The following is a 144,179-nucleotide window of genomic DNA, read 5'->3' on the forward strand; positions in this document are numbered from 1 at the left end:
GTGCCACTTGTTTTAGATGTCTGTGTGACATCATTTCATTTTCATTATTGATTTCTCTATTAATTACCTATTTCCGAGTAACAAACCACCCAAAAGTTAGTGGCTAGAAACAATAATAATTTATTCTCACAGTTTTGTGGATTGATTGGGATATTTATCTTCTGGTTTCATGTAAACTCTTTCATATAATTTTATTCATTTGGTGGATTTGATTGAGGCTGAGCTCAGCAGGGACAGCTAGAACTCCTGGGTCCTTTCACATGGAATTTCATCGCAGAGTTTTTCACAGCATGGTGATCTCTGGGGAGCAAACGAAGAGTTCAAAGGCAGAAACTACTCGACTCACTAAAGCCTAAACTCTGGAACTCATACAATGTGAATTCTGCCCCATTCTGTTCATCAAAGCAAGTTAAAAAGCTAAACTAGATTCAAAAGAGTCAAGAAATATATTCCATATCTGGGTGGGAGGAGTAAAAATGTAATATTGCAGGGAGGCATGGATACTGAATGGGAAGAATCTGTGGTCAATTAAACAATATATAACAATATACACACAATATATAATGACCAGATAAGAGAGGTTCTTATGTTCATAAAACTAAAACAGGATACTATGGAAAAAACACAATCACATAATGTGAAAGAACTCTTGGACTTTGAAAAATGTAGAACAAAGGTACGATAAAATGGAAATTAAGAGAGAGAAGAAAATTAGATAGCAAATGTACATGATCCAACGTCCTACTAAAAGGTGTCCCAGAAAGAGAGAACAGAGAAGATGGGAAGGATACTATTAAAGAAATAGTATAGACAAATTTTCCCACAACTAAGGGCAAACTATCATTTAGGTATGAGGTTGGAATAACATAATTTGCAGACATTTCTACATTTAATAAATTTGCCTCCCATTCACTCTTTCATAGGAAATTATTAGGGGGTTACTCTTCATCAAAACGAGGGAAAAACAAAAAAAGGGCATAGGAGCCAGGAAACAGAGGTTCCAACACAAGAAAATGTCAGTGGAAAAGTGTAGTACAATGGTTGTGCATCCAGCTAACCAGGCCAGGTTGAAACAGCAGAAGAGAAGGATGTGGGAAAGTGATGACTCAAATCATTTGGTGTGTTTGAGAATTTAGAAATGGAAAAAGAAAACTCCTCTGAATATACCCCTACTTCCATCTTGATCTGTCAAAATGTTACTCTTCAAGGCTCTACTAAAATATCTGTTCTCCCAAGAAGTCACTTTGATCTCAATAGAGTGGCCCTTTCCTTTTGCTGAGTAACCATAATAATATGTAACTATCTTAAAATACATCTTATATCTGGAGTCATTGCAGCTGATTCCTTAACAACTTCACCACAGAAAATCAAACCAATTATTGTAATTCCATTATCCTTGCCACTGATTGATTTGTAAATATTGGGTTGCCCAAAAAGTCTGTTTAGGTTTTTTTTTTCTGTAAAATAAAAGACACATTTTTAAATTTTCACCAATAATTTGGATATTTTGGGTAGGTCGACTATCTCCTGCTATTGGCTTCCAGTGGGTAGAGGCCAGGGGTGCTGCTAAACATCTTCCAGTGCATAAGACAGCCCCACGGCAAAGAATTATTTGGCTAGAATGTCAATAGAACCATGAAACTTCACAAACCACTTTTGACGTGTTCAATCAGTCACAGCACCTTCTCCATACACTACACAAATGTTTTTTTGAGTTTCAATTACATTTTTATGTTTCTTGAAGTAGTAAAACATAATACACTGAATATGTTGCTTATTTTCTTCCATCTTCAATACTAAAATGGCTACACAAAAATTCTCCAATGTTAAGTTTTTTTTTAAAAAAACTTCATGCTGATATGACAGCTGTCACAATACAGTCTAACAAAATTGTTTTGAATGAAGTTGAAGACAACTAAGCACTGGTAGAGCCATTGTATGGAAAAGCTTAAATGAACTTTTTGGCCAGCCCAACAGGTGAGCAACTCAATCCTAACCAAGGAGATCTGAAGGGAAGTGTATTCTGATGGGAGGCTCCTGAGAAAACTTTCCTTGCTTCTAAGAAAGCGTCGCAGGAGGAAATGAGCCCTTGCTTGTGCTGTATATTGTTTGGTCTAGTGTTAATACCTGCAGTTGCTGACGCCATCTTGACCACAAGGGGAGTCAGCTTGAGGGCAGTGAGAATGGCAGAGTATAGTGATGAAGGGAGAACCTTTGTCACCCCCCGCCCCAATCAATAAATGTCTTTTATTGCATCTTTAAAATATTACAAGTAAGTCTGAGAAATCATCCAGTATCTTGCTGTTTTTGTAGCTGGACAATGTGAAGCTTTTTCATCAGCCTACTGAACTGTTCCTATTTCAGAAACATGGATGCCATCCCAAAATTTTCTGATATCCCTCTTTTTAACTGTTGAGGCTTGCTGAATCAAAGCAGCTGAATTTGATACCAGTTCAGTGCTGCTCTCTTCAGGAATCAACTCGTCTTTTTGGGCGTGAGATACTGAACAAGCAACACCTGACCTCACCTAAACCATGCAGATGTATTTTTCACTTAAGAAGTTTCTGATTTCAATAAGAGAACGATTCTCCTAAATAACAATCTTGATGGGGAAGTGAGCATACACAGACCTCATCTTGTAATGGAAGCCCAGTGTAACACTTTAAAAAAAAAAAAGATTTTATTTATTTATTTTTAGAGAGGGAAGAAAGGGAAAGAGGGAAACATCAATGTGTAGTTGCATCTTGCACACCCCCTGCTGGGGACCTGGCCTGCAGCCCAGGCATGTGCCCTGCACTGGGAATCAAAATGGCGACCCTTTGGTTCACAGGCCATTGTTCAATCCACTGAGCCAAACCAGCCAGGGCCCAGTGTAACATTTTTGATCATGGTCAGTACATGACTGCAAATAGTGCTAATGGTAGCCAGGGCCTTTCTATTTCCCCACCATTGATCAACCTTGAGCCTCTTCTTTTTCTGTCCAAGGAGACAGAGTTCTACATTGGTGAAAGTTGAAAAGGAAAGTCTTTGCCACCTAACTCATGCACTTTCTGAGTTGAAAAAAGTTAAGTGTCTTGGTTTTTAATAAAAAGCAGTTACCCCAGTCCTTTTCTTCCAACTTTGTTGGGTTTAAAGATTGCATTGTTATTAATTAATATCCACACCATCCTTACAAAATGCTTTATATCAAGGCAAAGTTTAGGAAGCGGAGTGTTTCTCTCAGCCTTGTCATAAAGCAATTAGTGAAGAGCTAAGTCTTGTCTGCAGCGTTAGGCACCCAGCCTGTAGGAGACAGGTGTTAGGGGCAGAAAATTTAGCACTTGAGGGTACCAGGGTAACAGACAAAGCCTCAGCCACAGAGAAATGAAGTTCAGTCATTTTTTCCTAAGTGCTTTGTGTTGCAAGATCAGAATAGGAGTAATTAGAAAACTTACTCATTGTTAAACCTGGAGGATTATTGGATACAGGTTGTTACATTATTACGGTAACTGTACTTTTACTTGAAAAACCTAGATAAATTTTTTTTTTAAAAGTCAAACCTTTTTGCATTACAGGAAATAAATGTTAATATGGACAATGATTTTAAGACCGACTCATCATTATCTAGCTTTGCTCTTCAAAGTTCTTCAGAGACATTGTTTTCTATTCAGCTATTAGATTTCAAAACGAGTTTACTGGAAGCATTAGAAGAGTTACGTATGAGAAGGGTAAGTATCTTTTTAAAATGATCTTTTAATCAGAGAACTTGGTTTGTCCAGTTTTTTTGTTTAATGAAAAAAAAAAGACCTAGCAAAATAACCTCTTGTTTAGAAAGAAGAAATACAGTTCAAATAAGGAATCAAAAGAGAAAGCGTAGATATAGTTGACATCAAGGAATGGGGAAGGAGAATTTATAAACTAAACCAAAAAAAACAAAACCCACCAGATATCCAGATTGTTAAATACTTGATAAATCAGCTAATATTTATTGAGTTCCTTGGAATGCATAAATTGCACTACAGTTAGACACTGTGGCTAATTAAAAAACTTTTTGAGTAGAATACATTTTTGTTAAGGTTATGAGTTGGGTATGCCTATGAAATGATTAAATAGTGAAATCAGACAATACATGATTAAATGACAAAATAAGTGTATGTAGTAACTATTCAGAGTTCAAAGAATAAAATATTCTTAGTTTTAAAGTGATACCCCTGAGATTTTTAGAAAGGAGAAATTTAATACAAAATTGTAAAAGATGTTTCAACAGAAGCTCTATATTATTTAAAACTCCTCAAAAGCATTTCATTTCTGAGACTCTCTGGATATAAACTTAAAGAGTATATTGTCAACCCTCTAAGACAGTTTGGAGTTTGTAAATTTTAAAGAGAAGAAAATAAACTCAAACTATTGTAATGATCTAGGGATGAGGTCACTAGGACTTCTGTATGAAGATACAGCAGTAGAGACACAAAGAAGAATCAGTAGAATTTGGTGACTTCCTGAAGATGAGCTATAAGTGAGGGAAAAAAAGATTTGAAACACTTTCATTATGCGACCCTTGTTCTAGGGTTTAAAAATATTGAAATTTGTTATTGTAATAAGAAAACTTAATTAACTGCAATGTTGATCCTGTCTAAAGCTACTTATTAGCAAAATGACAAAAGTCTTTAACAAGAAGTGGTGCTGCTAAAAAAGCGCATGTCTGGATAAGCATGAAAAAAAATCAATTTTTGTAAAATTAGTTTAAAATGGTATATCTTTTTGAAGTAAAGCAAGTTTGGGTAACTTTAAAACTTTATATTCTGTTTTATTATGTTGCAAACATTATATTTTGGATGTTTATATTCCAACTTGAAAAATAAGCTTCCTTTAAAAATCCTTTGAAAAATTTCAGGGTAGCAACAGGAACAGTATTTTAAATAATCAAATACAGGTGCATACACTACTTTTAATAACATCCATCATTTAAAGGAGAACTTTATTCTTAAAAAGGGGATAAATTTTCTCTTTTAATGGAAAAAGATAGTCATTGATTTTCACATTTACCACAATGAAAACACTTTATCCATATTGTTGGATTTTAATTTTTTCCTCCATATTTTATTAGGAAAATTCTAAAAATACATAATAGTTAAAAGAATTTCACAGGTAACACCCATATACCCACTATGGTAAGCAGAATAATGGCACCTCAGTTATGCCTGCATCTTAATCCTCAGAACTCTGAATATATTACCTTACACAACAAAAGGGACTTTGCAAATATGATAAAGTTATGAATTTTGATATGGATTATGCTGAATTATTCAGGTGCACCCAGTGCGTTCACAGGGTTCTTATAAGAGGAAGGAAGGATTATCAGAATCAGAGAAAAAGATGTGATAATAGAAGTAGGAACATGGTCACAGAGAAAGTTGAAGATGTTATGCTGATGGCTTTGAAGATGGAGAATGGAACCATGAGTAAAAGAATGCAGGTGGAAGCTTGAATAGGTGAGGAATTCTCCCTTAGAGACTTCAGAAAGTACCTGACCCAGACAACACATTGACTTTAGCTCAGTAAGAACATTTACCCCTGGCCAGTGTGGCTCAGTTCGTTGGAGCGTTGTCCTGTACACTGAAAGGCTGTGAGTTTGATTTCCAGTCTGGTCACATACCTAGGTTGCAGGTTTGATCCCCAGTCAGGGTGCATATGGGAGATAACTGATTGATATTTCTCTCTTTCTCAAAGCAATTAAAAAATATCCTTGGGTGAAGATTAAAAAAAAAATTTTAGACTTTTGACTTCAGAATTGTAACACTTAACTTTGAGTTGCTTTAAGACAATAAATTTTTTGTAATTTGTTACAGCAGCAATTGGGAATCTAATACACCCACTACCTAGAGTTTATGCTTGATCTTGTATATATCCTTCTATATTTGGTCTTATTTTTTTTTATTCAGTTCAATTTAAGTTTAAAATTAGTGTGCTTCAGTGTGCATATCATTGACTAGAATTCAATATTTCTTTATGTATTTTTCTTTTAATATAAAATGCAATGAAACATATAGTTCTTAAGTGTACCATTTCATGAGTTTTAATAAATGCACACAGCTGCGTAGCCCCAACCCTTGTCAAGGTACAGAATGTTACTTTTACCTGCAGAAAGTTTCTTCATGTCTCTACTTACTTATTCCTCAGCTTTATCCATTCAGAGGTAACCATTGTTCCTAGTTTTCCATGGATTAGTTTACCTCTGTTGTAGAAATGCATATAAATGGAATCATGTAATATTTTTTTGTGTATAAGTTTTCTTTTATTCAGCATATTTTTGAGATTCATTCATGTTGATCGGTAGTTTGTCCTTTTTTTATCGTTGAATAATATTCCATTGTATAAATCTAACAGTTTGTTCTTTTCATTAACCTATTGATGGACTTCTATGTGACTTCCAGTTGTTGATTATTATATATAAAGCTACTATGAATATTTTTGTACAAAATGCTATGCAGGCATGGACGACACAGCCAAGTAAGAACACATCTTATTTGGAACTGTTTATGAGATATTCATTACTTTGCATGCCCGCTCTGATCTCCCAAATGTTCAGTGAAAATTTTTAATATTTCCCCTTAGTAGTTTTGAAAAGATATTTTTATTTAGCATTTAAAAAGAAAAGCAAAAAATTTTAAGATCTAATCAACCTAATAATAATTATATTTAATTTGTTAAGCTAAAAAAGCTAGAAACTAAAATATTGAAACAGTTATTAATGAGCTTAGATAGGCTTGATTCTTAGGTCCTTGCTTTGTTTAGGAGGTAAAGATACTGATCAACTAAAGACTTTGTTTACTTATATATGTATATTAAATTTCCAGGATAATCAGTAAATAAATAATATTAGGGTTATAGTCCTCCCAAATAATAGAGAGAAAATACATAATTGTTTAAATTATTTTGTGTTTGATGGTTCAAATAGCCTTAAAAAAGAGTAATCTTAGGTCTTAGCTGTTGTCTGAGCTTTATTTATCTTGGTAAAAAATGTTGAAGCCATTTTCTGTATGTTCCAGAAACTGGCCTGGATAGTCTATATTTTCCTAGTGAGTTTTAATACTGAAAGATCTGTTAAAAGTAAACTCAGGGCTTTTGTTCTTACTTTCTTTCTTTTTTTTTTTTTTTGCCAGAAACTGTCCTTATTTTTCTATGGAATTGTATATTGACATTTATGTTCTGTCAGTACTTTGAAGCTATGGAATTTTTTGTTGCTATTGAAAAGTTTGGTGTTAATATACTCTTTTTGCACATAATTCATTATTTCTATTTGTTACTAAGATCTTCTTTTTATCTTTAATGATCTCCAGTTTTAATGAGTCTAGGTGTGAATATGTTATGTTTCTTGGTATTCATTCTGGTTCCTGAATCTTAGGAAAATTTTTAGCTGTGATCTTTTTGAGCATTGCCTCTCACTTATTTTCTCTGTTACCTTGTTCTGGAACTCCCATTAGATAGCATATTGGATCATATCATTCTATCTTTTATGACTGTTAACTCTTTTATATTTTTTATATTTTTCATTTGCCTCTTTATTGCATGTGTAATTCATTTTGTCGTTTCCTAATTGTCTTTTCAGATGATTTTACTTGCTGTCTAATCTTGCTGAGAGTTTTTAACGTCAATGATTACATTTTCATTTCTAGTGGTTTCTTGAAAGGATCTGCTATGGTCTGAATATTTGTGTTTCCCCAAAATACATATATTGAAACCTAATGTCCAATGTGATAGAATTAGTAGGTGAGGTCTTTGGGAGGTGGTTAGGTCATGAGGCCCAGTAGAGCTCTAGCCCTCTTTGCTGTGTGAGGTTATGAACTGAGAGGCTGCTCTCAGTGGACACAGAACCTGACCATATGGGCACCCTGATCTCAGACCTGCAGTCTTTAGAACCACGAGAGATAAGTTTCTGTTGTTTATATGCAACCTATTCTATGGCATTTTGTTTTAGCAGCCTGAACAGACTAATTAAGACAAGATCCAAAAATTTAGCTCTGTGCCAATAAAAATCCAGAGAGATGTTTTTTAGAATTTGGCAAGATGATTCTAAAGTTATATGTGTATAAGAAAAATATCTGAATATACACATATTAAATTGTGTTGTATACCTTAAACTAATACAGTGTTGTATATAAATTATAGCTCAATAAGACTTGAAAAAAATGTATGAATATAGACAAGAAAATTTCAAAAGAATGAGTTACAACTTGCTCTATCAGATATTAAAAGATGCTCCAATGCTATAATAATAAAAAATGTGATATTGTTGTAGGTCTAAATAGATCAGTGAAAGAAATTAATCCAGTCGGGGAAAGGAAGGAAGTCAGTAGGTGACACTTAGACAATTTATATATACTTCATACACAAAAATGAAATTCTGGAAAAAAATGCAAAGAAAAAGATACAAATACTAGACACTATAAGAAATAATTTTATAGTTTTTGGAACAGAGAGTACCTTTCCTTAAGGAAAAGATGGCTAGACATGATGATACACAAATTATTATTTTCTATGGGATTAAAGCTATCATAAACAAAGTTAAGCAAATGTGAGAATATATTTGCAACATGCAAAATGGAAAATTAGGACCAATGTCTTACTTACAAATCATTTCTACAAATCAAGACAAACCAACAGAAAAGTGGAAAGAATACAGCAATCATAAAATATATAAAAATATGCTTAACTCTGCTACTGACAAATGCAAATTATTGGAAAAATATTCAAAAGATGAATAATTCCTAATTTTGGCAATATATTTCAGGAATGAGTACTGTTTTATCCTTTCCTTATTGATGTAAATTAGTACAGATGATAAATTGAAATTGAGTTTTATCTGTCTAAATTAAAAATGTAGAATTTCCTGTCATTAACAGATAATATTTTTATCTAGAATAATTTTTGTGTGGGCTTAATTGGGCAAAGATTTTTCTACAATATATGCTACATTGTTTTAATAGAAAAATTATAACAATCTTAGTGTCTATTAAAAAGCATTAGTAAGCTCTGACTGGTGTGGCTCAGTTGACTGGGTGTTATCTTGCAAAGCAAAAGGTTGCCAGTTCGATTTCTGGTCAGGGGACATGCCTGGGTTTCAGGTTCAGTTCCTGGTCAGGGTACATAGGATATTTCTCTCACTGATGTTTCTCTCCCTCCCTTTTTCCCCTCCTTTCCCCTCTCTTTAAAAATAAATAAATAAATAAAAATCTTTTCAAAAGGCATTAAATAAATAAGTGATACTATTACATTAGTTGCTACCACTAAACCATACTTCTCAGTATTCAATCCATTGAGTAGATTACTTTCACATTAATTTAGCCCTAGTCATGTGACATACTTTGATAAACAGAACATTTCACAAGCCTGATAGAAGCAGATGCTTGGTAAGTACTTGCACATTAGGGCTTATTCTCTTGGAACATATCCTCTTAGAAGCCATCTTCCATGCCATGCACTCAGAGTAGATTATGCAATAACGAAAGACTCCCTGGAGAATGAGAGAATATAATGGTCATTACAGCCCCAGCCGAACTATCAAATGAATGCATCTGCATGAGTAACCTAATGTGTAGCATGTGGAGCAGAACTGCCCAGCTGAGCTCAGTCAATGTACAGAATCGTGAGACCTAATAAATTATTTTAAATGAGTAAGTTTTGGAGTGGTCTGATATGCATAATTAGGTGACTGAATCAGATATGCGGAATATTATGCAGCTCTTAAAAGGATAAGGTAGGCACATATGTACTAATGTATGTGTATAGTATATGGTAGTATGGGATCATAAAAATGACCCTAGAAGTTGAAAACATGCAAAACAATCTTTTTTTTTTTTTTTTGTTTTTGTTTTTGTTTTTGTTTTTTAAATTTTGTATTGTGTTACAATATACACAACATAAAATGCAATCATTTTAGGGAGCACAACTCAGTGGCATTAACCATCACCATTTCCAGAATTATCTCATCATCCCAAACAGAATCTTTATACCTGCCAAACCATAACTCCTAATCCCTCCTCCCTGACCCTTCCCAGGCCCTCCCCAGCCCCTGATAACCTCTATTCTATATTTGTCTCTATGAATTTGTCTGTTGTAGCTACTGAAAAGCAGTTTTGAAGTCTTAGTTTCCAAAAGTGGATAATAATTGGTTCAAAACCTCAATGCACTTGCATTAGATTGCTGAATGACTTGTCCTTAAACAATCCAGGAAACAACCATTGTTCACCTGAATTACTCATACTGTGATGCCTAGCAAACAATTACACTTTTCTTCATATTATGCTCTTCAAAAGCCTTATTTTCTCCCTTCCCTTCATTTATGTTATTTTTCTTTTCTTTTTTTTTTTTAATTTTTTTAATTTTTTTTTTTATTAATTTATTTACTTTTTAAATACATTTGTCTCTGCCTTCCCCCCCCCCTTTCCCTTGCCCCCTCCCACCTTCCCTCCCTCAGCTCTTCCCCTTTGGTTTTGTCCATGAGTCCTTGCTATATGTTCCTTGACTTTCCCCTTCCCTTCCCTTTCCCTGCCCCCCCCTTCCCTCTTGTCTCTGTTGATTTCTTTTCCTTTCAGTGTTGCTGGCCATATTTGCCTTGCTTCTTTGCATTGTTGGTTAGGTTCCGCTTATAGGTGAGATCATATGGTATTTGTCTTTCGCCCCCTGGCTTATTTCGCTTAGCATGATGCTCTCCAGTTCCATCCATGCTGTTGCGAAGTTTAGTACTTCTTTTTTTCTTTCTGCTACGTAGTATTCCATTGTGTATATGTACCATAATTTTTTGATCCAATCATCTACTGATGGGCATTTAGGTTGCTTCCAACACTTGGCTATTGTAAATTGTGCTGCTATGAACATTGGGGTGCATAGGTTCTTTTGTATTGGCGTTTTGGTGTTCTCAGGGTATAGTCCCAGCAGGGGAATCGCTGGATCAAAAGGCAGTTCCATTTTCAGCTTTCTGAGGAAATTCCACACTGCTTTCCATAGTGGCTGCACCAGTCTGCATTCCCACCAACAGTGGACTAGGGTTCCCTTTTCTCCACAGCCTCGCCAGCACCTGTTGGCAAAACAATCTTAATAATAATAAAACTTACGATTTTTCTGTGACTTAAAAAAGTTGTGAAAACATTACATACTCCTAAATGGGAAGGAAAATGAAAAATAATTATTTAGTACACTGTAATTTAAAACAGACATATTGAGAATTAGTGTTTTATTTCTTTGAAAAAAAATGTATCAAGATAGTTTGAACAGTGCTGGCTTTATTGCGTAACTTGCAATACAGACTGAGCATCACTCTTGTTCAAGTTTGGATCGCCTTCCCACATTTTATCCTTTGCATTTTCAGTTTTATCAGATATCTTTGAGAGCTCCTTTAATTTCACTTCCAATTTTATTCTCTCCTTCCTTTTTTTTCTTTTTCTGCATTTTCATCTTTGTTGGCCAATTCCCTTTTTTATTATCTGTTTTTGTAAAATGTTATGTGGATTTATCACTGTGAGACAAGAAAGGAACAGACCTTTACATGCTTATTGTCTTTATATAGACTGAATAACAGATACATAGTGGCCAGTCATTGATAGACTGTCAAAGAAGTGATGTGATTGATTACTGATCATGAAGCACATACATTATTTATGTAGTGGTTTGTGGTTTGAAGAGTTAGCAGTGGAATTTGTGCAGTTACTCTCAATAATGCACTGTGGTGGTTGAAATTTGAACAATGTTTGGGGGAACTAGTGGTGTTTAAGTAAACCAGAATAATTGAAATTAGTGTGATTTGGAACTGTGTGACATGAGGACCACCTAGATATTGTTAAATGAAAAATGGAAGTTGTTAAAAAAATCAAAATAAAAAATATTTAGCCACATAAAATAGTTCTGGAGGGAAATATATCAAATCATTATTGATGGTTACTACAGAGGCATTTCTTTGTTGTGTTCTTATAACATTTCTATATATTCGAGGTAGTTTTATAATAAAAATGAAAAGTAACAAAGTATTAGGCATGCCAGGAAATACTGGTATGGCTCAGTGGGTTGGGTGTCATCCCACAAAGTGAAAGTTCACTGGTTTGATTCCTGATCAGGGCGCATGGCTGGGTAGCAGACCAGCTCCGTGGTTGGCGGGGTGTGGGAGGCAACTGATTACTGTTTCTCTCTCACATTGATGTTTCTCCCCATCTCTTTCTCCCTCCCTCTCTCTCTCTTTAAAAATAAGTAAAATCTTTTTTAAAAAAGGACAATAAAAATAAAACTATATGATTTAGAATAATTCATGCAGAGATGTTATGAGTGAGTAGGAATTTGGGGTCATAAGGGTTTAACAACTGTGTTAGTATTGTCAAGAAATTAAATTTTGGCTTTTCTGATTCTGTTATGTATTTATTTTATTTTTTTCTTTTATCCGTATTATTTCCTCATTTTACTTATTTTTTTTTAACTTTTGGAGATGGATATTTAGTTAATTAATTTTAATTTTTTTCTTCTCCAATATAAAGCATTTAAGGTGATAAACCTCTCAGCATGGCTATAACTGGATCCCACTAATTTTTATATGTTTTATCTTCATTATCATTTATTTCAAATTATTTTCTAATTTTCATTGTAATTTCTTTTTTGACCCAAAAGTTATTTAGAAGTGTACTACTACTTTTAAAAATATTTTGGAATTTTATTTTTTGTTAACTTGTAAAAAATGATTTCTAGCATAATTCTACTACATCAGATAATATGCTGTATATAATTTCAGTCACTTAGTATTTGTGGAGCTTTGCTTTCTAGCCAAGCATATAACCAATTTTAGTAAATATTCCAACATAGATGAACTTGAAAATAATGTGTGTTCTGTATTTCTTAGACGTAGAATTCTGGGACTGTGAGTTTGGTTAACTTTGTCAGTCTTGTTTAAATCTCCTATATCATACTGATTTTCTGTCTGCACTTTCCTTTTCATGTTTTAGTTTGGTTATTTTCTTCTGTACTTTTTAGTTCACTAATACTCTCTTTGGTTTATCTAGTCTGCTGATAAAGTCAATCTATTGAGTTCTTAATTTTATTTCTTTTATTTTTTGTTTCTAAAATTTCTATTTGGTTCTTTTATAATTTTCAATTCTTCGCTGAAATTCATTTTGTTATGTATTTTTTGAGCATATTAGTTTCATATTAGTGTCTTAAAGTCTATATAAACTCTAATATCTGGACTTATAAATCCACTTCTAGTGTCTGTTTTTTTCCTCTTGGATTTTTATCCTTATTTCACCATATCTTTTGGGGTGTAGGGAGAATTTTGATTGAATGACTGACTTTGTGCATGAAAAAGTGCAAAGAGAATTTGAGGCTTTGCTTGCCATCTTCCTTTAGAGAGATTTACTTTTGCTCCTGAAAGTTAGGATAGGCAGATCATCTTACCTATCAGAGTTTGAAGTAACCGGAGGCTCAGTTTCCATCTTTGTGAGGGCTAGTTTATTTCTACCCTCTACTCCGAGTATAGGTGTTTGGGCTTCCAACTAAAATCCTGGGATATTTTCTAAAATCCGTCCTCTTTGGTGGGTCCTAAACACTAAGTCAATCCTCACAAGACTGCTTCACTTTCTTAGCACCTAATGAATTGACAAATGGGGATTGTTAGGATCAGCTTTCTTTGCTTTCCTTTTCTATATGATCTTAGAGATGTATTCTACACGATCAATCTTTTTGTAGGATCGTGAAATTGTAGAATTTTAGAGGTGCAGGTATGACTTGAGATAACTTCAGTCCAATCTAAAACCCAGAGATTTTAAGAGATTAGTATTCTGATCTTTCTATTCCTTGTCTAGTGCCCTTCTAGTAATATATTTAATAAATAACTGGAATGAATAATAATACAGTAAACATAAAATTGGGCCATACCGAAATGGTTAGATAGTGAAGTTTCTTTAAAGAAGCAAACACAATAGGTGATAAAATTAAATCAAAGAAAGAGACTTTATTACCTAACTAAGCTATATTTCACTACTTGGCTATGCTGGAATTAACAAAATAGAGAGGAAAGTCCTCATTTTTTTTCCCTTGTGGACCTAAATTGGTAATTATAATATTTGAAAAAAATAGAATCTTTTAAATTAGTGATCTACAGATAATTGGAATCAACAAAGAAGTTTATATTGAATTCATAATATGTTCTTTTTAGAAGTTAGACACCATTTCTGGTAAATTCCCCTATTAGGCAGATATACAGAATAACCTGGTGTTAGGGATGAGTAACAGAAGGGTCACAAATTTATCTTCCTTGTGATGTGAATAAGGTAGGAATTGTGTTTAGCTGGAGAGTGTCTTCAGTTCAACCTATCTCTTTCATTCAGCTTCAGAAAATTGTTGCCATATAAAAAAATGGAACTTGTACTATCAGCTCTTCCAATTATTGAAGAGAAACTAGACATTAAGACTTTAATGTAAAATCTATTTGATTCTATATATTGGGACTGGGTTGAAAGTTTTTAAATGAAATGTATTTCTAAGTCAGATCATTTATACAGCGGGAATGAAAGTCTTCTACCACAGAACTTTCAAACTTTAAAATATGTGTTTATTTGATAACCTTTGAAAAACTACTCAGCCTTGCCCTAAGAGAGTTTAAATTTTAATAGTCACAGCATACCATACAAATTAATTTCTGTACTCTCAAATAATATATATTGTGGGTCATAATAGAATTATGAATAAAGTATTATGGGAGTTCAGAGAAAGGACACTTTAAATTTATTAAATATCTAAACAGAAGTAAATCTTGGGTTTTTAATTAGCAATAAATAAAAGCCAATGGAAATTTGGGTATTCTACAATACCAATGATTTGCTAAGGAAATTATGAAAGAAAACTGGATAACTAATGGTATAATATGTGGTGAAGCAGCATTTCAGTGCCCCATAAAATTAATTATGCTATGAGTGGAATCATACTTTTGTAATTACAATGATTTGTAGAATGTATGTATTTATACTACATGGAAGGCTGATAAAATGGGTGTTATCCACATTGCTGAAAGGTAACGTAATATACTTTCTACTGTATTAGGATTTTAATTTAACTTCATGCTTTCTATTAAAAATTATTTACTTCTTGAGGGAACTTTTTCATTTTAATCTTCCATGCATTCTTCAAGCACCTTTCAAAAGTTATTAATAAATATTCTTATTAAATTGCCAATGTTAAAAATATATTAAATTTGATAAGAAAATCTGAATTGTGACTTCAATAAAGTATCCAAGAATATCGAACCTTAGAAGTGTTTATTTTTTATTAGCTGCCTTAGGACTACAAGGATGTAAGTGTTTTCCAAAGACAATAAAAGAGGAGTAATTTGATGGTTTATTTACTCTTTATAACCTTTAGAAAGTGTCATGCTTTTTTTAAAGTGCTTGCTTCAGGCTGTAGTTTTTACAAGATGGGCTTTGTATTGGTCAGGCCTCTTCAATTCTTGACCCTGAATAGATTTAGGGACACAGTTTGTACAGCAGGCACATGTCCAAGCAGCCAAAAGTGTAACTGGGTACTTTATTTTCTTTCAAACTCATAATGTACCTACTATGAAATTGCCCAATTCAGTTTCTCATGTTGTATAACGAAGTACTAATCACTATTTCAGATAGCCTTTTGGTTTGTTTAGCTACAAAGTATTCTAGATAAATATTTCAAATATGCATGGGATAGCCTAAAAGTTCATAGTTTAGAACATCTCTTCTAATTAGTATTTAAACTACTGTTTTCATATTAGTCAACTTAATCTATTACAATGATTTCTGAAATATAAAAATACTAATATTAGTTCATAGCAATTCTTAAAATTCTACCTTCCCATGCAAAAAATATTTCTATATTTTTTGAAATGTCCTATCAAATAATCAGAATATACTTGTATGTTTAAAATAGGTAATATGATTTTGGGTGGCTTTCTAACTTTGGTGGGAGAGGAAGATTAAATTCTGAAGTTTTGAAGTTAAGGAGTATATATCATAATACATATAGTCCTACAGAACCCATAATCTTTTTTATTAAATCCTCACCCAAGGATACTTTCACTGATTTGAGAGAGAGAGAGGAAGACAGAAAGGGAGGGAGAAGAGGGAAGAGAGAAGGGGGAAAAAGAGAGAACTGACAGAGAGAGAGAAGCATTGATGTGAAAGAGAAGCATGGACTGGTTGCCTCCCATATGTAGCCCAACTGGGGATCGAACCTGCAACCTAGATTTGTGCCCTGATGGTGGGGATTGAACATGCAACTCTTTGGTGTATAGAGATAATGCTCCAGCCAACTGAGCAACCCAGCTAGGGTGAACTCACAATCTTTTAAAGGTAATATATACTGTGTGTAAAAGAGACAGATCATCTAGGTTCAAATACTGGCTCTGCTTTTTACCTAGTATATGACTTTAGGTAAGTTACTTATCCTCTTGCCAACCCAGTTTCTTCACCTACAAAATGGTGATGGTAAAGAGTACTGACCTCATAAAATTACACCTAAGATTAAGTTAATCAATGCATAAAAGTGATTAGAACAATATTTAAATCATAGTAAGATTGCAGAACCCATCCTAGCCATTAAAAGAGAAGTGTATAACCAGGTCCACATGAAGAAGCAGTATCTTGCACATTTTCAATTCTACTCCTTTGGGAAGACATACATGTTGTACACGGTGGGGCAAAAGTAGGTTTACAGTTGCAAGTATGCAAAGCACAAAGTTTATTCTTGTAGTATTTATTAGTTTTGTATTTTCCATATGAACAACTGTAAACCTACCTTTGCCATACCCTGTAGGTACCTCCCCTCAAATGTGTATACACTTATTTCCATTTTCAATATCTTTTGACTATAGATATTTATTACTGTTGGTATACATTCCTTTCCTTATTCCATACTGGAAGAATCCTGATTGTATCTTAGGACCTGCCTCTCACCAGTGTGTCAGGTAAATCCTGACAGGAGTTAACCACTCATAAAGGTCTAGTCACTTGCCCTGCCAGTGCCTGGTTTAGGAGTTGGCATGTTATGGCTAATGAGAAAAGGTCCTTCCTGTCCTTAATGTTTGCAATTAAAGTAGCCGAGAGGGAGAAAAACCTAAGGAAAATCACTCAGATAGTGGCAAAATGTAAAGATGGGCAGAATCATAGTCCTTGATGATATTGTTGAGTCACTGAAAATTAATCCTTGAAGCACTCTGCCTTTAGACCAGTCATGTGAGGTAAGTTCCATTAGCCATTGTGAGTTGGGTTTTGTTCTTGTTGCTACTTGCTGCTGAAAGCATTTTAAATGAAATAACTTTCTTGAGGGTTTATCTTTGAATAGCTTAGCATAAATTTGTATGTGTGTATATAATCAAGTAAGGAACATGTAAGAGAGTCATAAGAAAAAGATTTCGTAACAAAAAACATTTTTATCTGCTAGTGTTCACTTTGATGTCTCCCAGACATTTTGTTATGAAACTTGTCAAACATGAAACAGAACTGGAAGAATTTTACAGTGAACACTCATTCACCATTAACATTTTATTATATTTGCTTTATCACATAGCTTTTTGTTTATTTATTGCTCCTTTCCCTTCATTTTTGATGATTTCAGAGTAAAATGCAGGCATCGGTGCATTTCCTCCTAAATACTTCAGCATGCGTGTCATTAAGCCAGTTTCAGTACTTGTTTACAGCTTTTTTCCCACAGTAAAATTAGCATACAGTAAAAGGCATAAATCTTAACTGTACATTAAATGAGTTTTGATATGTATACACTCGTATAATACAAGCCATTGTCAAGATATAAAATGTTTCCATCAACCCAGAAAGTTCCCTAATGCCCTTTTGAGGCAACCTCTCTTTTGACTTTTTTCTATACTGAATTAGTTTTGTTTTTTCTAACATTTCATATAAATGGAATCATACAGTATGTACTCTTTCAGGTAAGGCTTCTTTCCCTCAGCATAATGTTTTTAATTCATCCATGTTTTGTGTATCAGCATACAGAGCTGTACGTATGTTTAAGTGTATATACCTATTTTATTTTCTCTGGAGTGATTATGTTTTTGTGTTGTACTTTTAATTTCAATTACTGCATTTTATTGTTAGTATTTAAAAATGTGATTGATTTTTTGGGGAGGTGTTCATCTTGTCCCATGACCTTTTTGGGCTCTTTTATTAGTTATGGGAGATTAAAAAAAAAAAGAGATTCCTGGAGATCTCCTATATATACAACTATGTCATCTACCAGTAGAGACAATTTACTTCTTAGGTTAGATCTTTTCTTTCTCTTTTCTCTCTTTCCCTTTCCGTCTCCACCGACCCCGTTGCTCTCCCAGTTACTGTCTGTCTATTCAAATATCTATCCATGCCTTATTGCAGTAGCAAGGAGTCCAGTAGTATGTTGAATAAGGACAGTGAGAGTAAATATCCCAGTCTTGTTCTTGGTCTTAGAGAAAAGCATTTAGTCTTTGATCATTAAATGTATTAAATGTAGTGTTTTTATAAATATTTTTTATTAGATTGAGGTAATTCCTTCTATTCCTACTCAGCTGAGAGTTTTAATCATGAATGACTCTTGGGTTTTTGTTAAATGTATTTGCTGTGTCAGTTAATATCATATGATTATTATTCTTTAGCATTGTTATGGTGAATTTGATCAACTGTTGATCCAGTCTTGCATACCTAGAATAAATTCTACTTGGTCATGGTGTATAATTTTTTATACATTGTTGGATTCAATTTTCTAATATGGTATTGAGAATTTTTTGGTCAAAAGTTATCAGAAATATTGGTTCTCTTTTTCTGTACTGTCTTTGTCTGGTTTTGGTGTCACAGTAAACAGGCCTCAAAAAGAAGTTGCAGTGTGTTCCTTTCTCTTGTATTTTTCTGGAAGAGGCTGTGTCAAAGTAGTGTTGATTGAAATGTTTGGTAGAATTGTTCAGTGAAACCATCTGGCCTGGAAATTTATTTTTTAGGAGCTTTTAAGTTAATGACTATAGGTCTGTATCATCTTGGTTGAGGTTTGGTAGTTTATGGTTTTTGAAGAATTGATCTATTTCTGTAAGTTGTCAAATTTGTGGGCATAAAATTGTTAGTAGTATTCCTTAAGAACTTTTTAATGGCTGCAGTATATTTGTATGTAGCTTCTTTTAGCTCTTTGAGCATATTTAAAGTTGTTGTTTTAAAGTCGATGCCTAACAAGTCCATAGTCTGCACTTGCTCAGGGACAGTTCCTGTTCATTGTTTTCCCTGTGTATGGACCACATTTTCCTGTTTCTTTGCATGCTTTGCAATGTTTTGTTTAAAACTAGACATGACCATTTTGAATATGTGGCAACTCTGGAAATGGGATTCCTCCTCCTCATCAAGGTTGCTGCTTATTGTCATTGTTTTTTGATTTTTCTGAAATAATTTTGTAAAGTCTGCAGTTTTTGTCATATGTGGCCACTGGAGTTATTATGCTCTTAGCTTCATTATCAGCTAGTACTTTGTTTGAAAGAGATTCCCTTACATACATGGAACCAAAAGAAAAAAAAAACTCCCTGTCTTTGCAGAAGGGCACTCTGCATATTTGTTGGGGCACACCTTCAACCCTCAACTAGGCAGTTTGCAAGTCTGACTGTTGAAGTTTTCAACAGAAGCTTTAGATTTCACTAGCGATACCTTATATTTATGGAATGGGCTAATTCTGGATTAATACATTATTTTAAATAAAAAAGAAGATTTTTCTACATTTTCTGCCTGGCTTTGGGCCTTGCCCCCTGACTTAGGGTCTTATTAACCCTAAGTGTCAGGGTGGGGTCTTCACAAGAGTTTTAATCCCTCCTTCGTATTTAATCCTGGACCTAGTATGTATTCCTGCCCCTCCTAGAGCTGTTTTATTTTCCTAGTTTTCTCCTCCTTGTTCCGTGTTCCACAGGCTCTGTCATGCTGTAGTTTTTATTGCCCTTCCCCCTGTAGATTAGGCTTATGTTCTTTAGGGAAGATAAGAAAGACAGGTCTATCTATATAGAGTTTTCAGTGGTGGCTGTTGGTTTCCCTTCCTTGTTGCAGAGGGTTTCCAGTAGTGTCCTTAGCTGTAGTTTTTTGTTGTCCTTTCCCCTGCAGATTAAGTTTTTTGGGGTAGAGGAGAAATAGGGAATATGGCTTATAATTGCTTTTCTCCCAGCCAGTACCACGAGAGAAAGCTTGCTGAGGGTTTTTTCTCATTCTTACTTATAAGTACCTGGTTGGTTTCCTGGAAAAAAAGCCTGGTTGAAGGTATAAATCTCCTTATTTCTGAGGCCCTCATGGGGTTCGCATTCTTACACTAGCCCACATTCTGCCTTTAGCAGTTTATTAAGTTCTTTTAGCTGAGGTTTCTTATCAGTACTCAGTAGCTTAAGTCCCAGGTAAGCAAATACTGTGGTTTTTTCTCCCAGCAGGCACCTGAGTCAATCCATATTTTGCTTGACTTGGTTGGTCTGAGACTTCTTTTTTCTTATATGTTTGTCTGTTTAATTTGCAATTTGCCCAGCTTTTTTCTTGTTGTAAGGGTGGGAAGATGCTCTTTTTTACCTCTATAGGAAAGAGTTAAACCTGGAAGATTTAAAGTCCTAATTTTCCTAGCATCCTCCTTCTTCTTTTTGACTTAGGAAGCAGAAATTCAATATGAAGAGCAGATTGGTAAAATTATTGTGGAGACAGAAGAACTGAAATGGCAAAATGTGAGTATGTTTTCTCAGATTAGCATTTTTAGCATCTATTTAGAAAAGTATTCTAATCTTTAAGTGCAAAGTTAATTTTTAAATTTCCTAAACATGGGCATCATTTTAAACAAAGTCTCAAGAAAATTCCAGCTAAAACTATTAACATTTGGGCTTCCTGAAAATTGAGAATAATATTTTCTGGTAAGAAAATAGCTAAGAATAACACTGAGTGTAATGCTGAAATCTGTGAACTATTTCATATCTGAGAAATATATTGTGTTATAGAGGAGTCAAAATATTTTTAAAGTGAAACCTCAGAACTGTACCATGTTTCCATAAGTTGTTGTTATATACTGTAACCAAATATAGAAAAGAGTATCAGATCTGGTTTTCTCTCTAGCCTTATTCATGTAAAAGCATTTTTATAGTGCTTTTCATGCCTTTCCACCGAAGCAACCTTAACAACTAAAAACTGAAAGATTAATTATAACACCTTCTTCTCATTGTCTGGCAACATTGAAACAGGTACGGAAGGTAACATATAAGAATTAGATGACAGAGGATAATTATTAAAAATTAGCTATGAGAATTAAAGTATTTTAAAGTAATTGCTAGCTGCAGGAAAAATAAAAACTTCTATGAGAACAGAAGTGTAATTGTGGTATACTAGATAGCTCTACATTGAATAAAAATTGTATAGTCATAATGGTATAAATACTGACTATTGAGTTAAGCCACACCTTTTATATAATTCTGTTGGAAGAGTAGAGGGAAGGGATGTAGGGTGATGGTTGTACAAGAAAGCTAAACTCCCAGCTGTCATAATAGAAGATCAGTAGATAATTTTTTTAAGTTGTTAAATAAATATATATTTAGAAACATGGAGTCAAATAACAGATATTTGAAAGTGGCTGCTACTTTAGATCTAATCTTTTTAAATTATGAGAATTATTTGATTGAAATAGAAGAAAAAATGTAACATCATCTTGAATCTGAAGGACAGAACATACAGCTTCTACCAAAAAAGGGGGGAGAGGGAAGAAAAAAAAGAAATGGAATCATATATGTAGATTTTTTTCCCAAAAATGCCCTGTAGTAAAGTGATTCCTCTTAGCAATATTTTTTATTTGTTTTTTATATTTTATGGTATATGCTCTTACAGTTGTCCCACTTTTTCCCCCTTTGTCCCCCTCCACCCAGCCCACCCATCACTTCTATAATCGCTCCCCCTGCCATTGTTCATGTCTATGGGTCAGCAGTATTTTTTCTGATACATTTCCTTGGGTAAGGAAAAGAAAAGAAAAATAAATAAATGGGACTTCATCAAACTAAAATTTTTTTGCACAGCAGAGGAAACTGTCAATAAAACAAGAGACAACTTACTGAATGTGAAGATATTTGCCAGTAGTACATTAGATAAGGGGTTAATATCCAAAATTTATAAAGAACTTATACAACTCAGTACCATGAAAACAAACAATCCAATTAAAAAATGAACAAAGGACCTGAATAGACGTTTCTCCAAAGAGGACATACAGATTGCTAAGAGACATAAAATGTAAAGATGCTCATTGTTACTGATCATCAGAGAAATGCAAATTTAAGGCCACAATGAGATGTCATCTCACACCCATCAGAATGACTATCATCAGTAAATCAACAAGCAAGTGTTGATGAGGATGTGAAGAAAAGGGGACCCTCATGAATTGTTGGTGGGGATGGAGATTGGTGCAGTCACTATGGGAAATAGTATAGAGGATCCTCAAAAAATTAAACATGGAACTGCCTTATGATCCAGCCATTCTTCTTCTGAGTATATCCAAAGAAACCCAAAACACTAAATTGAAAGAACATGTGCACCTCTATGTTAATTGCAGTGTTATTTACAATACCCAAGCTATGGAAGCAACCCAAGTGCCCATCAGTAGATGAGTGGATAAAGAAGTGGTGATACATATTATATACAATGAAATATTACTTGGCCATAAAAAAGAATGAAATCTTAACATTTATGACAGCATGGATATATCTAGAGAGCATTAAGCTAAGTGAAATAAGTCAGTTAGAGGAAGACATATACCATATGATTTCACTTATTTGTGAACTCTAAAGAACAGAAAAACAAACAAACAAAATTGAAACATTCATAGATAAGAAGAAAGACTAATAGTAGCCAAAGGGGAGGGAAGTTGGGGGATTAGGGAAAAAGGTGAAGGAATTAAAAAGTACAAAATGGTAGTTACAGAATAGTAATGGGGATTTAAAGTACAGCATAGGTAATATAGTCCATGATTTGCAATAACTATGTATGGTGCCAGGTGAGTACCTGAAATATCAGGGGGAACACTTTTTAAAATACAAGGTCTGTCTGGAAAAAGTCCAACTGTTGATAATATAATAAGAATAGTTTGCACATCGATGTAATCTGGCAGCCAAGAAGAGTGGACTGGAATGTGCAGGCATGAACAATGACGGCTTTACTAGTCAGTGGGGACAGTAGATGCCATTGAGTGAGCACATTCAAAATGACTGAGCAAGTACAGCAACAAATATGCATCAAATTTTGCATTAAGGTTGGACATTCTCCAAGGAAACTATTTGGATGATTCAGAAGGCTGCAGCTATGGGCAACTGGTGACTGGCAGCTTCATCATGACTACACAGCTGCTCATGCATCACATTCTGTGTAGAGTTTTTTTGTGAAACATCAAATCATCCAGGTGACTGAGACCCCATACAGCCCAGATTTGGTGCCCTGTGACTTCAGGCTTTTCCAAAACTAAAATCACCTTTGAAAGGGAAGAGATTTCAGACCGTCAATGAGATTCAGGAAAATACGACGGGACAGCTGATGGTGATTAGGAGAACTGTGTGAGGTCCCAAGGTGCCTACTTTGAAGGGGACTGAGGTGTTATTGTCCTACATGCAGTGTTTCTTGTGTCTTGTATCTTCTTCAATAAATGTCTTTTTCATTGCACTTGGCTGGATATTTTCTGGACGGACCTTATATATATAACCTTATATAACCACTATGCTGTACACCTGAAACTAATCAAAGTAATATTGAATGTAAACTGTGATTGAGAAATAAGAAAAATTTTAAATGCCCTGTGGTAATTTTTCTAAGAACTTATTTCTATGAATTTAAGGAATTACATGTTGCTATGTGAACATTTGTGCTTAGATAATAAAATTGGTTTCTTTGGAAACTCTTAAGATTATAGTCTGCTTGTATATGAGCAGTGCTAGTTTTAATAACTTTTGATGAAAAATATTTTCTTGAAAAAAAGCTTGGAGCAAGCCATGTTTAGAGTTTAAAAATTTAAACAGTAATGCATTTTATCATAAAGAACCAACTGGAAGCAAAATTACTGTATGCCTATTCCATGACAGTGAAAAAGTCATAAATTGGCTTCAAGTTGTATTTTATGAACATGAAATTATAAATGCAATAAATATGTTTAACTTTAAGTAGTGAATCTAACCACAATTTAAAACTGAAAGAATTGCTAGAATTTATTTTAATTTTTCATCATTTTTTAAAATAGGAAACTCTTCAGAATCAAAAGGAAACATTAACAAAGCAACACAAAGAAGCAATGGCAGTTTTTAAAAAGCAGGTAATTTCATAAGGATAGACAAACACTATGGTTTTAAATATTGCACTTTCCCCTGCTCACTAATATTGTTAAGTTCTCCATAGTCAATGAAGGGAAAAAAAGGTATTATTGAAAGCAGGAAATGAATGAAGTTATTTTGAATCATAATTGATAATAAAGAGTATAATGAGGTAGAATGAGTTATGGAGAGAAATTGGGAAAACTATTTTCCTTGGAAATGTGTTGTCACCTGTCTTAAATAAATTAGGGTAGTGGTATGCATGCTCTGTCTCTCTTTTTTCCTCTTTCTCTGTTTAATTAGAGTATCCTAGGACCTTTCCACATTACTCTTTACCCAAGCCAGATGCAAGTAGGGAGATGTAAAAGATGAAGGGATGTGATTATCATGCACTGAAGCCCTCAATGAATATTAACCATCAGCAACTAAGAAAGACTAGTAGAAGAAGAGAAAATAAGGAAAAGAAAAATATTTTTAAAGAATCGAATAGCAATTCCTTTGTTATTTTGAATTCTTCAGCTCTTCTTTACAACCTCAAATTTCTCTTCAGTCCCTGGTTAGAAAATAAATATAAGTGTAAGAAATGTGCTCATGAAAATATCCTCTGGAAGTGTTTCTTCTTACAACATTTCCACCATCACTGTTTTTTTTTTTTAATTCCTTTTTTTTGGGTCTTCGTCTCTATATAGGTGTATGTGTTTAGAAAAACAAATGTATTAGAAGAAATAAGCCTATACAACATAAATCACTCGTGGGTTAAGGTTATTGGTGGTTCACACTGTAGCATAGATTTATCTAAGCAAATGATAAACTTTTTTTCTTTTAGTCTGAGATTGGCATCACCAAAGTTATGGGAGTTTTCATCAAGGGTAAGGAAGCAGAAGCCAAATGTACATCATAGTCTTCTCTAGGAGAGAGCAAGTCTTTGTCTCTGTTACCACAGGGACTTTGAGCAAGATAAGAATATCTAGGTATCTGAAGAATAGAGGAGAAAGTGCTCTTGGGCTCTTCTTTCTCTGTTTTCTGTCTTTCTTTTTAAAAAGATCTTATTTATTTTTAGAGAGGGGGGAAGGGAGGGAGAAAGAGAGGAAGAGAAACATCAATGTGTGGTTGCTTCCCGAGCTCCCCCTGTTGGGGACCTGGCCTGCAACTCAGGCATGTGCCCTGAGAATTGAACCAGCAAGCGACCCTTTGTTTCACAGGCTGGTGCTCAGTCCACTGAGCAACACCAGCCAGGGCTCTGTCTTTTTTTTTTTTTAAAGAAAGAATTTTTGAATGTAATGAGAAATTTGAAAAATTCCAAAGAAAAAATTTATTTCCTGATAACTTTGCCTAATATCCTTGTATTGCTTAGAATATTTAGTTTTCTTTGGCCTGTTCACTTGAGTTTTCCATATTTAAAATGTCCTTATTTGTTAGACTGCCAGATGCATTTTAAAATTTTTAGAAAATATTGTCAGTGCAAATACAAATGGTATTGATTTCATAAAAGTTAGTCCTTAGAAAATATTATTTTTGAGTAAATGACAAATTACTGAAATATTTAAGAAAAAAACTTCTGGAGGGCAAAACTAAACTTTCAAGTATGATTGTCACCTCCTGATCAGTGTGATTAAATTGTTCATTTCCTTTGGTGACTGGCTTTTTTCTCACTTTCATATGTTTTAATACTTTATTTTCTCAGTGTAAAAGTAGCATATTCACATTATTTTAAGTTCAAATGACATGCATGTAAAATATATCTGTATTCTGACCAGTGTAAATCACTGTTAACAGTTTACTTACCTATATTTTAATTTTTAAAATTGTTTCTAGTTTCAAGTGAAGATGTATGCCATGGAAGAAGAAAAGGTATAAATTAATTTGTTAATAATTTAAAGCATAGTTAAGTGTATTTAAGTATCAGTTGTTCCCCATAATGGAAAGAAGCATTAGTTATACACTAATGGAAACTGTTAATTGCTTAAAATCTTAGAAACAGAAAGGACTGTGGGGAATCATGTTAGTTGACCATTGTTATTTACAATTAAGAACACTGATAACTAACAAGATTAAATGACTTGCTGAGGTTAAAGCTCCCATTTTCCAGTGGTAAAGTTGGGACTAGAATTCAGATCTCTTCGGCCCCCAAATCAATGATCCTTTATGTTTCTATTAAGTATAATATATTTTTAGTGTTTTTCCAGTGTAATTACCTTGTTTTAAAAAAAATTAAAATGATACGGCATTTGGTTGCTGACTAACTGGGAAAAAAAGGACACGATTTCAAACAATCCTAGAAATTAATCTGGCATTAAATATTTTATCTAGCTAACAGTTAATACATATTTTGAGTATATCAATGAGCATATTATTTATAATATTAATAATTTATAGTTTATTTTTAGTAAGACCGTTTAAAAATTTTCCCATATCCTTATAAGACAATTATACCTGTATCTTATTAAAATATAGTTATTCTACCTATATGATTTAAATACATGCTATATTTTGCCATGCATAATGTGTTCCTATGTATAATGAGCACCCATGTTTTTGGCCCAAACTTTCAAGAAAAAAAATCTTTTTGTTTCAATTTTTAAATTCAATTATTTATTTACTTATATTTAGATACTTGTTTTTTGTTATAAAGGAATTTTAGCATTTATTTTTGAACATATTATGGTACAAGAAATTTTATGTAACAAATAATTACAAAAGACAAGCATAGATACAAGATATTTCAGGTACTACCCATGTGTAATATGCATACTTATTTTTCCCTCAAAACTTTGGGCAAAAATGTATACATTATACATGGCAAAATAAGGTAATTATACAGTATCCATAAATTCTTAGAAACGTTCTATTGATAAAATTACTTACTGTTATAAGATTTTCCATTTCATGACATATATATAATCTTACAAAGGACTTACTGTAATTTTACAATATTTTGAAGTCATTAGAGATTTAAGTTGTCGTGCAGATACACGTGTAAAGCCTGTGAAATATTACATTTAAAGTAGAGATTTTGGTTCTTGAGCTCTTATATTTCCCCATTAATAATATCATTTCATTGGAAAGTACTGAAATATAGTTTTTTACTTAAAGGGAAAATATCAGCTTGCTACAGAAATAAAAGAAAAAGAAATAGAAGGATTAAAGGAAACATTAAAAACATTACAGGTAAAGTAATAGTATTGTTTAAAAAGTAATTTGGTATTTTAGCATTGTGTCAGTAAAATATCATTAAACATTTAAGCTAGCAAAGAAAAGCTAACAAAAATCATATATGATATAATATATTAGTACTTTTTTCCGTTAGTCTTGAATATCAAATGGAAGGATTTTTACTTTATTTTTTATTTTAAAAAATATTAAAATAACTTCCATTATTTTAGATATGTAATATAATTAGACATGTATTGTTTTTAATACTTTATAGATGAGGAAAATAAGGCAGGCCTGTACATTATGGCAGATTCATCCACAGTCCTTAAAGTTTAAAATAACATTAATTGAGTCATTATTATTTGCTAAGTAATGTGCTTATTTTCTGTAAATACAAAGATGAAAAAAACATGTTTGCCTTTAAGTTGTTCACAGTCTCATAGAAAATACAGAGGTGTACAACTAATGATTGTTCACTTAATATATATCTATTGAAGGTCTACTGTGTGCCAACCACTCTTCTAAACACTGGGGATACAGCAATGAATAAAAAGGACAAAAATCTCTACCCTTGTGGAGCTTACATTCCGTAGGGAAAACATTAAGCACTAAAATGAGATTAAAAAGTAAAATAAGGATTGTTAGGGGGAAGATACTCACATGAGTTCCAAGTATCATCCTATGGATAACTTTAACTACAGAGAGCAAAATATATTTTTACAATGGAAGGATTACCTAAACAGGTAATTCATACCGTCATGTGGACTTGGTTAAGCAGATGATAAACTTTCTTTCTTTAGTCTGATTAAGGTGGTACAAAGTTCCTATTTCTTCACATCTTCACAAACAACTTACCTGTCTTTTTTATCACAGCCATTCTAGTAGGTGTGAGGTGAAACCTCATTGTGGGCTTGATTTACATTTCCCTGATGATGATTGATGTCTAGCACATTTTCATATATGTTGGACATCTGTGTGTCTTCTTTTGAGAAAAGTCTATTCAGGTCCTCAGCCCACTTTTGATGGCTTTGTTGTTTTTTTGTGGATTTTGTTTTTGCTATTAAATATATGAATTTCGTATATATTTTGGATATTAACCCCTAATCAGATATATGGTTTGCAGATGTTTCTTTCATTCTGTAGATTGTCTTTTCACTCTGTTGATTATTTCCTTTGTTGTGCAGAAGCTTTTTAGTTTTATATAATTCCCTTTGCCTGTTTTTGCTTTTGTTGCCTGTGCTTTTGGTGTTATAGCCAAAAAAATAAAAATAAAAATAAATCATTGCCTAGACTAATGTCAGAAAGCTCTTTTCCCACTTTTTTCCTGGTATTTTTACTGTTTCAGGTTATATGTTTAAGTCTTTAATCCATTTAAGTTGATTTTTGTGATGATGTAAGATTTTGTGTATGGTGTGAGGTAATGGTCCAATTTCACTCTTCTGAATGTGGCTGTCCAACACCATTTATTGAAGACTGCTCTTCCCTAATTATCTATTCTTGGCACTGTTGTTGAAGGTCACTTGGCCATAGATTTATTTCTAGGTTCTCTATCCTGTTTCATTGGTCAATATGTATATTTTTTATGCCAGTATCATCCTGTTTTGATTACTACAGTTTTGAAATATATTTTGAAATCAAGTATGATGTCTCCCGTTTTATTAATCTTGCTCAATTGCTTTGGCTATTCAGGGTTTTTTTGTGATTATTCAGGGTTTTAGAGATTAACATTGTGATTTTGATAGGGATTGCATTGGATCTGCATATTACTTTGAGTAATGTGGATATTTTTTAACTATTCTTGCATCCATGAACACAGGATGTTTTTATATTGATCTGTCTTTTCAAATTTCCTTCATCAATGTTTTATAATAGTCACCGTACAGTTCTTTTACTACATTGGTTAAATTTATTTTTAAATATGTTCTTTTTATTGCTATTTTGAATTCCATTGTTTCTTTAAAAAAATTTTTCCTTTTTTTTTTTTTGTATATAGAATCACTTGTCTAAAGATACTTTTTAAATTTCCCCCTTTTGATATAACTATTATTCAGGAATGTGTCATTTACTTTCTGTGTATTTGTGAATTTTGTTACTGCTTTCTTACTGTTACTGATTTTCTTTTATTGTTACTGGTTGCTAGTTTTATTCTACTGTGGTAAGGAAAGATACTTGGAATAATTCAGTCTTCATGAATTTGTTAAGACTGTTTTTGAGATCTAACATTTGATATATCCTGGAGAATATTACATGTGCTCGTGAGGATAAAGTATATTGTTTTACTGTTGTGTAGTAAGTTCTCTATATGCCTGTTGGGTCCATTTGATTTATAATAATGTTGAAGTCAGGTGTTTCTTTATTGATTTTATGCCTAGATAGTCTGTCTATTACTGAAAATGAGGTATTGACGTGTTCTGTTACTATTGTATTTCTGTCAGTATATCCTTTCTGATCTGTTGATTTTTGCTCTATACAGGAGCAAGCACAAATAATGCTCCCTTTTTATTACAAAATCATAAGCATGTAATTCTGTAACATAACAACGTCACACTCAAGCACATCATAGGACATTTTAGGTGAAATGTTCAAAATAAAACTGTAAATTATTACACTGATATTATTACCCTACCAACCACACTCAAGCAGGTGTTACTTCTGCCAGACCCTGTATATTTGGGTGCTCTGTTGGGTACATATATACTTATAAGTATTATAATATCTTTCTGTTTAATTGACTTTTCAGCTTTATGTAATGACCTGTCTTTAGAGACAGTTTTTGACTTAAAGTCTCTCTTGTCTGTTGCCATGGCTGGTGTGGCTCAGTTGGTTGGAGCATCGTCCCATCACCAAGAAGTCACAGATTTGATTCCCAGTCAGGGCACGTACCCAGGTCATGGGTTTGATACCTGTCTGGCTGTGTACGAGAAAGAAACCAATCATTCTTTCTTTCATCACATCAATGTTTCTCTCTCTCTCTCTTCCCCCACCCGTGCTTCCTCTCTCTCTAAAGGCATGAAAAAAATGTCCTTGAGTGAGGATAAAAAAATTCTCTTTTGTTTAAGTATAGCTACCCCAAGTTTCTATTGGTTATTATTTGACATATCCTTTTCATCCTTTTACTTTAAGCCTATACATGTACTTAAATCTGAAGTGGGTCTCTTATAGATAGTATGTCACTGGATCTTGTTTTTTTCTTTTTATTCCATTTGGCCACTATGTGTCTTTTGATTGAAGTGTTTAATACATTTAAAGTAATTAGTGACGTGTGGAGTTATTCTTTTCATTTTATTCATTGTTTTCTGTCTGTTTTGCAGTTGCTTTATACATCTCTTCCCCTCTTTTGTCTTCTTTTTGTTATTTTTTTGTAATGATTTTCTGATTTTTTCCTCTATTTTTGAATATGTTATAGGTTTTTATCTTCATGGTTATCTCTTGCATAAAATATCTTGTAGTTACAGCTGTCTATTTGAAGTTGTTACTAACTTAACCTCAGTTGTACACAAAAGTGGTATAGTTTTACTTACCACCACTTTGTGTTCTTGTAGTCAGTTTGCTTCTTTTTATATTGTGTATTCATTAATAAATTTTCATCATTTAACTTTTATATTAGGGTTAAAGTAATTTATTTTTTCATTTAATTTATTTTCTTTATTTTTTCAAATACATTTGTCTCTGCCCTCTCCCCACCACCTCCCTCCGCCAAATCCTTCCCCTTTGGTTTTGTCCATGACACCTTGCTACAAGTTCCCCAACCCTCCCATTCTCTTCCATTTCCCCCGTCCCCCTCCCCCCGTCCCTCTTGTCTCTGTTGGTTTCTTTTCCTTTCAGTGTTGCGGGTCTTATTTTCCTTGCATCTTTGTAGTGTTGGTTAGGTTCCGCTTATAGGTGAGATCATATGGTATTTGTCTTTCACCCCCTGGCTCATTTCGCTTAGCATAATGCTCTCTAGTTCCATCCATGCTGTCGTGAAGTTTAGTAGTTCTTTCTTTCTTTCCGCTGTGTAGTATTCCATTGTGTAAGTATTTATGCACTACCATTATTGTCTTACATTTTTATGTATTTTACCTTTACCAGTGAGAATTATGCTTTCATGTGCTTTTGCATTGCAGTTTGGCATGCTTTCATTTCAATTTTAAGAACTTTCTTAAGTATTTTTTATAAGGCAAGTCAGGTGGTGACTGAATCCCTAAGTTTTTGTTTGTCTGGGAAAGACTATCACTGCTTCAGGTTTTAAATGGTAGTTTTGCTGGATATAGTATTTCTGGTTGGGAGTGTTTTCTTTAAGTACTTTGAATATATCATCCCACTCTTTCCTGGCCGACAAAGTTTCTGCTGAGAAATCCACAGATAATCTTACGGGGGTTCCCTTACATGTGTCATGTTGCTTTTCTCTTGCTATTGTCAGAATTCTCTGTCCTTGAGTTTTAACAATTTGATTATAATGTGTCTTAGTATAGTCTTGTTTTGACTCACTGTTTGGGGTCCTCTGAATCTCATGAATCTGGATGTGTATTTTCTTCCCAAGATTTGGGAAGTTCTTAGTCATTAAGTTCTTTAGCTTTTTGCTTCTTTCTCTTAATTTTTTTTAGTGATCTCCATAAATCTCATAGGCTTTCTTAACCTTCTTTCATTCTTTTTTCTTCTCTGACTGGATAATTTCAAGTGATTTGTCTTCAGATTTATTGTTTATTTCTTATATTTGATGGAATGCCCTCTTGTAGCTCTCTGTTACATTTTAATTACATTCATTGTAGTCTTCAACTCTCAATAATGTCTTTTAGTTTTTTTATGATTTCCATTTCTTCATGCCATTTTATTCATGTATTGTTTTCCTGATTTCTTTGAGTTTTCTGTGTTCTCTTGTAGCTTGCTGCTTCTTTAAAACAGTTATTTTGAATTCTTTGCCTGGTAGTTCACAGATCTCCTTTTGTGGGGGCGGGGGGAGGGTGCAGTAACTGAAAATTTATGATGTTGCTTTTCAGTGTTATGTTTTCTTGGTTTTTTCCCATGTTCCTTGTAGCCTTGTGTTGGTGCTTGTGCTTTTGAAGAATCAGTGATCTCTTCCAGAGTTTTCTGACTAGATCTGGTGGGTCTAGACCTTCATCTACTAGTGGGTGTGAGGGTGCTGGCTGAGTGGGATGTGTTTCAACCCCACGTGTGGTTCTGGGTCTATCAGCTCTGGCTCAGTGCAGGAAGCAGTGGTGCCCCTGGCTCCAAGCAGGGGCATAGTGACATGGGCTTTAGGCATCTCTGTCACCTGGGGCCAGTGTAGTCCTTTTTCTCAACATTCTGCTGGTATCCTAGGTAATGGTGAGTTCTGGTGGGGTCCTCAGTGGCGAAGACTGTTGATGTCTTTCTGTTCTTTTTTTCCCCTACTGGGCAGAGTTGTGGTGAGGTAATTCCTTTTGGTGCTGAACTGTCTGAGCCTATAAGATGGAATGACATGGGTAGAATGCTTTTCTTAAAATATTTTATTTTATTTTAGAAAGAGGGGAAGGAAGGGAGAAAGAGAGGGAGAGAAACATCAATATGAGAGAGAAACATCCATTAGTTGCATCTTGTTTGTGCCCCAACCAGGGACCAAACCTGCAACCCAGGCATGTGCCCTGACCAGGAATCAAACCAGTGACTTTCCGTTTTGTGGTACAAAGCCCAAGCAACTGAGCCACACCAGTCAGGGTGCTTCCTATACTTTATTTGGCCATTCTTATTTTTTGTGCTCTACTGGGTTGCTGTGGCTTCTTAATTATACTCCAGAGCTCTTCTAGAGCTATAGTTTCATTTGTAGGTAGTTGTTAAAGTGTGAGAGTGTGTGTGTGTGTGTGTGTGTGTGTGTGTGTGTGTCTGTCTGTGAGAGAGAGAGAGAGGGAGTGTGAGCACAAGAGAGCTGGGACCTCCTAGTCTGCCATCTTGCTGTCACTACCATGAATTCTTTTTTAAAATTTGTTTTCTTGTTTTAATTGATTCTAGAGCTCTTTGTGCGAATTGCTCAGTGGTAAGAGTAGTCTGGTGCAGTGTGCTTGTTGGCTGCTGCGCTACCTGCTTCCTAAGGAGAAGATAGTGGCGGGCCCCGGCGCCATGGGCATCCTTGCACAGCTGCCTGCTGGCCCTGATTCTCGCGGGTGGGTCTGCAGCGCGACAAGGGGCTTTAAGATGTAGACCAGCGTGTTATTCCTGAATAAAGCATGAGCTGTGGAAGGCTAGCCAGGAGCAGTGCCCCTTCCCATATTCACCACTAAACCTGGTGACTGAAAGCCTAAGATTGCTCCTGTTGGAAAAGTGCTGGTGAGATGGCTGGGATGACTCGGTAATGGTTCCTGCCACTTCAGGCTGTGTATGACAAGAAGAGCCACGGTCCTTCTCTTGGGCCACTATGGATTTTGCTGACATAGTATGTCCTCTATCTGATGTTGGGCAGATTCTAGGAATTTCCTGCCTTAGCCAGTATGATAGCTGTCAACTTACTGGAGAAAACAGCTGCCTTGAAATTTGGGGGAGCTTAAATATGATTTGTCTTTCGTTTCAATTTTGTCTCAAATAAGTACTTGGTTTTATTAAAAGGATCCCAATAAAATGTATTAAAGGAAAAAAAATGATTCTAGAGAGAGGGGAAGGAAAGGGGAGAGGGAGAGAATTATCGATGTGAAAGAGAAACATCAGTCGGTGGCCTCTTGTACACATCCTGACTAGAGACTGAACCTGCAACCCATACATGTGCCCTGACTGAAAATCAAACCAGTGACCTTTGGCTTGTGGGATGATGCCCAACCCACTGAGCAACAGCAGTCAGTGTGCTCCCATGAAGGAATATAAAGAATATTTCTCAAAAATAAGCCCTAGCTGTCTGTATTCTGAGCTTCAAATAGTTTTTTCAGTTTGTCATTTTGTGTTTTGATTGTTTTAGATTTTTGTTTAATTTTTGCTATGGATTATTTATTTTTTCAATTGCTTTTAGAGTTTTTCATGATTAGAAAGGCTTTCACTACTGCAGAGTTATAATGGGATTTGCCCATTTTCTTTTATTACTTCTTATGTACTAAAATTTTACATTACATCTTTGATGATTTGAAGTTTATTTTTGTAACAGAATATGAGATATGGATCTAAGTCTGTATTTTGCTAGATTGTTATCTGGTTGTCTTAACATTGTTTAGATTCTCCTCATTTGAGATGTTGGGCAGTTTTTATTTTGGATTTCTTTGTTACTTTAATGTAACAAAGTGAATAAAAGTCAAGTATAACAAAATGTCAATGAGTTCCAAGAAGAATGTTTTCAATAAAAATAAGGTAATGTATTTCATGCCTCAGATTGGATGAATAAGAAGCTGGAAGATATTAGTGACATAATAAAAAAATCTTTGTACCTTGTTTCAACAACAAAAAGTAGAAAGTGATGGAAAGAGTCCAGGGAAAACAGGTGATTATATAATTAAGGCATAAAGTAAACTAAAATTTGGGATGGTTTTGAGCAGTTGATGGAGTACAAGACGAGAGAAGGCATTTAGGTCCTTAACCCTAGTAAAATCATCTTTCATGTAGCATGTTGGATCCATAGAGAAGGAAATGTAGTATTAGCATCTTGTTGGGTTCTTCATTAAGCAATATTTATATTAATTGTAATAATATAAATACTGTTGGCTTGCATTTTTTATAATTAACCTAAAAATAAAGCATGGAAGACTTAATTATGGCTACAGAACAAAACTTAAATGTTACTAGCTTTGTTGATGAACAAGTCAAGCTATGGTAAGATTAAGTTGAAACTGATATACAGAAATAAGCTTCAAGGTGGATGGAACAAGAAACAGAGGTTTCAGTTTCCTATTTAAAGTTTACATAATTGTTTAATGATTCTTATCATACCTCAGATAAGCAGTTTAAAATGATCGCACAAGGCCAACTTTTTTTTCTTATGATTTATAGAAATTATGTTCTGGCCGGTGTGGCTCAGTGGATTGAGAGCCAGCCTGTGAACTGAAAGGTCACTGGTTTGAGTCTCAGTCAGGGTACATGCCTGGGTTGTGGCCCAGGTGTTTCTATCCCTCTCTTTCTCCTTCGCTTCTCCTCTAAATAAATAAATAAATAAATAAATAAATAAATAAATAAAATCTTTAAAACAAACAAAAAAAAGAAATTAAAAATTGTTATTGTGTCCTGACTGGTAGGGCTGTTGTTTGAAGCATCATCCTGTAAACTGAAAAGTCACAGGTTCAATTCCCAGTCAGGGCACATGCCTGGTTTTTGAGTTCAGTCTCCAGTCAGGCCATGTACAAGAGGCAACCAATCAGGATCTCTCACATCAATGTTTGTCTCCCACTCTTTTCACCCTCCCTTCTACACTCTCTAATAAATAAATAAATAAATAAATAAATAAAAATTTTAAAGAGATAAAAAATAAATAAGATTTTGGGCCAGTCAAGGTGACATGTAAAATTAACCATCATGGTAGTCAATAATAAATTCGGGATTAGAGTGAAAATCTGAATTTTTTCTTTTTAAAAAATTCTTTTTTTAGATGACCTCTACCCTTTTACTTTTCTTTTGTCTTTATGCCTTAATAAAATACTCTGATCTCACCCACTCCCATGCCCTTTTAAATGGAATTTTCATGCAGAGGGCTTCCAAAGCTAGCTCCAAAGCCAGCCTGGATTGACTATTGGATATCCAAAAGACATTGCTAAGATGACATGCTCAAGATCAAGTTCCTAAACCCTTCTTCTCCTAAAAACTAACTTCTTTGTTTTTCATCATTAATTACAACTCCCTTTTTTCTGATGCACGTTTTTCCGGCTTCCTTCTCATAGTATATCCAGAATCTGAGCACTGTCACTGTACCTATTACTAACATCCTAGTTTTCTTTCGTCATCCTCTTTAATGGGGATTATTTCAGTAATTTATAGTAGTTTCCCTCCTTCTACCTCTGTTCCCCTTTAGCATTAAGATAAAAGAGTGATCCTTTAAAAGGGTAAATCGGGCTTACCACTCTTTAGTGGCTTCCTTTCTTACTCAGGGTAAAAACCTAAATCTGTATCATGCATTACAAGATCACAATGATACGGCTCTCCCACTGCCCGCTACCTCTACTCTTTGAACTTATCTTTTGCTCTTCTCCACCTTGCTTACTCCTTTACAGCCAAACTGGCTTCCTTGCTGTTGTTTGAAAACACCAGACATTTCCCTTCCTTACAGTCTTTGCACTTGCTGGAATACTCTTCCTTCTCTTAAGTCTGTGCTCAAAAGTTGCCCTCTCAGAAAGGACTTTCTCAGCCACCCTATGTAATTCCTTCTATTTTTCTTTAGCACTTATCAATATCTTACAGACAATGTATTTTATTTATATTGCTTGTTATCTACCTTCCCCAGAATTTAAGATGGGCAAATACTTTTGGTCCAATATTGTAACCCCAATGTTTATATCAGTGCTTTTCTTACAGTAAGCATTCAGTATTTGTTAAAGAAATCAATCACATGTAATCCATTTCACCAAAATGAAATAGTTATCAGCTTGTTCAAAGTGTGCTACAAATGTGAAGTGATTATTGTGTTTTTGCTTAAAATTTAACAAATACAAGCAGGATTCAAGAAAATGTGTACTAATACATGGCTGGTTGGGATTAACGTGGTTAACTACTCAGGAGGACTATGTAAAATTGTTAAAAGTCTGTAAAAATGAACAAAACTTGGGAATTCTCCTCCTTGGAATTGATCCAGCTAAAATGAATAATTCAGAGTTCTTGGTAGAAGCATATTTATTTCAGAATAGTTTTATAAAACTGGGTAGACATACAAAAATGAGTATGATTTGGTAGACTATGGTATGCATAGTGGAATACTACGTAGCCATTAAAAAGTTACATTGTAAAGGGAAAGTGGTGGGGGGAAGGCAGAGACAAATGTATTTGAAAAAATTAGATTAATTTAAAAAAGTTACATTGTAGGCTAATTTGTCATAGAAAGGTGTTTGTTATATTTTAGGTAAATAGGGTAAACCATAGTACATATATTATTATTCCTCTCCCCCACTGCTTCTCTTTTAAATTATAAATGCATAGAAAAATACCTGTTGGAACCAAAATATTAATGATTGCTATTTCTGGGTTGCGAGATGATCTGTTTAAAACAACTTTATTCCCTGTGCTTTTTTTCCCTATTCCTAATCTGTTTTTATCACATTTTCTTCAGCAAAGTGCTAAGAATAAGTATCAAACTTGTCTAGACTGCTCTTGCTATCCTTCTTGCTTTATTTTCCTTCTTGGTAGTTGTCACTCTCTAACTTCTGTACTTTTATTTTATTGTCTGTCTACCACTATTGCCACTGGACATAAAGCTTTTTAGGGAGAGGAACTTTGTTTCATTCACTGCTCCCAAGACAAAGAAGTTCGTATCCCAGGATCCTAGGAAAGTGGCTGGCATATATAGTTGGTGCTCCATAAATATGTGCTGAATAAATAAGTGAATGTATTGTTTTTGTTATAAGGAAGAAAGTTATGGTAAGTAACATTTTGAAAAAAAGTCACTAGAAATAAATAGTGCATGGAAGATAAATGCCACTTTTTATAGAATGCAACTTTATTATCAGGAGGAATTTGTAACTAAATAATTAAAGAATCCTAATGAGATTTTTTTCTCATTTTTTATAAAGGTTTCTAAATATTCTTTACAGAAGAAAGTGAGTGAAATGGTAAGGAAATTACAAAATATACACCCACTCCCAGACTAAATTACAATTTCAAATATATCTTAAATTATTTTATAAATTTATTTCCAGATTATATAATGTTAACTTATTATAAAATAAATTTAACAGTTTCCATATTATTGGTAGAGGTTTTATATTAAAATAAACAAAGAAATAAGAACAACAAAACCTCTTAATGATATCTTTTCTAGCTGTTTGTGCAAACATGGAGTTATTAATTATAGCCTGAAAAAATAATATGAAGTAGCATTTGAATACTTTGAGCACTTGGGGTATAGTACCCATCCTTTGTCATTCAACAAGTGTTTATTTGTATATTCCTCTTTTACAGTATATTAAAAGTTAGTATTTGCATTTTTACAGCATAACATTTTATGGATTATTTACTTTGATAATCTCTTTTTATCCCTTTTTGATTCAGAAGGATTTATTTTTGTATTTTTTGAGTAAGCAAAATTCTCCCATATCCACTTAAATCTTCAGAGGGCTTCTTGGGTGGGTTTACCCTTTTTTAATAATCCTTTTTGGGAGCAGACTGTAAGGCAAGTAAAATTAGTTTTTGAGTCAATCTTATATATTATATACATGAGAAGTAAGAAATGAGAGACTATCCTTCAGGCATTAAATACAAAAACATAAATTTTTTTTGAAATTATTTTGGTGTGTTAAAAAATAAAAGAGCCATAGAAAGATTGCTAAGCTTGATTGAGTAAAAGATGTGAAAATTCTGTCACTGTTCAACTGGAAAGAATAAAGATAATATCGTCAGACTGTTTTAAGCTATGATTTTAATTAAAAAGCTGAAAAACTAGATTCCAGTTTAGCTTTAAGTACCATGACATTTGTACTGAAAGTCATCTTCAACGCTACAGTGGTTTTACACAAAATATAGTGAAATTGAATAATGTGCCCTCTGACCTGGGAGATAAGGCTACAAGTTAAAGATCAAAAGCAACATAAAATGTGTTTTATTTATTCCACTTTAAAATTTCATCAGATATTTATAATCTTAAAAAAAACCCTGGAAACATGCAGTATACTCATGGTAGTTTTTGGTCACTTCTGAGCATTTTGGTAATATGAATTATAGCCTCTTAAGAACCTACTAAAATTATATTTGAATTATACTAATAATATTTTTACTGACAGTTCAATCTCTTATATACTGAGAGGTACATTTATTATGTCCACTCTGCCAGAATATTGTATGTTTTTAGATAATTGATCTTAAAGTTAAAAATAATCCTTTTTCTGAAGATTCTTACACTCTTCTTTTTGCATTATTTTCATATATTTCAGGTCTTTATTCAGAGTGCTGGACAGTATTCAGTAATTCAGTTAATCTTATTTAAATCAGTACATTATTTGCTACATTATTTGGCTCTATGAGCAAGTCAGGAAGCAAGATGGTCACTGTTTCAAGGCAGGACCTTGGGGAGTAATTGATGAGGTTAAATGTGCTGAAAGAAATAATTTTAAAAATACTTTTAAGAAACTTTTGAAGAAGCTAATGACCTTCTTTTGGTGAGCTCTTCACTACTAGCAGGTTTCTGTCTTTTGTGAATTCAGTAAACTTGTTTTTGTGTAGAAGTGGTGATAGGTCTCTAAATTAACACAACTATGAATGGAGAGATTCATCTATCTGTAAAGTATCCAAACTTTCCCTTGAACAAGTGATCACATTGATTATTACCAATAAAAAGAATGCAACAAAACATGATAAAAACATACCAGAGAACATCAAAGAAACTGTCATTGTGATTTGGTCATTGATGAAAATCTTTTCTGTGTGTTCCTGTGATTTACTCTATTAGGTGACCATGTTGTGTAACCGAATAGCTAATCCAGCTTAATGGATGAAGTAGAAACTTATTCAGCTAATTATATTTTATTTGTATATCCTTTTCCTCTAAAGAAAAGACTTAAAAGAAATTTTTTTTCTTTTTTTCCTTTTTATTGAATTTATTGATGTGACACTGGTTAACAAAATTACACAGGCTTCAGGTGTACAACCCTACCTCATATCATCTGTACACTGTATTGTGTGTTCAGCTGACCAAGTCGATCTGTGCTCATCACCATTTATCCCCCACATACCCTTCTCCACCTCCCTCCATCCCTTCCCCCGACAATCACCACACTGCTGTCCTTGTCCATGAGTTTTTCTTCTGTTTTTCTTTTTTGCTCAATCCCTCCACCCTCCTCTACCCTTCCCGCCCCTCAACAGCTATCAGCTTGCTCTCTATGCATCTGTTTCTATTTTGCTTGTTAGTTCAGTTTGTTCATTAGATTCCACATATGAGTGAAATAAAATGTTACTTGTCTTTCACTCGCTGGCTTATTTCACTTAGCATAATGTTCTCCAGGCCCATCCATGGTGTCACAAAGGGTAAGGTTTCCTTCCTTTTTATGGTGGAGTAATGTTCCATTGTGTAAATGTACCATAACTTTTTTAATCCACTCATCTCCTGATGGATACCTGGGCCACTTCCAGATCTTGGCTACTGTAAATAATGCTGCAATGAACATATGGGTGCATATATTCTTTTGAATTAGTGTTTCAGGTTTCTTTGGATAAATTCCTGGAAGTGAATTGCTGGTTCATAGGGCAGTTTCATTTTTAATTTTTTGAGGTAACTCCACACTGCTTTCCACAGTGGCTGTGCCAGTCTGCATTCCCACCAGCAGTGCACCAGGGTTCCCTTTTCTCCCCAGGCTTGACAACACTGGCTTGTTAATTTATTGATGATAGCCATTCTGACAGGTGTGAGGTGAGAGCTCATTGTGGTTTTAATTTGCATTTTTCTCATGACATTGAGCATCTTTTCATATGCCTATTGGCCATTTGTATGTCCTCTTAGGAGAAGTATCTATTCAGGTCTTTTGCCCATTTTTTAATTGGATTGTTTGGGTTTTTTTGGTGTTGTTTTATAAGTTCTTTATAAATTTTGGATATTAACCCCTTATCAGATGTATCGATGAATATGTTCTCCCATTCAGTGGGTTGGTTGTCTTTTCTTTTTGTTCATGGTTTCCTTTGCTAATGCAAATACTTTTTAGTTTGATGTAAAACTTAGTTTTCTTTATTAAATTAAAACAAAGTTTCAATATTAAAGATTTTTATATGATTTTGAATGACAACATTTTTTTTCAGAGTAGAATATTTTTAGACTGAAGACTTGTCTGGAAATAATCTTCATGATTATACATATGTATATCTGTACACACGTACAAAGTATGTATAACTTTAGGTTTTTTAAGTAGTGTATATATTTGTGATTGAAAGGGTAAAAGTATCAAAAATGCCGTAAGTTTTTAAAAAGTCAGTTTTATAAGCCCACTGCTTTATTTTGGATTTAACTGAAGAAAATGAAGGTAAGTTGCAAAATTAGAAGTGAAGAATATATAAATTTTATTTTTGTTTTTTTTCTTGAAAATTTACTTATAATGCATTAGTTGTTTTAAGGGAAATTAATTTTATTTCAAAAGGTTTTCAAATCAGTCTTCATAAGGAAATGAGAAGAGGGGGAAGTGAACAGCTATACCAATGTAGTTCTAAAAAGATGCATGTAGATATTAAATGATTCCTATTTTAAATACCCCAAGGCTTGTAAGTGATCTACACACATACACCCCTACTCACTAATTATATACACACTGTTTTGTCTTTCTCTAATTTTGATTTTAAGTTTGCTTGAAATGAGGCACAATGTATTTAGAAAGCAGTGAATCCTGGCATTATTTTCTTGTGGACAGATTTTTTGCATTTAGTAGTAAAATTGTGTACAAGAGTAAATAACTTGAACGAATTCACAGAGGTAAAAGAACAAAAGCCATATATACTTATTTCTTAGTCATCTCAGTAAAATAATCTTTACTTATTATGGTGTACTATTTTGATATTAAACTTTTAATAATGCCAATTTATTTGTATTTTAAAAATGTTCTTAGATTTCTCAGACAGGTGTTACCAATATACTTTTTGATGTTGTTTCCCAAATAGTTCAAACTGTGTGCTGACAGTCATGCAGTTAATGGCAAACTTGACAGCTGGCCTTTTCATCTTATTGTCAGGGCAGCCAACAAGATGCATACATGAACAGTCCCATATAAACCTGCATGGCTAATAAGCTGTAGGTGCTTATGTGATTTCAAAGGCTTTATAGTTTTTATTATGGCCATTGAATAGACTGATGTGTCTGAAAATCAGAATTATGTCATGCAAACAATGAAACTGCATTTAAATTGAATTTAACTTGGGCCTCAAGCAAAGGATGTTGGAATAGAGTATATCACAAATTAATGTGTATAGAGTTCTATGTAGAGAATTCCTATGAAATCACTTGATTTTTGCTGCATTTTTAGTTATCAGGATTGTTAACGTTTGCAGGCATTGGGCAGCCTACTTGATCCACCACTTTTAAACTGAAAGTTAAGGAAGCCTGTATTAATATGTAGGAGACAGTGTTCTCAAAGAGGCTATATAAAAATCGATTTGAATTGAAAATTTAAAAAATTCCTTGAATTGAAAAAAATGTCTTTAGACCAGTTCCTAGTGAAATTGTATGAGGTTTCTACACATCTGCTGAAATAGTGAATATAACTCTCTGGAGCAGAGAATTAAGTGGTATTTTAGAGGAATGAAATGTAGTTCATTATTGTTCATTGTTTAGTTATTCATAATAGTGACTACTCAGGTAGGCTTGTAACTGCTCAGGGGGGAAGACACATATCAACTTGTTTGCTTTTATAACTGTTACACCATAATTTCAAATGATTAAGTAGAGAATTTGAAGAGCCCATAGATATGCATGAGAAACTTTCAGTGATCTATCATAATCATTACCAATGATATTATTGTTTAAAAGTATCTTTGAAAAAATTAAAATTATCAGATTTGCCAAAATAATATAGTCAGATACAACTTAAATCTTTATTAGTATTAGAGAGGGCCATTCTAATTTCAAATAAAAATTAAAACTATGAAGGTACTTTTATCAGTTAAGGAATAATAATACCATTGTGTATACTTATTATGTGATAGGCTCTGTTCTTAATGCTTTGTATGTATGTATTCATTTTATCCTCACAACAACACTATGAAGGAGATACTATCATAGTCTTTGTTTTAAAGACAAGATATATGACTTTTTCCTCAGGTCACACAGCAACTAAATTACAGATGTAGAACTTAAACCTATGTGCACTATCTTTTGACTGTTCTGTACTGCCTGCACTTTGGTTTTTAGCTGTATGAAGTAGCTCTGGTTAACTTGTGCAAATGGAGATTTAGTGGAGGCCCTCGCAATAAATCAGAGAGTGAAGAATAGGTTTGAGAATGAACAGGGACCAGAATGATTCCAAACTTTGTGAAGCAGGATGTAGGAACCCAGGACAGAGGTCTGACATCAGTCTGGATAGGATCGATCATCACTGAACTTCTTCAGTGTTATGCTCTTTTTTGCTCAAGATTTAAATTCCCAAAAGGTAGAAATCAGTTGGTTTATTTTGGGTAATACGCCCTTCACTTGACTAGGGAAGAATAGGATCCCTGAATTTTAGTCCTACTAGATTGTAATGAGGAAAAAATATTTCAAGTAAATACTTGAAGTTGTGGTACTGTTAGGTAAGGGAGACAGATGGCCAGGCAAATCTAACAAATTGCCATTGTTGGAACGCTATGGGACAGCAAGAATTCTTTCAGAAAACAATTACTGAGTGCCGGTCGACAGACCTTAGACTGTTCTACATCACTGCTCATCATAGAAGCTGAAGCATGTGTCAAAAATGAATGAAAGTTGTGAAACCAATCAATGATTCTGCTAATGCCAAGTCAAGATCAAGACCTTAAAAATGTTATTGATTCTATTAAGATAATATCTCTTTTTAAAATTTAAAGTCATGTTTCTAAGTATGGTTAAAAAAAACAGGCTCCTTTAGCTGAAAGCAGTAAAGGCCCATATTTTATGTGGAGTCCAATTTTTACCAATTACCTCTCTTAGCTTAGACTTTTTACTATACTATATCGCCTCCATGTCACTTACAGATATTGTCCTCATTGTTCCATTTTTTAAAATACATTGAGAAGGTGGTATATTCATTAAAATTAATCTCAGAAAAATTACCTGAATTTTGATAATGCATGTCATACTTAGGCCAGCAAATTTAAAGAAAAAAATTATTTCCTAAATTACCAAAAGTATTGCTTTAACATTCTCCTCACATTGCTCATGTTAGACTGGACTAGTTAACTTCTCAATAAATAAAACAATCAGTTGATTTTTGAAAAAGAAACTGTAAACAAGGGAAATATAATCGTGACTATTTTGTTATAGGAAAAAATGTGCTTTAATTTTACATAAATTTAGGAGTATCTCCTAACTTTTCCTCCATATGGTATACTCAGTACTTTCTCACGACATGTTTATGTTAATAACAAGTTAATAAATATAATAGCTTTTTATATGTTTAATATGTATATGTGCACATAAGTATATGTGTGTGTGTTATGTGAGCCAATAAATTCTCATTTTTATTTAAGGCAGTTTGGATAGGGCCAGTGTAATTTTCTTATATTTGCAACTATAACATTTAAAACAAATAGGAACAAAAAGTCCAGTTACATCTTCTGGCTAAAGAAGATCATCAGAAGCAATTGAATGAAATTGAGAAATACTATGCTACAGTAACAGGCCAGTTTGGATTGGTAAAGGAGAATCATAAGAAGTTAGAACAAAATGGTAGGTGCAGTCTCCTTTAAACTTACTTATATATTTAATAGGAAATGTTTGAATGATCTTAATATTTATAATGAATAAATTGAAGTTAATGAGACTAGTAGTAGTAAATGGAAGTTTAGTGAATTTTATTTAAAATCAGTAATAATTATATACATTGCATTGAGGCTGTTTTTCTTGTCCATGTTGGTGATACTTTCCTTAAAGAGTAAATTGAATATAATATTATCCTAAATGTCTTTCATGTTTCAGTACAGGAAGCAATACAGATAAACAAAAGACTTTCAGCTCTAAATAAAAAACAAGAATCTGAAATAAGCAGTTTAAAAAAGGTATGATTGATACAGTATTATACTATTAAATAGTCTAAAATAATTCATTTTTATGAAATATTACTAAAAAAAATTGGGTAGATTTTTGTTATAAATATAAATAAAATGTTTTAAATATAGATCCATAAACTTTTGTTATAATTCCAGTAAATGTAATGAATGAATTTGTTCTAATCTATTCAAAATATTGTTTGAGTTGTCATCATTGGCATGTATTTTTCTGGTGACATCAGTAGCCTATAAGCATTCATTATATGTCAATCTTATTAGATTCATTCATTCAGTCAGTCAGTTTAATATTTGAGGGACTCTGTGTGCCAAATATTGTGTGACACTGAGGATACAGGTATGAAGAAAATAAAACATGTCCCTGCTTTTTTGAAGTTTCTAGTCTAGCGTAGGAATTAGATGTAAAAAGTCAAATAGATTAAATAATTAAAAACTATTATAAGTTATGTGAAGAAAGAGGAAAGGATGTAATGACATTATAACAGGTGGCATTATTACATGGGAGGTAAAGGAGTGGAGAAGGGAAGAAAATAATGTTTTAGGCAGGGGAAATAGCACATGCAAAAGCTGTGACACAGGAAAGAGCTTAGTATAGTATGTGAGGAACTCCACACAAGTGGAGTTATGTCTGGAGCACCACAAGTGAAGGAGTGCATTGGACATTTATTGGCTGCTTACTGAGCATCAGTATCCCCTTTCTCCTTCTCAAACTCATCCAGGTTTTCGTTTTGATGCCTCAAGTTTAGAGATGAGCCCTAAATTGGCAGAAGGCCATAAACATATTTCCTTCCTTTGACCACAGTCATTGGTTCAGAAGTGGACAAATGGTCTTAGATAGTGGTTATAAACCAGGAAGGATGTAACCCCACTGTGGCTCTCAGTCATCCTACAACCATAAGGAACCTAAAAGGACTTGACAATGTGAATGCTAGATTGGTGTGATATAAAGAACCCTGTTCTTTGATGACATTTTTGAGTCCTTGGATTGACTGACCTTACCCTTTTCCTACCTCTAGACTTTTCAGTTATGTGAACCAATAAATCTTCAGTTTTATTTAAGCCAGTTTGGATAGGGTCAGTGTTGTTTTCCTATATTTGCAACTACAAGTATCCCCACCGATATAATGGGAAAGTGGTATGAGAGAAGGAAGTAGGCAAGGCCTTGTTCTTTCTACAGAGAATGACCTCTTGTTTTCTCTCCCCAACTCCCTTCACTGCTCCATCTGAAATACCACTTGAACCACTTTTCTATTTCGAGAGAATTAAGTAGCTGTTCTTATTGACACTCAATGCTTTGAAACAATATTTACTGAGTATCATTTAAATGTTTATTTAAAAATTAGTTACCTTGTAGCTATTTAATTTATTGGTGTGAGAAGTATCTTCCATTTCTCTCTCCAGATCCAAACTTACCCATCTTTCTCTCCTTGTAAGGCTTACCTGAATAGATTGCATCAGTTCCCTCTCTCTTCAGGCTTTCTGTTGAGTTGTGCCAGGGCAAGAGATGGAAGGAAGGAGAGTGAATAAATACAGGGTGGGGCAAACTTAGGTTTACAGTGGTTTGTATGGAAAGTAATGCAATAAGTAATAAATAATATGAGAATAAACTCTGTTTCACGTACTCAAAACTGTAAGCCTTCTTTTGCCCAACCTGTATATTTATTCTCCCTGTCCCCTCCCTGCGACGTGAATTCAGGGTGGCCCTATCCTTCAGTACATCAGTGCTTCTCTCAAGTTGGCCTACTCTACGTGATGCTCTCTTTCTGGGTTTCAGTAACCTCTTGTCCTTTTGGGTCCAGGGATGGTGACAGCTCCATTGCAGCTAGTCCCTAGAACTTGCATCATTTCTTATGGTTTCCTTATATTGTATCCACACCTTTTTGCAAATAAGCGATCTTCAAATTATCCTAATTTATGTGTACCATCTGTTTCCTGTCTGGATTCTGAGTATACACTTGATTAGGGTATAACATTAGTAAGGCCAAAGATGGGGATTCAGTTTCCTTATAGGCCAATTGATTCAGTACAGAGAAATTATTTTATTTTATTTTATTTTTTTAATCATCCAAGAATATGCTTACTGATCTTAGCGAAGGAGAGAGAAACATTGATCAGTTGCCCTCTGTATGTGTCCCAACTAGGGATTGAACCTGCGGCATTTTGGTATGCAAGACAATGCTCCAACCAACTGAGCCACCTGGTTAGCGCAAGAGAAATTTCTTTTTTAGTCAAAGAGTATGCTACAAACCTCAACTAGCCATTTTTAAAATACATATTTTGGAGTCAAAAGATAAATGAATGTGAATGGTGTTCAGATACCTCATTAATTTGAGGAAAATTTAAATTTTGGGCCAATGTTTTCATCTTGATTCTAAAAGATTCTGTTTTTAAATGGAGAAGAAACCCACCCCAAGCATTTATAGCTTTATGCATTTATTGAATTTCACTATTTTTACTTATTTATTTAAAGTACTAAACTTTACTTCTTAGAGCAGTTTTAGCTTCACAGCAAAATTTAATGGGAAGTTTGGAGAGTTCCCATATACTTTCTGTCCTCACACATGTACAATCTCTCCCATTATCAACATCCCATATCAGAGTGGTGCATTGGTTACAGCTGATGAACCCACATTGACACATCATGATCGTCCATATTCCATAGTTTACATTAGGGTTCACTCTTGGTGCTACATTCTCTGGGTTTGAACAAATGTTTAATGACCTGTACCTACCATTATAGTATAATACAGAATAGTATTATACTCGCTGTCCTGAAAATCCTCTGTGCTCTGCTTTTTCATCCCTTCTTTCCCACTAACGCTTGGCAACCACTGATCTCTATTGTTTTCATTGTTTGCCTTTTCCAGAATGTCACATATTTGGAGCATACAGAATGTAGCCCTTCAGATTGTCTTTTTTATTTTTTACTTATTAATATGCATTTAAGCTTCTTCTGTGTTTTTTTTTTCATGGCTTGATAGCTCATTTCTTATTAGTACTAAATAATATTCCATTATCTGTATGTACCATAGTTTATTTATCCATCCACCTACTGAAGGCCTTCTTGGTTTCTTGCAAATTTTGTCAGTTATCAATAAAACTACTATAAATATCTATGCAGTTTTTGTGTGGATATAAGTTTTCAACTCTTTTGTATAAATACCAAGGAGTGTGATTGCTTGGAAATTATATGAGTATGCTTAGTTTTTGTAGACCTGCCAAACTGTCTTCCAAAGTGGCTCTACATTCTGCATTCCCACCAGCAGTGAATGAGAATTACTTTTGCTCCACTCCACATCTTTACCAGCAGTTGGCATTGTCAATATTTTGGATTTAGCCCATTCTAATGGGTGTTTGGTGGTATCTCTTTGTTGTTTTGATCAATTTGTAATTTCCTCATAACATACAATGTCATTTTTTCATATGCTTACTTGACATCTGTATATCTTTAGTGAGATGTCTGTTCAGGTCTTGTATCCATTTTTAATTGGGCTTTTCATTTTCTTTTCCTTGAGTTTTAGGAGTTGTATCTATAGTTTGGGTAACCATCCTTTATCAGATGTATGTTTTATAAATATTTTATCCCACTCTGGTTTTCTTCTCTTAACATTATCTTTTGCAGATCAGAAGTTTTTAATTTAGTGAAGTCTATCTTAGCAATTTTTTTGTGGATTGTGTCTTTGGCATTGTACCTAAAAAGTTATTGTCATATATAAAGTCATCTAGGTTTTCTCCTATGTTATCTATCTAGGAGTTTTATAGTTTTGTATTTTACATTTAGGTATATGATCCATTTGAATTTGTTTCTGTGAAGGGCATAAGACCATCTAGGTTCATTTTTTTTTTCTGCATGTGAATATACAGTTGTTTCATCACCATTTGTTAAAAGATTATCTTTGCTCCATTGTATTGTCTTTGCTCTTTTGTCAAAGATCAGTTGACTGTATTTATGTGGGTTTTTTTCTGGGCTTTCATTTCTGTTCCATTGATCTAATTGTCTTTTCTTTCACCAGTACCACACTATCTTTATAATTGTAGCTTTATAGTGAGTCTTGAAGTTGGGTAGTGTCAGTCTTCTTACACTGTTGAATTAGCTATTCTGGGTTTGCCTCCATATACACTTTAGAATGAGTTTGCTGATGCCCACAAATAATTTGCTAGGATTTTGATTGGGATTGTATTGAATTGATAGATTAAGTTGGGAAGAACTGACATCTTGAAAATATTTGGTCTTTCCATAAATGTTTTGTCCTTCTTTGGTATCTTTCATCAGAATTTTGTAGTTTTTCTCATGTAAATCTTGTAGTACTTTATTCCATTGGTATCTAAGTATTTCATTTTGTGGGTTGCTAATGTAAATGGTAATGTGTTGTTATTTTCAAATTTGTCCTGTCCATTGTTGGTATATAGAAAAGTATTAGGTAATAGAAAAATGTATGTATTGGTCTCTGCCCCCCCGCCCCCACCCGGTTCCTGGCACAGAGCTTTTAAAACCCTCGTAATTTTCTAAGTGATAAGAGCATTAGGAGCACCTAATTCTAATGAGGTGACTCTGGGTGGGCTTCTGGATGGGGGCTGGTCAATAAAAATACCAAACCATAATCAGAAGCTTGAAATTTTCAGTCCTGCTCCACTGCCCTATCCACTTTTCCAGAGAGGGGAGAGGGATTAGAAGTCAAGTTAACAACTGATCATGCCTATGTTAGGAAGCCTTCATAAAATCCCAAGAGTATGGGTTTTGGAGAGCTGCCAGGTTGGTGAACACATCCATGTACTGGGAAGGTGACACACCCAAACTCCATGGGGACAGAAGCTCCTGTGCTTGGGACCCTCCCAGAGCTAGCCTTGTGTATCTCTTCATCTGTATCCTTAATATATCCTTTAATAAACTCGTAAACCTAAGTATTTCCCTGAGTTTTGTGAGCCACTCTAATAAATTAATCAAACCCAAGGAGAGGGTCCTGGAAATTTCTATTCACAGCCGATCAGTCAGAAGCACTTGAACTTGTGATTGCCATCTGAACATTTCTTTTTGATCACATCCTACAATACTAAAGATAACTCTTTTAAATAAAGGAGGAATAGCTGTAATTTGAAAGATTTGTCTGTGGTCTCAAATCAGAGAACAGTTAGGATCACTTATTTTTACCAATATAAACTTGAAATGCTAAATAATGACTGAGTAGTTGTGAATACGCATGTTTTCGGTGATATCTTTTGATTCCTTTATTTGTTTAATATTTTTATCAGTAACTTAAATGATTAAATAATCATGCATTTTGCTGACTATAAGAAAATATTCAGTTTTTGCAATGTGAAAAGTTTATACCTCATAAATTTCTATACTAAATTATGTATTTTTTATTTTACTAAAGACAGATGTTTCATTGTAACATAATAGACTATTGTATTTCAAATGTATAGTTTAAGACTGACCTGTAGATGGAGATGAGGCTCATGTAAATCCATGGAGAGATACCCTTTGTGGATTTTTGAAAAAGGACGAAGAATGTCTTAACTTTTAAAAGTTCCAAATCCAAGTAGCTGGAAGGGTGAGAAAAAATGTGTATATATCTGACAGCCAGTTTTTAATATTTTAGACATTCTAGGTACAATAATTTTATATTTTGTATTTCTAAATGTAGAGTTGATTTTTAATGTTAGAAAACGTTCTTTTATTTTTTTCAGAAGCTAATTAAGTTTAGTAACATTGGTTATATCACTCATTTAAAACTTTTAATTATTAATTTCCCCAGAGATAATTTTTATTTTTCTTTTATACTATTTTATGATTTTGTACAGAGCAGTTATTGGTTTGTGATAAGATGGAATTCTGTTTTTTTGTGGAGCAAAGTTAAGCAGACCAAACTTAGTTGTTACATTAAACGAGGTATTACAGTTCTGAATGCTGGGTTCACTATTATGGCAATCATGAAGAATTCCCGATACTATCTGTGAGCAGCATTCATAAACTCTGCTATTTGTCTGAGTAAACGTCAGAGCACTCAAGGAGATAGTGATATTTAACAGACTACCCCATACCAGAAAAGGAGGGGTAAAGGAGAAAAGGGCACAATATTTATGACTCTAGGAACTATAAGTTGTAATTTAATAAGATCAAAGCATGTGCTGTTTATTTGCTGCACTAACAGCTCTGAATAAAATGGTTAGAAAACAGACAATACTAAAAGTTCAGGATATTTAAAAGCTATAAGGGCTATAAAATCTCAAGCATATTTTCAGCAGAGAATCATTTCATGGAGGACTCTGATTTTAATTTATTTTGCTCTTAGGATTAATTAATTAATATATAAGAGAAAAAGAATGACATAAAAAATCATTAGTTCTTACTTTTGTCAGTCTTATAGTGGGTTTTCAGCCTTACCTCCCCCTACCCCTTCCCTGTTGTTTCATAACAATTATTGTAATAGGAATTGATGCATTTCAGAGAATCTCCTATAAAACTTGGCTGATCACAAGATTTACATGTTTTTAGTAGTTGAAAAATGTAGTAAGACTTAGAATTTTGTAGTATTTTGTAACTTTGACAGAAGAAAAAACTTTCAGGAAACCTCTCCTCCTTTATTAGTTCAGAGAATTGTGAGCTACTTTATATGAACATAAGTTTTAGCCATATGCCTCAGCTTAATTATATTTTATTAATAGGACATTGTGTCTTAGGACTGGACCTAGAAAAGATCACTGGTATAAAACAAGCCATGTAATTACTTTCGAAGTTGTTTAAATGTTTAATTGCTTCATACAGGTGTATCTTTAGGAAAACCCCATGTAAAAAATTAAAAATAAAAAAAATTGGTGAAGGTTTTCTCTTAAAAGTTATAATTTTAGTGCACAAAGAACAGTTGGAAAACTAGTGTTTAGAAACATTGTTGTGTGAGGAAAGGTGTACATTACATTAAACCAAGTATTGCTGTCTTACTTAAAAAATAGAACCAAGTGAGCATAAAAATTTTTATTACTCAGAGGATGTTTGACTAAATAATGAATAACAGTATAAAACATCCTGCAAACTGAGTTGAGATCAAAACTTTGAGATCCCTTAACAGGTGTTTTTCCCTCGAATTAAACTCTTAAAATTTTCAGAAGTTAAACTTTTTATTGAAATTACTAGATTTATTTTTATATTCTTTCATATCCAGAGTCAATTTAACTATCCTATATTTTTTAATTTTTATTCAGGGTGAAAAAAATAAGACCCATACATTTTTTTTGTTTAATAAGTTTATTAAGTCAAAGATCACCTGGCTTATTAACTAGAGTAACATTTTATTATACTGTCTTATTTCTGTAATTGTTGTCTAGCATGTTCTTGGAACTGCACATATAATGCAGAATTAACCTATTTTAAGCTCACAAATTTAGGGCTCTTAATTACAACAGTTTATTACAACAAAAAGTATGTTTTTCTTTTAGAGTCAACATAATGCTAGTGACTCATCATTTACTTAGCTTTATTTTTCCATTATCAGCAAGAAAACTGCACTGGTTTGTTCACATTTAAACCAAAAACACCTATCTGTAACAAGGTGGTCCACAGGGCTGTGGTTGTTACTTTGAACAAAGTGAAGCCTGCTGGTTCAATCAGTGATGAAACCCCCTGGCACCGTTCTGTGTAATTCTGCAAATGAGCTATGGATAATTATGTCACTAACAGTCGTCTGTTGGCTGTGGTGACTGCTCTTATCAAGTATTTTTATTGCCATTGACTTTCTGCTGAATAAATGAATCTTTGGTTTTATCAAATGTTATCTTAGGTAAAAGATAAGTTACATTTTTTTTCATATTGTGCTCATCACCCTTGTCTTATGTCCATCATAATTTTTAGTTCCTCTACATCCCTGAATGTATTACAGTACTATAGTATAAGTATGAAACATGCTACCTTTCCTTGAGGAGCTTATAGTCCCTAGGAAAACTCTTATTGCTATCAACTATTAGAGAATCAATCTTAATTATTTAAATAAATAAAAGATGTTTATACCACCATTAAGAATTCAGACTTTTACAAGTATAGAAAATAATCATAGAATCCCTTGGAATCATCTTAGTAGTATTAATAGGTAACATTGTGGATGCTCAATAAATACTGTTGCATGGAGTGTTACATGATAGGCATTTTGTTTTTTAAAAAAATTATATACCAGCTACGGCCAGGTAGCTCAGTTGGTTGGAGTGTTGTCCCAGCACACCAAGATTATGGGTTTTGATCTCCAGTCAGGGCACATACAAGAAACAACCAATGAATGCATAAATGAGTGGTACAACAAATCAATGTTGTTTTTTTCTTTCTCTCTCAAATCAATAAATAAAAGAAAATTATATATTAATTTTACAGAACAGGAACTTGAGACAGAATGAAGTAAGTTACCTACGGTTACACAGAAGGAAAATAGAGCCAGGATTAGAACCCAGACAAATTTGACTCCAGAATTTGTGATCTTTACCATTCTACCAATAATTGTAGCAGTACAAGCAGTTTAGTCACATAAGTTTCTTCTCTCCTTCATTTCCCATTTGAAAGCATATATTTCTTAAAAGGAAAAATTGTTAAGTGTTTATATTCCGGAACTAAGAGCTCTTTGTATGCCTTGACTCTGAAAGTCTGTAGACTAGCACATCCCTACCTTGAAACTCATCATTAAATGCTGCTTCCTTTGGGCTCCATCATTCAGCCTCTTCTGTCTCCAACCAGAGAATTTTTTCCTATCTTATGTAATGTTACACTCCCAAATCTGTTTTCTTTACTTCTTGTCCTTCAGTTCCCACAACTTCACCCAATCCATCGGCCCATTCCTGCATGATAATTCTCATTTATTCTGCATATCTTAACTCATCACTTTACCTTTTTCTTTAAAACTAACCCTTTCAACTGTAGTCATCCTAAGGAGGTGCAGGGCCCAGGCCACACTGGTGTTGCTGTTCTCTTTTTCCCCTTTGTGTTCTCTTTCGCAATGAGTATCTGCCTTTCCTGTATGTATATGTGTAATACATATAAAATAAATACATAGAAGAGTACTCCAGAAAGTTCAACATGCTATAGAAATTTGTGGGATCATTGTTACTTGTAGGTGTATTTAGGTTAAAGTTGAGGCAGTTTTGAAGGATTCAGCTTTTCTGTAGGTGGCTTGCTTATTTGTAGAGGCTTTCAAGACAACTGAAACATAGCTTCATTGCTCTCTGAATTCCGTACTAGATAGGATAAGTCTGAAATTCCATCTGACTCATCAATTGTTCTTTCTCCCTTCATGCTTGAACTGTATTCTATTTTTACAATGACTCGCTCTCTCCAGACTATTTTCTTCAGATCATCTCATTGTAACTCATACTGACACTTTTTGTGTTTCATTACAGAATGTTGTTTTTTGTACAAAATGATAAATATTTAAAATATAAAATGTATTAGTTTTATAACATCTGTGTGATAGTTCACGCTTTAAGGGTCTTTTGGTACAAATTCCCCTGGCTTTCTGGTCATCTTTTTTTCCTCCCATTCCTCCAAAACTCTATTCTAGGGTCTCTGTACTTCTTTCATATTTTTTTCTTTCAATTAGCCTACACTCCTTAATTCAGTCATTTACTTGATGTAGATGACTTCATATTTGTATATCCAGTCTCAGATTTATCTTAATCTTCACTTCTATATTTTCAGCTGCCTATAGTTCATTTCCTTGTATGACTTACTGTAACTTTAGGGTCAACAGGGCACTATTGGATTGATTCTTTATTCTCCACATCCCTAACCCCCCTTTTCAAATTCATACAACTCTCCTTTCAAAGGAAGCCATCTTGGTGCCTGTGAAGGTGAACAAACCATCTCCGGTACATTGAAACTACATTTGGAGAAATTAATCACATGTAATCTTTTATAATTTGTAAAACTATGAGTGAAGGACCTTCTTTTTGAGAACAGTAACAGCCCATGTCTCACGCTTAATGAGTTATGCTTTTTTGGCTTTCTTAAAAGTTGGTATAAGAACATCGTTGTTTTCCTGTTACTTATTGTCTTACATACATTTTGTATCTATTTCATTAATGAAGCAGACTTTCCATTTCCTTTTCACTTTTATGCTTCTCTCACATTTTATGATCCATTTTTTCATTTCTAGCTTCACTAGACACTCTGGAATCATCTTTTTCCTTCATTCCCATTGTCTACTAGATAATATCTTCCTTAAGAATGTCTCATGTTTTTCATTTTCCATTTTTCATAGTAGAGACATTCATCATCTCATGCCTGGATTAGTAAAATAGCCTCTTAGTGCTCTTTTCTCTAGTTTTTATTTATTCTTTTCGCCATACTAACTTTACTAAGTTACTAGTTTAACGTATTGCTTCTGTGTGCCTCACATATGCTAGATACTTAATATACGTAGAAGGAATGATAGATTGAACAGTTCTTCTTTGCCTACCATAACAAGTCCTAAACTGTTTTTCAGCTTTATTAAGATATAATTGACACACAGCATTGTGTGAGTTTAGGGTGTGCAATATGTTGATTTAGTCCCAAACTTCTTTAATTGGCTTTCCAGAGCTTTCGGGGCCTGGCCTCATTCTACATTTTCTCAAATTGTTTCCTGCTACTTTGTAACAAGCATGTTTGATTCTATTTAATTCTAAATTTTTGTTTCTATTATAGTTCTTAATTCTCTTTGTCTTTTTGCCTTTGCTTTTATCCACATCCCCTATCCCTACTTGAAATGCCTTTTCTCAATTCGTTTTTATTAAGTAGGGTTGAGTCAGGAAACAGCACACTAGGATGGGTCATGGAGAAAAGTTTGACGGAGAGGCCATTTACAAAGTTGTGGGCAGAGTTAAAGGAAACCAGAAAGGGGTGTGGTCGTGCAGCGCCCAGGGACAGAAGCAGTGGGGGAATGATACGCTGCATAGCCCTGCAGGGGCAGGGGAAGGAAGCAGACACTGGAAGCCAGAGAGAGCCGTAGACACAGCTGTAGAAGTGCAATTCAGAAGCTGTGACCTTTGGTAAAGGCGCAGAGCTATTCCTAATTTATGGTCCTGTAGGGAGAGCGCTGGGGAAATACCTCCATCTCTCTCTCTTTTCAGTATATTGATTTACTGGTGCCTCCCACAGATTGAACCCAACTAGGAGCCACACAGGGCACAGAACAGTGTGGAGAAAGGGTGGAAAGAATCAGGAGGAACAAATGGAGAACAAATGGGACAAATACTCTTCTGATTCTTCAAGGCCTACCTCCTTCATTCAAACTTTCATTACTCAGTTCATGCTGATTGTCCCCTTTGTACCAGACATTGATTTGTCTGCCTGCTTTTCTGAGAATAAAGCCCTATTTCTTGACCCATGGGGCTGCTTTAACGGTTATTTTATGTAGTGTGCATCTCTAAAGTGGATATGTGAACTAACGAATCCTTTCTCCTGGATTTTGAAACAGGAATTAAGAGATAATCAGGCGAGTTTCCCCCTGGTGGCTGAGGCTGTAACATGTAGAACGCTGGAGATACTGGCACCCCGTTTTCTGCTACTCCTTCCTCAGCTTCCTTGATACCCCCACTCTCTTGGTTTTTCTCCTGCCTCTGACTGTACTTCTCAGCCTTCTATACTAGCTGTTTTTCTAATCCATGAGTGTTGGAGTTCTTTGGGACGCATTTACCATCTCTTTTTTTTTTAAGGGTTTATTTTTTATTTTTATTTAAAATTTAAAAAAATTATTGAATTTATTGGGATGGCATTGGTTAATAAAATATAGGTTTCAAGTGCACAATTCTATAAATCATCTGTATATTGTATTGTGTGTTCATCTTCTTTAATAACTCTAAGTGATTGCACCTGTTTCCATAGCTTTAAATACCATTTTAAAAACTGATACATGAGGAATGTGCTTATTTTAGAAAAAAAATGAGAAGACATTAATCATCACAATGAAGAAAATAAAAATTCCCTATAATTTCTCCACCCTACTGAACCAACTTTTTTGTACAAAAGTTGTTTATCATTATTTATTCAGTTCTTAAATACAGCCTTTTAAAATTTTATGTATATTAGTCACGTCTCTTACCTGTAAGATGATTTTTGTCAGAAGAGGAATTTGGATGTTAGTCATTGCAGACTTGGACAGGGGTCAGAAACAAGGGAAGATATGCAGAGTCCAAGGCCACAGCATAAAAGCGGCTCGCACTGCTGAGTGCTGTGCACCGCAACGGGTACATTGCTGCTGACTCTAGCAGGTGCTTTCACTGCTGCAGTGGTATTACTCTTTCCCATGGAAGCTTGAAGTCCCTAGCAGTGCACCCGCTGTCTCCCAACAGATGGATTTGCAACAGTTCCTGTTCTTTTGTGAGGTAATTCCCGATTCAGTATCCAAGACAGGTGCATATGATTAGCAGAGCCTGGTCTCATGCTTATAAAGCTGGCATTTCCGGCTTCTCTCGTGGTTAGTGGGCTCTTACATTGTAGGGCTCCTAAAATTCAAAGGGAGTTCAGATGCTGTGTAGTTAAGAATGTGAAAATCAGATCCTTGAGTATTTAATATAGTCAGCACACAGAGAACAGCAGTAGAGTAATACATACCAATTCTGAAGGTGTTATTTCAGGGTTTTAATGTGTTTTGATGGTATCCGTTAAACTCAGTGCACATGTAGCTTCACAAATGAAGACTTCTTTTATATTCCCTTCAATTCTATCCTCTGCTATGATGCCAGAGTTATTTTCTAAAATGCAAATCTTTTTATGTCGTTTTACTCAAGATCCTTCAATGGTTTCTTCCTCATTGCTTATGGGATAAAATTAAAACTCTAGTTTGGCCTACAAGTCCCTTTCGGTATCTGAATCCTGCCGTATTTCTAACCACAATTACCAATATTCTACCCCTCCCCCACGTCCATAACATAACATATCCTAGCCATATCATATTAATTTTGTTTTCCTGAAAAATACCATGTTTTTCCATGTTTCTGTACCTTTGTGTACTTAGAATCTTTTTGCTTGAAATGTCTACTCCTTTTTTGTCGTCTTTGCAAATTTATCTTTTAAAGATTCAATTCAGATACCACTTTTCTGTGCAATGCCTTCCGGATGCCCTTAGACCACTGCATTCTTCTTCATGCTTCTATGCCTTCCCATAATATAGCGCTAATCACATTATGTTGTAATTATTCCTTAGACAAATCTTTTATTATTAGATGCTAATGAACTTGGGAATTGATCACCTCTTTATCTCAGGAGATTTTTGGTGGATAAGTAATGAAGGAAAATGCCCTACTTCTGGTTGGTTAGTGTGTTTAGTTAGTGCACTCCTTTTAAGAGCAAATATCATGCATTCTGTCTCTGTGTCATTGTGTTTGCCTATTCCATTGTCAGAAATAACAGTCTCATCTTGGCTAATTATCTCACAATGAAACTAGGGGAAATACACCTCGATGGACCAGTGATATTATCTTGATACATGAAATGTACTAAATTATACTAATAGGTTTAAAAATGAATTTTCAAACTGTCAGACTAGTACCTTGCTTTGATGAAATGTGTATATGGAATTTTTTGTTTCCTGTTTCTTTTGTTAAGGAACTAGAAAAAGTAACCTCAGACTTGATAAAGTCCAAAGTCACATGGCAACATAAGATGGGAGAAGAAAACATCAATTTAACAATTGAAGGACAAAAATTTCAGGAACTTCAAGAAAGACTCAACATGGTATTTAATTAATGTATTCATGTTTATAAAATTTATATTTTTATAAAATTTATGAGAATTTCAGGATTATAATACAAAAACATTCCCTCTTTGTAAAGTTAACGTCCATAGGGAAAAGGGTATTATGAATCTTTTTAGTTATTAGACTTTAGGACAATAAAATTTGGCCATAATAATTTTATTTCCACTTTAACATGGTGTCAGATTATCTTATGGTACAGTGGCATCTCCAGAAAAGCTTTTGGGGGTGGGAAATTCTATTAATTTAACATTAACATAAGTCTGTATCAGCCTGTATATGGGGTATGTAATACCATCTTCAGTTCACTAGAGTCACTGCTTCCACAGCAAACAAATGCGGCACTCATGACCTGCCCAGATTTGTTGAGCACCGAATGAAATGTAGAATTTGCTGAATTTTGTATCATAATCTAAACTTACTCAAATTTTTTAAGGAATTGGAATTAAATAAGAAGATTAATGAAGAGATTACCCGTATTCAAGAAGAAAAACAGGCAAGCAAGCATAAGATATTTTGGAAGCCAGTAAATATTTTAAAAACCAGATATGTTGTGGGAAAATTAAGCTAAATAACAGATGGTGCCCTGGCTGGGTAGCCCAGTTGGTTAGAGCGTTGTCCTGATATGCCAAGGTTGCAGGTTGGATCGTTAGTCAGGGCACATACAAGAAGCAACCAATGAATGCATAAGTAAGTGGAATAGGAATCAATGTTTATCTCCCTCTCTCCCATTCTTCCCTCCCTCCCTCTCTTTATCTAAAATCAATTAAAAAATAAAATAACAGATGGAATCATGCTTATGTCAATTCCTAGCACATAGTAAGCACTCAGAGTATATTGAATGGGTGCGTGTGTACATTTTAGACCAGGTTTCTTACATATGCCCATTAAAAAAATAAATCAAGGGAGATAGGGAGAGATGTTTGTCAAAGAGTACAAACGTCTGGTTATAAGATGACTAACTTCTGCAGGTTTAATGTATAGCATGACTTTAGTAACATACTGTATTATTTACTTGAAACTTGCTAGGAGAGTAGATCATACATGTTCTCACCACATACACAAAAAATAGTAATTATGGGAGGTGATAGAGATGTTAATTAACCTTATCGTGGTAATCATTTCACAATATATACTGTATCAGATCATTACTTTGTACTCCTTAGACTTACACAATGTTATATGTCAATTATATCTCAGTAAAGCTGGAGAAAGTATTATATTAAAATATTTTACAAATAAGTAACAAGAAGAATAAAAATAAATCAGTTTTTTCCTTAATATTTTAGACCAGTGGTACCCTGGCAGATAATTATTGAAATATATGTATGCTTTGAACATATATTTATAGGACATTGTATTCATTTGAATCTATGTTTATAATTCTCTTAAGAAAAAAAGGTATATGAAAGAAAACTTCTGTTTTTTTTTTCTTGTCTGCTTTTCTTCCATTTGATTCTGAATGCATACCATGGCATCTTATGCCATGAGCAATATGACATTTTAGTAGGGATACATTTACGAGTTTGGGGGCTAGCCAACAAAAGTTTTAGTTTTGAATTCTTCACATTTTTCAATGGTGTCTCAGAATCCATGGTTCATTTTAAAGAACTTTAATTATTTGAGGAAGTCTTAGGAATAGTACTTTGTAAGAAATCATGCAATATAAATTCTTTTAGATATTAGTAAAATGTATCATTAGCTTTTTTCAGTATCTTCTCTATTATGGTGTTGAAATTAAACTGTAAAGTTAAGAAGCTAGAAAATATATTTTAAGAATTAGTTTAGAAACATCCCTCCTATCTTAAAAGTTTTTAAAATTGATATATTTATACTTTTTTAAAGGATATCATCATTTCTTTTCAACATATGCAGCAGTTACTCCAGCAACAGACTAAAGCTAATACTGAACTGGAAGCAGAATTGAAGGCGCAAAGAGAAAATAATCAGGTTATATTTATATATATATATATATATATATACACACACACACACACACACACACACACACACACACACTTTAAAGTATGTTTTCCTTTGCACTCGTCTGTCTCACTTTATCTAAGATCATTTTGAATTTTAGGGACAAGGTATGGCCTCCTTCATCAACTTATCAGTGTCTAAAGCAATAAGCAGATTTTTGAAAATGTAAGTCATTAAATATTCAGTTATATCAAGCATCCGATTTAATTTTGTAACAGATGGAATGGGATTTTTTTCTTTGTTTTAGAGTTGTGGCCAAGATCAAAACTGAAAATAAAAGATGACAAATATCCCCACATTCTAAGGGAGCCAACAGTGAGCCCCCAGAAACTGGGACAGATCCCTCTTCACAGAAATGTGATCGGACCGGCCCTGCTACCTCAGTATTCACTGTTGTCTTCTTTCCAGCACTTGTTAGAAAATGGTTGAGGAGGGGAAGAAGTTATGGTCACTGGTGTCTGGGAGTGAGGGTTCAATAAGAGAGGCTTTTTTCTTGCATTTCTAGTGGAGGGGGCTGTTCATTACCCCTCATGAAACTAAGTGGAGTCTATAGGAAAATGACTCGTAAAGATCGGGGTACAAGCAGAGGAGTGGGGACTGCCATCTTGTTTCTTAGATGGATGCCTGAGATGCTGCAGAAACCCGAATGTTCACTCCAGTGTTGCTAGTAGAATAGAATGTGGTAAGTTCATGTGGAAGAACTTGACATACATTTCTTGAGGTTAGAACTTAGAGAATAATGCTCAGTTATGAGCATCTAGAAATTTCAAAGAGGAAAGTTTTTGGAGTAATCAGTGTCAGTGGGGCTTGGATTGTATTATGCTTCTTCCAATACTCTATGCACATGGAAGGATGCGGAAGAGAGAACTTGGGTGGTACTTTGGCTCCACAGGAAGGACCTTGGAGGTTAGTGGAAGGGTGGGAACTGTCTTGTGTACTACTGGGTCAAATGATGGGATGTCCAACTCAAGAAAAGGAGCTGGGGACATATTCCACTAGAGTGGCCAGAAGAAGGTATTTATGCCCCTCCAAAGGGATTCTTGGTAATAAAGGGTGACGCTGAACATTTCCTGAGAAAACTGCAATTATCTCCTGTGTAAAGACCACCATCAGCAGAGACCAGGCCCAGCTTCGTGGGTATGTGACCAGTGTAGTTGCATAGGGACCCATCCTCAGAAGGGGTTTGTGCTTCAGGCCTAATGCTCTGTGTGTTACTGTCTTGAAATTTTTATAAATTTTTATCTGTGAATTTGTTTTGTAAATTACATCTGATGATGCACTGGGGGCTTGGAGCCTCAGCTCAGGTGTGCTCCTGTCTCCCACTGCCTCCCAGGACCGGTTCCTCTCTGCTGATTCTCCCACCCTTTGGTGCCCTGGGCCCTGCATGGTCTCATCCTCCCTGCTCTTGTCTCTCAACTGTGGCACTTGGGTCACTTTGGTGGGGAGAGGCCTGTGTTCTGCTGTTGCCCTTTACCCCTAGTGGAGGCTCAGCTGCAGCAGGGAGGGTCTGAGTGGAGTGCACGTACCCTGCAGCACCCTCCCTCTTGGGATGGCAGTGCCTTGGGTTGTTAGGTAGGTGACTGGATAGGCAAATCTCTTCCTGGTGGTTGCAATCTCTCAGGGTTACCCATCTGCCATGGGTTGGGGCAGAGGGCCTGTGGGATAGGGAGATTGACTTCCCCATACCCAGCCAGGACATAGGACATGGGTCCAGCCACTTGCAGGAGGTAGAGCCCAGTACGTGGTGGATCATATGCATGGCCTTTAGGCACCTGTAAGGATCTGCATTTGCCCTGCGAGTATCCCCCTACCTGGAGGACCATGATATTAAATAGGGAATAAAAAGGCCCATGATAGGTTGACAGGGAGAGAGAGAAAACGAGGAATAGAGGTAGTGAGGGACCATAGGAAAGAAAAAGTTATGTAGTATCTTTAGGAGCACTTTTCTTTTTTGCTTTTTTTTGTTTTGTTTTGCACTGGGCCTCACAAATTAGGCCGAGTCTATCATAATTGAATGGAACCAAACCTAACCTGAACAATGCAAGATTTCGCTCTTCACTATTGATGTTCTGTGACTGGTCATGCAAAGACATTTTGTCTTTCTTATTTCTCTTGCCTACACCCAATTCTGTAGGAGTTAGATCTAGAAGAGGGGAAGGGAAGAGGTGTACTTCAGTCAAACCTCTTTCTCCTCTTAACCTCTTCATCTCCTCCAATAATAGACTAGTAAAAATCATTTCTCCGCAAGTCCAGTTATAAGCAAGGATCCCCCTCCCCCAGCCTTCTCTACCCACCTTCAGATGAATAACTCAAACTATTTCTCTGACACGTTGAATCTTCTCCCAAGAAACACATGATATAATTTACCCAAGTTTTTTGTGAGTAGCAGCTATCAGGATTGTCTCTTAATCCATTTAAAGGAATTGAAACATCGATTTATAGGATGAACTAAATATTAGAGATTAGTCAGTGCAATTATCATTTCATGATGAACTAGAGATCTAGAAAGTAATTCAAGGCCTCACAGTTAGTGGCAAAACCAGGAGGAAATATTTGTCCTGATTCCATTTCAGCACTATTTCTACATTACCTTAATATTTTTTGTAGACCTATGAGAGCTGCCACTTTTGTTAGATCAGTTATATGAAAACCACACTTTTAAATTACCTTTCATGAACTCTAAATCCAATATTTATGTATCATTAAATTTTCCAGAACCTGTAGTAGACATAGATATATATAGTCATGTGTTTCTTTGAGTTAATGATGACTGAAACTCTGGTTCCAGGATCTTTTAATTATGCTACTAGTATTTTAGATATGCCAAATGCCTCTCTTTTTACCTAGCACCATTATTACCTGAGCCTTGATAGTATAAAGAGAAACTAGATTTCATATAGTAAAATTTCAAACACAGTATTGGCAAGAGTAGGATAGAATTGTAAACTTTTTTTTTATAAGTAAGGACAGTAAAAAATAAACAATACCATCTATCATCATTTTCACTTCATAAAAGAGAACATTTTAACACTAACACTATACTAACAATGTAATCTCAGGAAAAAGGACAGTCTGTTACAAGAAAAGACACTTGATGACCTTATATTGACATTTTTTGCCATGGACTAGGGAAATTTTGTCATGGATCAGTGCTTGTTGCAGACTGGTTTTGGAGAACCACTGATATATAGTATAACAAAATATTAATGTAGAACTGTTGCTGAGGATTAAGCTGCATAGACATCACAAGTGTTTTCTCGAGCATTCTAATTCCACCTGTACTAAAAGGGATCATTGCTCTTGGTAATGGCCAACTGTTTTTCAGGGCTCTGCAATCATGCTGCCATCTGTCTTATTTTTTTTTTTTATAGTACCATTTGGAGCACAGAGAACTAAATTCTCATGATGGAGAATATTTTCTACTATGATTTAATTACAGTTTAGTCCAGATGTATGTATGATTATACTGTTACAGTGTTAACAAGAATAATTTACTTAGTTTGCTACTATAGTCATAGCATTAACCAGGATAATTTACTGAGTTTTTGGTATATAAAGTATTAACAGATAGTTTTATTTTAACTTTCCACAATATCCATTTTTTTTCAGCTAGGGTTTTAAGATTGTTAATCCAGGTGCAAATAATACCCAATAATTTCTTGATAGAATATACATTCTATGAAAACAGTAAATTTTCACTGACATAGCCTAAAAGAGTATCTGGCATGTAGTAGGAGCTCATTAAATTTTACTAAATTAACGAATGACTAACAATAAGTAAATTCAGACTGTTTGCAAGGTCAGATTTTGCCAGGTTAGGGCTTCTAGTTAAACATTGACTTGAACCCACACATTCACTTCTATTTCTTTCTGACACTGCAATAAAATGACAATAATAAATCTACAAGGACAAGAAAATAGCAAGCGGAAACAATAAAAATAAAGTTTTAAAAGTGAAAACCAGATGGAAAATTAATAATTTACTTAGTAAATGAGAGGAAGTAGAAATCCAAGTCAAAGATGCCAAGATGGTCAGGAATTGCATGTGCCTCTAGAAGCAGGGTGCACGACTGAAGCCAAAAGCGAGGTCTTTTCAAGAAGCTGTTGTACCTCCATTTCTCTTCCCTGTGTTCCTGCACTAATAATCCCTGCCTGTTTCCTGCTTGGAAGAAGGCTGGAGGTTTACCCTGGCAGTTGGAAAGACAATTGAGACTGGGGAGATCCAGTGGTGTGCTGGAGACAGCTGAGCCAGGGAGAGCTGTTGGTATTTTGTGAGCTGGTTGTTACACTGAGACCATTGTGGGAATAGTTAGCGCTAATGAAATTGGCAAATGCTGCAAATCAGGTTTTGTTTTGTTTTCTGAGTGCCCATTTATTAGCATACTACTGGTAGTATCATATTGAAAACAGGGTGGAAAGACTAAATGCTGAAAGCGTGACCTCCCAGCCCACTTTCCCCATTTAGAGGGCAGCTAGCCTTATCACTTCAGTCAGGAGAGTAAGATCCCTTTCTGGGGGAACTAACCTGCTTGTGAGGAAAGCTGTTGCTGCTGCAATTAAGCCTTCCCAGTGAAACAGCCCTGCCACATCACCTGTAGTGGAACCCACCATTTGCCAAAACTTTCAACTGGCTTTTTAATACTTCATTCTTAAATATGAACAGGCAGTTAAGGATCACTGGACATTTGAAGGAAGTCTCCAATGTGAAAAACAGACAAGACATACAGGGTAATGAAAAACACTTGGAGAAACTAAGAAAATGTGTTCATATAAGAGAAATATATTTTTTAATCCACAAGACAAGAATTAGGAGTCTATAAAAGGAAACATTCATAGAATAAAAGAGAGCCCTTAAATATATTAGCAGACATAAATGTACAGTGGAAACGTTGGAAGATAATATTGAGATAGTCTTCTAGAAAGTAGAACCAAAAGACAAAAAGATGGAAAATAGGAAAGAAGGGAAATTAAGGGCTAAGTCTAAGAGGTCTGGTGATTTTAGAGAGAACAGAGAAAATTGAAGGAGAGGAAATGACCAAAGAAATAATATAAGAAAGTAACCCAAGACTGAACAATTTGAGTTTGTTTTTGCCCAACACCAGTGAATATGATTATGAAACTTCATACTAAAAGAGAAAATTCTAAAACTGTAGGGGAGAAAGTAGGTCACGTGCTAAGGATTCAAAATGAGAGTGGCCACATAATGGCTTCAGACTTCTCACTGGCAACTCTGGAAGGTGGGAGATAATAGCACCAGGCCTTTGGAGGTTGGGGACATTGATTCCCAGAGCAGAATCGAATCATATTCAGCAAAATGAAAGTACTGGTTGAATAAAGGTATTTTCAGACATGCACTGTCTCAAAAATGTGCTATTTATCACTTTTTTATCATGAAGTAATAGAAAGTTTGTTTTACCAAGACAATGGAATGAACCAGGAAAGGGGAAGCCATAGGAAGCCACAGCAGACCCACCACAGGGGGATAGAAGGAAATCCTCAGAAATAACCTGATCAGTGTAGCGGACCGAAAGAACAGACCCAAATTGTAATGGAAAGTTGGAATGTCTCCAGAAAATGGAAAACTGAGAGAATACCTGTCACTTGCAGGTGTTTGGTTTTGTTTTGTTGTTAAGCTGGGACTATGGGTAGGGACAAGAAATGACTGACATATCTAATACAGTACTTTAGGAATAGAATGCTCTTGATCATTTATTGTTACTAAGGTAGACTGTGGTATATTCTCTTAATATCTCCTCTAAACTTTCATTTGTGTATTCTAAAATAGTGTTATCAATATAGATACTATAAAATAGTATTTATTAGAATGTTAGAGTACTAAGCACCTATTAAAAATACACCATTGTAAATACTTAGATATTACCCTGTTATTATGATGTGTACCTATAAATTAAGAGAAAAATATGACTTCTATAAATGTATTTACAGTATCCTAAAGTAGAGGTGGCCAAAATAAGTATTCACTGAGTGCTTTCAAAGTGCATAGCACCTTATGAGCTAGAGGACAATCTTCATGTTAAAATTGTAAAATGCTTTTTATTACATGTTTCCATAATTTTGCATAATTATGCCTCCATATTGACATTTTAGATATAATTGAGAACTCTTTATATAGAAGGAACATATGAAGCGTTTAGAATGAGATAGATCTATATATAATGATTTGGAAAGTAAGCAAGACATATTATTCATTTTTAAAAAACAGGTGGCAGAACAACACTATGTATGGTATTGTCTCATCCATATTTAAAAATATTCTTTATGCTTATAAACGATTTCTGGAAGGCTACACAAGAAACTGCTAGAGTGGTTACCTCTGGAGAGGAAACCTGGAAAACCGATAGAGGAAAACTTCGTCTTTTCTTTCTTTTGTGTGGCTTGAAATGTTTACCCTGAATGTACATAGCTTTAACAATGATGACAAATGACGCTTAAGAATGCCAGATGTATTAGACATGTCGCTAGAGTTCTGACTATTTGTCTGTTTACAGGGGTTCACTTGGATTATCAACAGACATTAGAGAAACCTAGTAATATTGTTGGCACTGATGTTAATAGCTTTAAAACCTGTGTCTTAGAACACAGTGGTTTTACTCTTTAAAGGTTGTTTTTGGGGGGAGAGGGTAGTGTGAAGGTGTTTATATTATGCTAATTTATGAAGTAATAAGTTAACATAGTAAATATTGGAGGTTTACTAAAAAGTCCTAATTTGAAATTAAATAGTAAAATTGTATGTAAGGGACTTCTAGCCAGTTGATTTAAAAAATAAAAACAGATACGGAAAAAATGTTCTGTGGTAGTTAAAATTTTTTAGTAGGGTTATGCTGGATTATGCTACATTTCATATTTTTCAGTGCTGTACTTTATATTACTTTTTCAGTACATTAAAACTTATGCAGTGAAACTGAATAATGGCAATGTTTTTATACCCTTTTATAGCCGTTTCTTTTTCATAACTCCCCCTATTTCCTGTTAACTAAACTATAAGCACCTTTCTGTTAATTTATGAAAATTATTGTTGAGATAGCACATTATCACTGATCTGTATGGCACTTTCTGCATGTTAGAAGCGAAGGTCCAAGCAACATAAAACACATCAAAATTCATTAATGTGGTATTGATTATTTTTTGGATAATTAATTTTATTGCAGACCCTTGAAAGAGATAATGAGGTGCAAAGGGAGAAGGTAAAAGAAAATGAAGAAAAGTTCCTTAATCTTCAAAATGAGCATGAGAAAGCACTAAGAACTTGGAAAAAGCATGTAGGTTTATTAAATGTTAAAATATTAAAATGTTTGGAATAGTTGTAGACATTGAAAATAACTGTTAAATGCAAAGGAAATATTGCAAAAATAATATAGGAATAAAGTTGGAACATTTTTCTTTTGCACTTATAGTTCCAAGAAGTGAATGCTTTTTAAAAGCTAAATTGAATAAAATTTTCTGTAATGCTTTTATGCATGAAAACTTGTGTACATGTGTGCATAATTTGAATGACTTCCCATATGTGACAAAGAAAAATTAATTTACCTTTTCATAAAACCATTGATAGTACTGTAGTAAATGATTAAAATAAAGAATTATATAGGTATTATTGTTAGCTGATCTATTTAGCTTTCTTCAGTTTTTTTGAGATGTATTAAAGCCATGTTTAGAACATATGTGCAGTAGTTAAGTTCTGTAGTGTTGACATTTGGTCCTAAGAATTGATGTTATAAACATGGCTATTTTCTTAAACCCCATGTTTGATACTAAATTTTAATTTTAGTGAAGTAGTTAATAAAAGCACAGAATGATGTAAATTAAAGTAAAATAAAAAGGTTCACTTTAAAAATTGGTAAACCCCAAAATTTATTATTCTGTTTTAATATCTATTTTTGTTGCCTTTCAATTCTTTAACAAGAATTAACACAATAGAAAGTCACTATGAATTTATGAAATCTATATTTTGGGAATGTAAGATATTTTGGACTATTATACTAATTACTGCATACTGTATTATTCTAATACTATACTAATATATTTTATACTAATATACTATATATCTAAATACCAACTTGATAAAAATTTCTGTAGATGATTTTAATATAAATTATTATATAAGTAATTTGATTTTTCAGTTTCTTGCAGCTAATATGTTCTTTTGTATTTGAGAGATGAAGTTTTCACTGATTAATTTGATAAGCTTTCCCTAAATCTCAAAAAATATTTTGTAATTAATTGTATCAGAATAATAAAAAATCCTTAATAATCTCTGTACTAGTTAAGTTCATCATTAGGCACCAGGCATAGTAATATTCATTTTAGCGTCCGCTAAGCCACATTGTGTCCCACCACTTGGGAACATTACTAATGTTTAAAAGACCATAGAAATGGTACTGTCAGGATAAAGAAAAACTATAAAGTGAAAAAAGAATATAACAAGTATGCCAACCATGCATGCCAGGAGAATATTAACTGAGCTAAGAGAATTAAACACTTATTTTTCCTGATGAGACCACAACATGCCTCTCCCTCAAGAAAAATCAATTAAATTAAGAAAAACCAACATTCAGATTCACTGGTGAGGCCTCAGTCTTTAAATTTGGGTAAAATTGGTTTTGTCTTAGGATTCTTAGTTTCTACAATCATTTCCCTTCCATATGCTTTAGTACTATACAGCAAATAGATAAATTATTAAAAGCTGCTTTGGCTCTAATAAGAACTTTCTTGAATGGAAGGTCAGCTCTACTCTTTAACTGTATTTCTGTGTAAGTTTTTTCACTAATCTTGAGTATATTGCTACTGAGATTGGATAAAGATGGATTAAAAAAATGAAAGACACAAAAATGAGATGGAATCATATAAACTGCTGTTCTCAGAAAGACTGTACAAATAAAACAGTAAATATTGCTAGATATGTATTTAAAATTCATTGAAATATAAAGAATAGTGTTAATGTATATCTGTTTTCATTTGACTAGTTTTATGTACAGTGGGTATGTACAGACAAAAAATAAATTAGGATGTTCAGAAATTATTAAGGGAGAGGGACATGTCACAAAAGGAATTGAATTCACAGCATTTGTTGAGTACCTATTATGTGTTAGGCACAATTCTCACTAGATACTAGGTTTTCAAAGATACCTAAAATACAAAGAATAATAAAGAGCTTACACTCTCAAAGGGACTGATAACTGTAAAATTAACTACAGTAGTGTGGAGTGCTTTTAGTAGTATTAACAAATCACTATGAAAGCACAAAATAAATCATGCCATTTAGTTAGGCTGGAGAAAGTTTTAGAGAAAAGATGACAATAGAATTTGGCCTTAAAAGTTGAATAGGGTTTCACCAGGATGTAGGTGCTCATTATGGAAAGGAAAAATGGAGGCATGAAACTGCATTTTCAAGAGTGAGAGTCTTATCTGGAATGTGATATTGGAATTTAGATTGAGAGCACCTTCCAAAGGGTTCCTTACTAAGGAAGTTGAGTTTTATTTTATAAATAACAGGAAAAACCTTTGAGAATTTTAAAGCAGAGAAGTTACATAGGTCTGCATTTTAGAAAAGTAACGCCTGTGATAGTGTGGTGGATGGCTTTATGGAGAGAGACTAGAAAGAATATTGCAAATAACCTAGCCATGAACCCATGAGGGTGCAATTAGGGCAATAGTAGTGAGAAGAGAGAAAGGGGGGTGCATTTTGGAAGTAGAATTGGTAGGATTAATGACATTTTACATATAATGAGTTTTAGAAGGGGAAAGGAGTCAGATATGTCTCAGATTAGTATAACTAGTAGAATGACGGTGTCACTAACTGATAGAGGGAGTGTGACAGAAGCAAATTTGGTAGATGAAAATAATGAATTTAATTTGGCAGCTATTGAACTTACAGCACCTGCAGGACACCTAGCTTGAAATGCATACCATGCACTTGAAAATGTGAACTTAATTATAGGAGAGAGGTTGGGAGATACGATACAGATTTAAGAGTTATTACCATAAAGATGAAATTTGAAGGTATAGGTATTACCATCTGTGGAAGGCAGGGAGATCTTGAAGGCTAAACAAGAAAGAGCCTTGGGGAATGCCAGCATTTTTTTAGTGGGGTGTGTGTGTGTGTGCGCATGCGTGGAAGTGGGGGAGGCCTGATGAGCACAGTGAGGAAGGTGGGAGGATGGAGAGAGGGTAGGACCATGAAAGTGAAGAAAAGAGGCCCCTTCAAGAACAAGTAGGTCACATGTCATGCTACAGAGCTGTTAAAGGATAAAGAACTTGGAGAAAAATTTTTTTGCTAATTTGCAGGTGATAGACAAAAAGAATCAGTAGAACAATGAGGGTAGAAGTCAGGTTGTTGAGGAGTGATGGGAGTAGCATTAGAATTTGAGAGTAGCAAGTGTGGACTTCAAGATTTAAGGCAGAGAATTGGGTCAAGAAAAAAAAATTGGGATCATGAGAAGAACGTATTTGTGGGCTGAGGAGAACATGCTGGTAGAGCAGGAAAGATTCTAGAGTTAAGCATATGGGAGAAGGGAGAGGCCGGGAAAAAGGACACATGGAGAGGTGAGCCTCTCACCTTGCAGAGGAAGATTGGAAGATGTTTAAAAATAGATAAAATGAAGGGGAAGTAATAGGTGACCTCATGTCTGTTAGGCTCTATAAAAAGTACTATATGCATTTGTAGAATTTTTGGTAGTTTGAAACATTCTGTCACATTTGAAGTCCCCATGAAAGAATACGCACCCCAAGAAAAAGATTATGAAATTATATATCCAGTGAAAGCCCTGTCTATAGATTTAAATATTAGGCTGAAGAGTCAGCTTCTACACTGTTACTTAGTGCTCACTACTTATCATCTAGTTGAATTAAAATCTGTGTATCAGTTATATAACAAGGAAATAAAACTTTAAGAAAGCAATGAAGGTATAAACATTTATAGAATTTTTATGTTTAAAAATTAAATTTTCATTCATAACAAGAGGTGGCTTAATGTAGTAGTTAAGAACAGTCCCTAGATTTAGCTTTGGATTTGAATCCTGACTTCCACTTTAAAGCCACTTGATTTGGGGCAAGTTACTTAATGTTTTGGAGCCTCACATTTCTCACCTGTGTACTGAGGTTGAAAATACCTCAGGATTTTTGTGAGTATGAAATTGTTAATATTAAGTGCTCGGCCAAGTTAAAAAAATGGTAGCTCTTAATATTAGTATTTTGGAATTGTTTTCATTTTTTACTATTTCCCAAAACTTGTGTTAGTATTTTCATATGAACCCTTTTATGAATGTGCTCATTTTGATTACATTTTATATTAGGTTGAAGAACTTAATGGAGAAATTAATGAGATTAAAAATGAGTTATCTTCACTTAAAGAAACTCATATTAAGTTACAAGAACATTACAGTGAACCATGTGATCATAAGTTTGAGGAAGACAGTAAGTTTCAGGTAATATTCAAATATGTTGGGGGTACGAACTGTTAAATTAGGACAATGGTTCCCTTTTCTCCACATCTTGCCAACACATTTTTTGTTGACTTGATAATAACCATTCTGACTAGTTTATATTGATTTGTATTTTCCTGATGATCAGTGATGTTGAGCATCTTTTCATGTCTGTTAGCCACCTGTTTATCTTCTCTGGAGAAATATCTCATGTCCTCTGCCCTTTTTTTTATCCAATTGTTTATTTTTTTAATTATTTTCTTGAGTTCCTTATCTACTTTGGATACCAACCCCTTATTACATGTATCATTTGTGAACATATTCTCTGGTTCAGGAGGTGGTTTTTCTGTTTTGTCAGTTTCCTTTGCTGTACAGCTTTTCAGTTTGATGAAGTCCCATTGGTTTGTTTTTGCTTTTATTTTCCTCGCTCCAGGGGATATATCCAAAAAAATATTACTGATATCAGATAGTTTACAACCTTTCTTCTAGTTTTATGGTTAAGTCTTTAATCAGTCAGCTCACATTAATCACCTTGTCTAAAACCCTTTAAGTGACTTCTCAGTCTTCCTGGTAGTTGGAATTCTTTAGCAAGCTATATTAGGCCCTTAATGACCTAGGCCTAACTTACCTCAAGCCTTAATTTCTCTCCATTCTTCATCTAAGCTCTGGCTGAGGTAAGCCACAAGCAATTCTTTGGACTATAATCTTGCTTGCTTTTATGTACCTGTATATGCCATTTGTTCTCCCTGGAGTGTCTCCTTATTCCTGTATATTAAAGCTGCCTATTATTTTTTACCCTGTTTTCCCTGTTGGACTGATAAGTTTTTGAGGACAGTGCAGTGCTTCCATGTATTGCGTGCCCAGTAAATGGGAATAAAAGAGTGTTGAACTGATTCACTATTTTAAAGACACATAAAAATGCCAAACATTCAAAACAATTTGCCAGCCACGACTGCCTTGCTTTTAATAAAGCAGTGATTCTATATAATGTGTGGTATAATAATGTGGAACACATGTTTGAAAATATCTAAAGGTCTCTATTTTGTTTAAATATGGTAGATTATTTATTAGGTTGGCTAAAAAGTTCATGTGGCTTTTTTCCATAAAGTAAAAGACACATTTTTTATTTTCACCAAAAACTCTGTTGATTTGGGTATTTTGAATATGTCGGCTCTCTTCCGGGTGTGACATTGATTGTTCTCAGTGAAATGTCTCTATTTGATTGCTCTCAGCTTTAACTTGTCCACCCAACCGTGAAGCATCATCCAGCGAGAAATTTCCAGCATGAAACTTCACAAACCACTTTGACATGTTCGATCAGTTACAGCACCTTCTCTATACACTGCACAAGTCATCTTTTGTGTTTCAGTTGCATTTTTACCTTTCTTGAAATAATAAAAGTATAATACATCAAAAATGTTGCTTATTTTCATCCATCTTCAGTATTAAAATGGCTACACAAAATTCACCAATTTTGATAAGTTTCTTAAAAAATGCAAGCTGAGATGACAGCCACCACAATATAATCCAACAAAATTGTTTTGAATGAAGTTAAAGATAACAAAGCACTACTAGAGCCATCTTAATGGAAAAAAACCAAATGAACTTTTTCGCCAACCCAATACATAGAATGAACTGAAAGTGACCTATTACAAATAATATATTAAATTTAGTTAAAAAGTCATTTGGCTTTCAAATAGAAACTGCTGGATAGTTGAGTTGAAACACAGGTTCCATTTTTATTGGTGCAATTTGTTTAAATAGTATACATTTTTAAATAATTTTTTACATTAAAGGAATCTTTTCCATTTTACACTAGACACTTCCAGAAGTAAATACTGAAGACAGTAAAATGACAATGGGAAGATCACAAAACATCATATGGAAATATAATTCTGGGCAAGAAATAAGGGAAGAAAAAAAGACCGGGAATTTTTGTTTTGATACTGAATGTAGAGAAAAGGAGGAAAAGAAAGAAGGCCCACTTATAGAAGAAATCATTACAGAAGGTAACCTAAGATTATATTGCTATCTTCTAATTTGTATATTGAGCTTTGTAGGGGAATATCAATTACAGTCTTTGCTTTGAGGATAGTTGTTGTGTAGTTGGAGAAAAACTTTATTTGTATATGTCTTAACAAAACAGGCTTTCTTTGAGCTCTTCTTTACAGTCAATTTTTTTGGGGGAAAAATACATTTCTGCCTTCCCTTCTTTTCATCCCTTTGCTTTTTGCTTTCTGGTTTCTGCCTTCACTGCTTTGCTGACAATGTCCTGTGGGCTAACAGTAACCTTCTGATGACCAGACCTAGAGTATGTTTCTTCATTCCGACGACTTTCTGTAACTGTTATTTACTAATTCATCCATCTTGAAAAGGAGCTGTTTACTGATTGTTTGAAGGTGTTCAAAACTAGGCTGAACTACCACTTGGTGGAGATGTTGTAGAGAGAATTGGACTAAAAAAGCCCCACAAGTGCCTGAACTTTATATTCCAGATTATTGTTACTAGACTGAAATTTTGAAATCTTTGGAACCCAGATGAATAAAATTAAGTAGATATTCTATACACTTGGCCAAAACTCTTCCACAATTTAGAAATACTTACAAGGTAGGGAGAAAAAAGAGTGATGATAGTGTTGAAGAAAGCAGCTAGCAATTTCTAGATCTAAGTAGTAATAGAAATTATAGTATAACCTGTTAGGATAATTTGATTTTTATCTAATCAGCCATGTTTTTATATGGACATGTACTATATGCCCAAAGGGAGATAACAGACTAGAGAGAGAAAAAACATTTTGTAATACCCTCAACTTGTCCCGTTTTAAACCAAAAATACTTTGGATTTTTTAGTGTATAATGTAAAAATTTACTGTTTTCATCATGACAGATATACAGCATATTGAAAAAATCTCCAAGAATGAAATTGACACTGCTGTACCTCAAGATGAAAATCAAGGTGAAGTCTCCCTAAGCAAAACCCTCTGCATAGAAAAAGAATCAGTTAGTCAAGGGCAAATCTTGAATGTTACTGACTTTAGAAAACCAGTTACTACAGAAATTAAAGACAAGGTGGGCTTGGAAAAAGACAATGGATATACAGAATTTAAATCAAATAATTATTTTTTAGTGGCAGATATATCCACAGAAACAGAGGGCATTCACCTAGAAAGAACTGAAAGATTAGATGTTCACCGTGCAGATTTACATCTGGGGGTGGAAAATCACAAAACATCATTTAACAGTATCTTAAATGAGGTGGCTCACAGTACAAATCATAAAAAAGATGTTTCTGAACAACAGTTTAGATTGCTTCCAGAAACTCAAGAAAATGCTGCAGAGAAGGAAACTACAAATAGTGACCAAATCAAAACAGATTTGGATTCATCTCCGGATGTAAAAAAGAAATACAGTTCACATGATTCAAGTAATGTTACCTTGGATGATAAACAATGTAAAATAGAACAAATACAATTGTTAAATAAAAAAAACGAGTGTAGCATATTACCATTTAAACAAACTTCAGATGTTCAGCAAGGCTGTACAGACACTTTCGGGAACCCTGAACTAACTATTCCCTGTGACACTGCCGTCAACCACCCCATTTCATCTGCTGTTTTCAGTGATAACTTGGAAGTACTTAAGACTTCAGATAAAAATGATACTGCTATGCCTATGTTGGTGAAATCCAACTCAAGCCCTGGGGAAAGAGCTGTATGTACAACCCTGAATGATACACAGAACAGTCAGTTTACAAACAGCTTGGGATATTTAGAAAACAATGTGAACATTTCCCATCTTCAAGTTAACAATGAGAATATACATGCTTCACGAGCCAAAGACATGAAAACTGCTGTTCACACGAAAACTTACACAGAAACACAGTTTTCCAATAAAGAGAGTCACGTTGACGGGAATCAGATAACTGAAGCCACAAAAAATGACCTTTCCCTGTTTGTGAATGTTATTGAGAGACAGCATACGTTGTTAAATAATACTGAGAAAACAGAGTCATTAAATGACATCGTTTCAGGAAAAATTTACAGTGAAGGACAGCTGGAAGAATCATGTTCATTTCACATAAAGCCATCTGGAGATTTAGTAAACAGAAGTGGAAGGTCAGTCTTTGATCTTTTAACTTCAGATAAAAAAACTGAGAAAACTCCAGTATATGTGAATTTTTTAGACCCCAGTCCTTGGTCAAAAGTAAATCAAACTGAAAGTCAAACAGTGAGCACTTCAACTTCTAGCATTCCTTTGTTGCTGAACAAGAGACCAGTCAGTCCATCAGAAAATGGAGAGATTGTTTCAATGACACTTTGTAAAAATGCGGCTGTGGATGATGTCAGCAAGGATATTGGGCCAGGTAAGAAAACGTTTATGTTTCCTTTTGAAATTTGTTATTTCTACTTAGTATTTTTGTTAAAAATTCACCAGATTGTGTAAAGTGAAAATATGTATATATTAGTGTTTATTTTTTGCCTAAATTGAAAATACTCCACACACACACACGTGTAAAGGTTTTATTTAAATGAAAGTGAATTTCTTTTCATTTAAATCTGAACCAGTATTATCAGGATGTACTGAGGTACAATTGCGTTTTGGAAATTTAAAAAAAATTGATCAAGGAACTGAAAATAACAAAAGCAGAGGTCTGGGTGACTAATTTTAGGTGAGGAACAGCTACCTAATCTGAGGTCTTTATTTTTTAGAGCAAATGCATTGAAGTTGATGAAGCTTCTTCCAGGGTACATGTGTGTCTTTAACACACACACACCCGCCCCGGAATATTTTGTCACTTCTTCAATTTTCTCCCTTTCTTCATTTTTCTATTTTATCTATTCCTTCACAAGCACCACAAACCTAGCTCTTTTATTTTACGATATGGAGGTATATAGCATGTATACATTTCATATTATTGCACTGAAACACTTTAAATTGAACCACTTAATTATGTACTATATTAATACTCAAATGCTATTTCATATGCTGTTCTATTATTTAAAGCCACCACTTGAAATAACATAATGTCCAAATTTTGCTTTAAAATGTACCAGAATAAAAAAAAATAAGGGAAAAGGTAAATGGGTAGAAAATGTATGATTTAATATTGATGGATATTAAAGTTGGGTAATGGATACTTTGAGATTCATATTCTTTGGTGTACTTGAAATTTTTCATACTGAAAATGTATTACATATTATGTATAGGTGCTGTATAAATGTAACTTGGAGATAACAAAGAGCAAGTTTAAGAAGTATGATCATGAAGAAAATCTTTACTTTGCCAATAGCAGCCTCATATTCAAAGCTGTTTAGGTTGTTAAAGAGTCTTAGATTTTAAGGGACTTTGCCTGTTCAATAATACCCATGTAGACCCATTAAAAGAAATGTAGATTATAAGGAAAACTTTGGCCCTCAGACTTAACAGCCTTCTTTTAAAAGAGAAAATAAAAAAAAAAAAAAAAACAACTGGAAACTAAAAGCATGGTAAGTACTTCTTGTTTTCTTTATGAATGGAAAAGTAGTAGGAAAAAAATAGGAAACATCAAAGTACTGTAAAATCCTCATTTCAGAAACTCTTATTTTCCTAATAATATGTATTAAGTTCAGATTCCATTAATTTTGTCTGTCAAATGCTGTGGTTAGTCATGTGCTCTGTCAATGGTCTGGTCTGTTGCTTACTATTTTCTCACAGGTCCTTTCTTCTCAATTAAATCTCAATGATATAAATAATAATGGAAGGGGAGATACCTAAACTTCCAAAAAATTCAACCTGTACTCAAACTCATAAAACATCTCATAAATATCCTTTAACCTTCAAAGTAGACATGTTCCTCCAAGTTACTTTTATCTACTTAATAAATACTAGATGACCCTTTGTTGGCAGCCTACTTGTGACCGATTTCTTTTACTCTGAATTGTAAGATGTTCACTATATAAATGTTTACATGTACAGGCAATGTAGTAACTGGGGGATAAGGATAACATTTTGTTTTATAAGATATACCACTTCCCTCATTTTGTGAAATCAAGTTTTAGAAAGTAACAATAAAACAACTTGTTTTCTGAAATTTGGAAAACTACATAAAGTTCAAAGTAAAAAGAAAATTGAAGTTGTTACTTTTAAAATACAAAACCAGATTCAGAGAAAAACAAGTTCAGCCACAAAAATGGGTGCCTGGAGAATAAATTCAGTTGTTGCCATTTCCTTTGTCAAGCAGATACTACCGGCATTGACAGAGCTGCTGACACTCGGAATAGCTCCACTATCCGTCCCGATCCCAAGGGAGAGGCCAGTGAAGAGAGGAATGCAACTGCAAAGACTTTTTATGATTCTTCTTTTCCCACAGAACATGTAAGTCAATTAAAAATATTGCCAAGCAGACCTTAGTGAGCTAATTCTACAGATATGTGTAGAACTGTATGCATCTGGATGCTTTAAGACCTAACTGATCTCCGAAATAATATCAAGAGGGCAGCATGGCACCATTTTTCACAATTAAGGTTGATGGAAAACAGCAGGAAAAAGTCACAGTGTATAAATCAAATAGATATAATCCAGCCTGTTTGGGGAAGGAAAGTGTGAGGTAGTGTATTATGTATTTCTATATTTTAGTCACCTCAATTTAACAATAGTGGCATTTGTATATTTATTTTTAAAGTTCACCAGTTTGAACATTTAAAATTTTATTCCAATTAAAGATGTCTTATATAGTCAGTTAATAAATTCAAATGTGTTTAATAGTGCTTAATGTAATTTACATTTTGGGAAATTGTTGTGAAGGAAAAAATTTATTTTAAATTATTTAGAACACAGAATAAGGATCAAATATCCATAAATATATGATATCAAATATGGATGTAAAAATTAAGCAAAGTATTTGTAGAGATTATATGGCTTCAGGAGTCTATTTGTCATATGAAAAACAACTACAGCTGACAGGTTTTTTGGTAAAATTTGTAAATTTTTTTAATCTTAGTGTGCAAAACTTCAGTGCAGAAAACGCCATGTTGTTCAAAGTACAAAAAACAGACTATAGGTGTAACTGCTAAAAGATAACCTAAAAAAGGTTAGGTAAAGTTATTTAAAAAATTGTATAGTGAGATTTTTAAGTTAGTATATTGTTTTAAACTTTAGAGATGCATATTAAACAGCTTTCTCTTTAACATATAAATGAAAATTATAGAGAAAACCCTAATATTAAGTTTTTAATAATTTTTATTTATTTTTTGAGAGAGGGGGAGGGAGGGAGAAAAAGCAGGAAAGAAACATTGATCAGTTGCCTCTCATATATGCCCGACTGGGAACTGAACGTGCAACCCAGGCACGTGCCCTGACCAGATTAGAACCAGCTATACCTTTTGCTTTCCAGGATAATGCCCAACAAACTGAGCCACACTGGTCAGGGCAACATATAACAGATTTCAACAATGTATTTCATTTTCCTTTTTAAATATGAGACACCACCACTGAGATAGTCTAATTCTCCTTCTGGGAGGATTGAAACTAAAATCAGATCCACCTTTTTTCATCATTGCGCTTAGAGTTTCTTTCAAATTGGTGTATGTGTATTTTTAAAAGATGGTAACTAAAGCCCAGTAAATCTGGCATTGGGAAATCCTTGGCCAACTGGCTCAGTGGCCAAATGCAGCCTGCTGCCTCCTTTTAGTAAGCATGGTTGTATTAGAGCACAAGCACACCCGTCCCTATACCTATTGTCAATGGCTACTTTTGTGTTACAGTGACAACCAGCTGTGAGGGAGGCCACTTGGCTCACAAACCCAAATATATTTACTTCTGGCTCTTGACAGAAAAACTTTGCCAACCTTTGTTCTAAATGAAGAAAAATTTATGTTATGAAGACTTATAGCTAGGAAGGGAATAAAAGTTTATATTTTTCAACATATTTTTATGTGCACTCGCCACACTAATCTGTGTAGTTTGTAATTATCATGAACTAATTCACCTTTTTGATCCTGGAGGGGGTTAGGTTGGTAGCCTGCTGTAATTGTGATCATACCAGGAATGAGGATGGCAAAGGGGCCAAGTAAGCAAAGAAGGCCCCTTATTTTATACACCCAATGAATTAGGTTCATTTCAGTTAAATTTTAAAATGTAACCTCAGGTCTAGTACCAGATCTGAGCCAGGCAGAAAGAGGATAGGAGGTAAGTGGTTTTTAGGACAGGAAAGGAAGGAGCAAAGATATGTGGCATGTTTAGAATTAGAATTAGTGCTTGTAGGCTGCAAAACCCCAGTTAAGCTAAATAGCACAAGTTTTGTTAAATATAAAAGTTTAATATATATTACATCATTTCTCTCTACAGCCAATCTCTGCTCGTGCTCCTCCCACCAGCTAGTTCAGGGGAAGAAACTAAAACAGATATGTGTAAATGTCTCCTTCCTTTTCATCAAGATAAAAAGTCAGAGTCAGGATTTTTGAAAATGGGGTAATTTGTACTTGATACCAAATGCACCAAAATGTATCAAGCATTTTTACAATAAAACAGGACCATTAAGTCATAGGTCGTCAATCATTTAGCTTCAAAGTCAGTAGCAACCTAGATTTGAATTTGATACGTTTCTGTGCATCAACACTGCATGGATGACTTCTAATTCATTTTGGCCCCGTAAGCCAAATGAAGTGTGTTGAACATATTTTTATGCCAGACATTATCAGAAATAGACATTTACAAGTATTTTTACCCATTACCGGTTACTCTTTAAAACAGCATTTTATAAAAGGAGTTGATGAGAAAACTGAGGCCCACAAAAGTTAAATGATTTGCCTAGTCTCTTGGCAGTCCTTCCTAATACTTTTGTTTTTCTGTTATAAGAACACAGCATCGTCCAAAGGATCAGAGGGTAGGACTTGGAGGGGACAGGACTGTAGAATTCTCAGGAACCCAAAAGCAATCCTTAGGGAACTGAGATTAAATGTAAACATTTAGGATCAAATAAAAAATTAATAAGACTGTATTTCACTTTGAAAATGACAATGCCCTGACTTGTGTGGCTCATTTGGTTGGACGTTGTTGCACAAAGTGAACAGTCGCTGGTTCGATTCTCAGTCAGAACACATGGCCCAGGTTGCAGTTTAGTTCCCCAGTTAGGGCATGTGCAAGAGGCAGCCCATCAATGTTTCACACTTTGTTTTTTTCTTTCCCTTTCTTCCCATGTCTTTAAAAATAAATACACAAAATTTTAAAAGGGATGTTATGAACATGCCACTTTACCAACACAACTGTAAAAGATTTAACATAAAGCAATATTCAGAGATCTTCAAAGATTTATGAACAAATGATTTTTCATCATAGCCTTGTTTATACCAATAAATGTTTTCAAACAACTTAATATCCAACAGTATATTAAATTATGAAACATGGAATATAAAGGAACCATGATTTTTTAAGATTTTATTTGAGAAGGGAAGGGTGGAAGAAAGGGAGAGAAACATCTACCCAGTTGCCTCTCGTACATTCCCCAACCAGGACTGAACCCACAACCCACCCATGTGCCCCAACCAGGAACTGAACCAGGTACCGCTTTGTGGGGCCATGCCCAATCAACTGAGCCACGCCTGCCACAGCGCCACTCCCGGACAGACTTTTAATACGGGGTATGCTAAAAAATGATATATAAAAATATATAATATATATTTAAAATTATATATAAAATTATATTTATATATAAAAACATTTTATTATGTATTATACATAATTATACATAATAAAAATGTTTAAATTGGACTGCATTGTTCGTTGGCTCCCTCCCTAAAAATTCTTAACATAGAAAATGTATGTGATTCAAATTTTTAAAATGTGTATTTACATCAAAATGTTTAATGGTGGTTGGAATCTTGGGTAATTTTAATGTAATTCTTATCCTGTTCCCTAATTCTAAAATCTAACACACTCCCCTTTTAACAGGGGGTTTTATCTGGTAATCTGTAAACACTCTCAAAGTTTTGGGTTTTTTTTCCCAAGAAATTAAGTCAAATTTATTTGATAGGGATACATTCACATAAACATTCAATTGGGAGATAGTTAAATTACCAAACATCCATAAAGGGGAATATTTTGCAACCACTTACAATAAATTTGTGAGAAATTTTAATCACCTAGGAAACAGCTCAGAGGAAAAAACAAAGATAAAATTCTAGAGAATGACTGATTGATTATACTAAAAATAGAGAAAGAAGAACAGCAGCAAGCAGTACCAAAGTGTTGACAAGTCTCTCTGGATGGTGGATTACTGATTTTTAGTTACTTTATACTTTTCTCTATTTTGTAAATTTCCAGTATTTTATTACCAGGAAAAAAAAAACCCCTTAAAATGAGAAACATTTTTAGCACAGTTATTATAAATAAGTATGACCCAATACAGTGCTTTGTAAACATACCAACTTCCAAATACTGCATTGCTCCCTCTTGTTTCTCCAAAAATGGTGCTCTAAAGCATGAGAGGAACATGGAGTAAAAGGCAGTTTTTATATGGTAGTTTACTTCTGTTAGCATTTTTAATTTTTCCCTTGTTTTTACAGACGATACAAAACATAGACATGTTTGGGATGGGAGGGGAGTAGAAGACGATACAAATTTTTATCTCCCTGTTTTAAATATCTTCTCTTTCAATGTAATCTCAAGACCTTTTAGGGAACATCTGCGGTATTTCTGGAATATATTAAAAGATCTTGAAAAGCTGCTTATACATAAGCCTACAAATTCACATTTTATAGTTTTTTGGTGCCAAAATTACTTAGGTAGTACTGGAAATTAGCCAAGAAAATGGTGGCATTATCACATGCTCATAATTGCAAAAGTTTAAGGATGTTCTTGAAGCTCTTTAGTTGATGGGTGTTTAGAATAGGAGTAATAATTTCAGTGGTAAAACAAGTTTGGTCTTTCCTAGGTGAACACAAAGCCTCTGACCTCGAATCTACAAAGCCATTTTCAGGCTGTCAGGACTAAAAACACCATTGATTTAAATGTGTCTTCTACTGGGGAAGATGACTGGCAGAGCCTGCTAACAAATCAAATAAATGAAATTGAAAAGTACCTAGCATTAGAAAATGACAACCGATCTAAAAAAAGAAAAGCAGAAGAGATGTTGGAAAAAACAGATTAAAATAATGCCTGCAGTGGTGTAGTGGTGGCTTGACATGGCTTTGACGAGAGCAAAATGACTGTTACATTGAAAGTTGTTTCACAGATGTACTGCTCACTTTTCCAACTTTTTGTGATGTGGTGAAGTTACTACTACTACTATGTTTTTGCTTAGAAAATGCTTCATGACCGAAAAGTTTGCTGTTAGCATCCAATTGCCCTTAAATGTCTTTCCTTCATATAGTCTTTCATCAAAGCTCTTGCTGCACCTTCAAAACCCTTCCTCATAGAACACAACTTGAGTTTTATATACACGATACAGTGACCCTTTGTAACTTATTACTTTATATCCTCTGAAGAGTGTGATTTCTTTTACTTTCTTTTGAATTTGAGACAATAAATATTCAGACTGTAGTCAAATTTCAGCTTACAATGTTTTACTATCATTTAGATATTTTTCCTCAAAAAGAAAAAAATTATAGCATAAAAATTCAGGTGTCAGAAAGACTCAAAAGGCTGTTTTTCACTTTGTTCAAGTTTTGTTTCCAGGCATTGAGTGTGTCATACAGCTGTTGCCATTGCTGTTTTCCAAATGTCCGATGTGTGCTATGACTAAAAATTGAAAAATTAAAAAGTTATTAGTCAACCTTTTTTATCCCCTGGTATTCTTTTATAATACTACACACTTATATCTAATCAAAAGCAAGGTTAAATATACATAAAAGACAATTTACAACTAACAGAAAAATTAGAATCTTACATTAAAAAAAAAAAAACTTTACCATATTGATCCTGAACCTTCTATGTTCCTGAACTACATAAACCAGACACAAAAGTCATTAGTATTCTAGCCAATGCTGAGCCATTAAATGAAATGTGCTGGAAAATAGGACTCTTTCATTAAATAAGCTAATCACATTCAGTCTGAACTTTAATAAAATTATGATAAATAGCAACTGTTTAACTACAGTCAACTGATAAGAACACCACCTTGGTTCTCTAAACATGTAAGTGAAATAATCAGAACAAACTAAATCGTTCTACAACATGCTGTAAAATATTAAATGTCTTACCTGACAACTACTTTTCTCTGGGTCTGATCAATTTTGCAATACACCATTTTAGTTTTCACTGCTGAAAAAAGATTATTTTACATGATATGTTACATGGAAAATTCCAAAAGAAAAAACCACACCAAAACCCAGCTTAAGGTATGAAATTGTAACCAAGTAAGCCATAATAAAACTTCACAGTGTTTCAACATTATTTTACAAACTGGCTCTTTAATTCTAATAGTAAGCACAGCGACATGATACAACCAAGAGGAAGGTCAAGCATTTATTTATCCTATAGTTGCTGGGCCAGTCTCTATCAACTACCACGTAGAGTTTTCATTAAGAATTCCAGATGTTCTCCTCTACAATCATACATGGCAGAGGTGGACTAATTTCCTAATAAAATACTTCTTTTTAGGTATGTTTAAGACTTAAAGCATTAGAAACCATGTCAACAGTTTTGTTCATTTTATTAATCTTAATTGTACAATCCCTCCAACTTTCAAACTTAAAAGGCTCAGGAAAAAAGCCCTGATTAACAGTTAAATCACTTTATAACACAACTGTTGTAGAAGACAGTCCTGTTTCTAGGCCAATCATAAAAAACTGGTAATGGCTAACATTTGCCAGGCACTGGGGCTAAGTACTTCACCTGTATTAATTCATTTAACCCTCACGACTACAAATTACTTCTATATTCCTGTTTCATGTAGGAAGACCTGGTCTCAAACCCAGGTCTGATAGAGAAATCTAGGCTCTTAACCACTACTGGTATATCACCTAAAGGCCTTTGTTCTATATGACTTCAAGGGATACAACAAACAGCAAAAACCACACAGCAATTTATATTTCAGTTGAATTTTCACTCTACTATTACAATCTGATAATCTACTAAATATACACACTTGCTATAAAGAATCTAGCTTTGTTAGCATAAGGCTTAGTTTCAAGATTAAAATCCTTACACTCCATGGAGTAAAAAACATATAGGAAAAAATGAAAATGTTCTAATTGCCTTACCATCAATAACAAATGCTTCAACATCATCAGCTCCAATCTGAAGTTCCTGTTGCATTGTATCAAAAGAAATTTCTTTATTTTCCACTGCCATTCCCATAAAAGTAAGTAGTCTCATTTTTGCCATATTTTGTTCATGTAATAGTCCTGAATGACAACATAGGAATGACGTTTAATTAAAGTTATCAACTTAATAAAAGAGCTACACAATTACAACTCTTGTGTTAAATTGTGGAAGTCAATGTGTTTGAATACTTTACATAGAGTAATTTTGACAAAGCTTATATTTTTCAAACCATAAACTGACCCCATAATTATGGAGTTTTAAAATTATTTTTCTAGAACTACATTTATTTTAATTTTTATTAATTGATTTTAGAGAGGGATGGAGGAAGAGGGGAGAAAGAGAAAAACACTGATTTGTTGTTCCACCTATGCGTGCAGTCATTGGTTGGTCCTTGTATGTGCCCTGACTGGGGGTTGAGTCCACAACCTCGGCACACTGGGATGATGCTATAATAAACTGAGCTACTGGGCCAGGGCAGAACTACATTTCTTTATTACTACAGTACCATAGGTAATAGATCCAAAGTTAAGAATGGGCTATAAAATGGTAGTTTTAGGCTCTAAAAGCTTATCTCTTTTAAAATATTTATACATTTTAGGAGATAAAATGTAGAAAATATTTCATAAGAAAATTTTTACTTAATTGCATTGTTAAAGCTTATTTTTACTAATAGATCTCTTTAAACAAAGGGCTCCTTATCTACTTATAACTTGTTCTGTGTTTTACTGGTAAACATGGAGTTTTAAAATATTTTTAAATGCATTCAGTTATAAAAGAAGTCAAACCTGTAAAAGTGTTTATCATGTAACATTTACAGGCTAAAATGATTAGTAGTAGAAAAAAATTAAACAGTAACATTAATGAGGATACTAGTTCTTTAAAAGACATAAGTAGGAAACTATATAGATAATTGAAATTTTTGCCATATAACTTGTAATGCAACATGCTATTACAATTCTTCATATCAAAAACAATTGTTAGTCCTAAAAGGAAACTCAAATTGCTTGGTCCTGATCCTGTCACTTTAAAAAACAATAAAATTGAGGAGTGAAGAAATTAAACGACTGACAGTCATGAAGTTGCAGTACCAGGCCTTGAAAATAGGTTCATTTATAAAAGAGGTGACTAGCGCACCCTCCCCTTTGCCCCTCCTTCCCTCTCAGGCCTGCATCTCCTGAACTCTAAGGGACCGCCAAGAGACTTGCAACCAGGGGAGCAATAAGCAGTGGCTGCTTGTCCTGAGCTAATCCCCTGAACCTGTTTCCAAGGTCCCCCTTTCTCTGACTTCCCGGTGAGCCAAAGCAGCCCAGCCTGGGATCGCCTGTTGCTGCTTCTATCCTAGGTCCGTCCTTGTTTCATTGTCCCCAGGTTTAATAAACGTACTCTCAACATCAAAATAAATGACCAGAAATACAAATATTTTAAATATCCAAGTGTTTCATTTGTTCCTAAATAGAAGCTGAAATATAACATGCCAACTTATTAATTGTAAAAACACGTTTCTAAAATTAATCTAGAATTACATATCCCCTTTTTCTGAACTTTTAAATTATGTAAACTCAGCAAATGATCGATTAAGCTGTAATAATTACGAGCCTCAAGTTTGTATCGTTAAAAAGTTCTCCCTAAACACTCCATAAATAATCTGAAATATGCAACGTTCATATATTATCAGATGACTAGGGAAATCCATTAATATAGCACATAATAGTCTGTTAATTAGCTGTAATTATGATGCAGGCTTTCTATTTGGCACAGATTCAACAAAAACATCATCATCATAACTCAAATGAATGAGTAACCCAAGTAAGTACTGCTAACCAGGTTTAATGGAAATCTACAAGCATCAAGAAATTAATTAGTGCACATTAATGCTAATTAACAAATGAAAATTAGATGCTGATTAACTTTCTGAAGCAAGAAGGTAGCAACTGGATAACACCAGATTATATGTGGACATGTTAGGGCAATTCAGATGACACAAGATAATGCTACTGTTAGCCCAATTTGTCAGTGTTAATAAAACAAAGTGTTTTTGATAAACTGTTGCCACCTGTGGAACCTTGACATTTGTAACCAGACTTTAAGCCTTAATAAATTTCTAATATATCTAACACTAAAAATATACACATTCAGTAAGATGTTTTCCTCAAAGCATCTTTTACAAACAAATTTCTAATAAAAAGAGCTAATTTTCCATAGATGTTCACAAAACAAAAGGCAAAATGATCTGATTTCCAGTTGGCACAATAAATTAGAAATATGTTTTTCCTGTCACAGAGAATACTAAAGATTTTTCTCAATATTTGCATATACAAGAAAATTCCTTAATATTCCCATGTCTGTGGGCATATGTAATTCCCTTTTAATGTGTTCAAATGACAGAAACTCCTCAAATACTCTTGAAATAAAATTTATTTTACTGCTTCTCTTTGTGCAGTTACAAGCATAAAATAATTTCTAGAGTAAATTATGTAAAACCATTATCTATCAAACACAGGGGAACCTGTGTTTAAAAACATTTCAAATTGGTTTAAAGTCACTACTTCAAAACAAATCACCAATCTTAAAGCCTTTAGGACTCCTGCTCTCAAAATCAAGCTATTAAGCCAGTGAAGTATGAGTTAAAGACTTCAAGAAGCTGTGCTTTATTTCATGAAAGTAGAACATTACCTTCAAAGAGGAAGTCACAGTGTTCTGTGCCATATTTCAATTTTAAAGTTATAAAAAAATCTAATTTTATGGAAACATTTATTCATTACTAATATGTCAAAACCTTAATGCAGTAATAAAAAAATGTGCATCATTGAGCAATTTCTGCATTGTCACTGACCCTTGCCTTAAAATGCGGCAATATAGAAAACGTAATTTTAATGCATGCAATAGCTTATGAACCAGTGCTCCTTTGAAACAGTCAATTACACATCAATGGGGGAGTGTCAAAGTGTTAATTACTACTCCTTTTTCCTTGGTGAGTAAATAAAGAGGTTGCTGACATTAACATTCCATCACATAGCTTCATGCCACAAAACAAATTAACTGGGACAGAATGTGGTTTTCTGGGTCTAGTGCACCTGGCAAAGCATTCTACACAAACACACTTGCATCTACTTTATCTTGGTGTATTTCAAATGCCTTATTATGTTAAGAATAATTCAATCTTGCTCAATTCCAATGGCTGCACAAAGTTTACAGGTGACAGGAATTAATGATTACTACATTGAGAACTAACGGTATAATCAAAGTAGATTATAAATGTATTCTTTATGTTTCAAACAACCAGGAAGACTAACAATTCAATTTTAATATGAAAAATATATCATGTATTTTGATTATTACCTCGTAGGAAAACAAAGCACCTTAGTTTCAGAGTTGCCTTCACGCTCAAAAACTGGTAGTTTTAGGACAATTTAAACCTGTTCAACTACAGATTTTCTAAGTTTTCTCTTTGTAATTTTAGCATGTTAAAGACATGCTCGAGAAGGAAAATACCGAATACATATGGAGTATGCTCAATGAGAAAAAGATTCATTTTCACAGACATTTACTGAGCTCTGATGTTCTAGAAAGAAACTCAAAAGGCAAAATCACAAAGCTATGACTTAATACTTTGTTGTCTTCAACAAACTGTAGTTAGGAAAGTTTCTCCTATCATGTAAAATCACTACAACTCCATTTTTATCCCATCTACACCTTCACTCAGATATACTTAGCAATACCATATTTTTTATAACTTGTTAATTTGGGATTAGGGGTATGCACCAAACATAAAATACTTTATTAGAGGGGGAAAAAACTGTTTGTTGCAATTATGTGGCTGGCTTTTTAAAAAAAGCACCAAAAATATAAATCACCATGCATATGAATAAGGAGTAAGGTGTTTTGCAAATAATTTGTAAAATTGCTCTCAAAATTATTTTAAACAATAAAGTACGTTTAATTGCTTTTTGTCAGCTCTTAAAATGGGTACTTCTAAAATTATGACCAAAGTAATGGTGATCCTTTAAATTGCTTTTCTGCTCCATCCCTCATTCCAAAATTTTTAAAAACACATGTCTCAGTGGAACTATTAATACTAAGTCATCTCCAAACACCTGCTCTTACCAGGACTTGACCTCAGGGAATCATGGCAGAGTAGAGTTGGAAGGGTCTAAGATCCAACAAGCTCTTACGGAGAGGAGAAAATGCCCGGGGTTTTCTGACTCCTAGTTTTATGCTCTTTCTATCACAAGTGCTACATCCTATCCCTTTTTGGTTTCTGATTCTGAGAAATCTTTTCAACTGCCCACCCACGTTTGTTGCTATCCCTTCTACAACACCGATTAGGGTAATCTACACATTAGGCCGTATATGCTGGATCTCACAGTACAAAACAGTTCTAAAATAGCACATTCCCATCTCTACCCGGCCAAAGAATAAACCCAAAACTTACCAAGTGAATCTATGAAGTCTTTATTATTCTGATAAAACTTGACATATGATGCCAATTTGGCACTCACAAATATGGTTAAGAGCTATAGAGACAAAAAGTAGATACAATATTCAATAAAGAATTAAGATTTATAGCTCAAGATATTTTTAAGACACTAACTCCCAGCAATGACTATTTCTTTCAGTACTGATATTTCAATCTTTGATCAAATTACCACCTAAACCATTTATTTAACAAAAGACTAACTTATGTGAGAAAGTCAGTCAGTAGGAGGGGAGACCCAAAACCCCCCTGGAATTATCTTCCGGACGGGCCTCTGGTGGTACAGGCTTCCCCCACTTAGGTGAGTGTTCTAGGAACCCACCTGTATCAATGTACCAGCTGGCGTTGTTGTGAGAGGCTGCGTTTGGCTTCAGTGAATTTTTTTTGAGGACTCTTTCAATGCGTGGGCCCATTTCATGGTGGGTGATTTACGAGCACGGCTGCCCACACTGTGCTGAGTGTTCAGCAGCTTTTGGCCAAAAACAGCAGGACCCCTGAGACCCACCCTCCCTATTCATCTGATCTCACCCTGAGCGACTTTTTTTTGTTTTCCCAGATGAAAAAAGTTCTCAAAAGGAAACATTTTGCTGATGTGGAAGAGGTGAAACAAAAATGGCAAAAGCACTGGAAGGCATCAAAATCGACAAGTTCAAAAACTATTTTGAGCAGTGGAAAAACGTCTCAATAGGTGGACTGCATCAAATGGATAGTACTTTGAAGGTGACTGAAGTTTAAACATGTAAGAATAAATACACAATTTTTTATAAATAAGTTCTGTTTTTTTGGGTCCCCCCTTGTACAGTAAGCTCTAAACATGGTGGTAATGGCATAGTACAAATGGAAAATAATCAAAAACATAATTATAGTTGCACTTGAAAAGGGTGTTAATGTGTTTTTAAGTATCAGATTTATCTTCTTACCTGGGGCTAGCTAACATTATATACTAAAAAGAAATCTGTATTATCTAAGTTCATAATGGCCAGGCAAATGAAGAGATGAAGGAAAAGGAGAAAGAACAGAATTGTGGTCAGTGGTTAGAGAAAAGCTGGTCCGAATTTCAGTCTGTTCCTGATATAAGAAGAATAAATAGTTCTCTTTGCAGATCTAATAGTCATGATCCTTAACACAGAGTAAAGAGTTCATTCATTCAAAGAAAAAGAGTTCTGCTTCAGTATGTTAAATTTAGGAAAAGAGAACATTTTTCACATTAAAGATAAACTACTTACATCATGAATAAGCTCGCCTTCCAAAAACTTGACTGGTTTTAAAGTAAGAAGATGGTCAAAAAGAAATGCATTTGGATCTTTCAATGCTCGTACAATACACCTTAATTAGAAAACAGAAATCCAAACTCAAGAGTCTTGAAATTCAGGTATGTTTCACTGAGTTTGCAGGATGCAATACATTTATTTCAGTAAACTATCTGAGACTTCAATATACACAGTGTAAGAAAAGCTGGAAGACTGGGGTTAAAACAGGTCAACAAATTATCAAGTATATCTGACTTAAAATAAAATAATAGTTGTAGACAAAAACATAGCTGAAAAGTACTATAAAATAATCAAAGAATAAATAAAACAGCTGCAGCATCTTATCACATGCCAGACACAAAGGCAGGTGCTTTATATGCATTAACTCATTTAATCCTCACAATATCCTGTGAGACATATAGTGTTATCATGCCCATTTTGTGAATGACAACAGGCTCAAAAAGAACCCGCCCAGTATGGGTGAATTAAGTGTTGGATTATTTGAATGCAGGCAGTCCGACGGCAAAGATCTCTTCTATTAACTCTCCTTTCAGCCAACACTACAGGTTCCTTGTGAAGCAATAACCCTGTAAGTTATCATCATTTGTTTTTAGCAAGCCAACAACTTTTCCTCACCTACACACCATAATAAGAAAAATGACCTAAAATTCGATTCTATCATTCAGGTTGGGATTTTCACCCCATGCCAGCAATACCCAAACAGCAGACACTATGTGGCTAGTTCACGTATAGTATGGGGTTCCTTCAATATTACATCTTGAATTTTAGTACTGCCATTAGAATCACCAAGGCGCACAAAGTATCAAAGGCTTTGGATCACTGCTGGGTGCAGACATGATTCCAGTTAAATGACTGAAGGCCGTCACCGGCTCTAAGCTGCTGATAGCTGTCATTAGAATGACGCGTTATACATTACCTGTGGGCATCAACTCGAGCCTGGGAAGCATTGTCCTCCGTGTAACTTCCTAGCAATTCGACCATGACTTTTGAAGCAGCATCACTAAAAAGAAATACTGCTTTAAGGATTTCAGAATATCATCATTGTCACTCATTCATTCAAAATTATTTACTATGCCAAGTACTGTGCTGATGGTGCATACAATGGTGACCAAGAGAGATTAGATCTCTCTCTATGGGAATAGTCATGGAACTTTCCTTCTAGTAGGAAAGGATGACAACTAAGGAAACATAACAACTAATAAGTGCATGCCACCAAGGAAGTAAATGGTGATGCAATGGTGTAGCAAAAGCAGAGACAGAAGAGGTTACTTTACATAAAATGAGCAGGTGAACTGTCTCTCTCTCTCTCTCTCTGAAGAAAAAAACATGTAAACTTAAATCTAAAGTATATAAAATAACTGAAATTGTTAGGACAGTATGGCCAAAGTTGAACTACACTAACCGTTTAAATAACTCTACTAAAGATATTCTTCCAAGCAAAATATCCTCAAAATTATCCAGATGATCAATTTTGACTCTTAGAAAATATTTATCTTCACCCTTCATTTCTTCTCACAGACTGATGAATCTTCAGCCAGTTATATACAGCTTTGCTAAGTAGAATAGTTTTTCCTTTTTTCATTTTGTAAAAGTGCTTTTCCCTCCCCACATCGGGATTTAACCTGGATAAAAGTCAGTTAAGAACTATATGATTTATTTATTTAACTTATTCCAGAGAGAATAGTGGTGGGGGCGGGGGGAAGAAATACTAATGTGAGAGAAACATGGATTGGTTGCCTCCCACATGTGCTCCAACCAGGGACCGAACCCACAACCCAGGTATGTGCCCTGACCGAGAATCAAACCTGCCACCTTTTGGTCTGTGGTATGACACTCCAACCAACTGAGCCACACCAGCCAGGCCCATAATTTATTTTAAAAAGTTAAATTATATTCTGAAATTTCCTACAAAACTATCATTTATTAAACTACAGAATTATAGAAGCGGTTAGGTGGTAACCAGCATCTTAAATGTAGTAACATAATGGGTAGAATTCAAAGAAAAAAAACTTAAGAAAAACTATGTTTTACTCCTCAGTCATTCTTGTGCCACACTTGAAGTGCAGGTACACTGTTCCATTTTAACAGCCACAGTACACTTTAATCTAGTATATCTTACCAGCTAAAGAGGTCTGAATTCACAAAGATCAAATAATCCACTTAAAGTATACGTATGTGTCATATAATAGAGTTCAAGAGAATGTTAAACAATTTGCACTCATCAACCGCCAACATGTATAAAAATCATGAAGGGGCACCCATTTTTACTAAAAGGGCAAGGCAAATCTCAGAATTCTATATAGAAACAGGGGGGAAAAATTTTTTGGTGTACTTTGGCAAAAACCAAACCTTAAAATTTACATTAGCAGCATGACAGTAATTCAGCATTTAAATAATCAACGTCTTTTAGTTCCCTAAGTGTGGGTACAATCACCCATTTAGGCACATTATGTGCCAAACACCTTGGGAATACAGTGGTTGACAGACAAGGTTCCTAGTTTTCAACAGCTTATATAACATGGCATGCCTTTAAACAAAGGGTGTTAGGTGCCATGACAAAAGTAGAGGGCACCGTAGAAGGAGGGCACCTAACCTAAACATGGGAGCATTTCAGGCAGAGAAACCAAGTTGAGTGGAAGTCTAGATCCCAATGGTAGGTAAACTTTCTGTGAAGTTTCAACAGTAAATATTTAGGCTCTGTGGGCCTTACGGCCTTTTGCTCTATCTACTGAAGTCTTGACAAAAGCAGCCAGACAATAAGTATGGCTACATTCCAATAAAATTGTATGGACACTGAAATTTGAATTTCATACAGTAACCATGTCATGAAATATTACTATTCACAAAAATGTTTCCCTCCACCATTTAAAAATGTAAAAACAATTCATAGTATGTAGGTCATTCAAAACCAGGTGCCAGTGCCTGGTCCAGCCAGGGAAAGGGTGTGGCGCTTTTGTAACTAATGTTCTCTAAGTGCAGGCTGTGATAACCAAGAAGAAGCGGGAGCCAGTGGCAGAGAGGGAATACCCACAAAAACAAAGCAGAGGTTTTCTAGTCTGTCACAGGCGCATACAAAAATGGCAAGCCCACGCTACAGCAGTAGGTGGGAGCCCATGTCAGAAAGGACTTACACACCACACTAAGAGTTTTGTATTTTACCGTAAAGAAAATGAAAATGTAAAGAATGACATGCTAAAATCCTTGTTTCACTAAATCACTGGGGTTGCAGAGTGTAGAATAAAGGGAGTAACTTTCACAACATCAGAAAACCAAGTCAGGAATCTTATACTTGCAAAATGTTTTAAAATATTTTAATCGAAATGCCTTCGGAAGGGCATACACCCTAGTTCCACTAACCACTTCACATCGTTTGCATCTATCCTTCTTGTAGCCACTGTTTTTGCAACATGTTTATATTTTAGAAACTGTCATTCTTTCAACAAATATATATTAAGTGCCTTCCAGCATCAGACACTGTTCTAGTCCTGAACAAAACAAAGGCCCTGCCCAGACGAAACTTACATTCTAGTGGGGGCCAACAAATAATAAACATAAAAATATACTATGTCTGTTAGCAATAGATGCAAGGGGAAAAAAAGCAGAGGACGGGGAATGTTTTTATACATAAAGGCAGCCACCAGTGAGGGCTCTTCTGCCAGGACAACAACTGAGCAGGTTTCACGGACACCTGCGAGAACTGTGCTCCAGGAAGAACTGCCAGTGCCAAGACTGTGGAGCTGGCTTTGCCTTTTACTGTGAATGAAGCCACCGGAGGGTTCTGAGTAGAGAGGAAGCATCATCTGATCTTCCATTTTAAACAGAACTGCCAGCTATGTTAAGAACATCCTGTAGGGGCGCAAAGCCCCAAACAGACTGGTTAAGAGAATACTTCAGTAGTCCAAGTAAGAGATAAGGATAGCTCTGACCACCTCGTAGCAATGGAAAGTGAGAAGTTGGTCTAATTTTAGATTTCTTAGCACTCACAGGATTTGATGTGGGGAATAAGACGGGAGAAATCAAGTATAAACCCCAGGTTTTGGTTTTGAAAAACGAGAAGCATTAGAAATGTCATTTCCTGAGTTGGAAAGGAGCAGATTTAGAAGGAAAACTCAATGGTTCACTTCTGCAAATGTCAAGTTTAAGATGACTTTTGTGTATCTGAATGAAGACAATAAACAGGAACAAATAGTTGGAGTTCAGGGGTGAAATACAGGAGATAAACATGTGAAAATCCTTAGCATCCAGATGGTACGTGAAGGCAGGAGACTGAATGAGAGCACTCAGGCTGCACCGGCTGCCGCAGGGAGCCACCCGGGGCCTGCAGAAATGCACCGGAGCCGCCACGGTTGTTGTAATAACTGGAAAGCACCGAGTGGCATCTTAGTGGGTGAGGGCAGGGGCGCCCTGGTGCTGCAGTGAACTTAACAATCCAACAATACAAAGAACTGTCCCACTCAAACGCTCTGGGCACTCAGCCTCCTTCATAATCACAGCAAAAAACCACAAACAGCATGGAGAGGTAATGAATGTAACAGAGCTGAAAAGTCCCAGGACTGAGCTATTCCAATGTTTATAGGAGACAAGAAGAAACTCCAAAGTTAGGAGTTGTTAATGAAATAAAAGAATCAAGAAAGAGGAGTGCTAAAAGTCCTCTGAAGAAAGTGTTTCAATAATAAAACGATAGTGATGTCAGCCTCATGGTGGAGTGAAGTGTCCCCTTAATTTATCCCCTTAAAGTTACAAGTCAGGCAACCATAATTCATGTCTGAGAGAACCACGCGTGGAGACATTGACATGCAGGCAAACTGGAAGCAGCGGGGGTGGTGGGACAGGGGAAGGACAGGCACAGGGGCCACAGGCGCAGCCTGGCACCTGCCCAGCGCTGCTGGTGTGGTCGTGGTGAAGGAGCTCGGCTGCAGCCCTCACAGGGCAGCCCGGAGGGACAAGCAACATTCCGGCCTGAGTAGCTGGTGTCCACTGGGGCTGTATCGATGATGGGGGCAGAGATGGAGCACGGCAATCTGGCAGCTGGGAGTGGCAGCCACCACTACTAACAAGAAGGTCAAGCCGCAGAATCGTAACACTCCCACCCCTCATCAGTAGAACCCGGGAGAGGCAGCAGAGATGCCACAGACGGCACGATGAGGCTAGCAACCTCTGGCTACAGCGAGGCAGCTCCGGGAACTTGCAGGCTGGAGTCCCACTGCCCACCATGCCCACCACGCCCACCACGCCCACCACAAGGGTGGTGTCTTGAGCCTGAGATGATCTGGATATAAAGAGACATTTTCCACCACCCATGCAACACCCTCCCAACAAGATCCTGGAGGTGCCAGCAGCACAGGTAAGAGAAAACAAAAACTGGTGCTATAGCACCATCTACTGGAAAACAAATGAAAGGCTGCTACTTATCAACCTGCTGAATTGTTAGGAGCAAAGCAATACTTTAAAAAGAAGAGTTTACTACCTCAAATGCCCAGGTAGAGAAATAATCCATCAAGTGCAATGCCATGAATAACCAGGATAAAAAGGTAGCTCAGAAAGAAAATGAAGTCTCCAGAAACTAAACTCAAAGACATGGAAGACTGTAATTTAAATGACAAGAGAATTCAAGATGCAAGAAAACTCAGAAAGGCAATTCAGGGGAATCAGGAAAAAAATCAACAAGCAAAAGGTGTACTTTGCCGAAGAAACTATAAAAAAAATTCTGGAGCTGAAAAACTTAATAAATCATGTAAAGAATGAACAGAGAATACTGGAAACGGAGCAGACCAGATGGAAGAGAGTATCAGTGAGCTTGAAGACAGAAATCTAGAAATGACTCAGGTGGCAAAAGAGCAAGAACTCAGCAAAAAATGAAAAAATGCTGAGAACTATCTGATTTCATTAGTAAGAGCAACATAAGAATAATGGGTAATACAAGAAGAGAGAGAGAAGAAAACAGAGAGCCTATTCAAACAAATAATTGATGAGAACTTCCCAAACCTTTGGAAAGAGCTGGACCCTCAAATTTAAAAAGGTGACAATACCTAATTATCTTAATGCAAAAGGACCTTTTCTAAGACACATTATATTAAAACTGTCAACAGTTAATGACAAAATACTCTTAAGATAGCCAGGGTAAAAAAGATTGTATCCTACAAAGAAAAGCCCATTAGATTATGATCAGATTTTTCAGTAGAAACCTTACTGAAGGAGAGAGTGAAATGAGGTATTCAAAATACTAAAAGAGAAAAACCACCAGTCAAGAATAATACATCCACCAAAGTTATTTTTTAGATACGAAGGAAATCAAGACTTTTCTCAGACAAATAAAGGCTAAGGGAATTTACCACAAGACCTGTATTATAAGAATGCTGAAAGGTGCTCTTCTACCCGAAACAAAATGACAAAAGTATACAAACTCTGAGTAAGATGACTGACAAAAACAGGACACTGCATCCCTATTTCAGGATAGGGGCTCAAACATTTATAAAGGTTAAAGGGGAAAAAAGCACTTAAAAAAAAGATACAACAACTGAAACTTGGAAATGAATGAATAGTATAAAAAGAGAGCTAAGATACATAACATTAAAAAAAGGAGGAAAATGAGAGAAAAAAACCTAAAATAGAAACTCAAGGGAAAGGAAACAAAGAAGAAACAGAGCTACCAGTAGAAACTCAAGGGAAAGGAAACAAAGAAGAAACAGAGCTACCAGAAAAGATAAAATGGCTGTTGTAAGTCCTCATGTATCAATAATCACCCTAAATGTAAACAGACTGAACTCACCAATCAAAAAGCAGGGAGTAGTGGGATGTGTTTAAAAAATGGGAACAAACTATATGTTGCCTTCGGGAGACCCATCTCAGCTACAAAGGCAAACACAACTCAAAGTGAAGGGGTGGAAACACAAAAACAGACACACACAGACTGATGGAACAGAATTCAGTCCACAAATAAACCCACACATACCTAAGTTTTGACAGAGGAGCCAAAAACATTCAATGGAGAAAGAAAAGTCTCCTCAATAAATGGTGTTGAGAAAACTGAAAAGCCACATGCAAAAGAATGAAACCAGAATGCTAACACCATACACAATAATGCAATAAATCAAAGTGTTGAATGTAATCACTATTATTAAGGAAAATGCACATCTAAACCACACAAGATACCACCTCGTACCTGTGAGACTGGCCAGTATCAATGAGACAAGAAATAAGTGCTCTGACCAGCATGGCTCAGTTAGTTGGGCATCATCCGGCAAAGCCCAATGTCACCAGTTTGATTCACAGTCAGGGCACTGGCCTGGGTTGTGGGTTCAGTCCCTGGTCAGGGTATGTACAAGAGGCAACCAATTGATGTTTCTCTGTCACACTGATGTTTTCCTTTCTCTCTTACTCCCTTCTCTTCCCCTCTCTCTAAAAATAAATAAAATTTAAAAAAAAAGACAAGAAATAAACGATGGAAAGGATGTTAAGAGGGAAACCTTCTACACTGCTGGTAGGAATGTAAACTAGTGCAGCCACTATGGAAACAGTATGGAGGTTCCTCATATTAACAACAGAACTACTACATGTACCAGCAATCCCTCTCCTGGGTATTTACCTGAAAACTTTGAAAACACTTATCCATACCCTTATGTTTATTGCAGCATTATTCAAAATAGTCAAGACATGGAAATAACCTAAGTGTCCTTTGACAGATGATTGGATAAAGATGACGTGGTACATATACACAAAGGAATACTACTTAGTCATAAAAAATGAAATATTGCTATTTTCAACAACATAGGTGGCCCTTAAGAGTATTATGCTAAGTCAAACAGAAAAGGACAAGAACCATATTTTCACTTTTATGTGGGATATAAAAGGAAAAGCAACACATAAACATGCAAAACAAACATATAAACAAAAAAACAAACGCACAGATACAGACAACGAAATGGAGGTTACCACAGGAGAAAGAGGGTTTGGGGGGCAAAGATGAGAGAAAAGGAAGTCAAATACATAGTGACAGAAGGAGACTAGATTTTGAACGGTGAGCAATAATAAAATATGCAGATGTTGTATTATAAATTGTATACCTGAAATTATATAATATTAACTGTTACCCCATTAAATCTAAAAAAATATTTTTAAAAAATAAGGAATAGGTGATCATCTGTGACAAATGCTGCAGATAAAACTTCTGATGTTAACATCAGGATATGCCTAGGAGAGCTAAGATGGGCACTCATGTCCTATCTCAATTTCTCTGATAATCAGCTTTGGAATTCTTGAGAACATTATTTCAGTTATTTCCTTAGTACATATAACAGACTAAGGACCTAGTAAACAGCAATTACAAAAATCATCCAATGAGTAGTAATCATCTGTGATAAGCACTGGACAGAAGGAAACAACAGTCATCTTTTTAATTTACTGTACCAGATTACAGACTAACTTCTTAAAAGCAAGCTTGAAAAAAAATGAAAAGGATAGTGACAGGAATAAATCCAACATTTACTAAGTGTTTTCTCAATAGTTAAGCCACTGTTTTAAAAACTTTGTGTATACTATCTTTAATCTTTTTGACAAACCTTTGAGCTAAGTACTTGTATTTCTACTTCAAAGGTGGAAACTGAGGTACATAGATGGTAAGTAACTTCTGTAAGTTCCTACAAATAGGGAAGCCAAGATTTGAATGCCAGTAGTCTGACTCCACTGCCTGTATAAGTGTGGATTAAAATATAGATTATTTGTCCAACTGTTTTTATGCTCCCTGCCCCCCCCCCCCCATTTGAAATGGTCTCTGTTATAAACTACCAAGCCTTCCCACTTTATTGACAACTGGCTGGAATGCTGCCACAGAGTGCCAGCATATAATAAGATAGTAAGTACTGCTTTAGAAAAAAACAGGTTATTAATGCAAGATGCCCTGCTTATCTTTTATAATTAAGTGTTCCAGCTTTCAAAACAAAAATACAATTTTTTGTTAAATTTAAATAGTCTGCAAAAAAAACTACATTCTTTTAACATAATAGAAACATACTAATCTTGTTGATCCTCTCTAACATATTCAACACCCTAGCACTGCAAACGAATATAAAAACTGCAATAAAACTAAACTGAACAGTGATTACTTCTGGGTATATAAAAGAATAATATTTTGGAAATGAAGTTTGCTGGGCTGTACACAAGCATTAGAAACCGAAGATCTTGAAGAAACCTAATAGATACTCATTTCATACAGTCTTTGCAAAGTTTCAACTGGGGGGCATTGTTTATAAGAGACTCTGACTGTGGAAACTCATAGACCCTCACCACTATTAAACAAAAGCTATGGCACTACTCTGTACTAAGACATCAAAGCACCATTAAATAACTTTATATAGTCTTACCAACAGCTTTGGGATTAACAGATGTACCATTTTTAGAACAAAAGCAAGTTTTGCTTTTTAAGAAGTTAAAAGATGGGGTAAAACTATTTTAAAATTTGCAGTTATCTTTAACTTAATAGGTGAAATTTACAGAAACAGATTTATAGGAACTCCATGGAGAACTAAGCAGAGCAAAAATCATTCACCCTATCTATCTCTGAAAATCGGCCCTCAACCACTCATTTTGCCTGTTAAGTTAGGATATTAATTCTGAATACCTTTTCTTACAATCCACAAGTGCCTCATAAAGTAGTCTTAAAAGGGTGTGTTTTTTCTCAGTAGTGAGGTTCCAGTCAGAAATCCATTTTCTAACCTATGATGAGATTGACATAAGGAGAAAATTTAGTGATACGGCTGAACATAATTTTCATAATTTAATATATAACATTTAGAACAAACATATTTGCTACTTATTTTAGTTATAATATAAAACTGCATTTCTTATAAACAGAACAAGTTTCCACATAATAACTCACTTGATCCAGCTCAGTTGGAATATACTGGATGGCCCCACAAGACGCTGCCACTTTAATGAGGCTGCAATATACTGTGTATCTTACAGGAGTATTCTTATCCATCCCATGGAAAAGGTTGCTTAGCCTGGTTAACAAGTAATAAAAAAAGTTTGAGATCAATAACTATGGTAATTAAGTTGAGATTATCTGCTCTAACAAACCAGAGACAGATACTATTAATAACTTCACATACAAGGAGGGAAGGGGCAGGGGGCCACAGAAAAGGTTTAATGACTTGTTCGAAGCCACACAGCTAACAAAAGCCACAGCTGACAGTCAAGTTCTAAAATTCTTGCTTTTAACCTTCAAATGACAGTGATGTGAAGAGAATCCCTGGAAAAACTGAGCCTCTTTCACTTCTTAACTTACAACTGCAGTCTCAGAGATGGGCGTTCACCCTCCCGAAATTTGACCAGCTTTTCACAGAGGTTTTCAATCAGAGCTTCCTGCTTTTCTGGTTCCAGGATCAATAGGAGGGACACCACGCTGTTCATCACACTTTCAACATCTACATGTATATGGATAACACAACAGCAATACTTTAATACTTAATGCATTTAAATATGTATTTCCAGTATTCAAAGGCCATTAAGCTAAGACACTTTAAAAAGATGTGATCTAGCCACTGTAAAACAGTTCTAAAGGTTGCTTTTCCTTCAGTGGTGTGCATTGTACTAAAAATATACATGAAATCAAACTAAACCAACTCTGTTGTAGAGCGAACATTCAGAAAACAACTTGTATATTTTACTGAAGAAGGAATCTATTACCTAATATTTGGTTTTCAATCAATAAAACAAAACTGATTTACATGTCTATATATATATATATATATATATGGTTTCAATTTTTACTGGCAAGATGATTCAATCATGTGGAAATTATAGGTTAGGTCTTAGGTTAGGATGCTTTCCCAACTGAAGAACACTTTGTACATACAAATAGAAAAATTTAGAAATGAAAGGTATCTACTTTCTGGTTTGGTCACTAATTTTTGAGTATAAGGTATTTGTCATATACCAAGTTTGACCTCAAACCTTAACTAGAGATTTCAGGACTCCCAATTTTCAAAATTTCCCATTTCATTTCAGTATGCAGGACATCAGCCAAATAATTAAATGGCTTTTAGATTAGTTGTTATTATATTCCATTTGATACTAATCTAAATCTTATGAAAAAGTGCTTCTTTTTTTTCTTCATTCTAAAATTATCAGTATTTTGCATATGCAAAGACACTCAAAAATCATTCCTGATGTAAAAAAGATGTTTTCTCAAAATGGGCCTACTTCACAGGTATAACAGATTAGAATAAACTGAAAGTATGTGCAAAGATTAGAAACAACAATGCCTAAAAGTGCTAGGATCTGAAACAAATTTAATTCACAAGAAAATTTAAAAAGTAGATTCTTTGTTATTAGAAATATTACAAAAAATTAAAAACAAACCTTTATCATCTTCCTTCAGACATACATCACAGGCTTCAATAATCTGAGCTAAATCTATATGAAGTCCACCTTCTGAGTTCTCTTCTGAAATTTCAGCTCCTTTCGATTTCAGATAAGCTCGCAGCTCAGCAGCCTGTCAAATCAAAGAGGGTTGCTCTATTACCTATAAAACTGATCATGAATGACAAAACACAAGATCTCAAACCATTCTGTCCTACTTCTGAAAAAATTAAGTATCAGTGCCGTATTTAACAATGACTTTACCCCCCGCATCAGCACAGTCCCGCAGCATGTCCTCTGTAATACGTAGTGGCTACACAGACCACTAGGGCCCACATGGCCCACCTTCAGAATTTCTCTCCTATCACTATATTCTGCCTGAATTCCAGGATATAGCAAAAATCTTTCTAATATAACCCAAAGCCTTTGGGGGCGGAGGGGACATGGGATCTGACTTGGTAAATCCAGTTTGTTTTTAAGAAATGAAACTTTATTGCTCTCAGGGGTACATAACACAACTACTTTAAAAAGTTAAACACATTAGCTTGGCAAAAGAATAATCATTTGTAAATTAAATGTTTGAGTACCTATCTGAGATGAGCATTTTGAGAAACAAAGGCAAAAAGATGATGCCTTTGAATGTTTCCTTGAATATTTGTATCAAATTCAATCTATTATGTATGTAAATAGACTTTTAAAATGCAAAATTCCTATCTCATCCAAAAGCACCTTTGGACTTATAAAAGTATGTCTACAGGAATGCATCCCATATTTAGACATTTTCTATTCTCATGTGTATATATAATACTTAATAACTTGTTCCTTTTAGGGATTGGTAGGTATGACAACCAAACACAGATGCAAATGGTATTTAAGGTGATAAAATGAGGAACTAAAAAATGGAGCGATAAGGATACCATTAGTAAATGTCTGGGTATCACATTTTCTAAACCCACAAATATGTTTTGGCTACCTAAGAAAAGCGTATTAAGTCTGTAGATCTGACAATACTATCCTTTCAGCTAAGAACACAGAAACCTCATGAGTTGGTAGTAAAACAAGACTTCATAAAACAACAGTCACCCTACCAGAGAGCATTAAAGTATCACTGGAAAGTATACTTCCCTATAAAGAAAAAACATTGTCAAAAAAAGAGAAGCCACTTGTTCAGTTTCTGCTTTGAAGACACAAAGTGAACTTTTTCTAATAACTATTCAACCATTTATTGTTTTTAATCTGTCATCCTCACTGGTCAAAGCAGTGGTTGTGAACTGGTACAAACAAAGGAAAGAAACAAGGATTCTCAACTCCATTTCTCAACTTTAATTAAACAGGGAATTTGATCAAAATTAAACTCCTGAAAGCAATCACCTATTTACCTGAAAGGAATGTCTAGTGTGAAACCGATATATTACAAGGAAACAGTAGCAAAATCTAACTAGAAATGACTCTTTAAAACTAAAATATGATCAATAAGGACTTCCTGCATATACAAATACTGTTCCATGTTAAAAAAATCCTTTTTTCAGTAACCTAATAGTCAACCGTTAACAATAGGATTCTATTACCAATAAGGCATGGTTTTTTTCCTTGTTGTTCACATCTTCCTAACTGTGCTCAACTCCTTCCCCAGACTTATTTTTAAAAATTTCTTTCATTTCCTTTTTTTCGCTTTGCTCTTCAGGGCGCAGGGTCTGCACTGTTACTGGAGGGGGTGGGCAGTGAATGACACCGCAGTTCTAAAAGTCCGTCAGAACAGCAACGCTGTCTTCTACGGAAACCCAAATCCCCATGTGAGTGGAACACCAGAAAAATACAAGATGACATTTACAATTTCATAGAACAGTTTTCAGTCTGCAAAATTCACTTGGAGATCATTTCATGCTTAGTTTAACTCCCACCAACTACAGTTTAACTTTTGTTATGGGGATAAGTGCAAACCCCAATCGGAACATTTAAAAAATGTTAGGACGGCGCACAAGATGTATGCCTCAAAATGTGAAGGTGGAACTGACGTTTCATTTTCAGGTTACAGACCTCTCCTGCTTGCAAAGTAAGAATATAAAATATGGTCTATGTACAAAATAGGCCACCGGTGCCTTTGTGGTCCCATTAACACCATTTTGATCTTTAGTACAAAATAATCTTTCTGCTTATGCCGTCTAAGTATTTGCCACCTCCCATTCCGGATGTGGTTTCATTTGGGGGACGGAAGCAGATACCAAAGAGTCAAACAGTACTGTGTTGTCAGAAGTGACTCCGGACTGAAAAAGTACTGACGCCGACCAGGAAGCTGGAGCGGAGCCTCGGGCCCAGAACTGGGATCGCCGGCCAGGAGGCTGGTGTATCTTCAGGCCACGAACGCGCGCCCGGCCTCCCGGGCTCTCCACCCCACGTGCGGAGGAGCGAGCTGCGGTTCTCAGCCCTAGAGCCGGCTCCGCGGGGCGGCGTCCCTCCCGCCCGGCCCGGCCTCCACTCGGCCCTTCACACCCCAAGGCCTCCCCCCAACCCCACCCTGGCGTCCCCCGCGGCCCGGGAACACACCTGATCTTCCTCACTGATGTCGATGAAGGCCGGGACACTCATGGTGGAAGCCCGGACGCAGCAGACGCTCCACTCGCCTACCACGCCGACCGGAAAAAGGAGCTGACAACCTCGGTGGCGCTTGACAACCGCTTCCGGGTCACCTCGCGGAGATTCTTGAGAGGCGGAGTCACTGGGAAGGGTGGGGCCACGGGGTTCGAACTCTCCGTGCGCGTCGGGCGTGACGGGGGTTGGGTCGGGCGTGACTGGGGCTGGGGCGGGCGTTCCCCTTGGGGCCGCTTGGCTACGTAGCTTCTCGGGACTTAAACTTCTAAGACGGTGTAGCTTGCTGTTTACTTAGCCCAGCTCTCGTTTTAAGTTGTAGGACTGCTGAGTGAACGAAAATCACCTGTGATCAAAAGAGTCGTTCCTTTCAAGCCTCGCCGCCTCTGCCAGCCTGTCAGGCCGCGCTTCCCGGCGCCTCACGTTGCTCCGCCCGGCCGTTCGGCCTTACCTCCCTGTACACGCCCCCGAAGCTAACACACTCCCCCGCCCCCCAAACCCCCCGCCATCCCGTAGCAGTTCCTAAAGAGCCTTCGGATATACATTTGTTGCTGAGGCTGATAATTTTTTTTTTTCGAGTTACAATTTAACCCATTTTCCAGCCTTTATTTAGGGACGAAGTGGCAGGCAGTGTTCTGTGTGCTGGGGAGAGCGGGAACCTTTAAAAGACGCTCCCTTGTGCAGCTTTCATTCTAGTGGGGACACACAGACCATAAACGTCGCAAAGTAATTAGAAATGTGGTCCTGGATGGCATCGTGTTCACCAGAGTCGAATTCCTTGGGATGGGATCCTTGCCGCACCATTTGATGGCTATGTGATTTGGGGCAATTGCTTAATCCTCTTGTTTCATCTTACTCTTGGGAAAATAGGATTAAAAACCTTTAGTGTTGTTGTGAGGATTAAGTAAATTAATATAAGCATAGAGTGAGCACTGAATGTGTTAGCTATTATTAAATAATTGCCGCACGTAACATGTTAACTAGCACTAACGAAAGCGAGAAAGTGGGTGGAGAATGAGTGCGTGCATGTCTTTTTAGATAGAGTGATCAAAGAAAATGGCTTAAATGACACTGAGAGCTGAAGAAAATGGCAAGAAATCTCTTCATGCAGAACATGGGGCGTGGGGGGGCGGGAGCGGGGGCGGGGGGGCGATGAGCCCTGAGGAAGGTGCAAGGAGGCCTGTGGGCTGGATTTCAGTAAGAGCGGAGGATAGCCATCGAAGATGACACAGCCATGGCCAGATCATGGTCTTGTAGTCTAAGAAAATTTTGGCTTTGATTCATAATGAGCTGGCAAGCCTCTGACAGCTTTTGAGCAGAAGCATGGGATCAAACTTAAATTTTTTGTTTGTTTTTGATAAAGGATCATTCTGACAGGTGTGTTGAAAATTGACCACTTCAGAGTCTGGCTTATTTCCTCTAGCATAATGTTTTCAAGGTTGTATCATGGATCAGTTCTTCATTCCTTTTTATTGCGTAATAAATATTCCATTGTTGCAAATATACCACATTTTATTTATCGATTTATCAGTGGATAAATAAATCCACTGATGATATTTAGGTTGTATGTTTAGGTTTCCATTTTCTCATTATTATGAATAATTTTTCTATGAACATTTATGCACAAGATTTTGTATAGACAAATGTGTATATCTCTCCTGGGTATATACCTAGGAGTGAAATTACTGAGTTATAGGGTAACTGGATGTTTAGCTGTTTGAGGAGCTATTTTTCAAAAGGCAGTGGCTTTATTTTTAATAGACAAAACCAGGTAACAACCTAAATGTTCATCAGCGGGTAAACGGGTAAACCAATTGTTGTACATCTATGTGATGGAATACTACTCTGCAATAAAAAGGGTGAACTATTGATACATGCAACAATACAGATGAATCTCAAAATAATTTTGCTGCATGAAAGAAACCAGATACACTGTATGATTCCATTTATATAAAACTCTCGAATATACAAACTAGAGTGACAGTACTGTGGATTGTCCTTACCTGGGTGAGGGGGAGTAGGTAAGAAGTAGGCAAAGAAGGATTAAAAGGGGCATGAGGAAGTTTTGGGGGGTTATGAATATGTTCATAATCTTAATTGAGGCAAGTGTGTCATGGTTGTGTACATAAGATTTATTGAGTTGTATACTTAAAAATGTGCAGTTTTTTGACATCATGATTGTACTTCAATATAAAAAAAATAGCAGGCCAAAGAGAAAAAAGATGTGGGTAGGACAGAAAACATTTGGATACACTAAACTTAAAAGGATTCATTATTGCATGGAATACCCTTGCTGAGGGAGGAATACCTGAACCTGGAGGCAGGGAACTGGCGTGCATTCCTTCCACCTACCTCAGTGCCCGTGACCCAGCAAGCAATCACATCGATAACTGCTGGTCCTGAAGGAATAATCTCTGAGCTCCTCCCCCAAGATATTTTATTATTGCAATGCTCTAGAATACAAACTAAGAAATACATGTATTGTTTCATCGAACATTTCAAAGTCATTGCTTTTGCTATTTTTCTTCATTCTATGATCTTTCTGAAGTGAAAGAACATTCTTTCAAGGAAGTTCTCAAGAGGGAGATGGTGGAGAATATAGGCAAAATTATTTGAAACTTTAAACTTTCATTTGTTTATTCATACTTTATTCATTTACTATTTCATATTTATTTATCTCTATTATGTGCCAGGTACTGTTTAGGCATTTGGGAAACGAGAGTGAACAAAATTAAGGAATACATCTTGAATAAGGATGGGAAAGTTTACATATCCCAGCTTGAAATTCAGTTTTCCTAACTTTTCTCCTAATTTTCAAAACACAGGAAATTAGATTCCATTCCTAATGGCTACTGGGTAGGAGAACCACTCCCAAGTGAATGATAGAGACCAACGTCATGTGGAAATGCGTATATTCTATATTCCTATGCTTTATAGTCATTTAAAAATTATATGGGGTCAATTAATTTTAAGTAAATTTTTTTAAATTTTAGCTTTGTTTTTGTTAAAGTAAGTGGCCTATGGGCTTTGAATATTTTAAATTTTAGCTTTATTTTTGTTAAAGCAAGTGGCCTGTGGGGTTTTTTTTTTCTTTTCACATAAGTCTCTCTTAATTCAGACAAGTGGCACAAGAAATATGGTTTATTCCTCTATACATGGCATGTTCCATATGTTCCGAATGTTTCAGACAAAGAAATTTGGAGCCAGTTGAAACTGGAGCTGGCCAATTTCAACTTGATCCTATACTCGAAATAAAATACAGGTCACTGGTGTGTTAAAGGCAATAAAATAAAAATCGTCATTTATTTCACCACATTAGCAACCTGTTGTTATTTATTGTATTGTATGCCTTAGAGCTTCTTATAAACATACCTAGGAACTTTCAAAAATGAATTACCAAGAAGTTGAACAAAGTCCCAATCTTCTTCAAGACAGTATTCCCTTAGTTGATTTTTTACCTGAAAACTATAACCAAATACATACAGGTCTTCTTTATTGTTTAATTTGTCTGCTCTCTCTCTAGCGCTATCTTCTTGTTCTTTCTGATCAAAAATTCTAGAAAAACTGGATTTAGCTATATTTTAATTATTCTATTTGCCAAGGGCATATTAATATTTTCACTTGAACTTTTATTATTGGACCAAAACTGCACTTTTTTTTGAATGGAGAATGCTTTCCATGATATTAATATTTAAAACTTGTCTTCAAGTCTATATCAACCATCTAAAAACTATGGAACTATTTATCTGATAAAGGAAAGTATATTTTTATGTTAAAATAGCACATGTAGCCCATTACCTAAATAGTAATGCTATATTATAGAGGGTAACCCTTCAAAGTGGGCATCCTTTATAATAGTCATCATCCTTTAACTGAATTGATGTAGTGTGCGCTCTGAGAAGGTGGGGATGTGACCTATAGTGCCTCCCTTCAATTATCCAAGTCTTGATACAAAGAAGGTACAATAAATATTTTTCATGTTAATGAATGATACCATAAATTTAACTGAACTGATTTTTAATAAATCTCTGGTAATTTCTTTAAAATTTAATTTTGAATGGAAAATAGAGGAATGATTACAACATTCTAGGAAGACACAGGAAAGAATTTTTTTTTAAGTGTGGCAGAGACTGCTGCTTGTCAACCTGTTATCCATCTTATTTCTTAGGAGCAAAACCCCTCCCTACAGTGTGGGTGTGGCAATGTGTTGTATGCAACTAAGTGTGTCAGCCTTATTATGGCTAGGGACAGCGAATGACATGCAAATGAGAAATTGAGGAATAGCTCCAGGGAAAACTCTATAAAAGGAGGAGACTCAACATGGGAGCTGACTCTTTTGCCCCATTTCTCCTTGCTGCCTAAATCAGGAACTTGATGGTGTGAGTTGCAGCAGCGGAGCTAAAACCAAGACGTGGTCTTAAAGGCAGAAGTCATGATAATGGAAAGGAAAGACGGAAGGAGCACATATCCCTGGTGACATCAGGAAGATGTGGTGTCGGCCTAAGGCTCCCTACTTCTGGGCTTGTTTTACGTAAGAGAAAAAGAAACCATCTGGTTTAATCCACCATTATATTGAATTTCTCTTATGTAGAGCCGAACCTAATCCTTATTGACACAGAAAGAAAACTTTGAAATCTAAAGTTACAATTTTGTACATAAAAGGTTTATTAGGGGCAAGTTAACAAATTCTTGTAATGTGTATTTAAAATGGTGGGGATATTGGAATCTCAGTGCTGTCGTGGTATAACATTGAAGTAACTATCATCTTAGGATCTCAGAGATTTATAGCTAATAATTACATTTTATACTAGTGACGCAGCATATAATTATAGGGACTTTATAGGTGAAATGACTCATGTTTAAACCACTTGATTGGTGGCTTACTGAAATATATTGCACCTGAGTTGTAGATTTAGCACTGGAACTAATATAATGCCTTAAATCTCAAACATTTTGACCATTAGAAAACATCAGTCTTCCCATTAGTCTTTGTAGTAAGAAAATTCATGAGGTTAACTTTTTCACTTCACATGACATAGCTGATTACTGAAATATTCACAAATTCGTGCAATCCAAGGAAGACACATTCATCATTTTTGTTTTTTAAATGACTTCAGAAAGATATGTCTCTACCGGAGGAGTAAAACTTAATGCACTAGAGACTTATCAGCTGCAAACAATACAAATGTAAGAATAGTTTACAAGCTAGTAATTTTTATATTTAAGAAGAAAACATTATTTTGAGCTTCTATAGGAACCACATTAACCAAAACCCCATTATTATTATTATTATTATTATATTATCTAAAGATGAAGTAACAGAGGTTCTGTGGAATTAGGCAGCTTTGCCTCCAGAAGACACAGTATGGATTCCTGTCCAAGTCTGTCTCACTTACAGGCTGCTGCTCTTGTCCTTTTGTTGGTGGTGGTGGTGGTCGTGATGATTTTATTTTAAAAATAGACTGTAAGTCTTTACCTGATATGGAATATGTACTTTTAAGATAAACTTTTTAATTGAAGTATAATGTTCAGAAAAATGCACCAATTCTAAGTGTATACTTTGATGAGTTATCCCTGTGAACATACACATGTAACCATCATCCAGGTCTAAGGAAGAGTGTTCCTTAGCCATTGGGGGAACACAAATCAAAACCAAGACAAAGTAGCCCTTCACACATACCAGAACAGCTACAATAAAAAAGACAGACAATAACAAATGCTGATGAGAATGTGGAGGATACGGAGCCCTCAGACACTGCCAGTGGGAATGTAAAGTCAGAGAACCACTTTGGAAAACAGTCTGGCTATTTTTTAAAAAGCTAAACATAGAGTTATTGTATGACCCAGCGATTCCACTCCTAGGTATATATCCAAGAGGATTGAAAATATGTGTCCATGCAAAAACATATATACAAATGTTCATAGCAATGTTATTGTTAATAGCCAAAAATGTTTTAACAGCCAAATGCCCACCAACTGATGAGTGAAAAAAAAGAATGTGGTATACTTATACAGTAGAATATTATTTGGTAACAAAAAGGAACGAAGGACTGATAGACGCTACAATATGAATAAACCTTGAAAATATTGTGCTAAGTAAAAGAAGCCAGAAACAACACACACTGAATGATTCTTTTGGTGATGGTGGAGGGCGGAGGGTTAAGGAGGAAACAAAGAGAATTCATGACTAAGAGGTAAGAGGTTTCTTTATGGACTGATGAAAATATTCATATTTGATTTTGGTGATACTTGAACAACTATGTATGTACTAAAAACGTTGACTCATATACTTTAAATGGGTGAATTGTATGATATGTGAATTATATCAACGGAGCTATTTTTAAAAAGAAATAAATAATGCGCAGGAGAGGCAAATGGGGGATGAAATAACGTCTTCATTACTGATAGAGGTAGGTCATATGGCATGGCTTTGACCTGTTAACTGATTATGCTGGGTAACCCCCAACTCCAGGATTAGGCAGATTTATCCACCCAGCCATCAGCGAGGCCAGAGAGGGAAGCTTCCGATGCGGTAACACTTACACCATGGAGGAGCAGAGAACTCATGCTCCCAGTGTCCAACTTACCCAAGAAAAAGTTCCTCTTGGGCAAGTTGGTTTCCCACTATTCAGGGAAAGAAGCCTCCAGTTGCCCATCACAAGGCTGCCCTCCATGGGAGGCCCACCCTCAAGTGGAGAATGCTGGGCCTGAAATGAACATAGATATTCTTCACACACATATTGATCAGAGAAATGACTCAATGTCCCATTGGGCGGCAGGAGATAAAGATATGGAGTGACAGAAGTTTCATGTATAGTTTGTAGAGTTTTCTTCCCTTGGAAGGAAACCTGAGGAACAGGCCAATCATTTAAAAACAATAATAAAGTTGATTTCCCCCAACTCTGAACAACTCTTCTATCCTTTTGGTTTACATTCAGACCCTCATCATCTCTTGTCTGGACAATTGAAGTCCTCTCCTATCTGCTCTCCTTACCTTCGCGTTCACTACCTTGCCACTCATCCTCTGAGATGGTACCCAGAGAGCCTGCAGAACAGATCTAGTTTATTTGTCCTATATAGCATTTAAATTTGAAAAACAACTCCTGTGGCAGACACTGCTGGTAACTTATCCAATGCACACTGTTCTCTTTTTACTTTATTAGCAGAATCCTGCTGTTGTTCAGGATAACATCATTCCCACCTACAGGATTGTTTCTAAGACTCTTGCAGCTGAGCTGGGGATGTGACATCTTTTGACTAAGATGAAAGGAAAGTTGCATGTGGGGGGCTTTCTCCGAAGTTCTTTAAGTGGAGGCACACTTGACTGGCAGGAGCCTCTGTCCCTTTGCCTTTCTCCGTCCTGGTTCATTATGGAACCACTGTTCCAGCCCTGGGCAACTTACCTGTGGATTTCTAATTTTGTAAGGAATATTCACCCCTTATTTGTCTAAGCCACTATATATCAGTATTATTTTGTTACTTGGAGCCAGCTTAATTAACCGAACAGATTTAGTACCTGAAATGGCGTGCTTCAATTTATAGAACCTAAAATAGAGTATTGGCTTACTGAAAGAGGTAAGGCTTTGACCATAAGGACACGGATTCTGCAGGCTAAAAAGATCATGAACTTTGTTATATGATATCAAAGCATCTTCCATGGAAAACTGTCTCCTTTTGTTTCTTGAGACATAAACCATGATGTTTTATGTTGTTGTCATGAGAGGAAAGAGTAGATATAATTCATGTTAACATATCCTGGTCACTTCTTACCCCTTTCAGCAATGACCCAAAGGGCAGAGGTTAATTAAGATGATGTGGATGGGCCCAGATGTGTACATTACAGGAAAGGAGCCCTGATTTAGGGAACCCAAACAGTTTATAATGCACTATAAGCATGTCTGCCCTTGGTTCTGGAGGGAAACACTATCTCTGTCCTCTAAGGCTGTTTGCTACACACACATCCTTGAGAAGATAGTCTGAAGCAAAGGGCCATCAGTGCCTTTGCATACAAGGTACACAGAAATACAAGAAACACAAGGAAAATCATCTCACAACAGTATACTGCCAAAGAAACTCCAGACTTGTCTGACAATAGTCTGTAATTGTTCAACCCCTAAGGCCACCCAAGTCCCTAAACTCACACTTATTAGAAGTGGACTGGGAGAGCTCTATGAGGCCACGAAGAAAAGCATCCTTATGAAAGCCCTTCTCATATGAGGCCATGGATAATAATGGGCTAAGGGATTACTCTAGAAGGCAGAAGCAGAGGCTGTCAGACTTGCTAACCAAGATCTTGGATCACCAGCAAGGAATCTTCAATCCAGATGCCAGAACACAGTGTTTGATATTTGCTGTGACTACCCTGTGTTTCCCATTCTCCTCTTTCCCCATTGGGATCTGTTACTGCATTTCTGCTCCTTGTCTATTGTTGTATATTGCGGGTATTGGAGGTAGTTGCCTTTATCTTTTAGTATTAAAGTCACTGGGCCCTGAGGAGACACATCTGGACCTACATGTCATCCAGAGAGCTAAGAGTCTGAGCTGGATGCAGAACTTGGATGAGATTTTCTTTTAGATTGTCTCCTTTTTGGAAGAGACTGAGGAATATTTGCATTATGTTCCTTAGGAGAATTTTATTGTGATTGTTCATGTGCTGTTAATGAGTTTAAGTATCAAATAAGGACATGTTGGCATTGAATAGCTAAGAAGTATGTTGTAGTGGACTTTCTCATATCTTCTTTTTTTTGGCTACTTACCACTTTTTGGATTTCCAGCCTTCTGATTCCTATCTCCCCTGAGGGGCAATCCAAAATATAAATTGCCCAAAATTTAACCTAGGATCTACCAGTTAGATAGACCAACTTGAGAGAATATTTGGAAATGAGCAACTTGAAGAAGAAAGCTCTATGCATAGTCAGTTTGCTTGGCAAAGGTGGTGGTAGAGGCCTCTGGCCTTCAGCAACAACAATGTCAGCAGCAGTAATGGTTTTAGTAGGCCAGGTAGGCCATGTGGCGGGGGAGTGGTTTTAAAGAGCCTGTTTGTCCAGCTCTTCCAACAATGCTGTGAGCTGCCCCAGACAGACTTTCTTCTTTTTACTTTGATATTGGAACATAACATGCATACAGAAAAGCACATCTATCTGGTTCCACACCAAGGACAGGATAGTGGGAGGAGTTTGGCTCAGGGTATGAACACTAGAAGGTGCACTGTCTTTAGATCATTTAAAAACAATAAAGCTGATTAGTTTGTTTTTTATTACCACCGTGCACAGTCACTTCTAAATAATATCAGTGATAAAATAGTCCTCCTTGGAAAAACCTTTAGTGCAGTTCCTATTGAATTAAGTATTTGTATACCACAATTTGAGAAACACTGGCCTATTGAATGAAATCTCAGTTCCTTACCATGGCATATAAAGAATCACATGCTTCAGTGCCTACACCCACATGACCCCACAGATCCAGTCCTATTCAACTGGGCTTCCTGAACTCACCAACCTGTTCCATATCCTCAAGCCTTTGCTGTGCTTCTCTCTTTACTGTGAATATTTACTGTCCAGTGTACACTGGTGAACACACACTAACTTTCAAGAGTCTGATCAAACATCACCTGCTTGGGGAAACCTTGTATGCATACTTCCCTGTCTCCCTGTGCCCAGGGGAATGAAGCAGCCCCTTCCTTCTCTGCCCGCTGTATCCTACGCACACTTCCATATTTGATCTTTGCAGCATTATATTCTACTTATATCTCTGCCTATCCTTACTCTTCAATGAGCCCCTCAACAGCCATGACCCTGTGTTACCAGTCTTTGTAGCAAGGAGCCTAGCATAGTGCTTGATAGTCATTAGATGGCTTAAAATCACTGAGTCACTCAAAGAATAAAAATATCGCTGTCTTGAAATTAATTCAATTACCACAATTCGTCTCTAACTAGATATACCTCTAGTTATGAAAATTCTTTCAAAATTATAAAAGAGCAAAAGAAAGGGCTTAATAAAGAAAAATATATCAAATTTCTGCTGATCTAGAAGCTCCATGAATGAGCGGGGTTAATATTTCAAGATACACACTCCACGATCTTCCTCTAAAGTCTCAGAAGATCAACCTGAAATACCCTGACTCCAGACTGTTTTCCTCTCTAAACTATTAATAATAGAATTAATCATTCCTGGCGGTTTTTCATTGTAGATAAAGGGTGTTCTGAAGCACACTTGTTTTGGAGGTAGAAACAACCTAATCACATTTTAATCTGAGGCCAAAACATAGCTCCTTATGCTCAAGAGCTCTGTCTCCCTCTTCCGTACAGATATTACTTCTTTGGACTTATATCCTACCCCCATATGCACTCTCAGATCAAGCTAGAAAAAGTTGCTTGTAATTTCTGAAATGCAAAGATTCTCCCCACCTCCTTCTGAACTTGTGAACTTGGGTATGGCTGTCAAGACTCTCTTTATATATCGCCTTCTGGATGAAGCCTAAGCCTTTCCTGTCTCCAGCTCTCACCTACACCCTGCTTGGCCCTGGCCTCGTTGGCTGCTCCTTATCTGTGTTCTCATCTTGCCCGGCACACACCACTATCACTGCATTATCACCCAGCACATTGTAATGCTTTACTTCACTTCTCTTTTTCTGAGCCCAAGGCTGTGTTTCATCTCTACAGCCTCAGTGCCAGAACAGCGGGTGCTTAGTTAAAGCTTTCTGAATTGCCTGTGCGCTTATTCTGTCAGACACTCTTCGGGACACCTGGTATACACCGGTGAACAAAGCCAGCAAAGGTCCCTGCCCCTGTGGGGCTTACATTCGAGCAGAGGGACAAGAAGACTTAATAAATAAGCAAATCATACAGTACATATTTTTTCAAGTACAGTTTACTTCCAATATTATTCTGTATTGGCTTCAGGTGTACGGCATAGTGGTTAGGCGATCCTATACTTTACAAAGTGTTTCCCCCGACGCTTCCAGCGCCCACCTGGCACCTTACCAAAGGCACGCAGACTTGGGAGCCATGAAGTGGCAGTTCTGTGTGGCTGGGGGCATGGACGTACCAGGGAAATAGTGGAAGATGAAACTGGCGAGGAGCATGGGGCCAGGAAGTGAAGGGACTTGCATGCCCTGCTAAGGAGTTTGCACTTTACCCTGTAGACAGCCAGAGTCCTGTTGATGATTTTATGCAGGGAAATGTCATGTTTATATTTATTTTTAGGAAGATAATTCTGGCAGATGTACTGGAGTGGTGAGAGACTGGGCAAGTCACTTAACCCCTCTCTTCCTCTGTTTCACCATCTATCAAATGAGACAAGCCATATCTGCTCTACTTACCTCATAGGATTTTGGTGAGAAATAAATGAGATAAGCAATGTGAAAACACTTTGAAAAGTATATGGTACTGTAAAAAAGCAAGCTGGTGCTGTTGTTATTTCAGCTGTGCTGTGGTTTTAGTGAAGTCCAAAGAATCAAGGAGTAGAGGGATGACTCCATTTCTGTCTCCCTAAAATAATAAAACCCAATAATACTTTAATTTATTGAATGCCTATTTCAACACTCTACTATATAAAGAGCCAAAGGGGTTTATAGAAAATAGAGAAAAACAACCCTGGAAAGCTCACAGTCTACCTGGGGAGCTATGATACCTCAATGAAATGAAAAAAAACAAAACAAAACATGAAAATACGATCCAATCCAAAAGGAAAATGCTGGAGGGGGATGAAATGGAAGAAGCGAGAGAAACACGCCACAAAGAGAAGAAAGTTGTGTAATTTGCCCTAATGAAGGTGATGATTTGCTCATGAACATCACACCTGTCATTCTACTCCTCTGATGAGGCAGAATGGACAGAGGAAACAGGAAACTGTTTCCCCAGGTACAGAATTTTATTTCATAAGTGGTCACATCACGCAATCTACGCTTCCAAAAGCAATGCTTATAAGCAAATGATGACAGTTTGACATTTTCAGATGAGTTACTTGGATTAGTAAACCTCATGACCGAAATATCATGGGTCAGTCTCTCAAGTGCTTTTATTTTCTCAGGTATTTGATGGGTAAAAACTGAGCCTAGGCATATTAAATTATTTCTCTAGGTCCCTGGAATGCAAGTCGGAGTTGGCTTCACCTCCTTTTTATTTTATCTTTCCATCTCCTCTTGGCCCATGTAGTTCCATAAATATATTACGTTTTAATGTTTATGCCTGTTTGTGTTTTCTTTTGTAGATTATGATGATAAGCTGTTTTTCTTTGTAAGAGTGGCAGTGTTTGAGAATCCTCAGTGTTTGAGAAATATTAATAGAGGATGATGTAATAAAACGTTTAATTAAGGATATATTAGCTTTTTCCTGGCCATTGTAAAAACATTATCTCACTTATTAAACATTCTCTAAATTGGTAAATTATTTTTTTCAAGTATTTTGGTTAGGAATCATATAACCTTTAAGATACTATTTTGATAAAGTAAGTATTCAACTGAAATGAAGTTCTTAGTATGTGAGTTCTTAGTATTTACTTAGTGTATGCTATAGTGAGTCCTTAGCATGTGCTTAGCACATGGCCATCGCCTCATTAAGCCCATAATCTGATTAAGGAAATGAGATTTATACATCAGGAAAAATTAGCAAAAACACATGGTAGTATAAAATATGCTAAATCCTGAGGCACAAGCTACCAGAACTATGGAAATGAATTAGTTTGTTTAGAAACGATCTTTTAGTTTCAAACCTGATATTTCAATGTATGCAACTGATAGTGCATATAAATGTGATTAGCTCTTGTTGCCAAGGGCATGGTATAATGGAAAGGGCATGGCTTTGGCACCCGGCCTCCCTGGGTCCAGTCCAGGCTCTGATGCCTTCTAGTTGTATGATGTTGGGCAAATTACTTAACTTCATCCAAGAAATGCAGCTATTAATAATGTAAACAAACAATAGTGATTCCTAGAAAGTAGTTAAACATAGAAACAGCTTTATATTTAGTTCTGTCTCTTGCCACCTTCCCAAGTAAGGAGTGTTAGCCATTGTGAGATATTTTCCTGGAAATATCTTCAGAAATAGGGAAAAGGCAGTCATTTTTTTTGTTGAAATTTGAGATTATGTCTTTGGGTGATGAGAGTGTGCAGTGGGAAATACGAGGAGAAAAGCGAAAGGCGACCACTGTTAGGTCTTAAGCAGGAAAGTGTCAAGATGAAATTGATGCAGCATGGAAAATGATGGAATGTGGAGAAGGTGGGGGCAATGAAAAAAATCAGGTATAAGAGACATTTTAAAATACCATTTTGTCCTCTTATGCTAAATGTAATATGTACATTATAGCAAGTCAGAAAGTATAAAAAATATAAAGAAGAAAATAACAACTGAAAGTCCTTTACCCTTACATACTCACTGCTGATGTTTTGCCATATTTCTTCTTTAGTTCCTCCCATTCATTACCCTTAACAGACATTTGAGGAGAAGAATATCTAAATAAAGATGACCTAAGGCATATATATCACCTCCTCTAAGAAGCCTTCTTGGCTTTCCATGCAGGATTTGTTCTCTCCGATAATAATATTGTATACAGACGTAGCAGGCGCCAAAAAAGTTCAAACCACATGAAATAAATATAATTAACATAAGCTATTCTAGAGGTAACTGCAGAATTCTTTACACAAAGATTGCTTTTTGTATTTGCAAGAAAAACAACTTATAATGGGCCTTTGGAATTATGCAAAGGTGAAAGCGAATGCTGCTTTGTGAGAGGGCAGTTTAGGACCAGTTGCTAAATTATTGTGCATAACAATGAAAAATAGTCTTGCTATGAGCAGGAAGTATTTCTGTAGAAATTATTATTTTATAGGGCTTTTATTTTCTGGGGCAAAAGGAGAGCTTTGGGGGCACTTGACTCGTGGTGGGGGATGAAGACAGGCTGTAGGGGACCCCTGGTCTTGAGGTTTAAGAGCTGACTCTTGCAACACAACAGTGAGCTAAGTTCTAAGCAAATGTCCAATAAGTGACTTTTTCTTGGAAAGAAGCATCATCATTGGACACGAGGTTGCAGCAATGTCTGCATAAAGAGAGTGTGTATTAGCAGTGTTTTGTGAAATAAAAGGAAGCAATTGTTACCGCTAAAAATGCTGTAGACTGATGGGAAGACAGCAGCCTGAAGAAGTGGACACTGGAGAAATTAAGGCCCTCACTACATCAGATACTATTCTGAGGTCTCTACAAATGTTAACTCCTTCAATCTTAGCACTTATCTTATTATCTTGAATTTATAGATAAGAAAACAGAGGCACAGAGAAGTAAAATACTTCCAAGAAATTCAGGAAGGAGTGGAGCCAGCACTCAAGTTTATGCAGTCTGGCACCCAAATCTGTGCTCTTACCCACTGAACTTGAAAAGCTCTTGGGAAGGGACCATGACATCGGCAGTCACACAGGATGGTGGTTCAGACAACGTCCATTGAGAATCAGAGGGAAAGATGACATGCAAAAGCTAGAGACCTCGGAGACTTCCTGTCAGATCATTTGCCAGATATGTTCATTCATTCATCTCTCCGTCCCACCAGGCTGATTTTTTTTCATGGACACGAACGTGTTATATTTCCTTTGTATCCTCAGTGCCAAGCACAGTGTCTGGCACAAAGCAACCACTCAAAAATATTTATCTAAAATTGCACACAGGACACGCCAATGATGACTCCGTGGTGTTGAGTCTGGTTTACTGAGAGAATGATGTTGTTGTTTAAAGACTGCTAATTCTTTAGTGGCAGGATCCTTGCGACCATTAATAAGCATGCTATTACATATTTTAAATATTTTTTAATATTTTGCAGCCTTGCTTTCTGAAACAGTCTACCTTAGGAGATGGGCTGATTTGTGCTTGTATTTTCTCTCCAGTGCCAAGGTGCATAGGGCAGAAACCAACCTCAGATTTATAGCCTTGAATATTATCAAGATATTTGAGAACAGGTAATAACAATCTATAAACTGGGTAGGATTTATAGCATGTTTAAATCTTGCGTCTAGCCCTAATATATAACAAAACACAGTGGGACAGTCAAATAAAATTCATGCAGGATGCAAGGTGCATGGAATAGCTAGCTAGTGCCCCAATGCCTGAACCTGGAACTTATGTTCCCTACTAACAAGTCCACTGGGAATTTTGAATGACTAATGCACTGCAGCTAATGGCATTGACTGTGTATAACTTAGAACAGAATGTCCTGAATAAACTGTGTTTAGTATCATTACTCTTATTGTTGTTATTCAGTTTTAGCCAGGAGCCAAAGCAAAATTTTACCTGAAAACCAAAGACAAATATGAAAAAATTGAAACACATACAAAAGTAGAGAAATATAAAAATTTCTTATGTACCTATTATCCAGTTCCCACAGTTATTAATTGGTGGCCGGTCTTGTTTCATCCATTGGTTTGCACTCCACCCCAGATTATTTTGAAGCAAATGCCAAACACCATATTATTTGTCCATAAATATTTCTGTATGTTGTTCTAAATGATAAGGACTTCTTATAAAAATTTACCGCACCTAAAAAATTAATCATAATTCCTTAACATCATTAAATATCTAGTCAGAGTTCAAGTTCCCCCAACTCTCTTATTGTTTAGATTTTTGAAGTTTACTTGAGTAAGGCTGTAAGTAGATTCTATACGTTTTGATTGATATGTTAACTGAGTCTCTTCTAATGTGTAGGTTACCTCTCCATGTGTTTTTTCTCTTGATTTTGGTCCTGTAGAGTATATTACATGTAGCTTTTACAAATTACATCTAACCTAGTGTATTTCCTTTGAATTGGTTATTAGATCTAGAGTTTTGATTGCCTACATTTTGGCAGGTTGTCTTATAAGTAATGCTTTATAGATGTGTACTTCTATCAGCAGGCACATAAGCCTGATTATTTCCATTTTTGTGATATTAGCAGCCATAGATCAACATTACCTGGATCCATTAATTCATCAGGGGTTACACAATTCACTAATTCATTAAGAGTTACCTTGATTTTTCTAATTCTACAATACTTCATTATTTATATGCTGAGAATTCTATAAAATTTCCTCTATTTGATTACTCTAGTATATTATTTCATATTAAATAAAAGTAAAATGCTTGATTCTTTCTACTTACTGACTAGATTTTAAAATAACTACTGATTTCCTAGTATCCTTCAAAGATGACATGAATGCATTTTTTAATATCAGTCAAAACTCATGGATTTACAGAGAAATGAGATCAAAACCACAATGAGATACCACCTCACACCAGTCAGAATGGCCATCATAAACAGATCAACAAACAACAGGTGCTGGCGAGGCTGTGGAGAAAAGGGAACGCTATCACTGGGAATGCAGACTGGTGCAGCCATTGTGGAAAGCAGTGTGGAATTTCCTCAAAAAGCTGAAAATGGAACTGCCTTTTGATCCAGTGATTCCCCTGCTGGAACTATACCCTAAGAATCCCAAAACGCCAATTCAAAAGAACCTATGCACCCCAATGTTCATAGCAGCACAATTTACAATAGCCAAGTGTTGGAAGCAACCTAAATGCCCATCAGCAGATAATTGGATCAAAAAACTATGGTACATTTACACAATGGAATACTATGGAGCGGAAAGAAAAAAAGAACTACTAAACTTTGCAACAGCATGGATGGAACTGGAGAGCATTATGCTAAGCGAAATAAGCCAGAGGGCGAAAGACAAATACCATATGATCTCACCTATGAGGGGAACCTAACCAACAATACAAAGATGCAAGGAAAATAAGACCAGCAACACTGAAAGGAAAAGAAACCAACAGAGATAAGAGGGAAGGTGGGAGGGGTGGGCGGGGGAAAAGGAAGGGAATGGGAAAGTCAAGGAACATATAACAAGGATTCATGGACAAAACCAAAGGGGAAGGATTGAGGGAGGGAGAGGGGGAAGGGAGCAAGGGAAAGTGGTGGGGGAAGGCAGAGAGAGACAAATGTATTTGAAAAAATAAGTTAACTAATTTTAAAAAACTCATGGATTTAGAGATATTCAATATATTTCAATCCATTGTGACTACGGGCCAGAAGGAGCTTTTCCAAGTTGTCTCTTGACTCTTTTTAAGAGACCTGGAAGCAGCTATTTACCCAGGAAGCTCTGGGTCATTTTGGAGGGAAATGATATGTGAAATCACAATCTGATAATTAGGGGGAATAGGACTTCTTTGAATTAAAAAACTTTTTTCTAGATCCAAATATCAAAATCTTTGAATATTTAGAGCATCGTGCACTTAGAGAAGCTCACAGGATTCCTGAAGCTTTTTCCCTCAAAGAGTTACTACTTTGATAAAGCACTGTGTTCTTTCAACATGCAGGTTTTGGGGTTGGTTTTTTTTCAAATACTACCTGGAAGGAAATATTAACAATGTCATCACTTCACCCTTGGGGCTTACGGTGGACTGAATGTGCATGCCCCTACCCCAAAGACGTCCATGTCCTAATCCCTGGAACCTGTGAATATTATCTTATATGACAAAAGAAACTTTGTAGATGTGACTAAATGAAAGATTTAATTTAGGAGGAGATAGAGAGATTATCCTGGATTATCCCTAAATGTAATCCCTAGTATTCTTATAAAATGGAGACAAGGAGGAATTTGACTGATGAGGAGAAGGAGATAAGACAACAGAAGCAAAGATGGGAGTGATGGGGCCACAATCCAAGGAATGCCAGTGGCCACCAGAAGCTGGAAGAAGCAAGTAATAGATTCTCCTCTGGCATCTCTAGAAAGAACTGGCCAGCCAACACTAATTTCAGTCCCATAAGACTTATTTTAAACTTTTGGCTTCCAGAATTATAAAAGAAAATATTTCTGTGTTTTAAGCCATTAAATTTGTGGTAATTTGTTACAGCAGTGGTAGAAAACCAATACAGAGAGAAAAGAGACTATGGCAATATATTTTGAAGTGTAACACAAAATCAGAGAAGTTTTGAGCCTTAGAAGGCCTCCGGGATATGGTGAAAGGCTTCTGTTTAGATGAAAAAAAGTAAAAAAAAAAAAAAAAAACAAACCCAAAACACTAGTTAACAAGGCCATTGTTAAACTTCGCCTTCGACGTCTGTTTTAACAGCTTCAATTTCTGCTCATGCAGCTTTGGAGAGAACTTCTTTGGAGGCATGCATGCAGGAGGTCTGATTGCAGGTAGCCACCCCAGGGTTTAAGGAATGTGTAAAACTCACAGGAGCTATTAGGTGCTGATGTGAGGGGATTTGGAAAACCCAGGGTGCTGTGTGGGGCTGTCAATAGGATTGGACTACGGATAGCGAAGGCTTCCAGACCCACTGTTCTTGGTAATAACAATGGCTGCTAGTAAGTAATATAAGAGCTTTTCATCAACCATCAGCAGCGGAAAAATTTAAAACATATTTTTGTGAGGAAAGAAGAGGTAATAGGACTGGGCAGTGGTAGGAAGTAAGGAGCAGAAAATATTGCCCTTGGATGGCTCGTGCTGCAACCTCCTGTTCTGTGTCGCTTACAAGAGAAAGTGGGAATCAGCCCGCTGACCGAACGCTTCGTAAACTCTTCCCCTGACTTATTGTTTCTAAGACAGACACAGTACACACTGGCTGCATTTTGCTTCATGCTTCAGAAGTTTAAATAAATAATCCTTCACTTCAATTCAGCAGCTATCATGGAAAATGATATTGTTTTTACTCATCCCAGGGAGGGGAGGCACCTCTCAAGTGCCCACGCTTTCAAGCAGAAAGAGAGCATTTCTGCCAATGAAGCGTGTAGTGAGTTTCCAAGTCACCGGCCTAACTTTTTATCATAAAGGGAAGATAAATGCCTCCATCTAAGCTTTGGCTGCCTGCTCTTTTCCTGTATATGGTCAGTGGTTTCCATAGAAGCAAGTACAAGAAAGACTCAGGATAATGATGTTTTCTCCTCTTGGCTAACTGAAAGTTTTTGATATTTAGGGGGAAAAGTCAGAATGCTTTGTTGGATGGGTTGTGCAATTCATGAAAGAGCAGCAAATTCACACAAGTGTCGAGTAAGCTCATGGGGTCACGGCAAGGTTACCATACTTAGGGAAAAGGGAAATGGATGTCCTTTTAAAATTCCTCAAAGTCCCTTTCATGAAAGTGTATCAATCCCCATTAAAAAACACAACTTGATGAGTTTGACTTCCTTTGGCAAAATAACCATGAGAGTTTGCTCATGAATTGAACATCAAAGAACCAATACATTTAAAGAGTGGTTTTCAACACTACAGGCTTTCTAACTAGTGTGTTTCACTGTAACTATGTCCACATTGAAAAAAAAAAAGAATTTCAATTCTAATTAAGGACTTGCTCTTGTGCTTTAATACAAAGAATGTGCCCAAGATCTGTCTTATGAATAGGTAAACTAGCGATGGCCAAGAACATGCCTCATGGTGCCTAGAATGTTGTCATTAAAGATCCACTGCTCTCAGTTAAAAACAGTGTTTTCTAAGCTCTCTTCTCCGCAAATGAAAAGGATGCCATGTTGTTACCCATTGTCAGATTACTTTTCTCTGGGAAAACAGGAAGCAAGTTAAGAAGCCTTGGGAATTTTGGGTAGAGTGAGACTAGAAGACGTTGAAATGGTGCTGAAAGGGGAGATGATGTAGGCTGGAAGGACAACCTTTATTCTCTTTATAATCTTTGATAAGCGTGCCCCAAATCTTCCCGTTATCTCGGGGGTTGCAAACTCAGACATCAGTGGTGCATCTCAGGTTACATGGTTGCAAGTGAGTGGTAAATACCATGGCAAATTGGATAACAGGTCTTGTCCCAAGAGCCAACATCTTAGCTTCAGCGCATTGTTGCCACGCTTCTACTTAAAAAAAAAAAAAAAAAAAAAAAAAAAAAAAAAAGGCTGGAAATCCCTATAATCTACATGTAATCTTTTGATTTTAAAATATAAACAACTAATTTCAGGATTCTTAAAACGCTGTGCAGACTAAACAATGTGTCTGTAGGCTGAATCGGTGCCTTGAGCTATGTTTCAAAACTTTGCATTTTAGCTTTGGAACAAATGTTGAATTTTCAAGAATATGTAAGTTACTTATTATAAAGGCCAGTATTCTCTTATGTATTCTTTATTGAGTGTCCCAGATAAGAATAAAGATGGAAAAAAACACTTGAAACACATTTAAAATGGTAGTTTTTTTTTTAAGTTATTTTGGCCTTTCAGCTTATAGACTACTCATTTCCAAAGTTACTTATGTCAGCATCTTTTCCCCTCACTGCTTGAGTGAGGTTGTTTCATATAATTGCAAACAAGTGATTATTTTGTCACATTCTTTAGAAGGACACCCCCCTCACCCCCCCCCCCCCACCGCCAACACACTGGCCTCCTAAATGAGTTTTTTAAAATTTGTCTTTATTTGGGTTCACTCTTTGTGCTGCGAAGTTCTATGGATTTTGGCAAATGTATAGTGTCATTTATACACCATTGCTATGTAACAAAGTAGTTTGTTTCACTGCCCTCAGAAACAAATGCCCTGTGCTTCATTGTTCAATTGACTTCTTGGTCTAGTCCTCATGAGCCAGGCATCAGAGACAGGATGAAGCTAAATCTAAAATGATACTATTTTAAATATTAAAAATGTATTTTCAGCTGCAAATGTACTGACAGGGTTTGGTTGCAAGAAGCAGAACTAACTTTCTATTTCAAGCAGAAAGTGATTTAATATGAATTCAGGGTTGAACCTCCAGAATAACTCCCACAAAATTACCAAAGAACTAACCCACCAGGAGAGCTGCTGCCTCTGCCCCAATTGAGAAAGGGGAAATCAGGAGCCTCTTGTTTTTGTATTGATTTTAGAGAGAGAAAGGGAAAGGGAGAAAGAGAGAGTGGGAGAGAGAGAGAGAGAGAGAGAGAGACATCAATTTGTTGTTCCACTTATTTATGCATTCACTGGTTGATTCTTTGTGCTCTGACTGGGGACTGAACCCACAACCTTGGCATATCCAGATCATGCTCTAACCAACTGAGCTGCCTGGCCAGAGCCAGGAGACCCCTGTTGATACAGGGCTGGAGCTGCACTTTAGAGATCAGGGAGCCACTGGACAGCCCTAGAACTGCCTTTGACCTTCAAGAAGTTAAAGGCTATCCCAAAGACCTTTATAACTGTGATTACTAACAACTTCAGCCAAAGTAGTGGAAAGATGGCCCCCTCCTGACTTCTGCCTTCCAACTCCCACACATGGCATCTCACGGGCCGCATCTAACACACCCAGGAACCCTGACAGAGTGGGCTGAATGGTGGCTCCCCAAAGATATGAGGACATGGTGTTATTTGGAAAAAGGATCTTCACAGAAGTAACTACGTTAAGAATCTTCAGGTGAGAACATCCTGGATCATTCAGGTAGGCCCTCAGTCCAATGGCAAGAGTTTTTATAAGAGCCAAAGAGGACATAACGCAGGGAGAAGAGAAGGCCACCTGAAGGGGGAGGCACAGATGAGAGTGGTGCAGCCACAGACCATGAATGCCTGGAACCGTCAGAAGCCGGAGGAAGGATTCTCCCCTAGAGGCCCCAGAGGGGACAAGACCCTGCCAAAAGCTTGATACTGGATTTCTGGCCTCTAGAACTGTGAAAGAAGACATTTGTCTTGTTTTAAGACATCTAATGCTTGGTAATTTGTTACAGTGAGCCTGGGAAATGGTAGATCCAGCTTTCAGTGACCTTAGGGAGTAGTCTTCACTTGCGTTTTCCAGACTCTGCCATGTAGAGCACTCCTAGGAGGAAGGATGGTGAGGGCCAACCTACCATGTGTACCATTTGGAAACAGAAGTTCATGACAGAAGAAAGATTTCTTCTGAGCATGTCGGTTTGGTGAACGCTAAATTCAAAACAATTCGTTTACATTTATAAATCTACAGATCTAGCCTTCATGTTATACTCTCAAATGAATTCACAGCAACCAAGCGCATAAAAAGTACAGTACGAATAGCAAAGTTCTTCCTCTTCCTTTAAAAAGCTGCCCATGTAAAGACTCTTGGGCCAAGTCTAAATTGGCTAAATTTATAATGATTTATGAAGAAACATCAGAAGAAGGTGTCTTACTTTGGTAAAAACAAAAAGCTCTGGCTGCTGTGGCTCAGTGGATTGAGTGCCGGCCTGTGAACCAAAGGGGCACTGGTTTGATTCCCAGTCAGGGCACATGCCTGGGTTGCAGGCCGGCTTCCCAGTATGGAGTGTGTGAGATGCAACCACACACTGATGTTTCTCTCCTTCTCTTTCTCCCTCCCTTCCCCTCTCTCTAAAACTAAATATATAAAATCTTTTTTAAAAATTTAAAAACAAAAGCAAAAACAACAAAAATATTGCGTATCCTTTATATCCGTTGCTACATGCACAGCTACCTTCAGTAGTCACATGACAATATGCCCCCTGAAGTTAAATGTGAGGCATTAAATGTCATAGCATGGAACAGACATTTTTCAAGATGTATAAGAATATGTCATGTGCCTGGCATCATCTAAGGTTGGTTAAATGGGATTTATAGCCTCACAAAGAAAAGAATTTATTTTCTCATGTTGCCCCAGCTAATTTGAATCTAGGTGAGCCGTTGTATGACAAATCATTATCTTATATAACAATGACTAGTCTGGGAGGTAAGATTCTTCCTGTGTGAATCTACATCTCTTTGCTGGGACACAAAGTTGGTCCCTCTTGGCTCTACACGGGTAGAGTTTCTCCTTTGAAATGGAGTGGTATGCCAAACCTGGGAATGGGGGCAGAGCTAGAATTTTGTGAAAATCCAAAGTTCAAAAAGCTGGAAGGGGATGTGATGGGTCTTCAAGTAGAAGGGGAGAAGCACGTACTGAAGTAAAACGGTGGAACCAAGTATCTGAGCCCTTAAAGTGATAATATAGTGACAGAGAGTCTGGGAATTGGTCCTCCACGTGGTCAGGGAGGCTTTGCTGCTTGTGCCTCCTTTTCACAAAGAGCTACGGTATGGTGCCTGGTGGGTTAGACAATTTAAAGGGCCAGAGTAAGAACAACACCCCTGGGATAATGAACAACCCCAGTGTAACAATAAGCTCTTGTGAAGCATAGAAACTCCCTGAAGTGAAGTAATTCACATTTACTCAACCATATGGATAGTGTAAATATAATAAGAAGCAATTTAGCATTAGAGATGCCCAGTTCAGTCTCTATCTACAAACCAATGAAATTCAGAAGCCTTACATGTTTGACAATATCACAGAGTAGGTAGCAGTTACACGGTGCGATGGAGGGATAAATGGGTAGTTGGGTGGGAAACCTCTGTCACCCGAAACATTCTTCCCCTTTCTCATTCGGTCATTACAAATGCATTCCTTGGGCCCAAGTGTCATCACAAGCAGCCTCTTTTAACATGCAAATAAACCACACTGAATGTTAACATCTCAGTTATAATAACAAAGGCCATTTGTATAGAATTGCGGGGGCGGAGGGAGGGGGGCAAAGATCGTTTTGTCTAATCCACATCACTGTTCTAATATTTATGGGGCGAGATCAATGAGGAAACGGGAACTTTGCCGGAGAACTATGGAAAGGCTAATTTGGGAGCAAAGGGCACGGTCAAAGGTGACAGCTTGAGTGGAGAGACACATCAGAGGGCTCCGGGCATCACAAGGGCAGAAGAGGGCCACCAGGGGCCTGCGTATGCCAGGAGAGGGAGCGCACGCTCCAGGTGACCTCGCTACTTCAATGTCTTGTACCTGCTTTGCTGCTTAGCTTTACGACTTTAATCTACTCTCTTAACAGCCCCTGGCCCCTGATATTTCCAGGGGCAATTGGTCTCCAGTGGCAAAAATTCTGGGTCAATGTTTTTGTTATAAAAGATAATGGTGGTGGGTATAGAATTATAGCTGTAACCCTAGCGATCAAGAAACTTTTCTTTCACCAATTTAGACCTGGAATTTAGAAGATATTTTGTGTGTATTATCTCCGAATGTTAGTATCCGCACCACACTCCCTAAGTACTGGTGATTGGCAGGTATTTTTTTTTTTTTTTTGCAGTAAAAAGTCTAATAGAAACAGTATTTTCAAAAATAATGTGAAACTTAAAGATGAATAAGTGTATTAGATGGAGAAAAGATTTAAAAAAAAGAAGCTATCCATATTAATAAACAAACCCTAATAACCATAGGCAGCAATTTTCAGTGTGGTGGGTTTTCTTGGTGCCTGTGGCTTCAAATGAGTTTCAAAGTAAACATTAGTTTGAATAGTTGATCGAATGGAGTGTGTGAGTTTACATATTGATTTGGTAGTGCTGATAGCCTTGTTAGAGCCTGGCTGAAGAGGGTTGGGTCACATTCTTTCCATGACATTTTAATGAGCAGTTTAAGGAGTGTGGCTGGCGTGGTGATAGTAAGTGGGGACAAGTGGCAAAGATTAACTCACTATTCATTTTGCCTGACTGCAGAATTTAATACCTCACTGTGGCTGGTACTGTCAACACAATGGTGGAACATATAAATTAGATCGTGCTTTACAATCACTTCCTTTGCTAAAGTATTTCTAAAGGCTGTTAGTTGTTCATAATATTCCTTTCACTAATTTTTCTGTGAGGACCATGTATTATTAATAGCATAGTTATATTTTTGTTGAGATGTAACTCACATACCATAACACTCATCCTTTAAAAATGTACAATTCAGTGGGGTTTGGTTTTCCAGAAAGTTGTGCAAGCAGCACCACTGTTTCATTTTAGGACACTTTCATTATCCCCAAAAGAACCGCTGTACCTCTTAGCAGTCACTCCCAAACTGTATTTATATTTAATTGACCTATAAATAAAAAGGTAGAAGTTGTCCAGGAAACATCATCCATGAGAATCAGGTACTGAAAGGTGTGAGGATGCTCCTTTCTCTGATGAGCCAGCTTGTGCCAATTTTTTTTTTAACTGCATGCAAAGCAGAGAAAAGGAATTTGGACAGTGAACAACTAAAAGTGTGAGGTAACGAGTGGTTTACAAAGTTTTATATATCATTTTATGTCATTCCTTTTCCAAAAATAAATCCTCCCTGGATTTTAATTTGTTTTACCAGTTAAAAATAATAAGAATTTAATAACATGCTTGCAAAGTGGTGGGCAGAAGCTTGGTAATTTTAAGTAAAGGATTAAAAACAACATCTGGCACAAAGCCACTAAACACATTATGACTACAGTTACTAACAATAACTTTTTTGCCTCATATAATATTTAATTCATAGATCTCAAACACTTTGTAAGCCAATTATTACCTATTTTTCAGTGTTATTGAGGAAAATCCTAACAGAAAAAATACCTTACAGTAAGCTCACAGTATGTTTTATTAGCAAAAGCTATAATGTATTGTCCTGTAGCTGACAGTGGGTCCCATTATTTGCGTGCTTTAAAAAGCAGGTAGCAATAGAGTATAATTACCAGTAGTGAGTAATCTTTAAAAAGTGATCAAATGTGCCAAAAATGAGTAATAAAGTTTTAGAGGATTAATTTCTACATCCGAATATATGATTAAGGAGATGCAGCTTATATTTCAAATATATCTTTTTAGATACACATTGAGAATACAAGGCACACTTGTTTGAGTTTGCATTCACTATGCCAGGCAGTCCTTAAATGACAATTACCACTTCTAACATTACTTCTTGGATTGAGGGTGTGGCAGCTTTTAAAGATGGCCACAAATTCTTTGATGCTTCTCCCTTCAAGAGATGGGGCCTGTGTGCCCTTCCTTTGAATGTGAGCAGGTCTATGACTGCTTTGACCAAAAGGGAGTGACTATGCGTGACTTCCAAAGCTGGATCATAAAAGGCCATATAGATTCCTCCTTGTTCAATGGGACATGGGCTGACCCCTCAAGCTGCCATGCTGGAGAAGCCTCATGATGACCGTCCAGTCGACAATCCCAGCTGAGCCTAGCTGTACAGCCATCCTCTCAAGTCACTAGTCATGTGGGTAAAGGGGTCTTGGCTCCTACAGCTGAGACCATCTACTAGCTGAATACCCCCAAGTGACCTCTGTTGATACCACATGGAACAGCCAAACCCTTCTCAAAATCCCGATGCGCAAAATTATGAGATATAATAAGAAGAGCTATATAATAAGATGCTACCCTAAGTTTCAGGATCGTTTGTTATGCAGCAATAAATAATTATGGCTGAGGGTCAGCTGCCTGTATGATCGGCTATATATGGCTGATCCCTTGGATTATACTGGTTAAGCAGAGATTCCCTTCCTACCTCACAGTTCTAACTGTTCTCTGAAGAAAAACCTTTTCTTCAGAAAGAGACAGCTATTTCAGTTCTAGCCTGCTCTTCCCTCCCTGTCTCCTGCCCCGGTCTTCATCTTTTGTTTGTTTGCTCTGTTTTTGTTGCTGAAGGTCTTTGAATTTATGTCAGACCTTAATAGTTTTGGTCTCTGAACAGATCAAATGATCTGACCTCTAAGGATTATGGGATGCAAATACATTTGAAAATTTTACAAAAAGTCCTTAAAAGACCTAAAAATTCTTTCCACTTGTATCTATCCAATGTAACTTGAGTATTTTCAAAGTCTTTTCTTTCATTAGACTGGGTATTCATCTACAAAATGAAGTGTAAAATTGAGGTCATCACCCTTGATCTGTATATACTCTTTAAAAATACATAAAATGGAAACAAAGATATCAGAAAACAGTTATCAGCTTTCCACCTGTCTAAATTAGTACATTTCTTACTCCAAAAAGAAAAGAAAATCCATGAAAACCCAGCCCACAGCAATAGATTCTAAGCTAGTAAATTATTTTTTAAATTTGGGAAAAATTTTGATTTGTATTTTGGCTAAAGGTTTAAGAATCACCTAGCTCTAGCTACCTATAAGATATGAATGATGTAGGAATGAGTTGGTTACTGGGAAAAAATCTCCTGGGTTAGTGGATAAAGCCACCGTATATCTTGGGAACATTTATGATGAATTCTCATTTCCTCCCATTCTTCCTTGAGGACATCGCTATGCTTTGAGTAAATTTGTGTACATCTTACCAGAGGCATAGCTTGGTATCATTTTTTTTTTTAAACAGTACAGCTGTGAGTTTCTGGATGATGGTTGATGAATTAAAGAAAAATTTATGTAAGTACAGGAGCTATCCAACTGAATGTGTGTGTGGGAAAAGGGTCAAGTTTATTGGAACAAGAGAGAGAGGGAAAGAGCACAAAAATGAATAAAATAATTACCTCTTGACCCAAGACAAAGATACAGTCAACATCATACTTGCTGCTATCAGATAACATTATACTTGTTTTATTTCTCCTGGTTGCATTTGTTGAAGAAGGGCAATATATGTGGTTGTCAAATTTTTTGAAATCTTCTGATCAGAATTTTGGGTCATTTCATAGACTGTTAAGTGACTTCACAGGAAGCCTCCTGGAAACCCCAGGATATGGAGTTTAAAGTTGGAAGAGACCATTGATATCATCTAGTCCTTGCTACTTAAAGCGTGCTTCAAGGGCCAGAAGCATTGGCATCACCTGGGGGCTTGCTAGGGATGCAGAATTTGTAGCCCCACATCAGACCAACTAAGCCAGAACTACCTTTTCACCAGGACGCTCAAGTGATTTGTAGGAACATTAAAGCGCGAGAGGCACAAATGTAATCCATCTCCTGCCCCATGTGGGAACCAAATGGAATGAATGCTGGTACATCCGAAAGTGATAAAACTACCATGATAATGACAGGAAAGTTTAAATTTCCATTTTTAAATAGCAAAACAACATTATAAACCAAATCCACACAAACAAATAAAACTCACAACAAAATGGTAGGAAATCAATAAGATGAATGTGGAAATTTTAATGGGAAGAACTAAAGATAACATCAAGATAACATTTAAAAAAACCCAGCCAGGGGGTGGGGAAGGTCATGATATAGAACAGATTGGGGACTGCTGGTCCGAGGGAGCCGTGTGATTTGGGAATTATTCTATACATTTAGGAAACAGGGGACATTTCTCTGATGGTTTTCAAATAACTATGGCCTTGTGGATTTCTTTGTGGAAATTCCTAACCTGTCACAGACCAGGGAGTCTACAAGAGAAATCTTTAACAGTACTAACGTGTTTGTTTGTTTGTTTGTTTTAGCACAATTTTGTTAGAGGCAAGTGAGCTATGTATGGGGACTGTTGTAGCAGGTGTTTTTCTTAACCTTTTTTTTTTTTTTTTAAGGAGAACTGCTGAATTTAGAGGAAATGAGCACTCTTTTATTTAAATTTCCTGAGATTAGAGGAAGAACATATTGCCAAACAATGCCTCTTCACTTCAAAACCTTTCCCCATAAATTATTTGAGGATATCTTATTAGAAGTCTGTAAAATTTCCTATTAAGAACAGTTGATTGCAGTCCAGACCATCATAGCTTTGGTGCTTTCCCTGAAATACCACAGCTGTCGGGAAGAAATATATTTTGAGACAAAAGGTTTTGTTTCCCCAGCAATAAATTATTTTAGTGATATCTCAAGATAGATAAAACTTTCACTTATGTTTGAGTGAAGGAAGATTCTACTGATAACTTGTTAAAAAATCTATAAAAAGAATATGAGAATGTAGATGTAGATAACAAATTAAAATCAGACTTCCTTTAAGTTTAGCAAAGCAATTATTTGTAAAGCCAGTGAAGATTATTATTATGGATAATGAAATGATTTACTGGAAAATGTGGAAATGACATGCAATACGGCCACATCTCTGTACAACCTCAAGTTGGTATTTTCAACTTTAACCTTGGAGCCATTAAGAAAAAAAAAACAATTTACCTCTAGTAATATTTTATGTAAATTGCTAATCAAAAACCCTACATATGTGATATGGATCCTGGATGAGGTAGGAAATGCCTTGTTTGTAGTGCTGATGTAATAATCCATTGATTTCATGGTAGATGAACTCTTTGTAAAACAAAGCTGCTCTCTCCAACCCTAATAGGGTAACCCCTTGGCCTCCCCTTGTCCTTAAACAAAGATTTTTTTTTTTTACCATAGTCATAAGAAAATATATTTTATCAAACACATTCTCTTTAAGAGTTGCAAATGCCCTTTTACCCACTGGAAGTAACGATGTATACTGAGCAAGTTGCTAACAACTTCTAATTTTTTATTTCCTATGAACGCTCTCAGGGACCATTGGGCTCACAAAACATTTTGTAGACTAGTGGAACTTTTTTTTTTTTTTTGCTTTTGTTTTTAATTCTGGTATGAAGCCAAGGAAAAAAATTTGCTGTCTTCCCCATCTCCGGAGTGATGTTAAATAAGAAAGATCCAGTTCATTTGTCTTTTAATTCCTGAACGCAATTCTATTGACTTCTGCTAAATACAGATCTTTGATATTTAACTGAATATTGATATATATTTTGATGTATTAAGATGGGCACTAACACCGGATAGAATTAGGGGGGCTAAGACTTCACATAGCTCAATGGTGATACAACTCACTAACTTTAATGATAATAGCAAAGTGGTACAAAGTGCTGTTAAACATTGATAAAACAATAATTTAAAATGTATGATAAAATAATCCTAATTGTTCATTCATTTTTATTTTGGAGATGATGAATGAGTTGTATCAACATAGTGTTCTATTTTTAGAGAAATCAAAGAACAGAGGGGTCCTTTGCAACGTTTTAAAATAAAAAACATCTATCTCAAAAATACATACTGCCCGTCAGTAAGGTAACTGAAATTAAAAATGATATGACTTTATGGGTACTATAGCGTATTATTAGCAGTTTTGTGTTTGAAGAACTTTTTTTTGCCTCAAATAAAAGATCTGGACCCAGTAAGTTCATGCTGCCTCCCGCAGCCTGCAGTTGTTAAAAGAGCATTAATCATTTAAACAAGGTCACGAGCAACAAAGGCCAATACAGGTTCAAAGTTTACAGGTCCAGGCATTTATCAGGTAGAAATAGGCTACATTTCAATATTTTGTAAAATATCCTTTTATGAAAAAGCTATCAGTCATTATATAGCCTGGCAAAACTCTGATTATTCCGGTGAACAAAATGAATGATGACAATGAATCAAGAACTCCTTTATGAGCTTATATTTTTGCAGGACCACCATGGCTTGAACATGCGTTTTCAATTTCTATAAGGATGTGATTATTATGTGGGAATGTCTTCCTCCCTCTGGCTAAAGCAAAAGATATATCAAAATTGCCTTCACTTCTGATAGGCAGATTGGGATCAATTGTTTAAGGAAATCACAGAGCTGGATCACTAAACACCATGCAAATTGTGGTTTTCCACTGACTATTGTGATAGTTTATTTTTGTGGGAGAGGGGTAAAACAGAATTCTTTCATTTATATTTAGCTTGTTTAATTGCATCAACTTTGTTATCCACCATTTGATGGTGACTTAAAAACCAGTCTAGGTGTGTTGTGCTTCTGATCTAAATTTTAGAGCAGGTGTTTTCCTCATGTGTTGGTGGCTTCAGATGTGCCTTTCCCTGTTCATTTGAAATCTTAACTTACAGGTATCTCAAAACTTTTGAGTACAGAGAAGAAGCAAATACTACACTTTCCAGTATGTTTGACCTTGCATTTAATTGGAGAAGAGCAATATGGTAGCTGAGGTTATTTTTAACAGCTTTATTGAGATACAATTCATATACCATGCAATTCACCCATTTAAGGTGTGCAATTCAATGGTTTTAGTATATTCACAGAGTTGAATATACTACAGTCAATTTTAGAACACTTCATCACTCAGAAAAGAAACTGTACCCACTAGCAGTCAATCTGTATTTTGCCCAAACCTCCCATTCACCCCCAGCCTTAGGCAAGCACTATTCTATTTTCTGTCTATATAAATTTGCCTATTCTGGATGTTTCATATACAATATGTGGTCTATTGTGACTGGCTTCTTTCACTCAGCATCATGTTTTCAAAGTTTATCCATGTTAGAGCATGTATTGGTACTTCATTTCTTTTTATGAGCACATAGTATTCCATCATATGAAAATACTACATTTTGTTTATCCATTCATATCAGTTGGTAGAAATTTGGGTTACACTTTTTGGCTGTGACAAAGAATGCTGCTATTAATATTTGTGCGTAACTTTTTGTGTGGACATATGTATTAATTTCTCTTAAAGCAGAATTCCTGAGTCACATGGTAACTCTCTGTTTAACATTCTGAGGAATTGCAAAACTGTTTTCCAACACACTGTGCTATTTTACATTCCCATAAGTAATGATTGAGGGTTCCAACTTCACATACTTCTTAAAGTCATTACAGTCCTTTTGCTTATAGCTTGTTAGAATTTATTCGTACCATTGTTACGATGCCAGAATTACACACCGAAAAATTATTAGGCTAGAAAAAGAATTACTTAGTAGAAAAAAATATTTTGTTATTTAGACTAGAAAAAGTATTTAATACTTGTAACTCTTTAAGAATTTTCCCATCTTTCAACGTAAAGGATTAAAACCCCATATTTAGACTTACCCCTTCATCCTGATAAATCCCACTGGAACCCAGAAGTTTTTTGCAGTGGTCGTAGGTAAGAGCTACAGCATGGGCCGGATAATACTATGATTAGGAAATGGAAACATTATAAAAGAACTCATACAAGACCCAGGCTGAGTAAATACTGTGCCAACATTTGTCAAAAATATAAAATTCTAAAATTAGCTCTATAAGATGCTTAGATTCTAAGAAAGCATGATTTTCATTGACTGTACAGTATTCCCTCATACAAATAGATCATAATCCATTTAATCATTTTCTAATTTTTTGGATATTTAGGCAGTTTTTAAGCTTTACTATGATAAATAATGTTGCAAGAGACAATATAACAACCCCTCCCATGCCAAATAAAGAGTTGATAGACTGAATTTCCTATTGCTGGCTTTGGCTTCATGGAGATCCAGTCTGAGATTATCTCAAGATTGTGTAAAGTTGATGCAAAGCAGACGGAGCTTCACTTAGCAAGGGGCTCGTCCGAAAGACCCTTACGAGCCCACTAAATAGGGGCATTCCAAGAACTCAATTTATCTGTCTTAAAAGGTTAAGCTCTCATGTTGACCCTGCCAAGATTCAGACCTGTGCTCCCCAGAAGGCTTCATAGTTTGAGGCTGCTGTTGGCTCTGAGTAGCCATTCCCTTAAGCTCTATGAGCGTGATTTCTTTATCCCCACCACTGAAAGGCAAGGACTCTATAATCTAACGGAAATTTCTCTTCCCATTTGAGACTATGCAGCATAGATATCGCTCTTGCTTCTAAAGAAGTCGATTTCACTGTAGTGGAAAGGCTTTTTTAAAAATCCCATATAATATAGCAGAATTAGCATGTTATACTTCAACATATAAATCAGACACAAGAAGTAGATAATCAAGTGGAATGAGTACAGGATTAGAAGCCAGGAAAGCTTGAGTCAAGTCCCCATCTCGCCTCTTACTAGCTGTATGACCTTGGATGAGTCACTAAACTCCTCTTGACACCAGTGTCTTTTTAGGACAATCCGTTATGACTGCTATTGACCCTTTCTTCCCCGAAGTTCCATGCTCTCCAAAACAAAAATATTATTAGGTTAACAGGTGTGTAGAAGTTTCTGAAGAGCATGAGGATGCTGCTGTCAGTGTATGTGAACCACTTGTAACTTGTATGTTTGTTATGGATGTTATATAATATTGTTTGTTTGGCTCTTCATAGTTTATAAAATAGTCACATCCATTTTATGATTTGATAATTCCATACTTCTTATTAGCCCCACTTTACATGTTAGAAACAAGGCTTGGGGAAACGAAACTATTCAGAGGCAGAGCCCAGGTTTAAACCCAGGCCTTCGGTATCTGAAGCTCATGTCCCTCCCACCCCCTCGCCTCCCATCACTATTTTCCTCATATCACGATCTTGCCTCATGTCAGTTATCTTATAGTGCAGGTGTATTGAGAAACTATTATAGGTGAACTTTAAAACCAGATTCTGCGTGCATGGGGGAGAGGGGAAACACTAGAGGTACATAGACTGTTCCATTGGATTGATACATAATCCAGTCACTCCATCTGATCACCACCTTCTCTCCCTCTGTCCCATCCTGGACAAGTTTTTAAAAACCCACTTTTTCACCTCCCTTTCACTTCTTGAGCACCCTGCAGTCTGACCTCCGCTCCTGCCCCTTCTGCCAAGGCAGTCTGTGGTAGACCTGTGGGGTGGACCACAGATCTGGGGTGGTCCCCTGCTCACAGCAGCGCCCCCTCTCTAATTCAGCCCCAATACACACTGAAAATAGGCCTGCACTGGCCATTTCTGCACTACATCATCATACCCCCTGACCATGGCTGAATATTGCAGAGCAGACCCCTGACTCGAGCTGGGCCAATCTCCCAGAAGTTTGAAACTTGCATGGAAATCCAGATACGGGGAGCGATTGAAGCTGACCTGGTGAATGGCAGGCAGCACGCCGAAGGTCAAGTCCACCCAGGCTCCAGCCCAAGTTCCTGCAGCTGCCTTGATTGCTTGTCAGATGTTCAACTCTTTCTCTGACTTTTTATACTACCGTTTTTCTGGTTTAAACTACTTTCTAAGGCTTGTTACTTACAGTCTCTTAACCAAAACATTCATTAGCAATCCTTTTCCCCTTTAAATCCAGTGGACAGCGTTGTCAGTTCCCTTTCTTGAGACCCTTTCCCTGTTGGCTTACGTGATACTACCTCCTCATTCTCTCTTCACTTCTTGGACCACTTTTTTTGGTTTGCGGCTGGCGCTCAATCCCCTGAACCACACCAGCCAGGACGTTGGACCACTTCTTAATGTCCTCAGAAGTCCTCTCTACCTTCTCTGTCTCCAGGGCTCTATCCTTAGACTCTGCTGCTCTGCTTATTCTAACTTTCCACCTGGATGATCTGTCTACGCACGTAGATGCAGCTGTCTGCGTGGGGCCGCACTCCAGCTGTATGAAATATTTTACTTAAATACATCATCCTCTCTCGCCAGTCGCCCAGCCTTTGCCCAGGCCCTTCAGGGGTGGCCACCCAGCCCCCAGCCCACTCCCCCGGGACAGCTCTTCTTCATCCCTGGATTCAGTGTGGACATTATGTCTCACAGCAGGACGGCCCCAATGTTTTCGCTCTAATATGTACCAAATTCATTTTGAAAACTCATGCACCCCCTTGAACAATTTATATTTACCATCCAAAAGTGTTACGATAAGTTTAGAAAATCACAAACAAAATAATTTTGGGTTTATAGTAAACATTGACATTTTAAAATGAAACTGGACTTAAACACTTTAAATACTTCGGTGTTTGATGTCCTCCATTATGCTTTAAAGACTACAGGAACCCACTTGTTTTAAGAGTCAAAAATTTTATACCCTTTCTCTTTCCCCTTGAGTTTATATTTCATTCTACTTCACCCACAGAATTTCACCCTCATGTAAATTATTTTAATTTTGAAAATCTTTTATTCATCACTTTCCTGTATTTCTCTGTCACAGAAATATGTAAATAAATGGAAATTTAAAAAAAAATGTCTGTGATCATGTACCTCTAACAGATTTTTTTCTTCTGGATTGAGTTTTCATTACAATTACACAGTATGTGGTAATTAAGCAAAAGATTATAATATGTATTACAAATTTTGATAAATAATTATTAACCACAAAAAAGTTAATGATTAAAGAGATAGATGGGCTTTTTAAAAAATTGATCTCTATATCCATGGATGGATATTATTTACTACTAGAATGAGAGAGCATTTCTGCAACGATTATATTCCAATTTTTCTTTTACATGTAAACATTGAGAAACATCATTCATAAATAGAACAAATTTTAGTATGGCAATGCCATTTGATTCCTTAAACTTCTTCCAAAGTGTATATTTAAAGTAATATAACTATCTAGTATAAAAATTATTTTTAACTTTCTATTGACTCACAGCTATATTATAACTTCATTTAATTTTGTAAAAGAATTGTGCTTTTGCTTTCTTAATTGATGGGATGTAAACCCAAAGTTTTTATTAAAATGTATCAAATGACTATTTATAAGATCTGTTATTTTTTTGCTTAAATTACCCATTATGTTCAGAAAGACTGGAGAATATTTAAAAACATAAATTCCAGTACTTTGTTGATGTTTTTAAAATCAATTTTATAGGATGAACCTGGAGAGTATTATGCTAAGTGAAATAAGCAGTCAGAGAAAGAGAAGTACCCTATGATTTCATTTATATGTGGAATCTAATGAACAAAATAAACTAACAAACAAAATAGAAACAGACTCATAGATACAGAGAGCAGACTGACTGCTGTCAGAGGGGAGGTGAATTGGTGGGGGGGTCTCAGTGAAAAAGGTGAAGAGATTAAGCAAATTAAAAAATGCTCCTAGACACAAATGACAGTACGGTGATTACTAGAGGGAAAGGGGGTCGGGGGGAGGTAGAAGAGGGTAAAGGGGGGATAAAGGGTGACAGAAGGAGACTTGACTTGGAGCAGTGAACACACAATATAATATACAGATGATGTAGTATAGAATTGTATGCCTGAAACCTATACAATGTCACTTCAGTAATTTCAATAGAAAATTTTTAAAAAGAGCTAAAAATTTAAAATAAACTTGATTTTATATTATCACATGCTTTAAATATATTTTTATCAAATTCTTAGAGTTTCTGATTATACTCCAACTTAGGGAAAATATCTAATAAACCACTTAACTGGCATAAACAGTCATCATGCTTAAAGTAGATGCATTTGGTCTTTCTGTATGGAAAGAAATCAACTGCTTTATAGTCTATTTGGCTTCTGGTTATGTGAGTGTGTTTTATTTAATGACATCATAACTGACCTGGCTGTTCTGTTAATGTTCACATTTCTCTGACTTTACAGCATCTTGTATCCTGCTGGCATTTCTGAAGGGCAATTATTGTCTGGAAATTGAACATCAGAATGAGTTCATTTGATCTACAAACTATTTTTAAAGCTATTTTCTTTGTAAATTTTTATTCTGTGGTTTATCTGATTCTGACTCAGTTAAGACTGGTTAAAGAATCGGGTTCAACAACAGAACCGTATTGGTCACATTGGTGTGATTAAATTATATTGATTACATGGCAACCAGCTTCAAATAATCAGAAGAGTTACAATGATCAGGTGCTCAACCAATGCTTTGCTGAGTAAATGAGTACTAACAAAGGGGAAAATCCCAAACAGACACTGAAATGTTTCCAGTAAACTCTGTCTACTTCTGATTTTTTTTCCTGTTTTTAATTCTTCCGAAAAGAAAATTCGTATTAGCAACTTACATTTATTAAGTCTTTACCAAGTGTCAGGCACCATTCTGTTTTGCATGTATTGATTAATTTAATTATCACAATGTTGTGGGATTGCTATAAAGATCAAAGGTGTATAAAGTTCTTACACAAACATAAAAATCTGTATCTAATATTAAGTTGTCAAGGAAACCCAACAGAGACAGAAAGAGTGAGGGGAGACAGGGAGGGAGAGAGAAGAAGGGAGGGAAGGAAAGAAGGAAGGAAGGTTAGTTTTATAAATAAGAACTGAGTTATTATTCAAAAAAGATGATGAAATTATAACTTGCACATAACAGAATTTATGTACATTTACCATTATTATGAGGTCTATAGTGATATCATTGACTAATGGAAATCAGAAGACACAAACACTCTGAAGAAGTATTAGTAGTTATTTTAAGAAGATAACACAGGCAGCTTCAGAAGTTTAGGTGTCACCATTTGAAGCATGACTTTTCACTTTTATAAATTAATTTTGCTCATTTTGATTTGAGTAATATTAACCCAGAAAACAGTGCCTAAGGTAAATCTTTACATTCAAATATATTGTTTGTGAATGCAATTTGGGTAGCAGGAAAAAGAGACGGGAAATATAAAGTGGGAAAGGAAGGAGAGTCAACATAAAGTGCTATCAAAGTTGACCGCTACTACTTATGACTTATTTTTTGACCCATCAGGCTACCTGAAGAGCCACATTAACATTACACACATGTCAAGACAGTCTGCAGGTGAAGAAGAGGGTAACATTTAAGAATTAGCTTCATTGGTTAGAGGTTCCTTCCAGGAGCCATTATCTTACTTCCAGGTTGTACATACATGCCAAATACTTAGCCCAGGTGTCCACAAAGACAACTTGATGCAAAAGGTAAGAAATCCAAACCGAGGGTGCAGAGCTGAGATGAAAAACTGTTGGCATGCTCTGGTGTGATGACCAAGCAGAAATGGTGAGGCTGAGAAAATCTGAAATGGTGACTAACAGGAACCCAATGTATGTATTTTTTTCTTGTGCACTTCTAATGCAGCAAAAGCTATCAATGTGTTGGCTCCATTAGCAGAAGAACTTTGCAAATAGTTAAATTTGTAAAATATGCCTGATTTATATCAAATATTTCAAGTAGAAACTCGAAATCATTTAAATAGTGGTTCCAGTTTTTAATCCAGTTCATGAAATAAGAGTAAAATAATTGAAAGTTCATTTGGTCAAAGGTGAAACATCTGCCATTATTGTGAATGCTATTATAAATTTAGTTAATAAGTCTATCAATGCAGATAAAATGATTTATGTTGCTAGTGATAACACAAATGTGAATTGTGGTGAAGCATAGTGTTGACATGAAGTAATGCTTGTATTAAAATAAAGAAAGTTAATTTGGAGTAGAAAAGTATTTTGCAATTGGTTGCAGTGACCATATAATTCATAATTGCATCTGTGATATTGCTCTTGACTAACAGATTGTTATGAAAACAAGTCAAATTGGCTTTTCCAATTTGTAAGGGTGAAAAAGAAAAGCTTTAGAAATAACTTTACTGGGTTTAAAAACTTGCTATGAAACTATATTAATTGAACAGTGTAGATTAACTAAACAGTGCTATGAAGCTATAAACAGTGTAGATTTGGTGTAAGGAAGGATACATAGATTAGTAGACTAGAACATGTATCCCAGAGATAAACCCACACATATATTATCAGCAGTTTTTTTTAATGGTAAAGGTTAATTTATAAATTAGGCTCAGTCAGGTTTTTGGCAAAGGTGTTGAGGTAATCCCACAAAGAAAGATAGTCCTTGCTCTGACCAGTGTAGCTCAGTTGGTTAAAACATCATCCTGTAAACTGAAAGGTTGCAGGTTTGATTCCTGGTCAGGGCACATACCTGGGTTGCAGGTTCAGTCCCTGGTCAGGGCTCATGCAAGAGGCAACCGATGATGTTTCTCTCTCACATAGATGTTTCTCTCCCTCTCTTTCTCCCTCCCTTCCCCTCTCTAAAAATAAATGAATAAAATCTGTTTTTTTAAAAGAAAGTTCCTCTATTCCCCAGCAATTGGAAGTGTTCCAACTGGATATTCATATGTATTCAAACCATACATAAAAACTATTTATAATCATAATGAAAATGATCATAAACTAAATATCAAAGCTACAAACCTTATAGAAGAAAACATAGAAGAAACTCTTTGTGACTGAGGGAAAGCAAAGATTTCCTAGATAAGACACACACACACACACACACACACACACACAAACTGTAAATGAAAAAAAAATGATAAACTATATTTCATTAAAATTGGAAACTTTTGCTCTTTTAAGGTTACCATTAAAGAAAAGGTAAACCAGTGACTAGGAGGGCAATATTTACAATACTTTGACAAGGAACTTGTATCTAAAATATATAGTGAATGTTTACAACTTAATAATTAGACAGAAACTCAATTAAACCTAGGTAAAAGATTTGAACAAAAACTTCACTAAAGAAGAATGGCCAACAAGCACATGAAAAAATACTCTACATTTTTAGCCATCATGCAAAAGAAAATTAATATCACACTGAGACAGTACTACACACCTATTAAAGTGGTTAAAATGAGAAAGACTCACATTACCCAGTATGAGTGAATGTGAAGTAATTGGAATTCTTATATACTGTTGGTAGAGTGTAAAATG

General features: G+C 35.7%; 2 protein-coding genes across 2 annotated transcripts; one reads left to right on the plus strand and one right to left on the minus strand.

Annotated features, from left to right (window-relative positions):
• The first annotated feature begins 3,569 nt into the window (after positions 1-3,569).
• CCDC73 (coiled-coil domain containing 73) lies at positions 3,570-83,505 on the plus strand. Its single transcript, XM_054585959.1, has 17 exons — positions 3,570-3,707; positions 20,621-20,692; positions 24,223-24,294; positions 26,108-26,143; positions 27,386-27,460; positions 38,086-38,124; positions 44,747-44,882; positions 45,132-45,211; positions 58,779-58,907; positions 59,363-59,422; positions 60,772-60,876; positions 68,079-68,189; positions 72,219-72,350; positions 74,167-74,356; positions 75,234-76,709; positions 78,567-78,700; positions 83,256-83,505. The coding sequence occupies exons 1-17, from the start codon at positions 3,570-3,572 to the stop codon at positions 83,469-83,471; spliced, it is 3,201 nt and encodes a 1,066-aa protein (XP_054441934.1). The 3' UTR covers positions 83,472-83,505.
• A 364-nt stretch (positions 83,506-83,869) lies between these two features.
• Positions 83,870-105,365, minus strand: EIF3M (eukaryotic translation initiation factor 3 subunit M). Its single transcript, XM_054585960.1, has 11 exons — positions 105,236-105,365; positions 102,692-102,824; positions 101,616-101,754; positions 101,208-101,331; positions 100,950-101,044; positions 92,250-92,333; positions 91,289-91,388; positions 90,021-90,102; positions 85,525-85,668; positions 84,523-84,583; positions 83,870-84,061 (listed from the first exon to the last, which is right to left on the minus strand). Exons 1-11 carry the CDS (start codon positions 105,275-105,277, stop codon positions 83,941-83,943), a joined length of 1,125 nt encoding a protein of 374 aa, XP_054441935.1. The 5' UTR covers positions 105,278-105,365; the 3' UTR covers positions 83,870-83,940.
• Positions 105,366-144,179: the final 38,814 nt, after the last annotated feature.

Source organism: Pteronotus mesoamericanus, unplaced genomic scaffold (genome assembly GCF_021234165.1).
Source record: "Pteronotus mesoamericanus isolate MK-2021 breed Mesoamerican mustached bat unplaced genomic scaffold, CSHL_Meso_final contig_90, whole genome shotgun sequence".
In the NCBI taxonomy this organism is placed as follows: domain Eukaryota; kingdom Metazoa; phylum Chordata; class Mammalia; order Chiroptera; family Mormoopidae; genus Pteronotus; species Pteronotus mesoamericanus.

Coding starts and splice junctions, on each gene's coding strand:
- CCDC73 (XM_054585959.1), top strand. CDS start 3,570: ATGGACAATGATTTTAAGACCGACTCATCATTATCTAGCTTTGCTCTT. Junction 26,144..27,385: donor ATGCCATGGAAGAAGAAAAG/GTATAAATTAAT, acceptor TTTTACTTAAAG/GGAAAATATCAGCTTGCTAC. Junction 27,461..38,085: donor AAACATTAAAAACATTACAG/GTAAAGTAATAG, acceptor TTTTTTATAAAG/GTTTCTAAATATTCTTTACA.
- EIF3M (XM_054585960.1), bottom strand. CDS start 105,277: ATGAGTGTCCCGGCCTTCATCGACATCAGTGAGGAAGATCAG. Junction 92,334..100,949: donor CTTGTGGATTGTAAGAAAAG/GTATTCAGAATT, acceptor ATTTCTTTTTAG/TGATGCTGCTTCAAAAGTCA. Junction 84,584..85,524: donor TGAAGCATTTGTTATTGATG/GTAAGGCAATTA, acceptor ATCTTTTTTCAG/CAGTGAAAACTAAAATGGTG.